General features: G+C 38.4%; 2 long non-coding RNA genes and 1 pseudogene across 3 annotated transcripts; 1 reads left to right on the plus strand and 2 right to left on the minus strand.

The window, feature by feature from the left end:
• Positions 1-10081: 10081 nt before the first annotated feature.
• LOC134731831 (uncharacterized) lies at positions 10082-19408 on the minus strand. Its single transcript, XR_010114445.1, has 3 exons — positions 19079-19408; positions 11611-11698; positions 10082-10293 (listed from the first exon to the last, which is right to left on the minus strand). It is a non-coding gene; the product is annotated as an uncharacterized lncRNA (long non-coding RNA).
• Positions 19409-57798: 38390 nt separating this feature from the next.
• LOC134731793 (uncharacterized) lies at positions 57799-114247 on the minus strand. Of its 2 annotated transcripts, none has more exons than XR_010114381.1 (3): positions 113875-114247; positions 65355-65506; positions 57799-58321 (listed from the first exon to the last, which is right to left on the minus strand). It is a non-coding gene; the product is annotated as an uncharacterized lncRNA (long non-coding RNA). The 2 variants fall into 2 exon arrangements; XR_010114380.1 differs by lacking the exon at positions 57799-58321 and adding an exon at positions 63779-64361.
• On the plus strand, positions 106966-115715 carry LOC129493156 (hsc70-interacting protein-like; annotated as a pseudogene).
• The last annotated feature ends 15409 nt before the right edge of the window (positions 115716-131124 follow it).

A 131124-nucleotide genomic window follows, 5' to 3' on the forward strand; every position in this document is an offset into this window, starting at 1 on the left:
CCCCAAATCTTGGATCCACCCTCAAATGATATTCAAACTAAAAAAGTATATAATCCGTAAGAATAAAAAATGATATCATATCAGTGGGACATCAGAGTAAAAGACATATTTGTGTGTGAGACAGAATAATAAAGGGAAGAAAAGGCATAGAAATAAACATAGCTGGGCTGGGCGCGGTGGCTCATGTCTATAATCTCAACCCTTTGGGTGGCTGAGAGAGGAGGATCCCTTGAGCTCAGGAGTTTGAGACTAGCCTGGGCAACATGTTGAGACCCCATAGCTACAAAAAATGTAAAAAAAAATTAGCCAAATACGGTGGTGCATGCCTGTAGTGCCAGCTACTCAAGAGGCTGAGGAAGGAGGATCATTTGAGCCAGGAGGTTGAGGCTGCAGTGAGCTGTGATCACACCACTGCACTCCACCCTGTATACAGAGCAAGACCCTGTCTCAAAATAAATAGATAAGTAACTGGTTTATTCTACCTTTGGTTGGGATGGAGCATTCTTCAAACATTCAGTGAATATTTACTGTGCACTCCTATGTGCCAGGCACTGTTCCAGAAAAATGAGATACATCAGGAAACAAAACAATCAATAATGCCTGCCTTGTGGAGCTTACATTCTAACAAGGGAAGATAGACAATAAACACCAAGCATATTAAGTAGCATATATTGCATTAGAAAGTGATAAGCATAATGGGAGGATTGAGAGTTTGGGGTAAGAACATAGATTTGAACAACACAATCAACCAACAAGGTAGATGCCATACTCTGTATATGAATATTCCACTCAACAATAGCAGCAGTCACTTTTTTTCTTGCACCCATATAATTTCAAGATAAACCATATCCTGGACAATAAAATGAACTTTGATAATTAAAAAGAGAAGGAAGACATTTGGCTTTCACTGAGAATGAATTGAGGCTCATTGTAGGGTGTTGAATAAAAGGGACCTTGTAAGGCTGTTCTGGCCATTACATTTCCTCTTGTTGAGGCAGAGAGGCGCAAAGCTAGAGGCTGAGAGATCAGTTAGGAGGCTGTTGCCACCACCTGGGTGAGAGATGGTGGTGGTTTGGGGTCAAGGTCTTAGCTTTAAAGGCAAAAAAGAGTAGCCTGATTGTGCTAACACTCAGGGAACTATAATACAAAATTGTTTTAATATTGCTATCATTTGAAATAATATGGGGAATAGTAACACATTGCATCTCAGAATAGAAGCACTATTATGTCTTTTTAAAAATTTTTAAATTTTATTTATTTATTTATTTATTTATTTTTTATTATACTTTAAGTTCTAGGGTACATATGCACAACGTGCAGGTTTGATACATAGGTATATGTGTGCCATGTTGGTTTGCTGCACCCATTAACTCATCATTTACATTAGGTATTTCTCCTAATACTATCCCTCCCCCAGACCCCCACCTTATTACAGGCCTCAGTGTGTGATGCTACCCACACTTGTCCAAGTGTTCTCATTGTTCAATTCCCACCTATGAGTAAGAACATGCGGTGTTTGGTTTTCTGTCCTTGTGACAGTTTGCTCAGAATGATGGTTTACAGCTGCATCCATGACCCTGCAAAGGACATTAACTCATCATTTTTTATGGTTGCATAGCATTCCATGGTGTATATGTGCCATATTTTCTTAATCTAGTCTATCATTGATGGACATTTGGGTTGGCTCCAAGTGTTTGCTATTGTGAATAGTGCCACAATAAACATACCTGTGCATGTGTCTTTATAGTAGCATGATTTATAATCCTTTGGGTATGTACCCAGTAATGGGATGACTGGGTCAAATGGTATTTCTAGTTCTGGATCCTTGAGGAATCACCACACTGTCTTCCACAATGGTTGAACTAATTTACACCCCCACCAACAGTGTAAAAGCGTTCCTTTTTCTCCACATCCTCTCCAGCATCTGTTGTTTCCTGACTTTTTACTTATCGCCATTCTAACTGCTGTGAAATGGTATCTCATTGTGGTTTTGATTTGCATTTCTCTGATGGCCAGTGATGATGAGGACTTTTTCATGTGTCTGTTGGCTGCATATATGTCTTCTTTTGAGAAGTGACTGTTCATATCCTTTGCCCACTTTTTGATGGGGTTGTTTAATTTTCTTTTGTAAATTTGTTTAAGTTCTTTGTAGATTCTGGATATTAGCCCTTTGTCAGATGGGTAGATTGCAAAAATTTTCTCCCATTCTGTAGGTTGCCTGTTCACTCTGATGGTAGTTTCTTCTGCTGTGCAGAAGAAGCTCTTTAGTTAAATTAGATCCCATTTGTCTATTTTGGCTTTTGTTGCCATTGCTTTTGGTGTTTTAGTCATGAAGTCCTTGCCCATTCCTATGTCCTGAATGGTATTGCCTGGGTTTTCTTCCAGGGTTTTTATGGTTTTAGTTCTAACATTTAAGTCTTTAATCCATCTTGAATTAATTTTTGTATAAGGTGTAAGGAAGGGATCCAGTTTCAGCTTTCTACATATGGCTAGCCAGTTTTCCCAGCACCATTTATTAAATAGGGAATCCTTTCCCCATTGCTCATTTTTGTCAGGTTTGTCAAAGATCAGATGGTTGTAGATGTGTGGTGTTATTTCTGAGGCCTCTGTTCTGTTCCATTGGTCTATAACTCTGTTTTGGTACCAGTATCATGCTGTTTTGGTTACTGTAGCCTTTTAGTATAGTTTGAAGTCAGGTAGCGTGATGCCTCCCGCTTCTTGGCAATGCGGGCTGTTTTTTGGTTCCATATGAACTTTAAAGTAGTTTTTTTTTTTGTTTTATTTTGTTTTTTTTTTTTTTGAGACAGAGTCTTGCTCTGTCGCCCAGGCTGGAGTGCAGTGGCATGATCTTGGCTCACTGCAAGCTCTGCCTCCTGGGTTCACGCCATTCTCCTGCCTCAGCCTCCTGAGTAGCTGGGACTACAGGCACCTGCTGCCACACCCAACTAATTTTTTTTTTATTTTTTATTTTTAGTAGAGATGGGGTTTCACCATGTTAGTCAGGATGGTCTTCATCTCCTGAACTTGTGATCCACATGCCTTGGCCTCCCAAAGTGCTGGAATTACAGGTGTGAGCCACTGCACCTGGCCAGATGATGGGGTTTTCTAAATATACAATCATGTCATCTGCAAACAGGGACAATTTGACTTCCTCTTTTCCTAATTGAATACCCTTTATTTCTTTCTCCTGCCTGATTGCCCTGGCCAGAACTTCCAACACTATGTTGAATAGGAGTGGTGAGAGAGGGCATCCCTGTCTTGTGCCAGTTTTCAAAGGGAATGCTTCCAGTTTTTGCCAATTCAGTATGATATTGGCTGTGGGTTTGTTATAAACAGCTCTTATTATTTTGAGATAGGTCCCATCTATACCTAGTTTATTGAGAGTTTTTAGCATGAAGGGCTGTTGAATCTTATCAAAGGCCTTTTCTGCATCTATTGAGATAATCATGTGTTTTTTTGTCATTGGTTCTGTTTATGTGATGGATTACATTTATTGATTTGCATACGTTGAACCAGCCTTGCATCCCAGGGATGAAGCTGCCTTGATTGTGTTGATAAGCTTTTTGATGTGCTGCTGGAGTCAGTTTGCCAGTATTTTATTGAGGATTTTTGCATCAATGTTCATCAGGGATATTGGTCTAAAATTCTCTTTTTTGTGTGTGTCTGTGCCAGGCTTTGGTATCAGGATGATGCTGGCCTCATAAAATGAGTTAGGGAGGATTCCCTCTTTTTCTATTGATTGGAATAGTTTCAGAAGGAATGGTACCAGCTCCTCTTTGTACCTCTGGTGGAATTGGGCTGTCAATCCATCTGGTACTGGACTTTTTTTGGTTGGTAGGCTATTAATTATTGCCTGAATTTCAGAGCCTGTTATTGGTCTATTCAGAGATTCAACTTCTTCCTGGTTTAGTCTTGGGGGGGGGGGGGTGTGTCCAGGAATTTATCCATTTCTTCTAGATTTTCTAGTTTATTTGCATTTATAGTGTTCTCTGATGGTAGTTTGTATTTCTGTGTGATCAGTGGTGATATCCCCTTTATCATTTTTTATTGTGTGTATTTGATTCTTTTTTCTTTTCTTCTTTATTATTCTGGGTAGCCACCTATCAATTTTGTTATCTTTTCAAAGAACCAGCTTCTAGATTTGTTGATTTTTCGAATGGTTTTTTGTGTCTCTATCTCCTTCAGTTCTGCTCTGATCTTAGTTATTTCTTGCCTTCTGCTAGCTTTTACATTTGTTTGCTCTTGCTTCTCTAGTTCTTTTAATTGTGATGTTAGGGTGTCAATTTTAGATCTTTCCTGCTTTCTCTTGGGGGTATTTAGTGTTATAAATTTCCCTCTACACACTGCTTTAAATGTGTCCCAGAGATTCTGGTAACTTGTGTCTTTGTTCTCATTGGTTTCAAAGAACATCTTTATTTCTGCCTTCATTTCGTTATTTGCCCAGTAGTCATTCAGGAGCAGGTTGTTCAGTTTCCATGTAGTTGTGCAGGTTTGAGTGAGTTTCTTAATCCTGAGTTCCAATTTGATTGCACTGTGGTCTGAGAGACAGTTTGTTATGATATCTGTTCTTTTACATTTGTTGAGGAGTGCTTTATTTCCAAATATGTGGTCAATTGTGGAATAAGTGTGATGTGGTGCTGAGAAGAACATATATTCTGCTGATTTGGGGTGGAGAGTTCTGTAGATGTCTATTAGGTCTGCTTGGTGCAGAGCTGAGTTCAATTCCTGGATATCCTTGTTAACCTTCTGTCTCGTTGATCTGTCTAATATTGACAGTGGGGTGTTAAAGTCTCCCATTATTATTGTGTGGGAGTCTAAGTCTCTCTGTAGGTCTCTAAGGACTAGCTTTATGAATCTGGGTGCTCATGTATTGGGTGCATATATATTTAGGACAGTTAGCTCTTCTTGTTGAATTGATCCCTTTACCATTATGTAATGGCCTTCTTTGTCTCTTTTGATCTTTGTTGGTTTAAAGCCTGTTTTATCAGAGACTAGGATTGCAACTCCTGCTTTTTTTGCTTTCCATATGCTTGGTAGATCTTCCTCCATCCCTTTATTTTGAGCCTATATGTGTGTCTGCACGTGAGATGGGTCTCCTGAATACAGCACACTGTTGGATCTTGACTCTTTATCCAATTTGCCATTCTGAGTGTTTTAATTGGGGCATTTAGCCCATTTACATTTAAGGTTAATATTGTCATGTGTGAATTTGATCCTGTCATTATGATGTTAGCTGGTTATTTTGCCCATTAGTTGATGCAGTTTCTTCCTATCATCAATGGTCTTTACAATTTGGCATGTTTTTGCAGTGGCTGGTACTGGCTGTTCCTTTCCATGTTTAGTGCTTCCTTCAGGAGCTCTTGTAGAGCAGGCCTGGTGGTGACAAAATCAGCATTTGCTTGTCTGTAAAGGATTTTATTTCTCCTTCACTTATGAAGCTTAGTTTGCCTGGATATGAAATTCTAGGTTGAAAATTCTTTTCTTTAAGAATGTTGAATATTGGCCCCCAATCTCTTCTGGCTTGTAGAATTTCTAACAAGACATCCGCTGTTAGTCTGATAGGCTTCCCTTTGTGGGTAACCTGACCTTTCTCTCTGGCTGTCCTTAGCATTTTTTCCTTCATTTCAACCTTGGTGAATCTGACAATTATGTGTCTTGGGTTTGCTCTTCTCAAGGAGTATCTTTGTGGTGTTTTCTGTATTTCCTGAATTTGAATGTTGGCCTGCCTTGCTAGGTTGGGGAGGTTCTCCTGGATAATATCCTGCAGAGTGTTTTCCAACTTGGTTCCATTCTCCCCACCACTTTCGGTGCACCCATCAAATGTAGATTTGGTCTTTTCATATAGTCTCATATTTCTTAGAGGCTTTGTTCATTTATTTTTACTCTTTTTTCTCTAAACTTCTGTTCTTACTTTATTTCATTCATTTGATCTTCAGTCACTGATACCCTTTCTTCTACTTGATTGAATCAGCTACTGAAGCTTGTGCATGTGTCACATAGTTCTTGTGCATGATTTTCAGCTCCATCAGGTCATTTAAGGTCTTCTCTACACTGCTTATTCTAGTTAGCCATTCGTCTAATCTTCTTAAGCTTCCTTGTGATGGGTTTGAACATTCTCCTTTAGCTCGGAGAAGTTTGTTATTACTGACCTTCTGAAGCCTACTTCAGTCAACTCGTCAAAGTCATTCTCTGTCCAGCTTTGTTCCATTGCTGGTGAGGAGCTGCGATCCTTTGGAGGAGAAGAGGCATTCTGGTTTTTGGAATTTTCAGCTTTTCTGCCCTGGTTTCTCCCCGTCCTTGTGGTTGTATCTACCTTTGGTCCTTGATGTTGGTGATCTACAGATGGGGTTTTGGTGTGGATGTCCTTTGTGTTGATGTTGATGCTATTCCTTTCTGTTTGTTAGTTTTCCTTCTAACAGGTCCCTCAGCTGCAGGTCTCTTGGAGTTTGCTGGGGGTCCACTTCAGATGCTGTTTGCCTGGGCATCACCAGCAGATGCTGCAGAACAGCAAAAATTGCTACCTGATCCTTCCTTGGAAGCTTTGTCCCAGAGGGCACGTGCCTGAATGAGGTGTCAGTCAGCCCCTACTGGGAGGTGTCTCCCAGTTAGGCTACACAGAAGTCAGGGACCCACTTGAGGAGGCAGTCTGTCTGTTCTCAGAGCTCAAATGCCAAGCTGAGACAACCACTGCTCTCTTCAGAGCTGTCAGACAGGGACATTTAAGTCTGCAGAAGTTTCTGCTACCTTTTGTTCAGCTATGACCTGCCCCCAGAGAAGCAGTCAACAGGCAGCAGGCCTTGCTGAGCTGTGGTGGGCTCCACCCAGTTCGAGCTTCCCTGGCTGCTTTACTTAAGCCTCAGCAATGGCCTATGCTGCTCCACCGCCAGACTATTGCCTCGCAGGTCGATCTCAGACTGCTGAGCTAGCAGTGAGCAAGGCCCTGTGGGTAAGGGACCCACTGAGCTAGGCATGGGATATAATCTCCTGGTGTACTGTTTGTTAAGACTGTTGGAAAAGCGCAGTATTTAGGTGGAAATGTCTGATTTTTCCAGGTACAGTGTGTCATGGCTTCCCTTGGCTAGGAAAGGGAAATCCCCCATCCCTTTGTACTTCCTGCGTGAGGCGATGCCCTGGCCTGCTTCAGCTCGCCCTCCATGGGCTGCACCCACTGTTCAACCAGTCCCAATGAGATGAGCCAGGTACCTCAGTCGGAAATGCAGAAATCACCCGTCTTCTGCATCCATCATGCTGGAAGCTGCAGACCGGAGCTGTTCCTATTCAGCCATCCGAGAAGCTTATGGCTTACATGACACAACTTGAGTTATCTTTCCCAAATGAAAATTAATAAGGGTTGCACCTCAAGATGTCAGTAAAAGGTCATTGCTTTATATTTAATTTTTCTAAATTCAATTATTCTGTCTTGGCAAAAGCAGACAATAAGAGGAGTTGGTCAAAGAGGAGAAAACAAATCACTTACATTGGGTCACAGTTCTGGCCTGCCATTTCACTAAATGACCATCAGATGAACAGGAAGTTTGCTCTTCTCAGATCAGGCTCAGTTCTTGGTGCCTCTCAACATGAAGTTGTTTCAAAATGTGGCCTTTTGGTGTGACATGGTCCCTACAGGCAAACCTGCTATACTACTTAATGTTCAATCAGAGAAATCAACAATTTGTTTTAACATTGAAGGAAAAATTGACAGTGCTAGACATATTGAGAGGTGGGCTGTGGGTCTCCAAAAATGTCACTTCCTAAGGACTTTCAAGAACCAGTTACGTTTAAATTCATTTTCCTTACTGATTGTCAAATCTAACCACTAAGTAGCAATGTAAGTCCCTTGTATTGAGATATAATACCATTAATATTGTATGCCAGGTGCTAGTATGTTCACTTATTCAATACTCATAATAAGTCTATACTTATATTTATATATCCATACTATCCTATGAACTTTTCATTTTAATTATGAAGGAACTGAGGAACACAGAGATTTGACAACTTGTCAGCATCATACATTTGGTAAGAGTAGAGCTTGGGTTTCAAACCCAGGCAGTCTGGCTTTGAAGTCTGAACTTAAAAGACTAGGATATAATTTTATGAATAAATATTGACTTTGTTTTTTAAACATTTTATTTATTTATTTTTTATATGGGTGCCAGAGCATAGGGATTGAGGGGAGGGGGTGCTCAGGGAAGGGGCTAAATATTGACTTTAGCAACCCAAAAATGGTTACTTACTTCCAGGCAAAAGAAAAATTCCTTCCCATCTTCTACCAGTCAGTATGAAGACACTGAATTCACTAAGTAGCCAGAAAGGTAATAAAGTGTTTGAAGATTGAAAAAAAAAAAAAAAGTATAGAATGGACAGATCCCTGCTGCTGAGAAAAATGAAAAGCTCTTAAAGGCCATAGGCAAAGCTTCATTGGCCTCCGCAAGGGCCCAGAGGTAACCGTACTCCTTTCTGGGAATTAATGGTCTGCTTATTCTTCATTCTCCATGTCCTTCCCCACCTAGACTGTGAACATCTCAATGGGTAGAACTCTGCTGTCTTAATCATACTAGAATCTAAAGTGCTTAGTACAGTGCCTGGTACATAATGAATGTTTTCAAATGTGTTGAATGAAATACCAAATGAATGAAAAAGATAATAAAATTGTGATTCATATGGTGACTGGATTTTTGTTCTTCTTTATCTCCCTCTAACAGACAAACAGGCAACCATACATTATTCAGTAACCTTGAGGCTGATGCTTTTCACTCTTACAAGCCTCAGGTAATTATGCTGTCCTGAAAACACCCATTAAGGCCCTTATGCAGAATCCTCAGATGTTTATCTCCAGGGGCCGTAAGTGACCTAAAGCAATTTTTGGAAGCAGTGACAGTGCCATTAAAACTAGTAGAAAGTGGTCACTCTCTTTTCTGTATGTGGTAAGCTTACAGTCTTTATTGTCACCTTCATAATATAAGAAAATATTTTATTTTATTATTATTTTTTTTTCTGAAGAGTGTGGATAATGAATTGGTGAGGGAGAGGCTAAATCCTTTGCTGACTTCTAATGATGAGCAAAAAAGACAGTTCAAGTTCAGGGGTGTTTTCTCTGAGAGAGAGTTTTTCACCTCAGGGCAATCTTTGCTTCTTTGTGAAACCAAACCTGCTAATTGGTATCCTCCTCTGACAATGCCCGCATTGGGTCCCTGGAGCCCAATAAGTATCTAGGGCCCCCAGCTATCTAGCAATCATGGGAACAAGAGGGGAATAAATTATCATTAAAGACTCATTGTTCTCCACAGCTGGGAGTTTGGGCTTTTAAAAACATCAAAATGTGCTAGCTCATTTAATAATTTATTTCCTGAAGTACATTCTAATTCTAATTGAAATGTATGTTTTACTTAGCACTAGGTGGGAAACGTAGAACCACATTTTTGAAGGTATCTCTTTGAGAGCCACTTGCTTTAGTTTTATTGAATAGCTTTGCCTTCAGCTTTGTAACTTTGTATTACAGTTCATATAGTCTTTATAAAGATAACTATTCCTGTAAATCTGGCATAGGCTTAGTTTTTTTCCCTAGGCTTTGCTCACAGAATTCAGACGCCTGACTCTGGAACAGAAAGTGAACATGCGTGCTTTGCAGATGATTCTGACTTAAACATATGGCTATTATGTTGTACATTTTAAAAATTATATTTAATGCAGTGAATTCAACTGCTTTCCATATGGTTTGATTTTGTTTTTTTCCCCCACTTCCAACTTCATGCAGGTTAGTTCTTCCCCTACTACTTCACAGCTTTGTGGGGGTGTGTTCATCAGTGTCAGAGCATGACAACATGTCAGCTTGCACATTGTATATAGCTGGCACTCTTTTAGCTGGAAGCAACACAAGCTAGCTTAAACAATTGAGACAATTATTATCTCACTAAATAGAAAGTTCAGAGTCAGGGCAAACTCCAAGTTTAATCAGCAGCTCAGTATTGTCACCAAACCCCTAGGATTTTTCTCTCCATCCTGCTCATTTCAATGACAGTTTCATCCAAAGTCTGGTTCTCCTCACAAATCCCAAGAAGACTCATGGGTTGATCAGACCTTTATTCTTTCTTGTTCTTGCCAGCAGGAGAGAGAAAGATGATCTTTGCCAACAGGAAAGATCTTTGCTGTCAGCCTAGCTGGGCCGTCATAGGCCTCACATCAATCATAGTTGTCAGGGGAATGTGAAATGGGTTTGACTGTTGATGTCCAATATGGTGGCCATTAGCCATACTGAGCCCTTGAAATATGGCTAGTCCAAAATGACATGCACTGTAAGTGAAAAAGATACACTGGATTTTAAAGATGTAATATGAAAAAAATGTAATATAGCTCAATAATAATTTCTATATTGATTATATTGACAATATATTTCAGATATATTAGATTAAAGTACATTATTAAAATTAATTTACCTGCTTCTTTTTACTTTTTTAAAAATGTGACTGCTAGAAAACTTTAAATTACTTATATGGCTTCCTATATTTCTGTTGGATGGTGCTAGCTAACTAATCGAGTTTCCCTCTGAAGTGGGGGTGAGGTACACACTTGAATGAAATTTAAGGTTTTCTTAGAAAAAGGAAAGGAAGAATCAATGTGAAGTAAGCAGCCACATGGTCTACTTCATCTGGAGGACCATTTTTTTGATTGCTTTCTTGTTGTTTTTATTCTAATTTCTAATTGGTGACTGGAGGATATAAGAAAACCAGTACACAATGGCAAAGACTTGGAACCAACCCAAATGTCCAACAACGATAGACTGGATTAAGAAAATGTGGCACATATACACCATGGAATACTATGCAGCCACAAAAAATGATGAGTTCATGTCCTTTGTAGGGACATGGATGAAACTGGAAAACATCATTCTCAGTAAACTACGCAAGGACAAAAAACCAAACACCGCATGTTCTCACTCACAGGTGGGAATTGAACAATGAGAACTCGTGGACACAGGAAGGGGAACATCACACTCCAGGGACTGTTGTGGGGTGGGGGGAGGGGGAGGGACAGCATTAGGAGATATACCTAATGCTAAATGACGAGTTAATGGGTGCAGCAAACCAACATGGCACATGGATACATATGTAACAAACCTGCACATTATACACATGTACCCTAAAACCTAAAGTTTAATAATAAAAAAAAAATACTCAAAGGTAAAAAAAAAAAAAAAAGAAAATCAGTAGTAACATGTGGGTTTCGTTGGGGACCAGGCCATTTTTTTCCAAGCATTCCAAACTATGTACTATGTGGGAGTTTTGAGACAGCAGAGATGTCATATACTGTTCTTGATTGCCAAGTAAGTTCACTGGGAACAACGCTGGATTGAGCTCACAGGCCTGAATCCTTTTCCATTGCTTAGTCTTAAACAATTTTATTTTGTTTCATGTTCAGCATTTATTCTGTTATTAAAGCAATATGTAACAGTGGCACCAAGTGTATAAAAATGATTAATACACTGTGGGGCACAGGAGACCTTTCCTGGTGTCAGTTGCTTGTTGCTTTCTACTCTACACCATTTCTCTTTTTTTCCTTTTTGTTTCTTGCCTTACACTCATAGGCGGAAGGACTACTTTTCACACTTACCTTATTGTAGGTAACCTCTGTCTGTTTCACAGCTAATTGTGCAACGAAGAACAAGGATTTGGTAGAGTTTGTAGAATAATTGGGAAGCCTGTAGACATTAGTGAAGAAACATCAGCGTGAATTCTTAACAAATTGTACGTTACTGTCAAGATGGCCAATTGTAAAGCCAAGACTCTTCCTTGAGAAAAGTCTCTTATCATCAAAGGTGTGTATGCAGGGCAGGACGATATTCTACTTTAAGTTCAACTCACCCCAGGGCTGGTATTCTCCTTGTACACAGCAGCACAGCCTATACCAGGAGCTGCACTATTGAAATACTTCTGCAGCAGTTACTAAATAGCCACTGCCCAAAACCTCCACATTCCTTTCTTACCACCCTGGCTTTTCTGGCCTCTCCCCCTGAAATCTGGCAGGGAAGATGCAGACAGGACCTCCAGGGTCCTCTTGGCCCTGAAGGGACCTCCAGGACTCTGCTGTACTTTTAAACAATGCTTCAACTGCCCAACATTTAAACCTGCCTTAAACTAGTGATCAGTTTCCAGTGATCTCAGTTCACTGCAACCTCCACCTCCCAGGTTCAAGCAATTCTCCTGCCCTAGTCCCCAAGTAGCTGAGATTACAGGTGCATGCCACTGCACTAGGCTAATTTTTGTATTTTTAGTAGAGATGACGTTTTACCATGTTGTACAGGCTGGTCTTGAACTCCTGACCTCAGGTGATCTGCCCACCTTGGCCTCCCAAAGTGCTGCGATTACAGGCATGAGCCACTACGCCTGGCCAGGATTTTTACCAAAGGAGCAGCATAAGCAAAATGGGAAACCACTGTCTAGGGATCAGCAAGCCTGGTTTCTCCTATTCTGCTAGTGAACTGAAGCCCAGGGTTGGGGTAGACCAGAGAAGGCACGAATGCCAGGCAGAGGATGTCTGCAGGCAGTATGGAGCCACTGGATGCTTTTGAGTGCGGGATGACAAGGCGAAAATATTTTTATTGTAGAAGATGGATCTGGGAAAAGAGAGACTAGCCACAGAAAGTCAATGAGGAGGCTCTGTGAAACAGTCCAAGCCAATGAAGCCTCAGAATCACCTAGAGAGGTTTAAGCCACAGATTGCTGGGACCCTTCCCCAGGGTTACCGCTTTAGAGGGTCTAGTTAATCTGAGAATTTATATTTTAAGTTTCCAGGTAATACACTTTGAGAATCACAGTTCTGAGCCAAAAGTTCTCAACACTCACAATACATTAGACTTATCTAGAGAGTGTTTTACAAACCCCCATGCCCACGTCTCACCTCCAAAAAATGACTAGGATTTAATTAGTCTGGGGTAAAGTCTGGGCATTAACATTTTCTAAGAGTGATTCTATCGTGTCGCCAATTTTGAGAACTACTTATCTAGACAGGGATTCTGGAATGTGGCTCCTTATCAGAATTACCCAGGGAGCGCGATAAATAGATTCCTGGGCACCACCCCAGATAAAGGACATCTAGGGTGGAGTCCTGGCATTCCTATTCTTGATCTTCACAGACTAATCACTCTGATGCAGATGGTTCTCACACTGGCTTTTGGGAACTGCTGGTCTGGAAAGGCAGATGAGAACGCAAACCCTAAAAACAAAGTATGAGGAATGGCAATAAATGAGAGCTCCTAGGATTTTCTGACTGCTTAGATGGGCAGATCATGGAATGGAATTGAAGCCCAGAGGGTGGGAAATCTACATATGGGTCACGAGAAAGCCTTGTGTGGCCATCAAGGTGTGGCCATCGAAAACCGCTGGTCGCACAAAGAGCCACCACTTGAATCAGTTATCTTCCTGCCAACAGCCTGACACATCCAGACACCTCACCTTATCAAACTCTGACAATTAGTGGGTGCTAATTCATGCTGACTAAGCCCTAGGGGGTTCAAGTCTCTAATACAGCATAGCAACTGTTAATTTTCACTGAGAATCAATAACAACCAAGGTAGCCAAACACTTGTATTCTTCCCATGGGTAAATTACACAGAAAGCCAAATTGTCTTCAGAAAGTAACTGGGTAGAGATGGAATCAGAGCGGAGAGGAGTTAACTGCATGATTCAAATGTTTAGGGGCATCAGGTTGTGATAGCTGGGTGCCTCCTTCTCTACAAGTGAATATTGGGAGGAGTCTGAAAAGACACAGCCTCTAATGGACAGTTCCTAATGGCCACAGCCAGTATTTGCCCCAGTGACTCGGCTGGGTTTATGCTTCACCATCCACAGGCTAATTAATTCATTAAGTCTTTAGATATATGAATATCCTCAATCAAATGAGTCTCATCTTGCTCACCTGTGAGTCCCTATGTTTCTTAGGGCGATTTTGCCTATCTCTCACCTGAACAATGATGTAGTTTATAGTTTAGTTCTCGGAGGACAATTCCATTTTCCTTAATACCACACTTCTGGAGTGGTAGTATTAGGGAAAAATACTGTTGCCACATACAGTTCAATTTCACTCTTTTAGCAATGATTAGTCTTATTTTATGTGGCAGAATTAGAGGCTAATTTAATTATTTTATGTTTTTTCAAAGCATAATATACTGTCATGAGTAAAACAGACCTAGTTAACCCTGAGCATATGAAGCCTTTATGCTCAGATCATGAGGCCACAATACCTGGGTCACTTCTCACCTACTAAGAGCTTCCTCGAAAAGCAGGCAGGCAACTGTAGTTAGAAAACAAAGAATTAAGTTCCGCAAGTGCGCCTGGCAACGTAAACCTGCAAAATGATGGCAAACGTCCCAACCATATTTTAGCTTTACAGTTATGTTGATGATGAAACAGGCTCTTTGTGAGAGCCAAAAGTAGAACAAAGCATTTTTATCATGCTTGATAAAGATAACAAGAGAAATAAATCCAAACCATAGCATTTAGTTGGCTTCTTGAGGAGAGAGGAGTGGGAGTGACGGGATGTGGACTCCCCAAGTGCACATTTGTTGCTTAGTGACATGAGGAGCAGCTCTTTACCAGGAGGGGGAAGAAGACGCAGGTGGGGAATCCTTGAATCTGCTTTCTATAGAAGCAGACAGGATGTGTCTTCTCCGACCCCTTGATACTCTTCTATTTATGTCAGGCCTTCTGGGTGACTGTGCTCAGATTCTTATTTAAATCCAATTAAATCTGGGACTTGAGTAAACACAGATGTATATCATGCAGAAGATAGTAGTAAAGGATTCTGCATATAGGCCAGAGCAGCTGTATCTTTTCTGCTATTTAAGGTTTGGGTTTTTTCTTAGTATCTTGGAAAGAAAAAGTGGCAGTAAATATTGGTGGTTTTAATTTTATACAAAACCAGAGTGTCTCCTTTTTCTGGTCTTTTCTCTCGGCCTAGGCCAGATTGACTTTATTATAACAATCTGATCAGGCCCCTCTCCTTCCTGTGACGACCCACTGTCCACAGAAAAAAGTTCATTCCCAGGGGGACCTCAGACTCCCTTCACGACGGGTTCCCCCTTGGCTACATAGCCTAACATCCTGCCACTTCCTTGCTCACATAGAATATTCCATCCAATGCAGACTTTGGGGGTGTCCCCAGTTCAGAGCTCTTTCACCTCTGCACACTTTATCTACCTCCTTTACCTTGCCTGAAAGTGAGAATCACAGAGTCTGGAGCAAAACTGCCACCCATTATGGCTCTGCGCCTTCATTAGTGGTGTGACCTTAGGCAAATTACTTAATCTCTCAGTGCCTCAGTTTTCTCTTGTCCAGTAAAAGGATGGTAGTGGCTAACTAGGCTCACAAGGTTGTTGGCCTTAAATGCATTAATGTGTAAAATATGCAGAGCAGTGCCTGGCACATAGGAAATAGTTAATATTTTTAACTTCTACATATCCTACAAGACTAAGCCTAAACATTATTTTCTGTGGGAAGTCTTACCTGAAAAAGCCTCCCCTCCCCTGTCTAGGAGAGTTGATTTGTTTAATTTCTCCATTTTGTCTGCATCTCCTATTACTGCATTTATGTCCCTCAACTACCAATCCACATCCTCTTACCTCCACATCCATTATCATCATGTATGTATGTGTGTGCCTGATCCTCAAGTAGCATGTGGGCTCTGTAAGGGATGGTCCTCTATCTTAATTGGCCTACGCTTTCCAGTGGGTAGTATAATAACCCCTACATTGTAGCTGTTTAGTGAGTGTCCAACAAAAGCATATGCAAGCATGTTCCTGAGGAATAGGATTACACGTGCACTGTCTCAGTACTGAACTCTTTCTAGAAAGAAGTTGCTGTGGTTTCGATGTGTCCCCTCCAAATCTCATGTTGGACAGTGATTCCCAGTGTTGGAAGTGGGGCCTGGTGAGAGGTGATTGGATCATGGGGATGAATCCATCATGAATGGTTTACCACTATCCCCTTGGTGACAAATGAGTTCTTGCTCGGTTAGTTCACGTGAGATCTGGTTGTTTAAAAATCGGAGACCCCCTCCACCACCTTCCTCTCTCTTGCCATGTGATAATGTCAGCTCCCCCTTCACCTTTTGCCGTGACTGTAAGCGCCCTGAGGCCCTCACCAGAAGCAGAGGCTGACACGATGCTTCCTGTACAGCCTGAAGTACCATGAGCCAATTAAACCTCTTTTATTTCTAAATTACCTAACCTCAGGTATTTCTTTATAGTGAAGCAAAAACAGACTAACATAGAAGGCTGCCTGTAAAGTACAAAACTTTAAATTAACTTGAAATTTAATATTTGCATACTTTTGCCAAAGTAAACCTTTAAAAAATCATCACACATCACAAGACTTTAGTTTGCATACATCAACATTTCAGTATGCCATGAACATAGATGAAGGGTACATCCATCAGTGAAAAACTAAACGTGAAGCATAACCACCCTGAGAACTGTCTAGGTAACCTTGGGCAAGCCACTTAATCTTATTATCATCTAATCTGTAAACTAGGAGCAATGATAGAATATTTGCCCTGTCTGCCTCAGGGGGGTATAAGAAAATGAGGCCAAATAATATTTGTGGACATTTTTGAAGTTTTACACTGTCAGATGTTAAGATAATTCTCAACTAAGAGTGATTTTGCACCACCATCCTCCCGAGGATTTTTGGCAATGTCTGGAAACATTTTTGGTCATCTCAAATAGTGGAATGCTACCAGTAGAGGCCAGGAATGCTGGTAAAAAAATTTAAAAATCTACATTGCACAGGACAGCTGCTCCACAACAAGGAATCATCAGGCCCAAAGTGTCAACAGTGCTAAAGTTGAGAAATCCTGACAAAAGGAATACTATGACATTTCTTAATATTCAGTATATTAATATTTGTTCTTATGTCTTTATTGAAGATAAAAAAAATAGCAATAATACCTAAGTTTTAAAAACTATATCTCAGTGACTCATGTTGAATTGCAGTTTTTCAACTTGCCATTCTGGCCATCTTAGTTAACCAGCTGTTAGTATTGAGCCAGGTGTCATCCTATGCATTTTACCTTTATTAATTCATTTAACCCTAACAACAACTCTGTAAGGTAAGTGCTTTATTACCCTTATTTTACAGATGAGGAAGCTGAGGCAAAGTGACAAAGTAGGGTTTGAACTCAGTCTTGCTCCAGAAATTATGCAAAGAGTCGGTTAAGACTAAGTTCTTCCATGCTGGGTCCCCCACTAGAAATCATCTGACTTCCCGTCTTAAATGGTTTTTAATGGTTGTTTTATTTTCTTTTTATTGTCATCTTTGGCAGATAAATTGACTCTGGCTTATTCAGTCTTCTTAACAGAGGACCTACTGATTTTGAGATGTTAGACTGATTAGAGAGGAAAATAACAGCAACACAAAAAGGGGAATAAGAAAATAAACCTCTGAAGAATTTGATGTTTGAGTTAGTGATGTATGTAAAAGCACTTCGCAAGTTGCAAGGCAGTGGTTTTCATACGATGATGTATTCAAACTATTATGTATTCCAGAACAACCAGGAGAGCTTGTTAAAAATGCCGACTTCCCAGTGTCACCCTCAGAGATTCTGATTGCACGAATCTGGGGCCTTGCCCAGGAATCTGCCTTTTTAACAAGCTCCCAGGTGACCTTGATGCAGGTGGTCCAAGGTGCTCACCTTGGAAACACCGCTGTACATATGGGGCTTAGAAACGAGAGCTAGCAAATCCCAGAAGAATACTTGAGTTTTTGCCTGTACAATAATTCAAACCACCTGAGTGGTAGCTTATTAGTGCTTTTCTGGTTCCCTGGTAACTCACTAGCTTTAGGCCAAGGAACTTGATTGAGAGGGTATTGATGGGGAGGAAGGAGAGGAAAAGAAAGGAATAGGGCCAATTAAAACCACCTTCCCACTGAGGTGATTGTTTCTCTGTGGACAATGTAGGGGCTGTGGAGCACCTTCTTCCTCCAGTGTCTCCCTAATTGGCTGTTGTGACTATCATTCTGCCCTGAGGAAGGTTAATAGAAACAAGAGAGAGAAGAAAAGGATGCCAAGTAACTTAGAGCAGGAACAAAAAAGGAGCTGGAACTCATTTCCACCAGGACAGAGAGAAGCCCTGATTGGTCTCTTTCCCTAAGGTCCTCTTTCACACATCTCTACGAACTTTCCCCTCCTTTTTTCTTTTCTCCCTCAGAGGGACCAATAAACATGGGTTGTCTGGACAAGCAGTGCTTTATTAATGATCCAGGGAAAAGTCCCATGACCCAGAATTCTGCCATAAAGTGATATCGTGTTATTGCAAAGTGATAGTGTTCTTAACCTTCTTGCTGAACCACATTTTTTTTATTTTGAGATGAACAACAGCCAGAGGCTCTTTTATTCTGAGCATCTTTCCAAGAGAACAGTTGAGTTATTTGGATTTTCATATTGGACTGTTACATGGCATGCATTAACAATGTATGCTATAAACAACTTAACTTTCACTGAACTAAGTAATTGAAAGTAATTTTAACAATATAGTTTGGCATCATGATTAAGATTTCCTGGCTTCAATCCTAGCTCTGCAAATCACTAACTGTGTGTCCTTGAAGGTGACTTTACATCTCTAAGCTGCAGGTTCCAATCTGTAAAATTGAGATAATAATAGGACCTCCCTCCCAGCATACACACACAAACACACACATACAACAGCGAATTGTTATGACCACCAAATGAGACAATACATGTAAAATATAGTGCCCCACCCACAGTAAGCTCACAATAAGGGTGGCCTCCATTGTTTTTTATTTTTCTGAATTATTGTTTGATATTTCTAACATAATAATTGCTGAATTGCTGGACAAAAAAAAAAAACCTAGAAAAAAAGGAACTTTTTAAAAAGTGTTTCCTCTCTATTAGCATTGAACTTCAAATGCTCATAGCACACTGTAAGCAGAGCAACAGATGGATTCCATCCAACGGGAAGGACACACAGCTTAGGAAGCAAACAGACATAGGAGAGCAAGATAAATCTCTTAGTTGCTTACCACACACATTGTGAGATACCGAATGTGGATTAGAAGTTTCTTACCAATAGGTGGGCCTCCATTTCTTGAATGGTTTTATATTTCCGGACTGCAAACAAATGATTATATGTGTGAAAAAAATATGGAATAGGCAGGAGGACAAATTCAAGTGAACCAGAATACCAGGGGCTCTGGTATTCTCTTGGAGCTCTCTGCACCGGGTAAATCCTCTGAGTGTAGGCTTGCTGACAGCCGTCTTATTCACATGCAGGTTCCTCCCGGGTATAGCTCCGAGAGCAACAGCCCCCAGTCAGTGCAGGGTTACTAAGCAACTATACTCCCACTGAGGTATGCAATAAGAGAAAGTCTTGATTTTAAAAACAAAAGAAAACCAAAACGCCATGGTAAGCAGAGCTAATAATACAACCTGCTCTTCTCCTTTGCGTATGTTAACCCTCAAGCTAGTTTACCTTTACCAGCATATCACAACCTCATGGAAATCAAATTAGAAAGCATGCTGCAGTTGTATAAAGTAACTTCAAGCAATGTTTTAACTTACTGCTAATACATTTCATGTTAAAATGGCACCTCATATAGTGAACCCTTTTGTGTGTATCATCTCTCAACAGAGTACCTTAATGGAGGGCGATTGTCATTTGAATAATGGTTTTAGCAACTAAGTCAATGTTTAGTTTTGGACTTAATTTTTTTATTGTTTTTGTATTATCTAAGTTATACATTCTTATGACAAAAATTATTATTTTTGAAGTAGCTAATACAAAGATGATGACAAGGAATTGTTGACTGGATCTTTAGAGTTTAAGGATTCCAAATAGATCTGCACATGTTTACATGTTCCCTACATATCCCCTTAGGAAGACACAGAGAAACACTTCCTTGTTCTGATTCTTACTTTGATTAACATTTACTAAGCACTCAATTTGTGCAGAGCACTATGTGAGACACTGGAGTTGAAGAGGGAGAAGGAAGAAGATGTACAAAGAGACAATACAGGGTCCAACCATTCAAAGAAGTGTTGTATAGTTTTAATGAAGGAGATAAGATTGTACACAGATACTACAAGAGGCAATGAAAGGAGGAATTAGGATATTCTGAATGATGTCATAATTATAGAAATCACTAGCTTCAAATTGCCAAATTAGAACACTATAGTTCTAATCTACTGGGATAGGGCAGGAGAGCAGTACAGAGGGAATGTTAAAGAATTAGAGCTCTTAAATAGAAATGAAAGTGGGTATGACAGCATTCTATACATTCCAGCCTTTTCAACATCATGGTGTATGTGCATAGATAGATAAACAGATAGATAGACATAATTTTATTTTTACAATGCATCAAGGCATAAAGGATTTGTGTCAGAGGAAAACAAGCCACCAGTGACCTAGGCCTTGTCCAGCTGTTTCCAAGGTTAACAGGACTGGTGCCCCTGAGGCCCACCATACCCACTGGGAAGCTCTGCATATTTGAGATATGCTCCTTACATGGATTTGCCCACTAGAATGTCAGAATCTCAAATATAATATGAAGGAATGTTGGCCCAACACAGTTGACCATGGCGTATGTAATGTGGCATGGTTAGCAAGGCAATCTGAGCCGGGATGGAACTCCAGCCTGTACACTCACTAGCTTCCATCACCTTGGCAAGTTAGCTCACTTCTCTAAGCTTCATGAAAATGTCACTAATAAAATGGAATGCCCTGCTGAGCCATGTCGGAGCCTGAAACAAAACGAAGACTGAGTGTTCCTATAGACATTATCAAAATAGACCCTTTATTGTGAATCAAATGGGAATAGTTAATTGAAGCTTTTAAGGGACAGATCATGACTTCTGTTTAAAGCTTTGCATTGCCCAATCTGTTTGCATGACATTATCAACCCTAATAAACTGGCTGGTGGGGCATGCTGCTGATTGGAAATGACTGTTCCTGTTGCACAATAATACAGAGTTGTAGAACAAAACAGCCTGTTTTTATTTAAAATTATGGTGTTTATGCTTTGTGAATGCTTGGCATTAATTTTTTTAAAATATTTCATTAAAATATTATTTACATTGAGTGCTGAGTTTTTTTGGTTCCCCATTAAATGTTGCTTGCCCCTGTGGTGAATGCCTCACTCTCTTCACCCTAATTGGGGTTCCAAAAAATGTACTTTGAAGGACCACTATAACTACAAATAAAGACTATAAAATATATTTATAAAATCTGTACTTAAAAATAATAGTCATTGCTACATGATTTTATAATACCTAACAGATTCCTTAGCTATTACTGAATGTGTTTTCTAAGAGTCCCTGAAAAAGCAGTGTGAAAGAGAACAATACGCAGTTTATTCAACATGCTGAAAAGATACACAGTGAGTTCTGAAATCTGCCTCCGATCCTGTCACCAAGGAAATGCTGATGACCCTTAACCAGAATATACAAGGGAAAGGTGCTGGCCCAGCTGGGATTTCTCTTCTTCCAAGTTCTGGGAACCCTCTTGTGTATCCAAGACAATCTGCTCTCTGATGTCCCCTCTGTCGCTTTAGACTCCCAACAATTATACTCAGATAGCTTTTAGTCTTTGCTTGTACCAAAAATTCTCGAAGTACTGAGTTTACCAATAGATTTCCATAAAAAAACTCTGATTCCCTCCTTTAGGTTCAGCAAGATGCTAAAGGACAGCTTGACTAATTGTACCATCATTCCTTCTGTCTTCCTCATAGGTAACTCTTCTTTCTGGGCCAATATTGATTCTCTGTGGACAGACATGAGGATTTTAAATTCCCTCTTTGGCAGGAAGAATAAATTCCTGACAGGAGTGTGACCCAATGTGTTTCCCTGTTAGCAGGTTCGCAGTGGTGGCTTCTTTCCTCAGCAGCAGCAGCAGCAGCAGCTGGAAAGCATTCCTACTGAACCACTTCACGTCCAATACTGGGAGAGCTACAGAAAATAAACTAACATGAAACATCATCTGCCTTTGCCTCTGAGAATGGTACCCCAGGGCAATTTGATGGCAAGCACAATAAAGGCACCAATGTGCAGTTGCATTAAACAAATACTGAAAAATTAGCACATTGACTATTTCTAATTATCTCCATTTATTCTGTAACATGGTGTCTAGAGGAAATGGTTCCGTGGGAATTCTGCAAGATGTTGCTTTCAGCCTAGGAAGACAAATAAATAGGTACTACTTTAGCTTTTCCTTCTCTTGGTTGTTCACAGAGTGAAAAAAAAAAAAACCCAACTTGTTTAAAAATTGAAAAAATATTACCCATCAAAAGAGAAAGTGCTTACAAAAGGAAAGACTTGACAAAAAGTAATATGTAGACACAGCACCAGCCTTCTCACTTCTGATGAATTTGCAGCCTAAATACTAAAATATGCTGTTTCCCATTTCACCTTGTTTCCACAGAGACCAGGGCTGACAAAGAGCCCGTCACCAACAGTTACCGCCCTTTGTCTGCCCTGGATGCTGAAGGCTGCAAGAGCAGAAAATGAGCAAATGTGGGATAAATGTAAGCTGCTGATTTCATTCACACTTGGAACCTTATCTTTTTCATATCTCAGTCACTAAGGAGTTCTCAGATTTGCCTCAAACTGACTCTTTTTACACTCTGGCTTTTCTTCCATCTATCTTTTCTTCTTTGTGTGTAATAAAAATAACACAATAACACATGGAAAGATAGAAAGCAAAAAGTTAAGAATCACTGATAATTTTCCAAAATAATTTAAATCATCAAAAAATAAATACAAACTAATACTTGGATATAGTTTCTTCAGATTTTTCCCTGGGTCCTTCTCCTTATGTATTTATTCTGTATGTTCTTTCCCACTTATCTGAAATACCACTGAGGCAGTGAATTCCCAAGTGTCCTTAGGTCTGTTTCTAGACTCAGTTCCGGTGACCTTTTTTTCCATATTAACTTGCAGAGTTCTGAAGGCTCCTTAGATCCTTTGTAATGTGACTTCAGAGGAATTAGGGGAGAGGATCAGTCTGCTATAAGCACGAAGACTAGGTCTCCCAGCCCTCCTTTTACCAGACTAGCTTTTATATTTTAAAAAACTTGGGACTTCTGTGTGGGATTTTGTTTGAATAAAGGGCTTTGTGGCAAAACCAAAATAAAATAAAAACGTCACATATTCTGTTTCATTTTTCTGTAGGGTACATGAAAGTTTGATGTTATGCTTTTGTAGCAGCCATTTGAATGTGTCAATATTGATAGTATTGTTTTCTAGTGACAATGCTTCCATACAGACTAAAGAGCAATGATACATATAAATCATACGTGAGTACTATGTAAAATAGATTCCCTCATCTACTTCCTGAGCCAACTCTGGCCATCGTCACCCTCTTCTGATGTCCCCTACGATGCCTTCATCCATTCCAGAGAGAGAGCAGAGTTCTCACAAGGCCTGGGCTCATCCCTGGCTGCTCTCAAATCATTAGTAATGGGAAATCCAGATGTACTTCCTAAAACCAGAGAAAATCACAGTGGCTGAACCCGACTTGCTGCCTAGAGACTGACTGCCCACATGCTGCACTATTTTTCTTCTCATAGTAACTTCCATATGCAAAATATGGAACTTCCATGTCCCAATTGCTCCATGTCTGTCTTTATCACCACCCTACTGCTGGACCCTTCTCCCTCACATTCCCCATACTCACAAACAAAGCTCTTTAGGCCTCTCCACACTCATTTTCTGCTCCAAAAGTAATCATTTTCCAGGATTACTGAGAGAAGGACTATTCTTTCTGGGTTGGTAAAATATCCACTTTGTAAACCAGCATGTAGCCTTCCCTCATGACCCAAGCAAGAAAATAACGAAAACGTTTTACACTGGCCTAAGCTATTACCTATTTATACGTAACATGCTTTATCTATCCTACCCATGAATATTTCATTGGAGAAGTCAAGTAAGCAAAGAAATCTGTGCATCTTCTGAGAGTTTTTCTCATTTACATATTAAATGGTCTGGCCCTCAATACTGTGATTTCTCTCTTGATGTGGCTATATTCTTGTTCATTTACATTCAATTAGTGAATTATTTGACTGTTTACTAATGGCACTTACTGAAAATCTAAAAGACATACATTTCCATTTTTGTGGACTTTCTCATTATTCTAAATCTATTTGAATGAATGCAAAGTAGGTACAATGGAGCAGTAAATGTGGGAATGGGGGGATATTCAGACCTCATATAAATGATGACCATTTATTCAATAAGTTCAATGATTATGTTAATTATAGTTATAATCATAGATAATAAGGATGAAATAAATATATTATTGGAGGCTAAGTTATTACAGGCTTTTGAAATATTTTATCAAGTTAATATGACTGTAAAACTGATATATATTTAATTTTAAAATGCCAACTGTGTGGTATTAAACAAAGTAAAAGTTTTTTCTCATTGGTTTAAGGGTTAAAGATAGAATAAGGGTCAAGAATTTTTTCAATACACATTTCTTGGTAATAAAAAATGTTTTTTATACTACAGCAGGGTCCTTTTGGTGTGATTATGTAAAAATATCTCAGTTTGGAGGTCTACACCAAAATCACAGAGTTATAATTGCTGTAATTATATAAAGCAATTTAATATCTAGTGGGGCAAAGCCATACTATGAAATAATTACTGTTATTTTTTCCTTAGGATTCCATTGGTGGATCTTACTTGCTTAGTCTTCCAGATATACTTTAGAATCATTTGGTCAAGCAATGAATTAAACTTTGACTTTACAGAAGCAGTATTTTGGGCAGCTAAGAGAAATTACAATATCTGTAGGCATGATCTTTAAATGCAACTTATTAAATGCTATCGACATTCTGCTTCAGTGAGGATCACCAGAAGCTCTGTTGACCTTTAATGCCTAACATTTGTCCTCATGGTAAATTAGAACTGGTGAACACAGTTGGTGGTTCATTCTATTTTTACACTCTATTTTTTCCAGAATGTCTGAGAGGTGTGAGCAGGTCATCCTGACCCATCAGCACCTCATGAAGGTGAGGTGTCATTAGACCCTCAGTTGACTGCTGCCCTCTTTATAGGGATCATATGGTATAAGCTGTTGTCAAGGAAAAGCATAGACGTGGAAAGGAGGAACAAACTTTACAAGTAGGAAGGTGGGCTATGAAAGACTAATTTTGGTCTTCCTGCTGGTTATTCTTTATTCTTTTAGAAAATATATTCAAATATATATGTACATGCAATTTCTGGTTGGCAACACAAACTTACCACCTGTTTGTTCACTTGCCTCTTCGCCTTTGTCTTATGTTTTTGTAGGTGGCCATGAACAGAAACACACTCAAGTTACCTCAAGGTTATGGAGTTTTATTTTAAAGAGTCCTGGTGAAATGAGCAATCGTTCAGCTCTTTCAGGTTCCAAGAAAATGAGAACCTTGAAGTGGTAGTTAAATATAAGGATGCCCATTGAAATAAGAATGACAGAAAATAACGAAAGAGTTTTATACTGATATATATGTATTACATATTTGAAGTGTGGGTTATCTGTCCTACCTATAAATACTTTCTCACATAAGCAGAAAACAAAAATCCTGGGCATTTTCTGAAAATATACAAAAGACAATTTGCATATTAAATGGTCCACCTCTTGAATACTATGATTTCCCTCTTGACTTTACCATGGTCTTATTCATTTACATTCAACTAATACATTATTTGATAGTTTAATAGAGCTGCTCACTCAGGCTTCAAGGAACTAGAACAGGATTTAAAGTGGCATCAGAACACAATGCCTCCACTCTAATATGCTGTCCTAGTAGTGATTCAAGTTACCTGCTTTTACCTCTTCTGAGACTATTGACCCCTTCAGACTAGTTCCCTCTACTCTTACCTGCTTCACTTTTGGGCTTCTTCTTACTCATGGCAAGTGACTGCATCAACCCCTTCTTTCTCTCTGTCTCTCATCCTGTGCAACTCCACCCTGCCAAATCTTTCTGGATGTCCGGGCTTCAAACTCACCCAGAGAGAGAATCTGATTAGTACAGCCAGTGACCATCCTTACTGAAAAGTTTTTGTCGTGGCCTTTAAATGGGCTATTTTTGTTTGTATTAGGCATCAGTTCCTAGTCCAATTAACTGTGGCTGGGGCAGGGTCACATGGCAGAAAACATGAGTATTTGTGTCCAGGGAATCCCGCCCCCTGCAGCTGCTTTTCTCAGAAAGACACCATGCATGTGTCAGGCCTTCAGAGTGGAATGGCCTGTTTAGTATGGGAAAATTTTAGATTTTCATTCCTTGTTGAAGACATCAACTCTTGTTCTTCCATAAACATCGGTCTTGACATTGGTCATTGAAATGACAGAACATCGCAGAATGCAGCTCAAAGCAGCATGTGTTGGCAGCAGAGATTTCTTGGCCTTAGACCCTCAAACAGAATCAGTGTGTGACTTCAGCCAGAAAGGTATAGCTGCTGGTATGGTACCTGTTTCCTGTGTTTCCTAAGTCATACCAGCCTGGAGGTGGAACACGAAAATCAGCAGCCAAATAATATTTTTCAAGGTCCACCCTCTTGTGCACTGAAAGAACTGCTCTCTCCCCCTTAGAATTTTATCAGTAGAGCTGTGGTTCCCAGAGGGTTTCTCCTATGTGTGCTGAGAAGTAAGCCTCTCAACTGCCATGACATTCCTGCATTCTATACGTCCTTTGTCTTGAATCGTTGCAAAGAATACCCTGGCTGCAGCTGATGCCAACAGTAGTAACCGTGTCTCCTACCAGAAACACCACTGCAGCTGCTTCTGCTGCTGCCACTGCATTCCAGGCTGAGACTACTCCTACCTGCAGAAAAAGAGGTCACTAGATAAATATCAAGGGTAACTATGTCCAACGTCAAGAGCACTGACATCCAGCCACAGTTGCAGCAAACTCTGCTTCCACTAAAGTTACTGCTTTCATTGCCAGTTCTGCTGTCACCATCATCCATGCCACTCCTGGTGCCTAACAGCTTGATGCCCCAGAGACATCTAAGGAAAAACAGCTTTTTAAACTTGTTCTTTCATTAAATTTTGTCTTCTACAAGCTCAGTCATGAGTCCACAGAAATTGAGCCAGAGTAAAATCTAGGTGAAATTTGTGTTTAGAATCGCCCCTCTTCTTCAATATCACTGTACAGCCATCTCTACCTCTCTGTATTTCTTTGGGATAAGTTCTTTCCCATAAACTTCTTGGTTCCTCATGAGTATCAGAACAGATAGGTCTCAGCCACCCCACAGAGTAGCAAAGTGATTAGCTACTTCAGGGTAGTTAACTCTACCTAATTATGTAATTAATTAATTCATAGTCACCCAAGCTAAAAAAAAATCTACAAGTATGTGTTTTAGGAGATTTAAGGATATCCTAATATACACAATTGATGTGAGGAAGAGTTAAAATTTTATCAACTATACTCTTTAGTCTAAAGAAAGAATACAGAAGGCAGGTGGTCTGCCTCAATTACAGAAATCAGAAGATCAATATGCAAAATGTTTACATTTTTTATTCAATATCATCAGAAAACGAAGACACAGAATCTGGTAGACAAGAAGATCCCAGTCACTACAAATGTGTATTCTGTTTTAGCACAAATACCTCATTATATTTCACCATGGCCTCAGAATTTTTCATCAAGATTATTAAAGTACTATTGTGGTATTTCTATCTTTATTAAGTAAGATATGCTTGTGTATTATTAATAGAGTTTACTCTGAGCACTAATAAATTTGAGGCAGTATAAATCACCCAAATGGACCCGTTGTGTAGATACCTGGATATATAGAAAGAGGACTGACCTAGAGATATAAATTTGTGCATTTCAGCGTGTAGATGAAAGCAGGAGAGCGGATGAAATTATCTAGAGAAAGAATATAAAAAAGAGAATAGGGCTTCTAGTCAAGCCCGAAGGAACCCCAATATCTAAATAATGAATAGAAGGGAAGGACCTGGCAAACAAAATCAAGAAAGAGTGGCCCAGTGAAGTAGGAGAAAGACTAGAAGAATGGAATGTCGTGGAAATTTAAGAGACTGTTTCCAGCTGGAGAGAGTGGTTGGTGCTGTCCATGCTCCTGAATGACCCAAAAGTACGATTTTCTAAAAGTTAAAAACATGACTTTCATAAAACTATAAAATTCACCCAAATCAAATAATTTTTTCAATTCATTAATTAAAGAAGAAAACAGTATGACTGGTTCAGAGGAGAATTTGAAGGCCAGATATTTGAATAGTCAAAGGCATAATAAAATTAATTTACTACTAAACAAAAAATTGGTTAATATCCTACAGGCCAATAAACTGTAATGTTTGGGGTTACCTTTTCTACCTGATGAAAATAAGTTGCATCTATTCTAAACCAAATTAGTTTATTGCAGTAGGCAGGAATAATTTGCATTTCTCTCAGTCCACAATCACTTGCATTAATACCAGTTTGTCTCTATAAGTTAATCTCTATTACTATTAAGTTGCAAAATAGCCTAGTCAATAAAAACTCAATCAAAGTTGCATACTCCTATAGAATTGTATAATACCCAGATGAGCTAGACAATGACTACATGACTAGTTTATTTCACTTAATATAATGACCTCCAGGCTCATCCATGTTGCTGCAAATGACAGGTTGTCATTGTTTTTGATGGCTGAATAGTACTGCATTGCGGATATATACTATGTTTTTGTTATTTATTCATTGATGGATACTGGAGTTAATTCCATATCTTGGCTGTTGGGAATAGTGCTGCAATAGACATGGAGATGCAGGTGTCCCTTTGATACACTGATTTCCCTTCCTTTAAACAAATACCCTTAAGTGAAATTGTTAGATCATGTGGTAGTTTTTTTTTTTTTTGAGAAATCTCCATACTATTTTTTATAATAGCTTTATTAATTTTATATTCCCACCAACATTATCATTTTCTTCCATTCTACAGGCTGTCTCTGTTCATTGTTCCTGTTGCTGTATGGAAGCTTTTTAGTTTAATACAGTCTCATTTGTCTCTTTTTGTTTTTGTTGCCTGTGCTTTTGAAGTCTTAGTCATAAAATCTTGGCCTAGACCTATGTCCTTAAGCATTTTCCCCTGTGCTGTCTTCTAGGAATTTTATATTTTGGGGTCGTATGTTTAAGCCTTTAGTTCATTTTGAGTTGATTTTTTTCTACTGGTTTTATATTTTTGAGTCTTATGTTTAAGCCTTAATTCATTTGGAGTTGATTTTTGTGTATAGTGAGAGATAGGGTGTTAAATTTTATTCTTCTGTGTATGAATGTCTAGTTTTCCTACCATCATTTATTATAGAAGGTGTCTTTTCCCCACAGTATGTTCTAGGCACCTTTGTCAAAAATCAGTTGGCTGTAAATACATGGGTTTATTTCTGGGTTTTTAATTCTGTTCCATTGGTCTATGTGTCTGTTTTTATACCAATATCATGCTGTTTGGGTTACTATTGCTTTGTAGTATATTTTAAAGTCAGGTAGTGTGATGCCTCCAGTTTTGTTCTTTTTGCACAGGATTGCTTTCATTATATAATCACACGATCTTTTATGATTTCTTATAATTTTCAGGATTATTTTTTCTATTTCTGTAAAGAATGTCATTGGTATTTTGACAGGGATTAAATTACTTTAGATAGTATGGCCATCTTAGCAATATTAATTCCTCTGATGCATGAGCATGGGCAGTCTTTCCATTTGTTTGTGTTCTCTTCAAAAATTTTCATAGTGTTTTATGCTTTTCATTGTAGATGTCTTTCACCTCCTTGGTTAAATGTATTCCTAGGTATTTTTACTCTTTTTTGTAACTATTGTAAATAGGATTACTTTCTCAATGTCTTTTTCCACTAGTTATTGGTTTAAAGAAATGCTACTGATTATTGTATGTGATTTTTGTATCCTGCAAATTTACTGAATTTATTCTATCAGTTCTAAGCATTTTTGTTGGAGTATTTAGGGTTCTTTTAGCACACAAGATTATATCATTGCAAAAAAGGACAGTTCAATCCCCTCTTTTCCAATTCAGATGTCTTTTATTTCTTTCTCTTGCCTGATTGCTCTGGCTAGAACTTCCAATACTGTTTTGAGTAAGTTGGTGAAAGTGGGCATTCTTGCCTTGTTCCAGTTCTTAGAGGAAAGTCTGTTAGCTTTTCTCAATTCAGTACAATATTAGCTGTGAGTCTGTCATATATATCCTTTATTATGTTTAGGCATATTCCTTCTATACCTATTTTGTTGAGAGTTTTTATCATGAAGGGATGTTGAGTTTCATCAGATGTTTTTTCTGTGTCTATTGAGATGATAATACAGTTTTTGTCCTTCATTCTGTTAATGTAATATATCTTATTTATTGATTTGCATATATTGAACTATCTCTGGGATAAACCTCACTTAATCATGGTATATTACCTTTGATGTATTGTTGGATTCAGTTTGCTACTGTTATATTGAGAGTATTTTTTTGCATCTATGTTCACCAGCGATATTGGCCAGTAGTTTTCTCTTTTGTTGTTATGTCCTTGTCTGTTTTGGTATCAGGGTCATGCAGGCCTTGTAGAATGAATAGGAAGCATTCTTTCTCCTTCAATTTTTTTTTTTTGAATCATTTGAGAAGAATTGGTGTTAGTTCATTATAAATTTGGTAGAATTCAGGAGTAAAGCCATTCGGTCCTGGGTTTTCGTTTTTTGAGAGGCTGTTACTGATGCAACCTCATTACTCATTACTGGTCTTTTCAATTTATCTTTCTGGTTTAATTTTGGCAGGTTGTATGTGTCCAGAAATGTATCCCATTTTTTTCTAGGTTTTCCAATTTGTTAGTGTATAGTTGTTCATAACAGTCTCCAATGATCTTTTGTATCTGAGTTGTAATATCTCCTTTCCCTTTTTTTATTTTATTTATGTGAGTTGTTTCTCTTTTTTCTTGGTTAGTGTAGCTAGCAATTTATCAATTTTGTTTATCTTTTCAAAAAACTACCTTTGGTTGATCTTTTGTATTTTTTTTGTCTGTATGTCATTTAGTTCTGCTCTGGTCTTTATTATTTCTTTTCTTCTATTAGCTTTGGGTTGAATTTGTTTTTGCTTTTGTAGTTCCTTGAGGTATACCATTAGGTTGTTTATTTGAAATTTTTCTACTTTGTTGACCTAGGTATTTATTGCTATAAACTTTTCTCTTACCACTGCTTTTGCTATATCCCATAGGTTTTGGCATGTTGTGTTTCCATTTTCATTTGTTTCAAGAAACTTTTTATTTTATTTTTACCTTTTTCATTGACCTAATGGTCGTTCAGGAGCATATTATTTAATTTCCATGCATTTGTAGTATTTCTAAAGTAAAAAAATCTTGTCATTGATTTCTAGTTTTATTCCATTGTGCTCTCAGATGATACTTGGTATAAATTTGATTTTTACAGATTTCTTGAGACTTGTTTTGTGGCCTAACATATGTTCTAACCTGGAGAATGTTCTGTTTACTAATGAGAAGAAAGTGTATTCTGCAACTGTTGAATCAAATATTTGGTAAATGTCTGTTATGTTCATTTGGTCTATAATGCAGATTAAATCCAATGTTTCTTTGTTGATTTTCTGTCTAGACTCTCTGTCTAATGCTGAAAGTGGAGGGTTGAAGTCCTCAACTATTACTGTACTGGAGTCTAGCTCTCTTTATAGCCCTAATAATATTTGCTTTATATATCGGGGTGCTCCTTTGCTAGGTGAATATATATTTATAGTTTTTATATTCTTTTTCAGAATTGATATCTTTTTTATTATATAATGGCCTTCTTTGTTTTTCTCTAACATAAATATAAAGAAAGACTGTTTCCCCTAACATAAATATAGCTACTTCTGCATGCTTTTGGTTTCAATTTATATGGAATATTTTTCCATCCCTTCACCTTCAATCTATGTGTGTCTTTACAGGTGAAGGGAGTTTCTTGTAGACAGGAAATAGTTGGATATTAAGTTTTTTCAAAATCCATTCAAACAGGATGTATTTTAATTAATGGATTTAAACCATTTATATTCAAGGTTGTTACTAATAGGTGAGGTTTTTTGTAGTGATAACACTTAGATTTTTTTCTCATTTGTATATATGTTCTACCCATGAGTTTCATACTTTCATGTGTTTTCACAATGGTAGATATCTTCCTTTTTGCTTTCAGATGTAGAACTCCCTTGGGCATTTCTTGTAGGGCTGGTCTAGTGGCAATGAATTACCTGTTTTTGCTTTTTAAGGAAAGACTTTATATTTCTCGTTTAGTTTTGAAGGATAGAATTGTTAGGTAAAGTATTCTTGGCTGCAAGTTTTTTCTTTCAGTACTTTGAATATATCTCCCTATTATCTCCTGGTCTGCAAGGTTTCTGCTGAGCAATCCATTGTTAATCTGATGATAATTCCCATAGATGTAACTTGATGCTTTTCTCTTGCTGTTTTGAGAATTCTCTTTGTCTTTGACTTTTGACAGTCTGACCAAAAGTGGTCTTGGAGACCCTTTTTTGGTTGAATCTATGTGTAGATCTTGGAGCTTCCTGTAGCTGGATGTATATATCCTTTGCAGGACTTCATAAGCTTTTAGCTATTATTTCATTAAATAGATTGTCTATGCATTTTCCCATATCTTCTCCTTTAGGAACTCCAAAAATTGAAATATTTGACCACTTTAACATGTCTCATATGTCATGTAGGCTTTCTTCATTTTTAAAAATTCTTTATTTTTTGTCTGACTAGATTCTTTCAAAAGATTTTTCTTCAAGTTTAGAAATTCCTTCTTCTACTTGATCTAATCTATTGTGGAAGCTCTTGATTGTATTTTTAATTTTATTCATTAAATTCTTTAGTTCAAAAATTTTTGTTTTGTTCTTTTTTTATTATTTCTATCTTTTAATTAAATTTCTCATTCAGAACATGAATTGTTCTTTGTTCTTTGCATTGGTTATCTGTGTTATCTTGTAACTCGCTGGTTTCAAAATACTAATATCAGTATTTTGAATCTTTTTCAGGCATTGCACAGACTTTCTTTTCTTTGGAATCTTACTGGATAATTATTGTGTTCTTTTGGAAGTGTTATGTTTTCTTGCATTTCCATGTTTCTTGCATTTTTAGGTTGACACCTGTGCATCTGTTGTAACAGTAGCTTCATCCAATTTTATGAATTTGCTTTTGTAGGTAAAGACTTTTTCCTGTAGATATATTACATTAGGTTGTTCTTGCATTGCTACAGAGAAATACCTGAGACTGGGTATTTATAAAGAAAAGAGGTTTAGTTGGCTCACAGTTCTTCAGACTTTATAGGAAGCCTGATGCTGGCAATTGCACAGATTCTAGGGAGGCCTCTAGAAGCTTACAGTCATGGTGGAAGGCAAAGGGGAGCAGGCATGTCCTGTGGTGAAAGCAAGGGAGGGGAGGTGCCACACACTTTTAAAGAACCTGATCTCACAAGAATTCACTCACTATTGTGAGGACAGCACCAAGGAGATGGTGCTAAATCTTTCATGAGAAATTTGTCCCTGTGATCAAATTGCCTCTTACCAGGCCCCATCTCCAACACTGAGGATTACATCTCAACATGAGATTTGGGTAGGGCCAAATGTACAAACTGTATCATATATCTATAGTGTTGGTTGGGTAGGGTGCTTTGGCTTTGATTCTGGGTGGGCACAGTAGTGTAGTCTCTGTATTTCTTTGGTTGTAATCAGCATTATTGATATCTGTGAGTTCCTTGGTGGCTTAGGCTGCAGGTCTTAGTGAAGACTGTGGTGAGGCTTTACTGGGAAGATGGGCACCAGGCTGATCAGTCCTCTGGCACCAGTGATGGCAGTGATGGGCCAGGTGTGCTGGTCCTCAGGCTCCTTGGTGGTGTATGCTGGCACTGGCAGTTGTGAGCCCAGAGGGAGTTGGTCCTGCAGCCACCAGGTAGCATGCTAAAGTGCCAGCAGTGCCAGGAGCAGGCCAGGTGTGTGGGTCATGTGTGGCATTAGCAGTGGCAGTAGCATTGACAGTCCAAACCTTGGGCTGCTGAGTGGCTCATGTGGGCACCAGTAGCAGTGGGCTGGGCAATTCAGTCCTTAGGCCCCAGGAGGCATGTGCAGGCACTGGTGGTAGACAGGACAGGCTTGTCCTTATACCCTTGCACTAGAAGTATATGAGTCAGTAGTGGCAGTCGGATTGAGCCTATACCCAGCCCCCTAGACAATGTACATGGGCAGTACAGTGGGCAGGTTTGTAGTGGGTGGGGAGGGTTGATCCCCCATCCTCCAGTTGGTGCACATGGGTGCTAGCTTTGGTGGTTATAGGAAGGGCAGGCCTGTCTTGAGATCCCTGCATGGTGCTCATGGGTGCCAGTGGCAGTGAGCAGGGCAAGTCTATTCCCAAATCCCTGGACAACATGCACAGACACTGGTGGTGGGTGGGGCAGGTTAACCCCTAGGCTCCTGGATGATCCATTTGGGTGCCAGCAGCAGCAGCGTTTGTATTGGGCCTGCTGTCAGCTATTTGAACAATTAAAAATTTCCTTTTTTAGTTCATTTCTGACTTCAGAAGCTCTGAAAAGTTCTGTGTGTTCTGCACAACTCCCATAGCAGCTGTGACAAAGAAACAAAGGAGTAAGAGTTTCTATTTCTCCAAGTGATCCTCAAGCCACACATCCCTTAAGAAAAATGATTACCTGACCCTGACACCCTAGGTGCTGCTAGTTAGATCAAGAGTAAGTTTCTGACTTAGGAAGAGACAATCTATAGGTTGGCCAATAACTAATAAGGTAGCTTGGTATAAGCACTCTCTCCAGCAAAGTTAATACCACCTACCAGAACCAAAAGATCTTCTCGGAAAGACTGCAAATGAGAAAATAATCAGCAGAGGAAATGAGTAATTGGAAAGGAAAAAAGAAACTGAAATGCACAAAGAAAGAAGAAAAAAAGCAGCTGTGATTAAGTGGAAGTCTAAAAAAAGAAAGACAAGTTTGGGGAGTGAGAGCAGTATGGCAGACAGAGCAATGGTAAAGAAAGAGATCAACTGCATTACAAGTACGGTGAAATTGCTATGATAGGTAACAACAGTAATGAGCTTCTGAGAGGACCACTACCAGAATTTCCTTTCTCTGAGTCTCCAGAGTGGCAGTTGCAAGTACTGGTGTTAGAGATGCTAGAGTATAGTAATTTTTGACAGGAAGATATGTTTTTTATTTTTAGGATTAAATGATATTTTGTTAATGTGTTTTACTCTAATCAAGGTAATTTATTATTCTGATGTTTTCCAATAACAATCAGACGCTTTTTATTAACTTTTATTTTAGGTTCAGGGCCACATGAGCAGGATTGTTATATAGGTAAACTGTGTGTTTACCTATATAACACACAGTTATATGTGTATGTTCCTTCAATGCCTAGTTTATTGAGGATTTTTAACATAAAGGGGTGTCGAATTTTATCAAAAGCTTTAGTTGCATCTATTGAGATAATCATACAGTTTTTGTTTTTGGTTCTGCTTATATGATGAATCACATTACTGATTCGTGTATGGTGAACCAACCTTGCACCTTACGGAAGAAACCTACTTGATTGTGGTGGATTAACTTTTTGACATGCTGCTGGATTTGGTTTGCTAATATTTTGTTGAAGATTTTTGCATCTATGTTCATCAATGATGTTGGCCTGAAGTTTTCTTTTTTTAACTCGTCTCTGCTAGGTTTTGGTATCAGGCTGATGCTGACCTCATAGAATTAGTCAAGGAGGAGGTCCCCCTCCTTAATTTTTTGGAATAGCTTCAGTAGGAATGGTACCAGCTCTTCTTTACACATCTGGAAAAATTTGTCAGTGAATCTGACTGGTCCTGGCTTTTTTGGGTTGGTAAGATTTTTTAAATTATTATTGATTCAATTTCATAACTTGTTATTGGTATGTTCAGGGATTCAATTTCTTCCCGGTTCAGCCTTGGGAGTTGTGTGTGTCCAGGAATTTATCTGTTTCTTCTAAGTTTTTTAGTGTTCGTAGAGGTGTTCTCAGTAGTCTGTGAGGGTATTTTGTATTTCTGTGGAGTCAGTGGTAATGTCTCCTCTGTCATTTCTGATTGTTTATTTGGATCTTCTTTTTTTTTTCTTTATTAGTCTAACTAGCAGCTTGTCTATCTTTTTAATTTTTTCAAAGAATCAACTCCTGGATTTGTTGATCTTTAGTATTTTTTGTGTGTCTCAATTGTCTTCAGTAGTTCAGCTCTGATTTTGGTTATTTCTTGTCTTCTGCTAGCTTTGGGGTTGGTTTGTTCTTCTTTCTCTAGTTCCTATAGTTGTGATGTTAGGTTGTTAATTTGAGATCTTTCTAACTTTTTGATTTGAACATTTAGTGCTATAAACTTCACTCTTAATGCTACCTTAACTGTGTTCCAGAGATTCTGGTATGTTTTATCTTTGTTCTCATTGGCTTCAAATAATTTATTGTTTTCTGCCAGAAAGATGTATTAAACCACTTTTAACTGATCATTTTTCCTCAACCAAGGACTGCAATTACATAGTCTGACAATAAATATATGCTTATAGGTTCAAGTGAATGAAAAAAGAACTATTCACAAAAATTTATCCTCATGCTTAGTGTTGGACAGTTATGGCATTCTGTATAATATTAAGGACACACTATATTTAATGATTATTTTCTACCTTAAAATTTTAGAAAGTTACTCAAACTAAACACTTCTGTAGGAATTGTGAACACTCTTGATTCACAAATATCTTTATCTTCCTAAATTCATCCACTTATGTATGATACTTACTTTAAATAGGAAAGCAGAGAGACATTGCCTAGTTTCTTTAAAAATAATTTTTCGGAAACTATGAAGTTTCTTTTGTGAATAAAAAAAAGGATTTATGCTTTTTTCCTCCCTAGGACTATTAAACACTGTGTGGTAGTCCTTTATCAGCAGTGTTTATACTGCATGATTTTGTTTATTTAGATGGTTGTAGAGTGTAAAATTACAGGTTTGGTGGTTTGTAACCAGAATTTTCTTCTCCACTTCCACCCTCCTTTTACTTGAATTTTAAAGGTTTATTTATGCTTTGGCAGGGGTGGGGATATGTTTTTGTTTTCCTCTGTAGAGCAGATGAAGATTATGTAAACTCCCCAAGGAATGCCCCATCGATTGATAATTGGGAAGAATTCCTCTTCACTGTGGAGCTGCACAATTTTCAAGTCAAGTCATATAAAATCTTGGGTCAGGCTGCGGATAGGATTTGTAATATCTACAGCTTTTCCATACCATAATAGCGCATTAACTTGTCGTTAAAACTTCTCAGAAGGGATCCTATTCTCTTTTTAATTAAGGAAGCAATTTAGAAGGCTGATTGACTCAAAGCAGGAGAGAATACCAATTTAGTTCATTTATTCTCTGTGTGAGATACATATAAATCTACTTTGAAAGAAGAATCTATAACGGGGTTGTTCACCTTTAGTTCTCTAAATAGATATGTTGCTACTTTCGCTATGTCAAACTCTTGGCTGTTCTCAGCTCATCTTAATTTTGTGCTGTCCACACTCTTAAATCTCATGGACTCTTGGAAGCTAAAATCAATCTTCTTTTCATAAGTCTGCATGGCATTATAATTGTAGAATCCACCCAGTCCATGTACATCTATGTGGTATCAATTATATTAGTTCTTATTTGTATTTTTGTTTTGGAAGGCCAGGAAGTTCTGACTTTTTATTTGTTTGCAAGTAACAGAAAATCAACTTCAACTAATTCAGACGGCCAAAATAGGCAAAGAGATGCACTGGTTAATGAAAACTAAGGATTGAAGAAAAAGGAAGGATGCAAACGCATCTAGCCTTAAATCAACAGGACATCTTGGCCTGATTTTTGCAAGATCGCTTTCTCTCTCTCTCTCTCTCTCTCTCTCTCTTTCTCTTTCTCTCTGTCTCTCTCATTCTTCCTCACCTTGACTCACTTTTGCTCTTCTCAGGGAGTTGGTTCATTCTCTTTCACTGAAGACTTACCTTCTTCACGAGCTAGGCTGGAGGTGTGGAATGTGAGCTGACAGCTTCTCAATTTCCCATTGTGTAGTTCCTATGCACTAGAGAGGTACTGAGTCTTGAAATTGCTCAGGAAAGAGCTTTGAATGGCTCAGTCTGAAGAAGGTGTGTATCCCTGAACTAATAAAAAAAACTAATCAACAGTGCTGCCTTATAAGAACTTTGTGGCTTTCATAGAAACCACAGGCTGGATTGAGGAGGGGAGAGGAGATTAGGAAAGAGGTTCCAGAGGAAGAGGAGAAGCAAGGGCAGTTGGTATTGACAGAAAGAGGAAACAGTACATGCCCACTAGAGAAACAATACGTGTCCATGTCGTACAGCTATCTGAGTACGAAATATTCTTTATCTTTGTTTAAGTAAATGAGCTGACATATGCTGATTTCTCACTACCCTATATCCACTCCCAAATTGTTTTTTCTCCTTTTAATTATGTGGGAAAAAAAGAGGCTTATTTGTATGTACTTGATAATTCAGACTTTTTTATGTTATAAAATGTTGTCTCATAAAATTCAACTTTTTCCTTCATTTATTTGTTTGTTCATTGGCTATTCCTGGCTCCACAAAAAAGTTTGAAGTGATTTAAAGAAAACACATTCAGACCCCTTCCATTATGTTGATGTGCTAAAAGTAAAACAAATCCTTCACATGGCCTGGGCTGAAAATAAACTATGATCTCAAATGCAGACTCAAATCATCATCCTGAAACCCACCCTGCAGAAGTCTCATAAAACTGCCATTTGAGTCACTTTTTATTTCTTCAGACTTTACTCTAAAGGTTATGTAAGCATTGTGCAGCCCATGGCTCATCTCAATAATGGGTAAACGAAAACTTCAGAAATCTCCCAGGAATTTCCTTTGGTTATAAATTAATAGAAGGGGTTGAATTTTTGACAGTCAATGGATAAATTTGACAAAGGATTACTCATTAAAAACACAAACAAAAAGAAACCAAAACCACCCTGGTTTTGAGAACTGACCTCACTAGCAATATTTTTTTCCCTTTTCTTCCCATTTTTGCTCTTTTTTGGATGGCTCTAAAGCATAACGTACTGTTGAAAAATTGAACAGAGCAATTATTTTAGCACACCTTTCTTGCTTTACTTTCTCCGGCATTCACCTTTTCAGGAATAGTTGCAGAGTCTGTCCTGATAGGCAGAGAACATTGCCCACTGGAGGGCACTTTGGCATACTTTATTCATGTAGTCGACCTGCACTCATGAGAACCTACTGGGTGCCTGGTACAGTTCTAGATGCTGAGGTTACAATCTGGAACAATCAGAGCAAGTAACAATCTCCATAACATTCATAATATTCTCTGGCTTCTCTTCTTAACTTCTGTTCTTGGGTTTTTTTTTTTTTTTTTTACTTGATCTCATTTGGTTATCACATACAAATTTCCAAATATATAACTTCCAAATAGGTAGCACCATGTGTCTAATAGAGTCCCATAAATCTGATGGCATGGAAATATGTCGCATTTCTGGTTGCCACTTCAAATTCAATATTTTCTAAAAATGAATCATCACCATGTGCTTTCAGTGTCCTCCTTCCCTAATGTTCTCTAGATTTGGTAATTATGGCTTCTCTATCCCCAGCCTGTCACTCAGACTTAAAATCCCAGGCACCATTCTAATGGCTTCAAACAGGTCTTTTTATTTCCAGTATTTCCTCTCTCTGCTCCAGATTAAATATTGTTGCCAGAGGAAAATTCATGACAAAAAAAGCAATAGCTAAATTAGAGCATGTATAGGAAATAATTTTGTAAACTCTGAAAGAGTGTCCCATGCTGGCTTTTGTTTGCTTGTTTGTTTAAATGACTATGTTCCTATCCAGCTGAGGAATTTTCAAACTCTTGAACCAGATGTTTGAGGCCCTATAAGATCTATTCCTTGTCTACATTTTAATTTTAATTATTTGCTTTCAAATTTTCTATGAATTGGATGACTTTAATTGTCCACTGTATCTTTCACAGCCACAATGAAGACAATTCTCGCTCAGATCATGCTTTTTCTTTGTCCTGGAATTCATATCTCCCAATACACTTCTTCATGCCTCTCCTCTTGCCAGCAACCACTTAACTCTGCCAGAAAGAGAGGCCATGTAGTAGGAGTAATGGAATTCCACAGGGCACAGGATAACTGTGGCTTCCTGGGTCAGTTAACATAAACCTTTATTTGAAAATGTCAGTTGTAAGAAGGCTAGAAAGAAGTGTTCTAATTTGGGGAAGGAGGGTGAGGTTTTATGAGACCTTAGTGGTAAGGGGCCAGTCAATGAACACTAGTTTCAGAAATAGGACTAAAGAGATTGTTCTTGCAGTATGGATATTTGGACAGTCTGGAGTTTATTGAGAGTGGTGGGGAGGATGTGTTGGGGGCTAAGGTTATTTGCAAGAAGCAGTGGGGAGAAACAATGCAGGGAAAGAGGACAGGAGGGCTGCAAGGGAAAATTGTCAGGCCTCAAGTCCTTCAGGGTCTCACAATGCACTCCTATCTCCACTGTGCATTTGCCTTAGGGCAGAGAGCTAATAAGATTGCTTCCAAATCTCAGAGACTGACCTCAAAATTTTCAGTAAAGAGAAAAATAAATGAAAGTCTGTGTTGTAAAAATTTTTTGTGGTTGATTTAACTTGCACAGACAAAGAACAACTGAAATCTTGAAATTTCCCAAAGATTTATTGTTTGTGCTTGTCAGTACACCTGAGTAAAATCAAACTCTTAAGAATTATCTAATCTAACTTTACAGGTGGCTTCAGGTAGAAATAAACATCTAAATGCTTAGGGGCAAGTCAGGTGTAAAATATGCTTTGTGCAAACGCCTAATGAAGTTTGACATGACATGCTTTATTATAACAATGGATGATCTGATGGCAAGGGCCCTTGGGCTTTTGAGGCTCATTGGTGTCAATTTTGGGAACAAGGATAAAAGATTTTATCTTCAAGCTTCAATATTATGCTTTATTTTGAGGATCTCCTTAGGAATGTTTTTAGTTGTTGTGCAACAAAATACAGAAGACCTGTCATAGCATTTTTATAGGTAAGATCCAGGATTATCATCAAGCTATAAATTTATCTTATGCTATTTAGTCTGTATAAATTCAATTTTTTGAATGAATATAATAAAGCTAGATGTTTATTTCTTGGTTGCTCATATAAACTTTCCATTTGTATATGTAACAGATTTCTCAAATTTGGAATGTTTTATATTGAACTCCTGCTCTGTGCACCAACCTGAAGACATTTCCATCTCAGAAAGGGGCACCAACCTCTTCCAGTTGCTCAGGCCATAACCTTGGAATCATTCTTGACTCCACTCTTTTTCTTATTTCTTAGCATTCAAATGACAGGCACATCCCGTTGATTCTCTCTTCAAAACAGATCCAGAGTCCAATCACTTCTCATTCCCTTCACCACCACCTTCCTGGTCCAAGCAATCATCATCTGTGACCTGGTGGATAGTAATGGTCTTATTTTGGCCTCCCTGCTTCACTCTTACCCTATAGCATCTACTCTCAGTAGAGCAGTCAGAGTGATCCTTTAAAAGTCCCATTTCTTCTGCTTATAACTTTCCAATTACCTCCCATCTCTCCCAGAGTAAATAAAAGTCCTTCAAAGTCTTCTAAGGTCCTAGAAAATCTACCTGCTTCCCTCAGCATCTCATTCATCTCTCTAACCTCACCTCCTGCTACTCCTTCCCTTGTTGGCCTTCAGCCACATTTGCCTTCCTTGCTCCTCTTCCATTCTGGAGGTGCTGGTGGCAACCTCTGTGGCTCTTTCCTCCAACCTGAGTTTTCTGCTCCTGACCCCATAGGACTCAGCATAAGAACTAGAAGTCTCCGACCTAGCAGTGTACTGTCACCAAGAGAGAACAGTTCGTATCACACTCCTTTAAAGTACCCAGTTCAAATCACTTGTTTCCTCTAAGCATGAAGATCAGCTAAATAATGTGTGATGAAGACAAAGGAAAGGAAAGATGGGGATGCCTAATAAAACTGCAAAGTAATGAGAATGGAGCCATAGCTGCTGATGAGATTACTTCCAAAAGTACCTCATATTTATGTTTTAATCTCACCTTTCATTAAAGGTAGAAATTTCATGCAAGCCTTTCTGTACCATTTAGAAGAGAGGCAACCATTTGAGATTTCCAGCAGATAGCATATTTTAGCCAAGCTCTCGAAACACAAATATATGAAGAATATGGTTTCTAGGCATCCAACAAAAGCTGCCAGGGTTTTCTTCCAGTTTCTGAGAAACTCTGGTTAGCTTTGGCAGCTGGAAGTGTTTTCATCATTGACACCTCTAGCCCATGCAAACAACTGAATAGAATCATGAATGTTAAGGTCTTAGAATCTGACCAAAGAATAAAAGAAATCAAATAGCTAAAATAAAAAAGTACATGTTCTGTGAGGCCCAAATTGAGAAGCATTGATGAAATTCACCAAAACAAACATTACTATTTTAAGTGTGTATTCCATTTTCTTTCTTCTTTTGAGACAGGGTCTCACTCTGTCACCCACTTTAGGGCAGTGGCACTCACGCAATCCTCCCACCTCAGTATCCCAAGTAGTTACAAACACAGGCATGTGCCACCATGCCTGGCTGCTTTTTTTTTTTGTATTTTTTGTAGAGACGGGGTCTCACTATGCTGCCCAGGCTGGTGTCAAACTCCTGGCCCCTAGCAATCCTCCCGACTCAGCCTCCCAAAATGCTGGGATTACAGACTTGAATCACCATGCCTAATCCCACATTTTCTTTTTCTTTCTTGTTTTTAACTTTTACTTTCAGTTCAGGGGTACATGTGCAGGTTTGTTATATAGGTAAACTCATGTCATGGGGGTTTGTTAATTAAAGAAGAGTGTGCACGTGATCTATCTCTAGTTGCTTTTCAACAGAGATTCAGGATAACGATCAAGTTTCCAGGACTGACTACATATGTGCTTGTCCTTTGGGAACATAGGAAAGGAACTCTAATGATGCCAAATATTCATAGAGAGCAGCCAGGGAAGAAAGAGACCAGAAGAAGAACGAACTGGGCAACAAAAGGTACCCCAAAGTGCTTAAAATTAATAGCTGAACACCTCCCCAAACTAAGCTTGATAATTTTAAGAGGTAACAGAAGTAAAAACTGATTGACATTAAACCTCACTTGTTTTTCAGATGCACTGTGATTTTTGCTTGACTTTATCAATAAAAGTAAGCGTTATCTCTGTCTCTTATAGTCAATTGCTAAATCATTTTAAAATGGTCAAATTTTGTCAGTGCCAGAAATTGGCATTCCTTCTCCATAGTTTTCACATTTTCCATACTCTCTGAATTTCCTGAAATTCATGGCAAGAATTCTTGGTAACTTAGTGTTAATTTTATTTCTTGTTAAACATATGTATTTTTTTATTTGAAATACATTTTTAATCACATAGGAAATTCCCATGTGCAAAAAATATTTATTTTTTAATAAAAGTAATGCATGTATGTAATTAAAATATAAAACACTGCAAAAGGGTTTAAAATGCAAAGCAGCAGTCTCCCACTCTCACATCCCACTCTGATTCCTCCTTTACCTTCCTCAGTGCTCAAAGAGAACCACCTTTATTTCTTCCAGGTTCCTTGTATAGCTTTACATTATAATCTTACATGCTAGTTTTTGATTTATTAGTTATAGTCATAATCTATTATTAGCTTTCAGTCTGATGTATTAGAATTTAGCTCCATTACACATTTATATTGCCAATTTTTGTTTCTCTCTCAGTTGCCTTTATTTTTGTTTTTATTAACTATAAGCCTTATCTCTTGACTCCAATTCACTATTCCTCCCCACTTTTAGTCATTTGTATTTATATATTTATATTGCCGAATTTGATAACATTTCATTTTTGTTCTGTGTCAATAAATACTTGTGTGTGTTCTTGTTTCAGCTGACCCCTGTTGAGGCCTTACTATGTGTCAAGCACTATGCTACATACTTTGTATGAAGTAGCTCATTTAAGCCTCGCAAGACTAGAACATAGATAACTATTGTTATTCTCATGTTACAGAAAGGAAATTGAGTAACATAGAAATTAAGTAAATTTCTGGATGCACACAGCAAGTATGATTTTTAGAGCCTGTATTTCTAACAATTGTATAATATGAACTCTTTACATTGTCTATTAAATTTGAAAGTCATTAACCACTATTTACATTTTAATGGCAATAAGTCGCACTGTAGCACCAAGTAGTGTACTATCATTACACTTAGTTTCTTACTTGTTTTGTTTTGTTAAAAGTTCCTAAATGCTTTTCCCTCTTTCTTACATTGACTGCCTTTCTGTCTCCTAAATTATTTTAATACAAAAATAGTATTAAATCTCCTTTTTCCCCCCTTGATATCTTTCTTCCAAAGCCTGTCATTATTCTCTTCCAAGTTGTTCTAATTTCTCTTCATTGTGCTTGCTGCCCAGGCCTCTCCTGGACTGGATCATGTTTCGAGAGCTCACGTTTTCCTCTCTCTTGGTTTACAATCTCATCATGCTACAACATACCCTCCAATAATGTTCTAAGAAATGGCAGCAGAAAGTATCTTCCAGGGGCCTTAAGGTTTAAAAAATGTGTCCTTCTTTGGACAGATAGTTTGACTACTTATACTATTCTAAGTTAAAAGTAATTTCCACCCTTAGCTTTGAAGATATTGCTCCATTACCTTTTAGCCTTCAAAATTCGTGAATGGATGACCGATGCCAAATTTACACTTATTATGTTGTTGATGTGCTATTTCTTCCCCTGGAAACTATTAGGATAACTTTCTCCTTGGGATTCTGAAATTTTTAACACTATGACAGTGACGATAAGAGTTGGCTCTAATGGTCAATGCACTGAGGACCACTGGGCTTTTTCAGTCAAAGGACATTTATCTCCCACTCTGAGAAATCTCTTATTTTTATTTCCTTCCTTCTGTTTTCTCTCTTCTCTTTCTAAAATTCCTAAATATAGGATGCTGACCTTTTAAGTAAATACAGATGTTAGTATGTGTCTTAACTTTTCTCTCATATTTTCTTTTGATGTTTATCTTTCTTCTAGTTTATTCAACAATCTCTTCTAATGATTCCATTTTTCTTTCATTTCAGAAAACATTTTTTAAGTATCTAGAGATATTTTTGTTCTCTAATTGTTCTTCTCTTGTTTGTAGCAGTCTGCTTTTGTTTTGGATGTCAAATCTCTCATTTCTCTAATATTAATTACAAGGATTTTTTCCCCTAAATTCTAAATTAACTATGTTTTCTCCAGAATCACTTTTTTCTTCTTGTTAATTTTGATCTTTCTCTTTATTTGTTGCAGAATTTTCTCATTTGGTGAGCACTGTTTGCTTGTTTGTTTGTTTCTATTGAAGCTGGAGGCCATAAAAGAGTCCATCTATGGGCTCTATGAGAGTGGGTGGGGTTTACCAATTGGCAAGATACATTAAGTGTGAGTGGTTTTGGAGCCACCTCTCACACTAGGGGTCTTCAAAATGACACTACACAGAGGGCATTTGCTCCAGTGCCCTTCCTGGTTGTCTGGTTCTCCTTAGAGTGTTCACTTAATACCATGAGTAGAGACCTTTCTTCTTTGTTTGTTTGCAGTAGAAGTACATCCCTGGCTTCTCAGAGTGCTGCATACAGGGGAGGAGAGGGCCATGTCAGGGTAGCCTGTTCTGTATTTGATACTTTTATTAACCTCCTATTCTGTGTCTCCTGTTTCACTCCCATTTCCTGCTCTCCCTGTAATCCTAAGAGCCTCACCCATCTGGTGCTGTGCAACCAATGGGCAAGCTTCTTGCCTACAACCCTCTCCCCTTGCATCTCAGGCTTCATCTTCTTCTCTTCCACCTTAACAAACATCAATCATCCTTACACTTCCAGAAAAATGCTGACATCTCTACTGGGATGATGGCTCCCTTACTGCTCTCCTCATCGTCACAGGCTTACACCTTTACTACTGATGTTCTGAGACTACAGTCTTCACTAGCAGAATGTGCTGGGTGCTGTGAGTTGGCTACTGCACATTGTATGTCAACTTTTTTCCTCCAAATGTACCCCTCTTCACTTGCTGGAACTGAAGATATTCCTTTGTAGTTCTCATTGTTCTTCCACCTCCATTTAAATACATCAGAATTCCCAGAGGGAGGCTTAGGTATGAGGTATTTTTTTTAATTCTGTGGAGGATTATAATATGCAACTGGGGCTGAGACACAGAGGAGGCAAGTGGCAGACCATCTCAGGGCTGATATTTGTCTCTTTGTATGATCTAAATCAAATTTCCTGACTTTATAGACATTTGTGAAAGACTTACTGAATTATATACGAATAGTCTAACCAAAGTTTACAGAGTTCCCTATCAAGCTACTTAAGTGTTATTATCCAGTTCTGTTAGTGGTCAAATACAAGTAAGTGTGTTTAACAGTCGTAGGATGAGGACGGTGCTGAGTTCCGCAAGTCCATGGTGTGATGAAAAATCTCCTGTGGTGCACATTCACAGGAAACTCAGGTCTCTGTGAACATTCATGAATGAAGTAAGGTTATATTACTTTTAAACTTTATGTAAGGAAAAGTATATATTTCTTACTTTAGGCATATATCTGACTATGCCCAGTCTACTTTGCCAATGAGTTACTAATATGATTAAATTCCCATAAGATGCTATTGTAAACATACATTTCTAAGTGTATATGTTTACAAAACTTCTACTTGAAGCACGATTGGGTTCCCTTGGCTAGAAAGTTCTGAGTTCTCTGTCCATATCCCACTTTTAAGTCAAACATGCTATTCTCTGGAAAATAAATTTTCCCACTATGAAAAAATCCTGGAATTCTAGTGTGCATCACCTGGTGGATTTACTGGGAATGCAAACTCCTGGGCCTCAACTCCGGAAAGTCAGATTCAGATCTGGGCTGGGACCCAGAAATCTGCATTGTACTAAGTTGTCCATATTATTCAGATGCAGAGGGTACTTGGACCTTCCTTTGAAAACGCCACTCTAAGGCATTAAGGAGAAAGAGGCAGATTAATTAATAAGCTTGTGCCTTCTGACAAATAGGAGGAAACAGAGCAGAGAAAATCCATATGTAAAGGTCTCTAAAGTACCTGAGTCCCACTAGGTACTTCAGAGTTAAGGGTTAAGTAGGTGGTAATTCCTCACATTATACATATACATTATACATCTGAAAGGATATTGATGTTAGTATTAGCTTAATTTCATTTTTTTAAGAAAAATTTATTTAGGTAAAGAACTTGCACCTATCAAACTGCCAAACTTTGAAATGACAATATTTGAGTTTGATATGTGAAATACTAATTCCACAGAATAATGTATTTTCTGCATACTGATCAATTTGTCTCTCCTAAACACAAAAGTTATGTAGCCTCAATCTGACCTTTGAAAATAAATGGCAGTTTTCATACTTGCCTTTTTCCAAGAATATCTCTTATATTCTGCACCCCTATGTTGTAGTACATTGTGTCAGGGCAAACTGCAGACTCAAAAGTGAGCAGATAAGCATGTTGAAACTAGAAATCTTTTTTTTTTTTTTTTTCTGTCAACTATTTTCCTGAAAGGAAAGATCACCAAAGCAAGCTATTTGGTTGAATGTAAATATTTAAATAAAAGCAAGATTACATTTAAGCTATTTTATTCATTTTTCTTAAAACCTGCTATTTTTCACTGTGTTGTAAATGTAGGCAGGCAGAAACCTGCAGACATGAACTCTGGGGCAAGAGAATGTGACAGAAGTCTTTGTTAGATTCTTGAAGAAGATTGGCCCGTCTTCCTCTAGTGTCTATCCACCAGAAAAGTAGTTATGATGGCTTTATAGATATTAATTTCTGCAGGGAAGTTACTCACCCTGATTGAAAAGCCTAATGTGATTGAACTCTAAATAACCATGGCCAGATGCCAAGTGAAATTTCCCCTTTCCCCCCTCCTTCTTGCCCATTTTCACAATCCTAGACAAGGGCTGTTTCAAATCTACTCCCCACCCACTCATCCCTCTGCTGGTTAGAGCAAATGCCCTTGCTTTCCCTCCCTTGAGTTGTTTTCCCTAGCTTGTGTTTCCTACTGAGCTGTTTGTGGCCAGTATTCAACAGCTGAAATGTAGACTGATTTAGCAGGGTTTAGATCTGCTCAGATTGCAGTTAAAAAACGTTTTTAATTCAAAAATAATTAATCTCTTTGTATGCATAAAAACTGTCACTTTTTTTGGCTAGTCACACAAGAAAGAGGAGAAAAAAGAGGAGGCAAAGGGGAAAAGAAAGGGTGCCTGGGCAACCTCCACGATGAGGCCAGTCCTGGGTGTGTCTTTGAACCCTTGACCCTCCTGTAACCTACCAGTTCGTTCACTCCTCAGGGTTTAGAAATGGGCTTAGGTCTTCTGTCTTCATTATTTATATCATTATTTACTTTTTAAAAAAGAATCAATTTATCTACAAAAGATTATCAACAAAAAGTAAAATTAAAAGCAAGACAAAAAATTGAATTATTCACATATATTTAATAGAGTGATGAGAGTATGCTAAGCCTTAAGCCAAGTGTATATTAGTAGGTCAATCATTTTTATTCATTTAAAAAAACGCATTTACTGATTGTCCACTCTATGCCAGGCACTGAGTTGAAACAAAGGTACCCCTGATTCATCTCATCCAAACTTAGGAAAAAGTGTAATTTTAATTTCTACCTGCCACTTGTATTTATTCACTTTATCCTACAAAAAGTTTTGCATTTTCTTCTCTTTGCTCTGACAAAAGAATATGTCCTATGTTTTCAAAATCTTTTAGAATGTCACAATGTGTAATCAGTTCTCAGACTATGGTGTCTGCTGGAATGGGCCTGCCACCCAACATCTCAGTCTATTTGGAGGATAGACGAGTCAAAATATCACAATCCAGTGTTGTAATCATATTTGCAATTTCAAGTTGAGGGTTTTTTTCTTTTTTTTTTTTTTTTTTTTTGCCTGATAGGTAACAATAACAACAACAACTATTTCCTACTTTCCTACGTTTTTTTTTCCTGGGCACTAATGGTATAATGTGAGTACAGACAACAGAAACTACTGATAATCAAAATATTCTCATTTGGTTTTAATTATTTTATCTACAATAGAACATGAGCTTACCTTTGTTTTACAATACTTCAAATTACAATATTTCAAATTTATGAAAATAGGTTGATTCTCTCTAGTCCTGTGAGTGAATTCTCTGGGCCCAGGAGCAGGAAGGGGCTGCTCCATCACAGACTGCTAAAAACCCCACAGCAAGCAAAGCTCACATGGAGAGATACTGATGAGGCAATTAGGCTTATGAGTGAGGACCAAATAGTGTCAAATAATTTCATTCTATCCTTTTCCACTAATCTTTAAAAGCTAGGGCATGGGGAGTTTTGACCATTTCCTTCTGGTACCCACAAATTACAACGGTTGCATTCCAAACTTCTGTTGCCAGCCTAGGTTTACAAAATAGCTCAGGGATTAGATTAGCAATGAAAGGTTTGAGAATATGACCTAAGATTTTGACTAATTGAATGTTCTTTCCATTACAATACAATATCCTGATATTTTGCTAGAATTTATTTTTTGTAGGTTATACAGGCAAATAATAGGATCTTTTATAGAATCTCTAATAGAATCCTTTAGCTTTAGTCTTCAAGATGTGGCCAGGTGCTGTGGCTCATGCCTGTAATCCCAGCACTTTGGGAGGCAGAGGCGGGTGGATCACAAGGTCAGGAGATCGAGACCAGCCTGGCTAACATGGTGAAGCCCCATCTCTACTAAAAATACAAAAAATTAGCAGGGTGTGGTGGCACACGCCTGTCATCTCAGCTACTCAGGAGGCTGAGGCAGGAGAATCGCTTGAATCTGGGAGGCAGAGGTTGCAGTGAGCCAAGATCACACCACTGCACTCCAGCCTGGACAACAGAGCTAGACTGTCCAAAAAAAAAAAAAGACGCAAGTCTGAGCAGCTGTCTCAAGCAGCCAGTTTTCAGTTAGAGATATGTATGGACACAAGGGCAAGGCTGAGGTTGGAAGAAGTAAGAAGGAACGTTTTCCTATTCTTCCCTGTCCTGCCCCAGGCCAAAATGTACCCATGACTCTCATTTCAAAATCAATTTTGAAGGAAAAATTAGCACCTGCAGTATAGCTGAATATTCACAGAAGTACTGCTCTTCCTTTTAGCACCTGCACAATCTGAAATCCAGAGCAATTGGAATCTTTGTTCATTAGATCAAATGTTTTGGGTATTTGGATTGTAGCAGAAATTTGTAGTTTCCAGATAGTCTCACGGAGCTTATACATCTAAAATATTTTTAGAAAGTTTTGCTTTTATAAGGTCTATATTTTATCATGAGAAAGGGAGACTATATGCTTATACAAATTATAAGAACGCTTAAGTCTTTTCTATATAATACATAGCAAAATGAAAATATTCAGAGGGCTTTGAGTGTCATCTATATACCAGATGATGTTTACTCAGAATAGCAAAATATAGACCAAAAAGAATGAGATTTTCCAATGATTTCACAAAGCCAATTGTTGCTAGAATGGTCCTACGAAGCTGGCATATAGAGAAAATACTGAGAGAAAAGGTATTTTCTTTCTGATTTAAAGAAAAAAAATTTCTTCAATGATTTGAAGAAGTATTTCTTCTGGGGTAATATGTGTTAATAATCAGGTAAATGAAAAATAATATTCATTCCTCTTCTAGTCATTTTCAGATGTTTTGGAAGGGATATGTATGGGGATATATTTATTTTATAAATAATATAAACTATAATTAATAACTATGTAATAAATAAACATATATGTTATGAATTATATTAACAGATACACTTCAGGAATCTTTCCATGTCAATGCATGTGAGAAATATTTTACATATACACTTAGACCAGCTGTTGCATAGTATTTAGTTTTATGAATATATAATAATTAATTTAACCAAATCTCTACTTGGAAACATTTTTATTTTTGTATGCGTAATTTTTTTCATTTGTATGAAAACTTCTATAAGTGGCATTGCTTGGCCAAATTTTTATGTGTATATGTGTATAAACATATGTACATGATCTATAATGTGTGAGAGGACACTTTTCTGGCTAGAATAACAAGTGAGGTGGAAGCAGAAGAAGGGGATTAGATAAGAGGGGCAGAGTGAGATAAAGGAGCCAGATCATGCAGGCCTTTTAGGCCATTGTAAAGACTATCATTAATCTTTTTAATTTTGCTGTCTTAGTCAGTTCAGGCTGCTACAACCGAATACCATATATTGGGTGGCTTAAACAACAAACATTTATTTCTCACAGTTCTGGAGACTGCCAAGTCCAAGATCAAGATACCAGCAGATCTAGTGTCTGATGAGGACAGTTAGCAGACAGCTATCTTCTCCTTGTAGCCACACCTGGTGAAGAATAAAAGCTCTGGTCCGTTCATCTCCTCATAAGGGCACTAACCCATTATGGAGGCTCCACTCCCATTACTTAATATAACCCTAATTTCCTCCCAAAGCCCCCACCTTCAACTACTATCAATCACCTTAGGGGTTAACAATTTAACATACGACTGCTGGGGAAACACAAACATTCAGCACATAGTACTTGCTGATCTGAGATATAAAAGAAGACTTCTCACAATATATGCATTGCTCATTTGTATGCCTTGGTACATAAATTGCTCATTTTGCCCCTGTTTTCTGTTGGGTTGTTCATATCATTCTTTTTTATTTATAAAATCATTTTTTTTTCTTTTTTTTTTTTTTCTTTTTTTATTATACTTTAGGGTTTTAGGGTACATGTGCACAATGTGCAGATTTGTTACATATGTATCCATGTGCCATGAGGGGTTGCAATCCTAGTCTCTGATAAAATAGACTTTAAACCAACAAAGATCAAAAGAGACAAAGAAGGCCATTACATAATGGTAAAGGGATCAATTCAACAAGAAGAGCTAACTATCCTAAATATATATGCACCCAACACAGGAGCACCCAGATTCATAAAGCAAGTCCTCAGTGACCTACAAAGGGACTTAAACTCCCATACAATAATAATGGGAGATTTTAACACCCCACTGTCAGCATTAGACAGATCAACGAGACAGAAAGTTAACAAGGATATCCAGGAATTGAACTCAGCTCTACATAAAGTGGACCTAATAGACATCTACAGAACTCTCCACCCCAAGTCAACAGAATATACATTTTCTTCAGCACCACACCACACCTATTCCAAAATTGACCACATAGTTGGAAGTAAAGCTCTCCTCAGCAAATGTAAAAGAACAGAAATTATAACAAACTGTCTCTGAGACCACAGTGCAATCAAACTAGAACTCAGGATTAAGAAACTCACTCAAAACCGCTCAACTACATGGAAACTGAACAACCTGCTCCTGAATGACTATTGGGTTCATAATGAAATGAAGGCAGAAATAAAGATGTTCTTTGAAACCAATGAGAACAAAGACACAACATACCAGAATCTCTGGGACACGTTCAAAGCAGTGTGTAGAGGGAAATTTATAGCACTAAATGCCCACAAGAGAAAGCAGGAAAGATCCAAAATTGACACCCTAACATCACAATTAAAAGAACTAGAAAAGCAAGAGCAAACACATTCAGAAGCTAGCAGAAGGCTAGAAATAACTAAAATCAGAGCAGAACTGAAGGAAATAGAGACACAAAAAAACCCTTCAAAAAATTAATGAATCCAGGACCTGGTTTTTTGAAAAGATCAACAAAATTGATGGACCGCTAGCAAGACTAATAAAGAAGAAAAGAGAGAAGAATCAAATAGATGCAATAAAAAACGAAAAAAGGGATATCACCACCAATCCCACAGAAATATAAAATCATTTTTAAAAAATATTAGAAATATGAGCTCTTTGTGTCTTGTATGTTACCACAGTTCACTATTAACATTTTTTCCATTCTAAAGGATCTTAAAAGGTCTTCCTTATTTATGACTTACATTTAAAGTATATCTTTTGGGCCAGGTGCAGTGGCTCATGCCTGTAATCCCAACACTTTGGGAGACTGAAGCAGGCAGATCATGAGGTCAACGGATCGAGACCATCTTGGCCAATGTGGTGCAACCCCGTCTCTACTAAAAATACAAAAATTAGCTGGGCGTGGTGGCGCGTGCCTGTAGTCCCAGCTACTCAGGAGGCTGGGAGAATCACTTGAACTCAGGAGGCAGGGGTTGCAGTGAGCCGAGATTGTGCCACTGCACTCCAGCCTGGGTGACAGAGGGAGAGTCCATCTCTCTCTCGCTCTCTCTTTCTATATATATATATATGTGTGTGTGTGTGTATACATATACATACACATATATATGTATATATATAGGCATTTTATGCCTATTCTTTGCTTTGTGATGTTTACCAGTTATAGTACCTGGCATCTAACTACTAAATGTAGTTTGAAGGAAATTAGCACACATATTTGCTAGATCCTTAGTCACTGATGAGGATTAGATTTTTTGGTTGTCATTTGTGGTAGGCAGAATAATGCTTTTCCCTCCAAAAATGTCCATGCCCTACAATCCCCCAAACCTGTGAATGTTACTTTACATGGCAAAATAACTTTTGAGTTTGTGATTAAATTAAGGATTTTGAGATGGAGAGGTTATTCTGGATTAGCCAGGTGGGACAAATGCAATCACAGGGGTTTGTACAAGAGAGAGGAAGAAGTGCCAGAGTCAGAGAAGAGACAAGACAACAGAAGCAGAGATCATAGAGGAGAAAGATTTGATAATACCATGCTGCTGGCTTTCAAGATGGATAATGGGGCCATGAGCCAAAAACTGCCAGTAACCTATAGATGCTAGAAAAGGCAAGGGAATGGATTCTCTTCTGGGACCTCCAGAAGGAATTCAGCACTGCCAGCTCAGTTTGAGCTCCTGACCTCCAGAACTCTAAGATAACAAATTTGTGCTGTTTCAAGCTTGTGGTAATTTCTTACAGCAGCAATAGGAAACGAATGCATTACTCTATTTACTGACCTGGATTAATTACTACTTCTTGATGTATCAGTTTCTTCATTTATGGTGTGGAACTTCTACGACATTTTATTAGTCCTTAGATTCCTCTCAGATGAAGCCCTGAGGGGTTGTATGTTTTGTGTAATGAAGCAGAATGCAGATTTGTCACTCTTCTCACTGTATCATTCATAGGAAGGAGGCAATGTGTTCAGTATAATACCCTCAGGGAATTTCTACCATGTGAGTTTGGCTCTGGTATACGTTGCTTGCTGTGCTCTACTTAGTAAATAAAAGCCTTGTAGAATCAGGATCAGAGGGGATGAGAAGATTTGCCATCGTAGAAAAAGTCCAAAAGAGGGTGCGCAACATGCGCCAGGGCAGAGAAGTGGTGCAGTCGGTGCAGGTGGCTGTTAGTGGAAGCTTTGAACACAGGCTGACTTCCTGGAGGCTCTCTGGGTTTTCTGTTGTGTGTTCACCGGCTGTGTGAAATGGACTACACAGCCAGGTTAGGTGATTGCAGAGAGAGATAATGGTACAGGGCTCACAGCTGGTTGATCTCAAGAGCTGTTTTTTCACTGACAGGCGATAGGTCCAGGATGAACCATCCACGAAGGTCCAATCTCTTTTGTGTTCTAGTCAAGGCTGGCCAGACAGAAGTTTGTCACTGTATGAAATACATGGTTTCTAGAGGGACTGAACAAGCTACCTGGCCATATTTGCACCATGAATGAGATGGATGAATGGACTTGATGCACTGTGTGGACAATTTTTTGCTGCTGAGGCACTAACGAAACAAGCCCGACTGTTCTTCAGGCACATAAGAGATAGGGATGCAAGCCCACAAACTTTCATAAACCATCATCTCATGATTGAAATTTTAAACCTATAGTTATACAGAGAAAATCTGTATATGATAAGGAATATCATTAATATCATTGTCTTCCTAGGACCAAGAATAACATTTTGGTTAAAGTGACAAAACCATTAAGTCAAATACAAGATACATTCTCTGTACTTTTCTTCTGAAAGCCTCATGGGATCTAGAATGAGTTTTCAATTCCATTGCTCATAGTTATACATACATAGTTGAAGACAAGATGTCTAGTTTTTATTCTTTCTGATTAATTGCCAGATTTGACTCTAGCCAGCTATGTGACTACCCTGTGAAAGGGACCAGATGTATCTGTCTTGTTATTTAAGGGAGGTTTTATATGATCTGACCGAATTGCACAGCCTGAATGTTTCCATGTTCCCATAAGAGTGATGAATGAATAAACAACTGAAAACACTAAGCTAGCCATTAATTTATCTTGGGGACCACCACAAAATATAGTAAAAATAAAAATAGATATGGTGCTTTGTGACTTGACAGCAACTGACTTATGAAAAGTTTCACCCTATATAATTGAGACAGTTGAATTCACTAACTTGTGACTCCAGGTTGTATTCAAGTATGGTTTTCTATTTTTCTTCTGATTGTTGGACAAACTATGTGTTTCTCAAAGGAACAGTATTAGTCTTTTTGGTCCCTGGGTTCAGAGGCCACATTTGTGGCTTGTCAACATTTTGCCAAAAGCTTTGTTAAAATAAAACAGGCCATTATCTAATCGGTGTGGAAACTCTGGGGGTGGTAAGAAGGAGAATTTTCTTACTGGGGATAAACTAATTTTGCTTTGGTTTCAATAGAGTATTCATTTCTTATTTGACTCATGAACAATTCAATGTACAGCCTACTCAGCTTGGGATAATGTTTAATTTTAGGGTATTGTTAATAACAAATAATAATTCTTTGAACATAGTCTATTATATTTTTAAAGAACTCATTATATTTAAATAAATTGTCTTTATTTTCAGTTTTTATTTACCAAGAAATATAATAATGGTCAAAAGGACCCTCATTCAATCCTAAACCGAAGTAAATAATGTTTTCTGAGGGTAATCAATGATGTGGGGAGTCCACAGGCTACTATTTAATGTGCCAATGGAAACAACTCATTCTTCCTCATCATTTCTTCGCATTAACTATCACCTCCTCTTCGCATTTATGGCTCACATTTGGTGCGTGACTTGGGTTCAGGTGATGGAAGTCATCTTTAACTAATTAAATTCTCTCCTCCTGAGAGCAGAATCTCAACAAAGTGCTCACTGAGACCTGCCCTGACAAATCTCCCAGGAAAGGCAGTGTGACGTGGAGCAAGGAACACCACAGTAGGATTCCAAAGGGCAACTTGTTTGTCTTAGCTCTTTTACTGGTCATATGATCATGTACGCATCTCCTTCCTCGTAGAGTGATGATAATACACATGCCCCGCCAAGAGCACAGGCCAATGTGTGGCGTATATCAGATCAAGAATCTGCAAGTACTTTGTAGATCATAATGTGCTGGGCAAATATAAGATACTACTGGTATTTGATTCCATGTAGGCCCTGGCCTAACCTAGCTGAGTCTCTCTTTTCTGCCTACCCAAGTATCTGGTCTCTTACCATGAATGGAACTGCTGGAGCCCCATCCTTGGTAGCCAGAAGGCAGAGTCATCCTCTGTTGGATGTTTCATTCAAACAGCTGTTTCACTCACACAGCTCATTTCTCCCACCTCCTCCAGCTCCCATCTGCTTTGCACAGAAACCACGACTCTCGGGATGTGACCCAGTTGCCTCACCACACACAGAGCCTTCCTCCCAGAGCACACACACCCAGAACACGGGAGAGTCACTTTGCTGCCCCTAAGCTCATGACCAACACATCTCATTATCCACATGGTACATCCACGGTTTGCTCTTCGCCACTGCTTCCATCTCCCGGTTGCCACTTAAGAGTGTTCCTACTTCTTGGAAGTGTCAGTGTAATTTCCTTCTCATTATTGGTGTTCTCAGGTGTAATTTATTCACTAGGACTCAATGTAAATTCTAGCACTTCTAACAATATTATTTACAAATTAGAAATTGGTGTTACTAATGTTGGAAAATGATTGAGTCAATTTTTTCACACTGCTCAGTCCTCAGCAAGCCCTAAACGTGAAAGGGAATTGCAGGCAGACCTATGTGAGTCCTGAATGCAGAAATAAGTTATGTGACAAAGCCAGCAGGCAAGTGATATGTTTTTGGTTGGGGCAGGATGACAGAGGTTGGTGATAGTACCAGTGGCTTTTTGATTTGGGTTGGGAGAGCACCTGTGGTTGGTGGGGTGGGGGCAGCTTCCTCACTGTGGCAGAGAAGACTTGGGTAAAGCAGGTCCTTTTCCAGGGTGGTCTTCTAGTGAGGCTAGGAGCTGGGTGTTACTCCTGGAAGCTCATTCCCCTTCTGCTGAGCCTAAAGAGGTGAGCCTGTGTTGTGTGGGAAAGACTGTATGTTTGGGGCGGGTGGAGAGTGGAGGAGGAGGTTCTCCCTTCTGTGCTTCTGAGGGATCATCATTCGCCTCACAGAGCAGGAGCTAGGGCTCAGCTCTACCCTTCAGCTTCTCTGTAGCAAGCTGCCAAGCCGCCAAACAGTTCCAGAAGTAGCTTGCTTGTTTCCTCCCCACATGCAGATCCATGAGTATCTGTAAGCTCCTTGATGGCCAGGTCTTCCACATATTTGTAGCCTTAACAGTCTTGAACAGTGTCCCAGCATGGGAAGGTGTTTAATAAATGTTCAGTTCCTGGCTAACCTATGTAAACATGAGCTTGTGTGTGTGTCTGGGTCAGAATTTCTTCTAAATCTCGGTGTTTTTCTTTAATTAATTATGCTTTAAGCTTACACACATCATGGTTTGCCAGTGACCTAAGCAGGTTGCACAATTATCATGCATTAGGATTTCCTGACTCCTACATATATAAAAAATAAATAATATGAAAGATTGAAAAAATCTTTTAATACTATTATGCAGTTGAAACAGCAAACATGTATATAGGGTTACTTTGAGAGAGGCACTCTTCTACGGGCTTTATATGCATTAACTCATTTAATCTTCACATTGCTCCCATTTTACTAATGAGAAAATTGAGACATAGAAGGATTCAGTAATTTACCTAAGGTCACACAGCTAGTCAATAGTAGAGTTGGTATTTAAACTCAGGCAGTCAGACTCTAGAGTCTGTGTTCCTAACCCCTAGGCAGACTCCATTTTACATTTCACTGAAGACACAGTGAGGATACATTGATTTTATAGTAAGTGAAATAGCTAGGGCTCAACATAGGTGCACTCTAAATTCTGTGGTACTTATCTGTAATAACTGGTATTTGTATAGCACCTCACATTTTCTAATACCTTTCATGATAGTATTACTTTATTGGTATCCTTTGTTTGCATGTTGCTATAGGTGTGTGATACTTTAGGAGATCCGTTATCCCATCTAATCTTCCCATTAGTCCTGTCCTATAAAATAGAGATGAATTGTTATTTAAGGATATAAGTAACATTTAAAAATCAAATAATACCAGCAAATGCTAAAAAAATCAAATAATATAGCGCTAATATTGAAAAGCAAATCTATTACTCCCTCCCTCAACTCAGTCTTGCTTCCCAAAAGCAACTTACTTTAAATTTGTTTTTAGTTTTTCAGCTGGTTACATTTAAATTCTAAAGTAGAGATTTTTAAATCTATTCTTAACTTAAAATGTTCAGACATGATCCATTGGCTGCCTGCTACAAAGAATGAAAATTCAGCTCACTGCCAACATCTTCTTTTCCTTCCAATGTTTATTACTTATATTAGAACTTTAATTTTTTTGAGGATGGATTATCTTTGTAACTTTAAATTCTATATATTTCTAATTTTTTTGGTTCAACTGTATCTGGAACCCCATTCTAAATAAGGAAGGATTTTAGTACACTGCACTTTCACTTTATCTTACCACTTTCTCTCACCACTTTCTCTCTCCCACTTTCTGCTGACTGTATCTTGAATAGCATGAACGTTGCTGCTATTTATACTATGTAATATGTTGTGTAATTAGAATTAAGGCCTCTGTGCTTTGTCCATAAATTGACTATAAAATTTAGAAGTCAAGAAATGGCCTACACATTATGACAGTATTGGTACTTTTTAGTATACAGCCTAAGAATTACACTTTCTTTTCAGCATGTTCAAATCATGACTATTGATTGACTTACTTAAAAGAGACTGTTTTGGGATCAAGATCAACTAGATTCTCAATCACTAAATAATCATGTCATATTTAAGGCCTCATTTTTGGAATAAGAGCATTGGTTTGCCCTGGGTTCCTTCAACTTTCCTTATCAAGCTTATTCAGTCTTTCAACCATGATGGATAAAGCTTCCCCTACCTGGCCGTGCACGGTGACTCACGCCTGTAATCCCAGCACTTTGGGAGGCCGAGGTGGGCAGATCACAAGGTCAGGAGATCAAGACCATCCTGGCTAATACGGAGAAACTCTGTCCCTACTAAAAATACAAAAAAAAAATTAGCCGGGCGTGGTGGCGGGCACCTGTAATCCCAGCTACTCGGGAGGCTGAGGCAGGAAAATGGTGTGAACCCAGGAGGCGGAGCTTGCAGTGAGCCAAGATCGTGCCACTGCACTCCAGCCTGGGCGACAGAGCAAGACTTCATCTCAAAAACAAAACAAAACAAAAAGCTTCTTCTACCTTTTCCACCTCCTGGGATCATTATCCCCTTGTTACAATCTGGACCAGGGCTCTGAAGATCAGTAGCAGACCTTCTATCCTTGGTCTCCTCTTTTTCGTTCTCCCAGGTTGAAACTGTTTCCTGGATTCTATGTCCTTTCCTTAATCATCAATCCCATGTATGTTTGAGTACAGTCTTAAATATTGCAGGTTAATAGTCTTAGACCTTAATATTGAATACAGTGAGTTCTAAATTTCTCTTCAAAGAATCAGTAAGTCAGTATGTTCAGTTCTTTGTACTCCATTTTAAAGTTTAACTTCCTTGTTCTTCTCACCCTTAGTTTCAGTAAACAACCTTTTCTACCATTTCTAATCAGTAGTTCACATCTGTTACCCTCGTCACCTCCTCTGTCCTGAGTCACCCCTGGTCACCTGCTCTGACCTGAATCACCTGTTCTGTAACCGCCCTTCCCACCAAACTACTCACTCTGCAACTCCAACTCCTACCCCTCTCTCTTTAAAATACCCAATCGGAATTAGCTTAGACTGTGCAGTCCAATCCTAGCCAGTAGGGGAATGACACAGCAGTAGGGGCTACCTGCATCAGGAATGAAAACCTCTTCCCCTCCCTTGTTCAGGTGTGCTCTCGCCATTGCTCCATCCATGAGTCATACCCTTATATAGACGTAAAATTGCCTTGCTGAGAAAATTAAATTTATTTTTGAGTGCTATTTCTTTTGTGGCATTGAGAATTTATTTATAACATTAATGTTTCATGTTTCTAAGTGTATTAACTTTTCTTTCATGTATTTTCTATTATGACTGTGCAGAGAATTCTAGGTTGGAAACTATTTTCCTTCAAAATCTTGAAGGAATTGCTACACTGTCTTCTAGTATCCAGTCCTTGCTGTTGAGATGTTTAAGACTAGTCTAATCTTTGTTTATTGATAGGAGACATGCTTTATCTTCAAAAATGTGTAGAATGCTTGGTGTTCTGAAATCCTACCACATAATAGTAATTGTTAAAACACAGACACGCACACATTTTTTTCTGAAGATCTTTTTAGTTAGATATTAAACCTCCTAGATTGGTCTTTTATGTCTCTTAGTTTTACCTCATCTTTTCTTTTACTCTATTTTCTTTGAGATTATTTTACTTTCATCTTCCAGTCCTCTAAGTCCTATTGAATCTTTCTTTTCTTTTCTTTTTTTGAGACAGGGTCTCACTCTGTTGCTCAGGCACTATCTTGGCTCACTGCAGCTTCTGCCTCCCGGGTTCAAGGGATTCCCCTGTCTCAGCCTCCCAGGTTCAAGGGATTCTCCTGCCTCAGCCTCCCAAGTGGCTGGTACTACAGGTGCACACCACTGCACCTGGCTAATTTTTGTATTTTGGGTAGATACAAGGTTTCACCGTGTTGTCCAGGCTGGTCTTGAACTCCTGAGCTCAAGTAATCTGCCTGCCTCAGCCTCCCAAAGTGCTGGGATTACAGGTGTGAGCCACTGTGCCTGGCCCTATTGAACTTTTCTATTTTAGCTGTCATGTTTTGAATCTCTAAAGTCTCTTTATTATAGCTGAACTGTTATTTTTTCATTGCATTCTATTCTTATTACATGAATGTAATGATTTCTCAGGACGTGACTAGGATACCAATTAAAATTGACAGATAATTAGAGAGCAAACTCTGGGGCCAAGCTGACCCAGACAGAATCTTGGGTTCCACCACTTAGCTATATGCAACTGGGTAACTGTGGAAACAAAAGCGGCTCTATTTTCATGCTAATCTGCCATGTTGATTTCTGATTAGCTCCAGTCTCAAGAATGCTTCTTGATTCCTGCTTTATTTACTGTCCTTAGTGTAAGAACTTGTCAACCTTGACGTTGTTGCAGAAATTATAGGCTATGATGCATATAGTATTCTTGCCTCTTCTGGAGGGTGCCTTTGTGTTGCTGGAGCACATACACCCTTTCCCTATGGTCTATAAGCCTTGGATCTGGGGAGTAACAATGTGGAGATCTACCTGCCTTGCTGCTGCTCAAGACCCCATTTCTGTCTGCAAGTTCCCTCGATGAAACACCCTTTATCGGCAAACTGAATTTGTCTGCATGGTTCTTTGGTCTCTCAGCTCTTGCAGCATTTGGGGACTGCTTCCCATATACAGCCCTTTCACACAGCAGTAACGCACCCCGCCTCCCTGTGCTTCAGTTTTCTTATTTGTTAAATGGAGATGGTAAAAATTCATATTTTGTAAGATAGTTCTCAGGAATAAATGAGTTAATAGATATAAAGCTCTTGGAATAATGCCTGACTTCAAATAAGTGCAATATAAATGCTATTATTATAAAGTTACCTTCTGTTTTCTGCAGAGTTGGTTTTTCTGTTTTATTATTTTGGTCGTTTACTTTGTGCTTTTGGTTTTCATATATATATTATATATCATATATATATATTTGTTATCCAATCACTTTTAAGAATAAAGAATGGGTCTCACTATTCTAGGTAATTTGTGTAGGGTTCCTCTGCTGTTGTGTGAATAGGTCTTTTCTCAAAATCTCCCCTTCACTGCTTTGAAATTCGACTGGCAGTTTTACGTATGTAGGCAAGGGCTTGTTAAATGACCTGCTTTGTTTCAACATGAGTGATATGGATATCAGCTGACAGGTTGCAGTTTCCCTAAATGCTAAAACAAAGAGGTTTTAAACCTCTATACCCCCAATAAAAGCCTAAACAGTTCAGCCACTTTATTTATCAAGGAGATTCCACCTGCTGGTGTAGGGAAAGAGGGATGAGAGGCATTGGGCAGCAATTTGGTTCAAAGACCTCTGGATAATCTTCCCATTTGCTCGACTTCAGTTGCCAACTTCAGTTGGTGTCTCATTTGCCAACTTCAGTTGGTACCTCCAGTGAGAATACTGACTTTCACCTCCACCTCCACTGCAGTCTGCTCTTGGTGAATTTGCATCTTCACTTGCTCTGCTCCATTTCATATTTCAATAGGTTTTTATTCTCTTTCTGTATTTCAAAAATGTGTTCGAATCTCTGTTCAGATGTTAACTCTCTCCAATTATCTTCTTTGTTAATGAAATTCATTTTTTGTTACTTTTATATATCTTAAAATCACTAGGATTTCCAGCGAGTCCTGAGATTGATGGGAAGTTTGTTGCTCATTCTGCTGTCTTGATCCGGAACTGACATCACAAATTTTATTGTTGAGATCACTGTAGATTACCAGTTAATGACTCATCCCCCACCCTGCCCCACCCCGCTTCTTGATTCTGGAGCAATTGACAACAAAGCTAAAAGGCCTATGTCTCAAAAAAAAAGAAAAAAAAAAAAAAAGACCACACATAAACAGTGACAATTGATGCATTATCTCTTCCAAAAACAGAAACCATGACTAATAGATGTTTGACTCTAGTTGCTTCAATCAGTTAAGTCATTCCTTCTTCCTAGGAGAAGGAGAACTAAGAAGTAAAGAGAATAGCTGGTGCTTGATCCCTGTCTTAACCCATTTGGGGTGCTGTAAAGGGATGCCTGAGGCTGGACAGTTCATAGAGAAAAGAGGCTTAATTGGCTCATAGTTATGCAGGTTGTACAAAAAGCATGGCACCAGCATCTGCTTAGCTTCTGGTGAGGACTTTTGTGCTGCATCAAAACATGGCCTAGGAAGTCAAAGGGGAAGCAGGCATGTATGAAGTGGGACCAAACAGGAAGCGGAACCTCTCTTTATAACAACCCATGCTGGAGGGAAATAACCCATTCCCATGAGGACTAATTCTGTCTAGCCAGAAGGAGAACGCACACTCATTACCTGGAGGATAGCAACAAGCCTTTCATGAAGAATCCGCCCCCAGGACCCAAATACCTTCCACTAGGCCCAACCACACCACCACAAATTGGGGATCAAATTTCAACACGAGCTTTGGGTGAGGACAAACAAATAACCAAATCATAGCAGTCCCAAAGACTTGCCTGTGAGGTGAGAAGTATTAGTAAGTTCCTGTTTTTGAGCTGAGTAGGAATACAGAGTGTAGAATGGTAGAGATATCCTTTTCCATTTATTTTACAGCTAAAGTACCTGAAACTTTGGAGGTTAAATGACTGGCTCAAGGGTACGGAATTGATAAATGATAAAGTTGGATTCTTAGATTTCTAACTTGGAGCACTTTAATTCTTCAATGCTGCATCCCTGCTCTATGTTATGGTACTATGACCTCAAACATCAAAACACTAAATCTTCAAAGATGTATTTAATGAAGTTAAAAATATGTATTAATATTTAGAACTATCTTTTCTCACATGATCACAATACTGTAATTCCTAAGGCAAGAAAGGGAACTAATATAGTTTAGAAATTCCAAAAAATATACTGGAAGCAAAAACATGTTCAAGTTCTCACTAATCTACAACATCTTATTAACCAGAATTTCTGTGCCCTTTCCCTCACTTTTCAGGCTTTCTGGCATATAGTTTTCTAACACAGAAAATATTTTTATTTTCTGAATTTCTCATTTCAGTCTTTGAGTTTCTTAGGAAATAGTTGACTCCATTCCTGTAAGTGCCCAGTAGTAAATCACAAGTGTCTGTATTTCTTAGTGCCAGAAAAAGCACAAAACAAAAAGGCTCCCTGAGGAGACATACGTGTTGTGAGCTTCCATGACCTGCAGATGGACGGAATTTGGTGAAAGTCCATTTTACATATGGATGGCTCCTAACATGGCTCGTCTCACAAAATAGCTGGTGATGACATTTGGCCATTTTCATGAAGCATCTCATTTTTTCCTCTGCTCAGCTTGAGATTGGTTCCTGAATTACAATCTCTGGCAGCACAGCTGAAACAGGAAACATTAAGTTGCTGGCACAGAGAAACCCCTTTCCTTTACCCTGAGATTCCATTAAAGCATCTCAGCTAAAGGTTTTTATAATAGGTATTTCCACGTATTTGAGAAAAAGGAAACAACTAGCTGAAATAAAACTTTCTGATGTTTTGTCCTTCATAACAAAAAAAAAAAAATGATAAAGAGAACATCCTATCCAGGTAATTTAGCTAATTCAAAACCATATTTGTGACCTGACCATCTGAATAGTTTAGAAACAGTCTTTTTCCATCATTTCAATATCCATAGAGGACCTCCGATGTCTTATGTAGTGGATGACCAGGGCTGAGAGCCTACTTTTAAGGAGCTCATAAGTCTGGAGAGGGAGATAGAAGAATGAACTATTAAGTACAATATTATATATTCCACACATGCTAGGACGTGCTTTAGGCAAGTATAGGAATACAGGATAATGAAGAGCAGCAGCTTATCTATCCAGTGCAAAGGGTAGGGGTGGCATGAGAGATGATCATGATCTTTGAACTTAACCCTAATTTAAAAAAAAAGACAGACTTTCCAAAAAGACAAGATAAGGAAGAGTATCCTAGGCAGAAGGAGTGGAATATTTAGATAAGGAGGCACGAAAGAGGAAAGTGTGCTCTGGGCACAAAGCCTTTAGAGCTAGAGCAGAGCATGAGGTGAAGGGAACGTAGATGACACCAGAGAATGGAAAAATGGCGTTGTTGACAAGGCAATCGTTTGAAGTTTGTCCTCCAGACCCATCTCTCCCAGTATCTGTGAGTTTCTTACATGCTTTTGCAGACTGGAATTTCTGGTGGTGCAGTAGAATAAACTTGCATCTGTAGTTACTGCAGAACTTTTTCAGTCATGGTTTGAGCACAACTGCATCCTGCCCTGATCATGTGAAGAAGGAAAAATTCCCTCATGTTCCATGGACACATGCTTTCCTTAGCCCAGCCTGGCACTTCTCTGAGTGACTCCACTTACCTGCAGCAACCTGCACTGCCGCTGCTCCATCCATCTCAGGATCACCTCCATTCCGTGTTTCGTGTGAGAGGTGGCTCTGTCAGACGATTAGCCTCCGCTGGAGCTAACGAAACTACATACGTACACATTGCCCCAAATGTGGCAATACGCCTCTGAAATGACAAATTCAGAAAATAATCCGTTGAAATTAAGTGGATGGTGACAAGAAAACATTTGTGCATTAGAAACTTAATTCTGAAGGATGAATTATCTACCTACATCATGGTCAGAACTTTAGGTAGTATCTATGGGATGAAAATGCACACATTTAAATTTATAGAAATACATAATTTTAGAAAGCAGTATAGCATTGAGGTTAAGACCCTAGGCTCTGGAGCAAATCAGCCTGGATCTGAATCATTGATCTCCCACTAGCCTATTTTTATAACATTATATAGAGAATTATAAAACATCTCTGTGCTTCTGTTTCTTTATCTCTAAGTGGGGGTTATAATAGCACTTGTTTATTGGAGTTGTTGTGAGGATTAAATGTAATAGTACGTATAAAGCAATTAGAATAATATCTGGCACAGAATTTATGCTTAGTAAAAGTTAGCTGTTACAATAAGATAAATTGATAGGATAAAGGAAGAAGGAAAAGAGGAGACATAGGGTAACTTGAACAATGGGATTGATAATTGATTGTACGGAAGGAATCTAGAAGGAGGTAAAAGCAAGAATCTAGAAGGAAAGAATCTAGAAGGAGGTAAAAATTGGGGGAAGATCATGAAAGAAGAAAGAATTTCAGTATTTGAGGTGTTAAATGTGAAGAGGTTGTGATATACATAAAGTGAGATGCCAAGTAGTCAGGTGGGTATATGTAAGTTTGAGGCTTATATGAAAGATGGGTCTGAGGATATAAATTTTGGGAACTCCAGTTTACGGGTGAAAGTCGGGGTCATTAGGGTATAGGAGACTGCCAGTGAGAGAGTGAGGAGAAAACCCAATTTATCCTTAAGATAATTGCTTAAAATATTCAGATAATTTCCTCTTTTTTCCTCTTTAAGTTAATGCGGTTTTATTTTTCTGATAATGCAAGTAATACATGTTTTCTGCATAAAATTCTGGCTGATCTTAATGGTCGTTTTTAAAAAATTGTGATTCTTCCCCACGAGTTAGCCTTTGCTTGAGGAGAAAATCTTCTTGAGTTACCCCACATTGAATGGACTTTCACCACAAGACAAAATGCAAAAATACCTCCTGCTCTGTTGTCTTCAGTGAAGGCCAAACAAAAGTAATCAGCTGGAGTTCTCCCCTCCTTAGATGAAAGCCCAGCTGTGTCCTGTCCAGACAGGGAGCTTGGAGCCAAGCGGCGGGGGGATAGGCCACTTACTCTGTGATGGAGGATAAATAGTGGGGCCCTTTGTGCTGCTGGCACGTTGGCAGGGCAGGCTGGTATTAGAGGAGAAAGCCTATGATTACTTCAAATACAGACATTTTCCCTCCAGTGGTGTTACTGTGCAGCCTGGAAGTTAAACTGCAAAGTGACCACCAGGGCACTTCCACGGCTCCAATGCAGCAGCCCCTGGTGAGAAGGAGGGCTACCGCCTGCCTAGGGGTGCTGAGGCCTAGGACCTGTGGCCCCTTCGGAGGGAAGTGGATTCAGAAAGGCTTTCCACAGTGAACCCCTGCAAGCCTTATGAGTCCTGGCCCCTCTCCCTCTGCCATTTCCAGCTTCTGGATCTGGACACGTCCATGGTAGATAAACCAGCAGGCCGACTCAGCTTGGGCACAGACACTAGCAAAGCTGAGCCACCAACCCCATGCCAATGAGCAAAGTTAAGCTTCGTGAAATCACACAGGTTTTAGCAATCAAAACATCTAGAAAAAAGCAATTTTGATTTCAGCATTCCTGCAAGTTGTGCTTCACTCTTTAGGTCTTATTCTGATGACTAACATGGAGGACTCATCATATTTTTGTGCTAAGAGCTTCTAAAGGTTAATTGACCCTGAGCAAATCACCAAAACAGATGCTCAGTGTCGGTATTATGGGGTGGTAGGTGGTGAGCAGAGAATATCTATTCCAACCTATTTCTAAGACTATGACCATTTCCCTTGCATGTGGGGAGGAAGAAACAACCTAATGTTCTCTTTCCAGGCTCCTGGTCCGTTGTTTTCATGCATCTGGTTGCCCTCCTCAGCTGAGATACGAATAGAGATATGAATAGAGGATCTGCTTTTTTGGCATTTTTATTCCCTGCTGCCTCCTTACAGCCAGCTTTAGATTTACCACTCACCCTCAGTTACTCTGTTGGCTGCAATTCTACTCTGCCACTGCTTATAGACCTAACATTCCTTGGACGACTCCTCAGTGTTTCAGGAAGTTTTCATAAAGTTGTCCTGTATTCTCTCTCTTTTTTTTTTTTTTTTTTAGAGACAGGGTCTTGCTCTGTCACCCAGGCTAGAGTGCAATGGTGTGATCTTGGCTCACTGCAGCTTGGAACTCCTAGACTCAAGTGATCCTCCCACCTCAGCTACCCAAGTAGCTGGGTGTACAGGTGCACACCACCATGCCCAGCTAATTTTTAAATTTTCTGTGGAGATTCGGTGTCACCATGTTGCCCAGGCTGGTCTCAAACTCCTGGCCTCAAGTGACTCTCCTGCCTCAGCCTCCCAAAGGGCTGGGATTATAGCACGAGCTGTGCCCAGCCCGTCCTGTATTCTTTGAGTATGCTTTGTCCAAGTGTTGTTAAATGCTGCAGAGGGTTACTGATACTATAAATCACGCCATGCAAGGCCAGCACACGGTGAACTCTCTTCTTGAACCTCCAGAGAATCTAAGTATGTAAAGTTAAAAACAAACAACAACAACAAAACCATGGCCAGTCTGAAAGTGACTGCAAAACCCTCAAAGATTTTGCCTCTTGGCCGGGAAAGCTTATTGTATGGGACACCTCAAATTTGTCACCCACTCTTTCTTCTTACTTTCTTTCCTTTTGCTTTTCTTGGGGTTTCTGATTGCAGGATGGCAACGATGTCACCATACAGAGCTCATGGCAGTTAGTCGGAGGAAGCTACTTAAATCCTGACACCCTACATTTACCATCCTCAGCCTTTCCTCAATCTTAGAGTCATGACTTCCTCTCCCCAAATATCCCCTTCTCTCTCCTATTTTTCTATCACCCTCCCCCCTCAACACATTTCCATTAGGAAGGCCAAGGGGAAAATAACCCACTAACCTCTAAGAAAAAAAGACCTTGGGTTTACTTACTTGTTGATGTTGAAGGAAAAACAGACATCAACAGGACACCTCCTCTATCCCTTTAAATCCTAGCTACTACTAGGATTTGACTGATTTCCAACTCTGAAAAGGCTTCAGAAAATACTCAGCAACTCTGCAAACATGAGTAGGCGAATTTTGATAGATTAGGAACAAATGTTAACAATCAAGATATTCTAAGAATGTTCTGCCTTTTCTATCCAGAAATATTTCAGTTGTGCTCCCTTTAAAAGACACAATTCGTTGTGTAACATATCTGACCTTTGACCCTTAGGATGTGGGGTTTCAGGTGGTGATGGTGGGACAGAGGCTTTTGCAGTCACTCTCTAGAATGAGCCTCTTCTTTAACAAAAGGGTGGTTCTCACACCTAACACAGGAAAACAAATACTTTGAAAGCAAAAACCTTGGAAAGAAAAGCTTTAATGTCTATAATTCGTTCATGTCGTTTATTGCAATCTAAGTGGGAGCTGACTTGAACACACTGTGTGCGTGTGCGTGTGTGTGTGTGTGTGTGTGTGTGTGTACAAGAGAAGGATTGGGTAGGATGTCCCCCAACTCTGTTTTTTCAGAGGAGTTAAGATGAATTATAGTAAGAGTTGTTTCACTCCCAGAAAAGATTAATTTGGAAAACATTTCTTTTGACACACTGCTTATAATTAAAGTAATTCTTCATTTTTCTCTGTTTCCTTTAAGTAAAAACTTGTGGCTTTATTTAACCTTCCATCAATTAACTCTCTCAAAGAAAAATAACCTTGAGCCCCATAAACACACATATTTAATTCTTTATTGACAGAGAACAGAGGAGCGATGACTGCCACTGACTGCAGGCACTCCAGCATTACTACAGCTCCCAAGTCAGCCACCCTGTGTGCAGCAACCTCCAGCTCCCAAGTCACATACCCTGTGTGCAGCAACCTCCAGCTCCCAAGTCAGATACCCTGTGTGCACCAACCTCCAACTCAAGTCAGATACCCTGTGTGCACCAACCTCCAATTTCCTGCTTTCTCTGGCAGGCGTTTTGATTCTGAAATCCTGCCTCCTACAAGTTTCACCAATGCATACAGTTAGATACAGTAATTCTACTAAAATTATGCGGTTGGAAATGTTTGCATAGGAACATTCTTCATCCAGTGTGTTTCGATCTCTTTTGTGCTAGGCACTGAGGACGCACTAGTGAGCAAAATAAACATTATCACTTCCTTTGGCTTGTAGTCCAGTGGGGAGGAAAGAAATTAACCAAATAATTAAAATAATACACAATTAAAAATAATAGAAAGCATTATAAAGAAAAGTACTTCTTGCTTTGAGAATGCCAATTAGGGGACCTGACTTATACAGAGTAAGAGTGTGTTAGGGGAAGTTGTCAGGAAAGTTATCAGAAAGGTCTTTCCTGAGGATATGTCTGAACTAAGACCTGAAGGATGACTGCTGTGTTAATACCATGGAATTCCATATAGCAATTAAGGACACATGAAGAAAAACATGTATTGAAATGGATGGCCTTCTAAATCTAGTGTTTGGGAAAAATCAAGTTGCAAGATGATATTATGATATATTGAATCATTTTTTAACTTTTTTTGTATGCGCTGTGCTTTTTGCCATGTGGCTTTGTAGTAACTTCCTCTAGAATTGTGGATTACATATCCTTGCCCCACTGAAACTAGGTTTAGCTGTATCATTGGCTTTGGTTTGTGAAAAGTGGGCAGAAGTGAACATGTGTCAGTTTCAGGGGAGACCTCAGAGACATGGTGTCTTTCTTCCCATCCTCTTATATTCAGGTGATCTTCTGTGAGATGAGCAAGGCCCAGGTAGCTCTCTACCTCTTCATCCCAAACCCAAACAAACACAAATGGAACAGACATGAACACGACCACACCCAGAAGACCCGCAGCCTACTCTGCACAGCTACCTGTCTGAGCCCCTCTGATTAACCAGATTTTAGCTGACTTGCCACCTCATGAGTTTGGGAACAAATGCTTGTTGTAAATCACCTGGTTTTGGGATGGTTTGCTAGAGAGCATCGTTGTAGCAATAATCAACAACACAGAGTCATACAATATAATACCATTTATGTAAATTTTGAAAATCTATAAAACAAAGCTATGTATTATACATGAATACACATATAATTTAATATCATAAGAAAAGGACTGGAAAAGAGATGCACCAGAATCACAATAGTCATTAGGGTACAGTGCTGCCTTTGACAGTATCTAAAGTGTTTCATTTCTTAAAAACAAAAACAAAACCCAAAGTGTGATTGGCAAGCTTTTAGACATCAATAGGGCTAGATGGTAGATAAACAGGCTCTGGTTCAAATTTTTTTTTTTTTTTTTTTTTTGAGACGGAGTCTCACTCTGTCACCCAGGCTAGAGTGCAGTGGCACAATCTCAGCTCACTGCAAGCTCCGCCTCCTGGGTTCATGCCATTCTCCTGGCTCAGCCTCCTGAGTAGCTGGGACTACAGGTGCCTGCCACCACGCCCGGCTAATTTTTTGTTGTTGTTGTTGTATTTTTAGTAGAGACAGGGTTTCACCGTATTAGCCAGGATGGTCTCGATCTCCTGACCTCGTGATCTGCCCTCCTCGACCTCCCAAAGTGCTGGGATTACAGGCGTGAGCCACCGCACCTGGCCTCAAATTTAACTTTACCCTGTGGTCCATACTGCTTTGCCGTTCAATTTTCACCCACCACACCCTTGCCAATTTAATTTCAAATTGCTTTAAATTGAGGCTGAACACTATACAAATTTGGGGTGTTGCAAATATAATTTATGGGGACTAGCTGGAGAGCCAAAACTTTTATCAGATTATGAATGTTATCGGGACTATCTATATGTAAGTGATTGATGGCATAATTTGACCCCACTAATTGATTGTTTTTCACAGAATTACCTCTGCTTCTTGAAGTTCTGGTACTGTCATCCATCACTTCCAGAAGATAAGAAAAATGTGTTAAATACTTTCACTGAAGGGAGTATTTCCTGTGATTTCTATCATGAATTGTAAAAACTTTATTTCTGGTCTCCCTATTAGACTGTTAGTTTCACCAACTATTAATATTAACTACAATATTTATTATAATGCTGAAGTGTACAGATATAAAAAGAAATTAGTTGCAGTCTCTGTTTTCTCACAGTTCTGACCCAACTATAAAATCAAAACAGATTTATAAATAAATTTAAACAAAATTACAGAAATGATTTTAAAAATTGAAATTAATGGATTATGTGACAGATGATGTTTGAGGAAATGATGTTACCTCTCGCAAGACAGAGAGCTTACGTGCCCCACCTCTGTGGGCTTTTGAAGATTCAATTTGAAGTGATACCTAACTATGTGATTTGGTGTTTACTTAGTGCAAAGCCATTATTTCTAAATTATCTTTTCTTCTTTTTCTAACTAGCACATGACAGTAACATGGCATTTTTTGGTTCCAATGAAATAGTTGTAAGCACTAAAATCCTAAGGTATTGTTCAGCCATAAACATTCAGAATACCCAGATAAGCTTCTCTTAATTTTAGTTTGTCATGGAATTCAACACACAGGATTTTAAAATTATTTTTAGTGATCAGACCCCCTTGAATGAGTAACATTAGCTTAGATTTTTTAAAACTTAAAAATTCTTAATAACCATCTCTAGACAACCAGAATTGGTATGTTCGTGGTGAGTGAAGTCTGATTTTAAGATGTCTCATAATTCCCACTGCCTCAATCTTATATTGGACAAAAAAGTATCACTCTGTGGCCTGGTTTTAAGGCTTACATCAGTATGGCAGTCTTAGGAATTTAATGTTTCACGTTTCCTGAGAGTAATAAAGGATCTGAAGAGTGAGAACTCAGGGGAAGTCTCTGTAGATTTAAGCAGACTTAGATGGGAACGGTGGCTCACACCTGTAATCTCAACACTTTGGGATACTGAGACAGGGGGATTGCTTGAGGCCAGGATCTCAAGACCAGCCTGGGTAACATAGTGAAATCCTGTCTCTAATTTTTTTGTTTTATTAAAAAAAAAGAAAAAAAAAAAAAAGAAATTGAAGTCAATTAGAAGACCAGACAAAATTCCGGGATATGTAGCTTAAGGTCAGTGTCTAAGTCCCAATAGACAGATGAAAACCCCTGAAGGTGGGAAATAATGAAAACAATAAGATACATAAAGATATAAAGTGTTATTACCATTACATATTACTATATGTATAGGACACTTGCAAATAGTAGGGGTTAGACCCAGAGCCATGCAACAAAGAGCCTGGGATTCCACCAGTCAACACCCCCAGCACTGAGCCTGTAGAGTCTCTGGGTTTTTACCAGATGGTCTCAGCACAGAACCATCCATTGGATACAGGAGCTCAGAAACCGCTTGTTGGTCACAGTTGGTTTGCAGCGGTGGCTCTTTATGAGAAGTATTGTGCCCTGTTCTTTACCTCTCATCCTTTCGATGCTCACTTGTTCTAGAAAAAAACTGCTGTGGAAGTCCCTTCAAAGCAATGTCTTTTCTGAAGGACAATGGACAGCAGAAGGTGCTTAAAAGTTGTTTTCTGCATGAGAATAATGACGGAAAATATTGTGGGTCTCTCTTAAAAGATGGAATGAAGTTAGCATTTAAGCCATGACCAAGTAAAAGCCATAGACAGAATCAACTAGTTCTTGACCACATTCTGCGTGTGCTTATAACTGATTGTGAAAATAATAATAATGATAATGATAAAATTCAAAATTGTTCGGGAGTTAAGAACTCCAGGAACTAGATCAGTTGTTGCTTTCAGTGCTTTGTCATGCAGAGCACTTTTAAGCAATAAGAACTGATAAAAAATACTGGCCCCAAACCATATTGGTTTTTTGTTTGTTTGTTTTGTTTTTCCATTTTTTCATTTTATTTTTTATTTTTGAGACAGAGCTCTGTTACCCAGGCTGGGGCGCAGTGGAGCGATCTTGGCTCACTGCAACCTCTGCCTCCTGGATTCAAGTGATTCTCCTGCCTCAGCCTCCTGAGTAGCTGGGATTACAGGCATGCGCCTCCACTACTGGCTAATTTTTGTATTTTTAGTAGAGATGCGGTTTCACCATGTTGGTCAGGCTGGTCTCGAACTCCTGAACTCAGGTGATCCACCTGCCTCGGTCTCCCAAAGTGCTGGGATTACAGGTGTGAGACACCACGCCTGGCCTACCACATTGTTTTATCATAAAAATGTGCAAAGAGCTGTCAGTGCAGTAAAAGTATAATAATTGTACAGATGTTATCATGCAAGCCTCGTTTACTGAAGGGAAATCTCTGGGTCAGGTCTAGACTCAGAATCTAGGTTCTCTAGTAATAACACACTGCAATTCACAGAAGGGGGGCTTTATCCCTGCCTTTGCTTAAATTTGCTACACTAACTTAGTTTTTTAAAACGCAGTGTGTCAAAGATAGGTTTACTTCCCTTGGGCTTTATTGCCAGATTATGGCATTTATTTCAGTGTTATTCCTAGTCTGTAACACACTAACAAAAACTTGTGATATACAAAGTAACTGCTAATATTCTAGAGAGTCCCATTAGCTGTGCCCTTACAGTAATGTGGAGACTTAGCAACATACATTTTGAATAATTATGAATCACATATGGGAACGAACATCGTTCTGTAACATCTTGTTCTACTTTAAGTATTTTCAACATTTGCCCCAAGAAATCTTACAATGAACTGCAAGTTTTCTTCTTTCCCCATTGTAGATATGGAGATATGCTATGACACAAGGTGTTTTCATATACCTCCTGTGACCACTACCATTTTAAATGTCTGGATGGCACACTCCTCCTGCACTTTGCTATTGGAAGTGGTCCTTGCCAACTAAGGAAATAGCTTTGGTTCATGTATTACTCAGCTAGGGCTACCGTAACTAAATGTTACAGGCTGGGTGACAAAAACAACCAAAATTAATTTCTTTACAGTTCTGGAGGCTGAACATCTAAGATCTAGGTGTTTCTTAGGATTGGTTTCTCCTGCAGTCTCTCTTTATGGCTTGCAGGTGACTGTCTTCCCGCTGTGCCCTCACGTAGCCTTTGCTTTGTGCACGTGCATCCCTGCCATCTCTCCCTGTTCTCATATTGGATTAAGTTCCCACCCTTATGGCCTCATTTAAGTTTCATCACTCTTCAAAAGCTCTATCTGCAAATACACACTAGGCTCAGGGCTTCAACATACAAATTTTGGGGGACACAATTCAATCTGTGACATTCCACAACCTCATGGAGATAATGGAGAGGTGTCTTATGACCATGCTTATAGTAAAAGATGCATCACATTTCTCCTCCAGACTACAGATCTCATGATGTATAATCTGACTGCCAGGATGCCATGTTATTCCACCCAGTATTATAATGAACGCACATGCTCCCAGATGTTCTCTGCTGCCTGAATCAGCCTACAGCTGGCTTCATCACCCCTTTTGATGCCAAATTCAGAAATAATGCTATCACGTGCTCCAACTGATTTGTGGATGGAGTTATTTCAAGTGGCATCTTTCTGTCTGATCCAAAATTGAAATATAGCGCCATAAAACAAAGAAGGTCAAAATTATCCAGGTTAGAGATTAGAGACCACTCTTGGTACAGTCTCTGACAGGAGATGCTCAAGCAAGATCCTAGTGGTGCTCCAAGCCAACAAAACATTCAGATCATGAGGACGTTTCCTAACAAGTGTCCTTTAAGTTAAAACTAGGATGTCTGCCCTTGTGTAAGTGAAAGGCTGCCAGGATTATCTTTTCATAAAATAAAATGCCACTTGCTCTAGAAGGGGAGAGACTACACAAAACACAAAGACGTGAATGTGATCACTTGGCAGCCAAACAGAAGTTAGGAAAAGACACCTGTGCTCTAAAATAAAGAATATTCTGTGCATACCAAAAAATGTAAACTTTGTAGACTCTTGTCATTCCTTATCAAAATATACTGGAAGATACAGGGTGGTACAAACCAGGTCAGAAAAACTAAAAAGAACTGCAAGACTTTATTTCCTCTTCAGTAACCACTTGGGTTTCATTTTGAAGAAGGGGGAAAGAACCTTCCACAAAATAACTTTGTCATTGTTGATTACTTGCCAGATCCCAGATATGATTCATTCCTTTATTTGGAATCAGAAAAGAGCCACACAAGACTGTGAGTACCTATAAAACCAGATAGACCAATGAGGTAAATGTTGATTTGTGCAATTAGCCAGACCTGGGAGCTCTCAGTAGAAACTGCTTTGATTTTTGACTTTTAGAAAGTTATTCTACCAGAGAATTATTATGGTAATTGAAATTAGGAATGGAATTATGGTTGAACCCTAAATAACATGATGTAGATGCTAAAACTGCTATTTAGCTGTTACACTGAACTATTTGGAACAATGGAAGGACAGGGTCTACTTGTGAGAGCACTAATTTTAATTTTGGGATTGCCAATTTGTTGGCCTTTCACTGCTTCCTTAAAGGAAATGCAGCGTCTGAAAGAACTTGCCTAAGGCCTATATTCTAGGAGAAAATTATGAGCTTCACTTCCTAAGGAGGAGACATTTAGCTTCTTCCTCCTTTGAGGGTGGTGGAGGCTTCACATTCACGGGTCTCAAAATCTCTGCTACAAAATGAGAGATTCCCTATGATGGATAAGTTGTAAGAGCTAACTACTTTGGAAATGATCTTGTCCTTTACAAGTGTTTACATACCTCATTATTTTTCTGAAATAAAGAGGAGTGTGCAGGAGTGCTACTATGAAGATGTGACTTATAGACATCATGTATCATAAAAGATCAGGGCTAAAGTTTGATTATCATAAAGCATAATTCTGACAGTTAATTTCTTTATGTCTTCATCTGTCAAGACATTAGCAGATATTTAATGAACGGATATCAAATGGCAAACATTATTTAGCTTTATGAGATGATTGAGAGGATTATTATGGTGGTGAATTAAGAGTCACAAAGAAGCAAATTAGAAAGTAGAGAGTCATGAGAAGCAAATCAGTGAAAATTACAAAACACATTTTGAAAAAAGTGAGCATGATTTGTCCTACGTTTTTCCCAAATTGACAACAAATTTTACTTTTTGTTCCTATCTTTTCAAAAATATAAAATACATGCGTGTTGTGATATTCAAACACAATAGAACTAGATGAGAGTCCTTGGTAACAGTAGCCCGGAGAGACAAGCACTGTTAACCATATGGTGTCTTGTTTTTTCAAATTTATTTTACATATATGTTATCAAGTCACTATTGTTATAAAAATGGGTATATGATATATATTGCTCTGCAATATTTATTCACTAATCATATTATGGGTAACTTTTGCATACATATTAATCACACACTTATGCTAGTAAACACATTAAATTTGATAAAACATAGGAAATTATGAACTGTGCTTTGCTCTATTAAGTGGAAATAAAGATGAGTTGGAGGACTTTTAGCCCTCAACTTATACTCTTCTGAAGAATTTAAATTTTATTCATAACCATTTATGATTTTTATGATTGATAGCTAGAAAAAGCAAGTGAACAAGAGAGAAAAAGAGAGAGGTTAAATTTAAAAGAATAAAGTAAAAAAGCAACTCAGGTGGTTGGTTGTGATTTTTCTGTTAAAAATATTTTTTGAAAAATTAAGCATTTAAATAGCAAATCTTTGTACCATTTGTAGACAAATCTACAAACACCAGGCAAAATTTTGTCCAGATTCTCAAGAGAAATCATTTGTTCTGGTAGAAACCGTGTCCGCCCATTTCCAGTTCTCTTAGGTGAGTGTTCATTCTGAGTGGCCTGATCTTGCTTATTGTAATCATGTGTGCTCTCTTCCTTTGAGGGAAAATTCTGATTCAAAGCTTTTTGTTGTTACCAACCTGACTAACGACTCTTAAGAACACAAGGTCCGGTAAATTCCCTGAGAAGTTTTATTTCTATGGCCTAGTTTTTTATTATTTTTTATTCTAGACCCAGTAGAGGGAAATCTTTGTTTATTTACTTTGATCTTACTAAGAGCTTATGTAAAGCTGGGAACTGTGTGTGAGGACAAATATACTAAAAAGTATGATTGTTTGGTATTCTGTTTCTTTCCAGTACATTACACAGAGTTTTCTCTATGAAGGCTCCTGGGAGAATTTTCTTTCTGGTCTCAAGTACAGTTGAAAGCGTCTAAGCAATTAATGTGTTTTTACATTATAGACAATGTGGATTTTGCAACAAAGACTGTTTCTGGCTTTTATATTACTTAAAATGTGTAACCTAGATGTCCCTAGACCCCACCAGCCTAGGGGCACAAATGAGTCACATTAACATTAATTCCCCAATACTACAGGCTGATGTGCCTCAACCCCCTACAGAGAAGACTCTTGCTCCAAACATCCTGCATATCCCTCAGGGTGTATCATGCGTGCTTACATTTGTTGGTTGTAAGTAACAGAAACCAATCATTTCAGCTTAAGCCAAGAAAAAGACATTTGTTATAATGACTAGGAGATGTCCTGTAGAAACTAAGGGCAGAAAGGCACCCTTGCCTCAGAAAAGACTGGAACCAGAGATTCAAGTGTCATCAGGAAGCTCCCTCTGTCTTTATATCTGCTCCTTGATGCATAATTCTCTCCCTTCCCTCCCTCTCCCTCTTCTACCTTTCCCCTCTTCCTCTCCATCTCCCTTCTCTCTCTCTCTCTCTCTCTCTCTCTCAGCTTCTTCTGCTGGTCCAACTCAGTGACAGGACATTGAAGTTTACATGACTCAGATCTAGCTACCTGGAGAGAAACTGCAACTATTTCTTGGTCTCAACTTGAATGGGACTGATAGTCCTGTTACAGTAGGTAGTTAGAAAAGAGCAGGGCAGAAGGGTGTTCCCCACACACCAGGAATGTCAGGCAGCCATCAGATAATGGTCAGGTGATTGTTAACTGTCCTCTAAAATAATAATTGGTCACAGCTGGTGCCAGGGAAAGGCCGACTCTCAATAGATAGAAAATCTGAAACTGACTATCAGCAGCTTCCTGATAAGATTTCAGGAGTCGGGCAAGCAGGCTCAAGCATCCACACTAAGATGCAAAATGGCGGAGTTTAACTGGTATGTGACCTTTCTCTAGGAACACTCGACTGGTAAGGGAAAAACGCCTCAAGTGAGCATGCGTACAACTTTAACACACTGCATATGCAGCCCCTCCCAAGTTCTAGCAGGCCACTGCAGGTGTGGAATGCCAACGTATCAAACCCCAAGTCAAAGGTCAAACCAGGCACTTGAATGTCTTAAGTAGCTCACTTCACCCTCTTCCAACTGTACTTTACTTCCTTTCATTCCTGACCTAAAACTTTTTAATAAACTTTCATTCCTGCTGTAAAACTTGCCTCGGTTTCTCACTCTGCCTTATGTCGCTTTGTTGAATGCTTTCTTCTGACGAGGCAAAAATGGAGGTTGCTGTAGACCCATATGGATTTGCCACTCCTAACAGTCCTAGCTTGAGCAGAGTGCCCACCTCTGTGCCAGCTCACTGTGGCAAGGGTGGCAAGTCATGTGACCCTCGAATGTCCTGGTGGCCAGGTGGGTGAAAGAATATAGTTTCCAGAGAAGGGGATGAGTGGGACTACACTGACAGCACATGACAGGTTAAGGTGGAACTGTGGCTCTCTGGTCATGGCTTCTCATCTCATGGAGCAGTGCCTTCCATGCTTCTCAAGACCATTCCACCAAGCAACATGCTGCTCTGTTGTGATGCCCTTACAACAAATTGTAAAGCTGCAAACTCTCAAGATGATGAAACATCAACAACAATCAAACATCAAGATGATGAATCATCAACAATCAAACATCAAGATGCTGAAACAAACAATCAGCCTTTTGCTCTGGAGCCATCAGTATACCTGCAGGAAGATAAGAAGAACGTCTGTCTTCACAGGAGGAAGATCTCCTCCCTGATTCCAGGCTAGGTTTATTTTGCCCAAGTTTACACAACAAAAACAGAGTGAAAATAGTATTTGAGCCCACATCTGTCTGATTTTGAAATCACTTAGCATTGATTTTCCTGGTCCCTTGAAACAACCTCCCTTAATCTTTCTTGAAGTGTAATAGACTGCCTCTAAGCAAAATTGTGAAGAAGGAAAGTCCTATCTCATTGCCCCATAAACGAAATGTCCAAGTCTCTCATAACAGATTCCCTGGAGTCTGTTTCTCCAGGATCGAACTCTTTACAATTAACACCAGGTATTGAATTAATCAAGGAAACTTATGCTAAAGCACTCACCATCAAATGCTACTGCTGGCATGAAAATTGAGAGTTCACTGATATTGTTATGTACATGTCTCTGGAAGAGCATTACAAAACCAATCCAATTTAGATCCTGTGTTAGGCAGGAGAAGTACCAGCATGATTTTTTTCTCACCCCTCTAATCAACTCATAAAGACATCTTTTTCTACACATCAGTTTGCATTTGCTTTCTCACAACACCCCACTGAAATATTTAAAATAAAAAATAGAAAAAATATATATCTTAATGATAGAAAGGGGAGAAGAAAATCATCAATAAGTCAAATATTTTGAGGAATTTCTAAAAGTTAAGTGCACATAGGACTTCATTGTAAGATACAGCAAATTGCTAGCAGTTCAACAAATACAAAGAAAACAATCTTTATGGTCCAGATAGCTTTAGGGTTAAATTTTATTATTCTTCCTGACATAGGATTCCAATGATACTTAAACTCTTTCAAGAACTTAAAAAAGAAATTCAACTTCCAAATATACGTATCAAGACTATAAAATTGTGCAGGATATTTAAAGCGCTTATAGCTGTCACTAGGCAGTTCAAGTTTAAAAATAAAGTAAGGTAAGTTATACATTTGGGGATTTAATTTTTTAATCAAATATTTTCATTGTTAATTACCCCTTGGAAACAAAAAGTGAGAATTATATTGACAAGTCTAGCCTTCACATAGTAAATATGTTCTTTTAACATACCATTCAACACAGATAGTGTAGACATTTTAAGTCAGAGTCTAAAAGAGTTCACTTATATCACACCTGTTACATCCATTCTGGGAAAAACTGTGAGTCTCCTACCTGTAGACCACAGGTGAGAGAAAAGGGAAATGGACTATGTGGTTTCAATTTCTTATTTTACTTTAAGTCTAAAACAAACAAAGTACCTTCTTTTTCTTTCTAAGGACATGATGATAAATGTGTTTAATTTAATTAAAATATACTAGGAGGTTAGGAAGTTGAAAAGGCTATTTATAACTATTCAAGGGAATATCAGAGCTATTCTGTAACTCCAAGCTATTAGGACCTAATACCAAACCCACAGATAAATCACAGAAAGAAAATTAGAATATTAGCTATTTATAAGTATAAAATATTAAATTAATATTAGTATATTATATGCCCCAATATCTACACTATGTCTAAAATAGTTGGTCTAAAAAATGCCTATAAAGATAGTTCACTATTTTAAAAGCTATTAATAGACCAAAGGAGATCTTACCCTGATAGAAACTGAAAGGACATTTGGTGAAATATTGCTGACTAAAATAAAATTTTTGGTAAAACAAGAAGAAATATCTACTTCTTTAACATAATAAATGTTTTCTTAAACAACTGAAAGTTTTCTTTCCTAGTTTTTCATTTTTGTTTTAACTTTTAAGTTAAAATTTAGCATTATCCCAATTTTCCATTATAAGTACTAGTGCAGGTTTGTTACATAGGTAAACTTGTATCATGGGGGTTTGTCGTACAGATTTTTTCATCACCCAGGTATTAAGCCTAGTAGTGCCTCTTAGGTATTTATCTTGATCATCTCCCTCCTCCCACTCTCAAAAAGGCACCAATATGTGTTGTTTCCCTCTATGTGTCCATGTATTCTCATCATTTTGCTCCCACTTATAAGTGAGAAATGGAGCATTTGGTTTTCTGTTCCTGTGTTAGTTTTCTAAGAATAATGGCCTCCAGCTCCAATTATGTCCCTGCAAAGAACATGATCTTGTTCTTTTTTCATGGCTGCATAGTATTCCATGGTGTATATGTACTACATTTTCTTTATCCAGTCTATCACTGATTAATATTTAGGGTGACACCATGTCTTTGCCATAAATAACTGTTTCAAACCATCATCATTACTTGCAAAATACTAGAAACTTACCATTAAAGTTTATAACAAGATAAGGATTATAAATTATTATTATTTAATATTGTTTTAGATGTTCTAGCCAGTACAATTAATAATTAGTTAAAGAAAATAAATTAGTTAAAGAAAATAGACTGGGTGCATTGCTCACACCTGTAATCCCAGCACTTTGGGAGGCCAAGGTGGGTGGACCACCTGAGGTAAGGAGCTTGAGAGTAGCCTGGTCAACATGGTGAATCCCCGTCTCCACTAAAAAATACAAAATTATCTAGGTGTTGTGGTGTGTACCTGTAATACCAGCTACTCAGGAGGCTGAGGCAGGAGAATCACTTGAACCCAGGAGGTGGAGGTTGCGGTGAGCCAAAATTGTGCCATTGCATTCCAGCCAGGGCAACGAGAGTGAAATTCCATTAAAAAAAAGAAAAAAGAAAAAAAAGAAGAAGAAAGAAAATAGAAGGTAGCAAAATTCTAAATAATGAAATTTTTTACCCAGTAATTTCAAAGGAATCTATTTTAAAACTTAAAAAAAAATTAATGGTAGAGTTCAACATGGTGGCAAGCTATAAAATAAACACATACAACTCTTTCTTATATACCAATATTGTACATTAAAAATTAAAATTTAAAAATTGACCAAGTTAAAAAATCCCAAAACTGGTTCAATTATTTATATAACAATTGAATTGACAAACATAGGATTTGCAATTAGTAAGTAAAAGATTAATAACTAACAGTAGGATGGCCAAAAATGAACAGCTCCAGTCTACAGCTCCCAGCATGAACAACGCAGAAGATGGGAGATTTCTGCATTTCCAACTGAGGTACCAGGTTCATCTCACTGGGGCTTGTCAGATAGTAGGTGCAGCCCACCGAGTGAGAGATGAAGCAGGACGAGGCATCGCCTCACCAGGGAAGCACAAGGGGTCAGGGAATTCCCTTTCCTAGCCAAGGGAAACTGTGACACACGGCACCTGGAAAATCAGGTCACTCCCACCCTAATACTGTGCTTTTCCAATGGTCTTAGCAAACTGCACATCAGGAGATTATATCCTGCACCTGGCTCGGAGGGTCCCACGCCCACGGAGCCTCGCTCATGGCTAGCACAGCAATCTGAGATTAAACTGCAAGGCAGCAGCGAGGCTTGGGGAGGGGCATCCACCATTGCTGAGGCTTGAGTAGGAAAACAAAGCCGCTGGGAAGCTTGAACTGGGTGGAGCCCACTGCAGCTCAAGGAGGCCTGCCTGCCTCTGTAGACTCCACCTCTGGGGGCAGGGTATAGCTGAACAAAAGGCAGCAGAAACTTCTGCAGACTTAAATGTCCCTGTCTGATAGCTTTGAAGAGAGTAGTGGTTCTCCCAGCATGGAGTTTGAGATCTGAGAACAGACAGACTGCCTCCTCAAGTGGGTCCCTGACCCCCGAGTAGCCTAACTGGGAGGCACCTCCCAGTAGGGGCCAACTGACACCTCACACGGCAGGGTGCCCCTCTGAGACAAAGCTTCCAGAGGAACGATCCGGCAGCAACAATTGCTGTTCTGCAATATTTGCTGTTCTGCAGCCTCCACTGGTGATACCCAGGAAAACAGGGTCTGGAGTGGACCTCCAGCAAATTCCAACAGACCTGCAGCTGAGGGTCCTGACCATTAGAAGGAAAACTAACAAACAGAAAGGACATCCACACCAAACCCCATCTTTACGTCACCATCATCAAAGACCAAAGGTAGATAAAACCACAAAGATGGGGAGAAGCCAGAGCAGAAAAGCTGAAAATTCTAAAAATCTGAGCACCTCTTCTCCTCCAAAGGAACCCAGCTCCTTCCTAGCAATGCAACAAAGCTGGATGGAGAATGACTATGGCAAGTTGAGAGAAGAAGGCTTCAGATGATCAAATTTCCCCGAGCTAAAGGAGGATGTTTGAACCCATCGCAAAGAAGCTAAAAACTTGAAAAAAGATTAGACGAATGGCTAACTAGAATAACCAGTGTAGAGAAATCCTTAAATGACCTGATGGAGCTGAAAACCATGGCACGAGAACTACGTGACGCATGCACAAGCTTCGGTAGCTGATTCAATCAACTAGAAGAAAGAGTATCAGTGATTGAAGATCAAGGGAATGAAATGAAGTGAGAAGAGAAGTTTAAAGAAAAAAAAGTAAAAAGAAAAGAACAAAGCCTCCAAGAAATATGGGACTATGTGAAAAGACCAAGCCTACGTCTGATTGGTGTAATGGAACCAAGTTGGAAAACACTCTTCAGAATGTTATCCAGGAGAACTTCCCCAACCTAGCAAGGCAGGCCAACATTCAAATTCAGGAAATACAGAGAACGACACAAAGATACTTCTCAAGAAGAGCAACTCCAAGACACATAATTGTCAGATTCACCAAAGTAGAAATGAAGGAAAAAATGTTAAGGGCAGCCAGAGAGAAAGGTTGGGTTACCCACAAAGGGAAGCCCATCAGACTAACAGCGGACCTCTCGGCAGAAACTCTACAAGCCAGAAGAGAGTGGGGGCCAATATTCAACATTCTTAAAGAAAAGAATTTTCAACCTAGAATTTCATATCCAGCCAAACTAAGCTTCATAAGTGAAGGAGAAATAAAATACTTTACAGACAAACAAATGCTGAGAGATTTTGTCACCACCAGACCTGCCTTACAATAGCTCCTGAAGGAAGCACTAAACATGGAAAGGAAAAACCAGTACCAGCCACTGCAAAAACATGTCAAATTGTAAAGACCATTGATGCTAGGAAGAAACCGCATCAACTAACGAGCAAAATGACCAGCTAACATCATAATGACAGGATCAAATTCACACATAACAATATTAACCTTAAATGTAAATGGGTTAAATGCTCCAATTAAAAGACACAGACTGGCAAATTGGATAAAGAGTCAAGGACCATCAGTGTGCTGTATTCAGGAGCCCCGTCTCACATGCAGAGACACATAAGGGCTCAAAATAAATGCATGGAGGAAGATCTACCAAGCAAATGGAAAACAAAAATAGCGGGGTTGCAATCCTAGTCTCTGATAAAACAGACTTTAAACCAAGAAATATCAAAAGAGACAAAGAAGGCTATTACATAATGGCAAAGGGATCAATTCAACAAGAAAAGCTAACTATCCTAAATATATACACACCCAATACAGGAGCACCCAGATTCATAAAGCAAGTCCTTAGAGACCTACAAAGAGACTTAGACTCCCACACAATAATAATGGGAGACTTTAACACCCCACTGTCAATATTAGACAGATCAACGAGACAGAAAGTTAACAAGGATATCCAGGAATTGAACTCAGCTCTGCACCAAGCAGTCCTAATAGACATCTACAGAACTCTCCACCCCAAATCAACAGAATATACATTCTTTTCAGCACCACACCACACCTATTCCAAAATTGACCACATAGTTGGAAGCAAAGCACTCCTCAGCAAACGTAAAAGAACAGAAATTATAACAAACGGTCTCTCAGACCACAGTGCAATCAAACTAGAACTCAGGATTAAGAAACTCACTCAAAACTGCTCAACTACATGGAAACCGAACAACCTGCTCCTGAAAGACTACTGGGTACATAACTAAATGAAGGCAGAAATAAAGATGTTCTTTGAAACCAATGAGAACAAAACACAAGGTACCAGAATCTCTGGGACACATTTAAAGCAGTATGTGGAGGGAAATTTATAGCACTAAATGCCCACAAGAAAAAGTGGGAAAGATCTAAAATTGACACCCTAACATCACAATTAAAAGAACTAGAGAAGCAAGAGCAAACACATTCAAAAGCTAGCAGAAGGCAAACTGAAGGAGATATAGACACAAAAAAACCCTTCAAAAAATCAATGAATCCAGAAGCTGGTTTTTTGAAAAGATCAACAAAATTGATAGACCACTAGCAAGACTCATAAAGAAGAAAAGAGAGAAGAATCAAATAGATGCAATAAAAAATGATAAAGGGGTCATCACTACTGATCGCTCAGAAATACAAACTACCATCAGAGGATACTATAAACACCTCTATGCAAATAAACTAGAAAATCTAGAAGAAATGGATAAATTCCTGGACACATACACCCTCCCAAGACTAAACCAGGAAGAAGTTGAATCCCTGAATAGACCAATAACAGGTTCTGAAATTGAGTCAATAATTAATAGCCTACCAACCAAAAAAAGTCCAGGACCAGACGGATTGACAGCTGAATTCTACCAGAGGTACAAGGAGGAGCAGGTACCATTCCTTCTGAAACTATTCCAATCAATAGAAAAAGAGGGAATCCTCCCTAACTCATTTTATGAGGCCAACATCATCCTGATACCAAAGCCTGGCAGAAACACAACAAAAAGAGAATTTTAGACCAATATACCTGATGAACATTGATGCAAAAATCCTCAATAAAATACTGGCAAACTGAATCCACCAGCACATCAAAAAGTTTATCCACCGTGATCAAGTGGGCTTCATCCCTAGGATGCAAGGCTAGTTCAATGTACAGAAATCAATAAACGTAATCCATCATATAAACAGAACTAAAGACAAAACCACATAATTATCTCAATAGATGCAGAAAAGGCATTTGACAAAATTCAACAGCTCTTCATGCTAAAAACTCTCAATAAATTAGGTATTAATGGGAAGTATCTCAAAATACTAAGAGCTATTTATGACAAACCCACAGCCAATATCACACTGAATGGGCAAAAACTGGAAGCATTCCCTTTGAAAATTGGCACAAGAAAGGGATGCCTTCTCTCACCACACTTATTCAACATAGTGTTGGAAGTTCTGGCAAGGGCAATCAGGCAGGAGAAAGAAATAAAGGGTATTCAATTAGGAAAAGAGGAAGTCAAATTGTCCCTGTTTGCAGATGACATGATTGTATATTTAGAAAACCCCATCGTCTCAGCCCAAAAGCTCCTTAAGCTGATAATCAACTTCAGAAAAGTCTCAGGATACAAAATCAACGTGCAAAAATCACATGCATTCCTATACACCAATAACAGAGAGTCAAATCATGAGTGAACTCCCATTCACAGTTGCTTCAAAGAGAATAAAATACCTAGGAATCCAACTTACAAGGGATGTGAAGGACCTCTTCAAGGAGAACTACAAACCACTGCTCAATGAAATAAAGAGGACACAAACAAATGGAAGAACATTCCATGCTCATGGATAGGAAGAATCAATATTGTGAAAATGGCCATACTGCCCAAGGTAATTTATAGATTCAATGCCATCCCCATCAAGCTACCAATGACTTTCTTCACAGAATTGGAAAAAGCTACTTTAAAGTTCATATGGAATCAAAAAAGAGCCCACATTGCCAAGACAATACTACGCAAAAAGAACAAAGCTGGAGGCATCACACTACCTGACTTCAAACTATACTACAAGGCTACAGTAACCAAAACAGCATGGTACTGGTACCACAACAGAGATATAGACGAATGGAACAGAACAGAGCCCTCAGAAATAATACCACACATCTACAACCATCTGATCTTTGACAAACCTGACAAAAACACGCAATGGGGAAAGGATTCCCTATTTAATAAATGGTGCTGGGAAAACTGGCTAGCCATATGTAGAAAGCTGAAACTGGATCCCTTCCTTACACCTTATACAAAAATTAATTCAAGATGGATTAAAGCCTTAAATATTAGACCTAAAACCATAAAAACCCTAGAAGAAAACCTAGGCAATACCATTCAGGACATAGGCATGGGCAAGGACTTCACATCTAAAACACCGAAAGCAATGGCAACAAAAGCCAAAATAAACAAATGGGATCTAATTAAACTAAAGAGCTTCTGCACAACAAAAGAAACTACCATCAGCGTGAACAGGCAACCTACAGAATGGGAGAAAATTTTTGCAATCTACCCATCTGACGAAGGGCTAATATCCAAAATCTACAAAGAACTAAAACAAGTTTACAAGAAAAAAATCAAATAACCCCATCAAAAAGTGGGTAAAGGATATGAACAGACACTTATCAAAAGAAGACATTTATGCAGCCAACAGACACATGAAAAAATGCTCATCGACTTGGGGCAGTTCCAAGATGGCCGAATAGGAACAGCTCCAGTCTACAGCTCCCAGCCAACAGACATAGGAGAAAATGCTCATCATCACTGGCCCTCAGAGAAATGCAAATCAAAACCACAATGAGATACCTTCTCACACCAGTTAGAATGGTGATCATTAAAAAGTCAGAAAACAACAGGTGCTGGAGAGGATGTGGAGAAATAGGAACACTTTTAGACTGTTGACGGGACTGTAAACTAGTTCAACCATTGTGGAAGTCAGTGTGGCGATTCCTCAGGGATCTAGAACTAGAAATGCCATTTGACCCAGCCATCCCATTACTGGGCATATACCCAAAGGATTATAAATCATGCTGCTATAAAGATACTTGCACACGTATGTTTATTGTGGCACTATTCACAATAGTAAAGACTTGGAACCAACCCAAATGCCCATCAGTGATAGACTGGATTAAGAAAATGCGGCACATATACACCATGGAATACTATGCAGCCATAAAAAAGGATGAGTTCATGTCGTTTGTAGGGACATGGATGAAGCTGGAAACCATCATTCTCAGCAAACTATCGCAAGGACAGAAAACCAAACACTGTACGTTCTCACTCATAGGTGGGAATTGAACAATGAGAACACTTGGACACAGGATGGGGAACATCACACACCGGAGCCTGTCCTGGCGTGGAGGGAGGGAGTGAGGGATAGCATTAGGAGATATACCTAATGTAAATGACGAGTTAATGGGTGCAGCACAGCAACATGGCACATGTATACATATGTAACAAACCTGCATGTTTGTGCACATGTACCCTAGAACTTAAAGTATAATAATAATAAAAAAGAACTTCTAATTTACAAGAAAACACAGTCCAGGGGATATCTGAACTAATACTATAGGGATGCAATCAGCAAAATCCAGGCTATGGAAACTGTAGGACAAATGATTCAATTTCCTAAACGAATGAATTACAAAGAGAAAAGAAGAGATGGAGGAGGAATCTATAGATTAAAAGAAATTTGAGAAACCTGAACCAATCCAACATGTGGGTGCAATTTGGCTCCCGATTCAAACAAACTAACATTTATGAGACAATTAGGGCAAATTTGGACCTGGTAATATGATAATATTAAACATTATTAATGGTAAAAGGTATAATGTTGGAATTGTAATTTAAGAAAAGAGAAAAAAATAACTAATAGTAAGATAAAAGCCAAACATTTGGGAAAGTACAAAGTTCTATAACCTAAAGGAAAATTAATTACATACGGATGAAAATCAAAATGTAAAACAAAAAAATAAAATTACAAAAACAATTATAAATAAAAATTTAAACTTGGATTATATAAGGTGTTTCTAAAAGAAAACAAAAAACAAAATAAAATGTTGATTATGCTCATCATTTATGAGTTTTTAGAATGTCTAAACGAACACCATAAACAATATTGAAAGTTCAAATGACAAAGTTTATGTATGGTGAAGACTTAATATTTATACCATCTATAAAAAGATGATCACTGTAATTTTAAAATGCTCAAAAGGCATAAAGAGACAATCTATAGAAGATGAACTAGAAATGATTCATAAGCATATGAAACATAAAAAATCCAACTCCACAAATAGTCAAATAAATGCACATAATAATGGCATTTGAGGGTCTTGTTAGTTTTTTCTTTTCCAATTGCAAAGAAATTTTAAAAGAGATTTTTAGATGAAACCAGTATTTTCCAAAGATCTCAGCAAAGTGGCACTCTTTGATATTGCTGATGTGTGAAAAAACTTTCTGGAAGAAAATTTGAAAATATGTATTCCTAAAAGCTTAAAATGAGAAGACCATCTGACTCATTTCAGATAAGAAAACAATTAGACAAATGTATTTGAGGTTTATCACATAATAAAATTGGTTATAATGGAAAATTAGTATAATGCTAAAGTCAAATAGTGGTTGAATAAATTATAGTAAAGTGTGTTCATGTCACGAACTATAATAATGTCTGCCTAAACATATAATGTGGGTATTTATTGACTGGAAACATGTTTACATATAGGTTTAAATATGTAAAACATGTTTACAATAGGTTTAAAACAGAGAGAATACAGCATAATGTTAACTGCTTATCCCAGGTTGAACAAATATGGGTTGATATTTATTTGCTTCAGATTAGTTTATTTATGTTTTCTAATTTGTCCTCAGTAATCGTGTGTCAGTTGTATAATAATCCTTCTAAAGCTTCTGAAAATTCACTTCAGTGATGTAAATTACTTCTATTCATAAAAGTTACCCCAGCATTGGAGATAAATACGTTTGTACAACCTTCATTGTTTTAAAAGACACAGAGGAACAGCTCCCATAGTTATATATACTATGTTTAAGGCATACTTTCACTCCCTATAAATTATTTCACAGTGAGTATTCAAAAATAAGAGAAGAAAGAAGGGAATAAAGAAAAAGTGAACACAGGTCTAGTCACAACACTGCCCGGTTTAACACCTATCAGATCTCTATCCTTCAGTGGTTCTCAAGCAGGGATGGTATCACTCCAGGGGCTTTGGAAATATTGCCTGGAGGGCCTTTTCTGGTTGTACCAATGGCTGGTCAGCATGACTAACATTTCATGGGTGAACAGAAGAAAGCCTATCCTGCCCTGCAATGCTTGGAAAGTCCAGAACAAGAAAGACTTGTCCTGCCCAAGATGTGAGCAGCATTCTCCAGTTGAGATATCCTGCTTAACTAAATCTCTTTTTGAGTAAACGTCAAGGACTTCACTCCCCAGCCCCTGTCTGTTTCTCTAATATCACCTCTTTCAGCCTCCCTTCCTATTTTACACCCCTTTCTCCCACCTCTATTCTTTTCCTTTCTCCTCTGCTCCATGGCTTTGCCATACCAAATTGCTGGCAATTCTCGTAGAGCGCCAAGAAGTATTATGCTTCTCAGCTTTCATTTGGTTTAGATTATTTGCTCTGCCTAGATTATTCCTGAGCTGATCCTTTAATAATGCCCTATTTATTTTTGAAGACTCATCTTAATCATCTCTTTTGCAGAGCCTTTTTGGGGTCATGGATTTCTCCCCTGTTTTGCCCTGTCACTTGAATACATCTTCATTACAACACTTAAAACATTGCACAGTATTTATTTTTTGTCTATATCCTCCCACTTTACTCAACAAGTTCTTGTTGGCTGAGAAAAAAAGGTAAATTGAAAGCACCATCTCTTTTTGCTGCCATTGAAAAAAGAAGAGAGAAAATAAATTCAGTCAGTAAAAGAAGAGAATGTAGAGAGAAAATAAATTCAATCAGTAAGAGAATAAGTGTTGATTTCTACTTTCAAATTATTTACCATTTAATAAATATAATGTTTAGTATCTGCCTTCCAATTATTTACCATTGCAGTATATTACCATCATATAAAGTGACTGGAAGAAATTGCAAGAAAATATATGTTTATTTTCTCCAAATTTGCTCAAAGGCCTAAATGCTAAGAAATCCAGATTTGTGTATTGGTACATGATATATATGTGTATCATGCTATTTGTAGTATAGTTTATTCTATTATAATGTAGATTTACTGGCAAATGCAAGTAAGTTTAGGTTAAGATGAAATTCCAGTAATATTAATGATTGATGGCCAAAGGATTTCCAAGGGGATTCCTTTTTACTGACAGCAGAATCTTCTTTCTGCTCGCAGAACATATGGTATGTTAATAGCGATCACTGACTTCAGGCGATTTGATACAGGCACATATTGAGTAATTTAAAAATTAAGAGTCAGGGCTGGGCTCAGTGGCTTACACCTGTAATCCCAGCACTCTGGCAGGCCGAGGCGGGCAGATCATGAGGTCAGGAGATCGAGACCATCCTGGCTAACACGGTGAAACCCCGTCTCTACTAAAAATACAAAAAATTAGCCAGGCGTGGTGGTGGGCGCCTGTAGTCCAAGCTACTCGGGAAGCTGAGGCAGGAGAATGGCGTGAACCCGGGAGGCAGAGCTTACAGTGAGCCCAGATCACGCCACTGCACTCCAGCCTGGGCACAGAGCAAGACTCCATCTAAAAAAAAATTAAAAAGACTCAGGAGGCCAGAGACAGTGATCTCATTTTAGTTTTAAAGCTAAATGTTTTTCTCTTTTCATTAGTATAAAGTGTTTCAAAATATACTATTTAGTCATTTACTAATAGGGAACATATTAGTTGTACTCACATTTTAGGAGACAAATACAGTTCCTTAATCTAAGTAACAAATTGAAATAATTAAAACATAAGACTTATGAAGGGAATATCATAGCTATCTAATGTTTCAGCTACCTATTTTATCTCACACCACAGACATCACTTTTTTCCCTTGAAAATTATATAACTACAATGCACTAAGCATGCTGTATGTTACTGTGACAGATACAAAAAATAAGAATTCAAAACCTTCCTTCTAATAATTCAGACATTAGTAGGAGGGAGGAAACTAATATACAGATAAAGTATAGATAAGGTGTAAGAAAGGTAATGACACTTGGGCCAGGCGCAGTTGCTTACACCTATAATCCCGGCACTTTGGGAGGCCGAGGCGGGCTGATCACCTGAGGTCAGGAGTTCAAGACCAGCCTGACCAACATAGTGAAACCCCATCTCTACTAAAAATACAAAAATTAGCTGGGCCTGGTGGCGGGTGCCTGTAATCCCAGCTACTCAGGAGGCTGAGGCAGGAGAATCACTTGAACCCAGAAGACAGAGGTTGCAGTGAGCTGAGATTGTACCATTGCACTCCAGCCTGGGAGACAGAGCAAGACTCCATCTCAAAAATAAATAAAAAATAAAAAAAAAAAGAAAGGTAATGACAATTCAGAGGAGAAAGAACCTTCTGGCTACAAGAGATACAATATCTGAGATGAAAATCAAAAGATGAGCAAGTTTTGGACTGATTGATGTGAATGAAGAATATGACAGATTAAAAAGAAACAGTTCATACAATCATAACAATTTCACAAAGAGTAAATTATTTTATTTGAAAGTTGTGATATATCAGTTATTTATTTGAAAAATTATGAATGGGATTTTTCCTTTCAGCCAAAATAGAGTAATAGGGACTGGATTTACCTGCCCACCTAAAACAATAAAAAAATCAGAAAATGCTTGAAACAATGATGTTTAAGACATTCTATCAATCAACAAAAGACAGTGATCCATGAGAGATAGGAAACAAAGTGAGCCAATTACCCCAGCTTACTGCCGTGGGAGGGCAAATTTATAGGCCTTGGCACAGGGAGGGAGAACTTGGACAGTCTAGCAGATTTCCTGAGCTGAGAAGATGCAGCTGAGGATCTGGGGGAATAAAGGTAACTAGAGCTTGAAGGACAGAAAAACAGAGAAGAGAAAACTGCACAGAAAACAACTCTTGAGCTCTTTATAGGGCTCAGCAGAGTATTGTTAAGCACATGCATGTTAGGGAACCACCCAAAGCTGGGGAAAGAACTACTCAAAAAGATAAGAAAGAACAGAACTCGCCACTCACACAGGGTCAGAAATACTGTCTGTCATCACCAGTCAGACAGAAAAATCTCACAGTTCAGGGATCATCAGGTAGAGTACTCAGAATGGTCTTACCTAAGAGTAGAGAACAATTAGTCTTAACTTATACATGAATCTAGTCCTGCCTAACAAATCTTAAAACTAAGACTCCAAAGGATCAAACTATTTCCTAAGTAACTTAGCACCCCAGAAAAATTCTCAATAATATTTTTAAGCATATAAAAATATCCAACACCTAACAGCATGAAATCCACAGTGCTTGGCATCCCATTACTAGACATAAAAAGAAAGAAAAGAATATAATGAATAATAAGGGGGCAAAATCAATCAAAACCAGAGGAACTGATACTGATGTCAGCCACAGAAGACAAAGATATTCAAACTGTTAATATAACTATTTGATATGCTCAAAAGCTACATAGAGATGAAGAAAATATATAACAAACACAAGAAGTCAAACTCTTAGAGATGAAAATTATAATGTGTGATATGAAAACTATGCTGGGTAGAATAAATGGTAGATTATACATTGTAGAGAACAAAAAATAGCAAAATTAAAGGCATGGCAATAGAAACTATCCAAAATTTTACATAGAAGAAAAAGAGAACAAATAAATAGTATATCTATGAACTGTGAGACAACTTAAAGTAGCCTAGTATATCTTTAATTGAAGACCCTAAATAATAGGACAAAGAAAAAAAGACAAAAAAACTATTTCAAGAATAGCTGAAAATTTTCCAAATTTTATAACAACTATAAACTCACAGATATAAAAATATTAATGAACCCCAAACATCATAAACATAAAGAAAATGAGCAGGTGTGGTGGTTCACACCTGTAATCTTAGCACTTTAGGAGGCCAAGGCAGGCAGATCATTTGAGCCTAGGAGTTCAAGACCAGCCTGGACAACATGGCAAAACCCTGTCTCTGCAAAAAATACAAAAGAATAAGCCAGGCATGGGTGTGGTGGTGCACACCTGTGGTCCCAGCTACTTGGAAAGTTGAGGTGGGACGATCACTTGAGCCCAGGAGGTTGAGATTGCAGTGAGCCATGATTGTGCCATTCCACTCCAACCTGGGTAACAGAGCAAGGCCCTGTCTCCAAAAAAAAAAAAAAAAAGAAAAAGAAAAAGAAAATTACACAGACACACATTGTAATCAAATTGCTCAAAATCATTGACAAGAGAAAGTCCTAAAACCAGCCAAAGAAAAGAGACACATTACATGCAGAGAAAGATAAAGTGGACAGCATATTTCTCATTAGAAACAATGCAATTGTGAAGACAATGGAGCAACATCTTTAAAATACTGAAAGAAAAAACCATCAACCTATAATGTTATAGCCAGCAAAATCATCTTTTGCTGAAATAAGTGAAAATATGTCAGACATATAAAAACTGGCAGAACTAACTGCCTCCAGACCTGCATTACCAGAAACATTCAAGCCTTTCAGACAGAAAGAAAGTAGTACCAAATGAAGACATGAATCTACACAATGCAATGAAAAGCATTAGAAATGGGGATCATATCAGTAAATATATAATAGCTTTTTCTTGTTATTGAAAACAATCATCAATAGTTAACTGTTTAAGCAAAAATAATAATATAATATGAGGCATATGACATATGTAAAAGTAAAATGCTTGACAATACCACCACAAAAACTGAAAAAGGAAAAATGGAAGTATACTATTTTAAAATTCTTATGCTATTATGAAGGGCTACAAAATCCCTTGAATGTTAAACTGTGATAGGTTAAAAATGTACACTATAAATCCTAAAGCACCCACTAAAAATAACAAAGAGTTATAGCTAATAAACCAATGAAAGACTTAAAACGGAATTTAAAAAACAAAAAAAAATTAAAACACTGCTTATCTTTCTGGCCTAATTACATAACTCCACACTCCCTTTATGCCCTAAACATGAATACACACTCCCAAGTTGACAAAATTCAAAGTAGGTCTCAGAACAGATAAATATTACACAAGATAATGGAGGCCATTTCATGATAAATAAGTTAATTCATCAAACAGATAACAATCTTAAAAGTTTATGCATCTAATAAACTTCAAATCATATAAAGCAAAAATTGATAGAACTGTAAGGAGAAAGAGACAATACCACAATTATAGTAAAAAAATTCTAATACCTTTGTCTCATTAAGTGGGCATAAAATAAGTAATATAGAAGATGTGAACAATACAATAAACACAAAAAACAAACCACGATAAGACCAAGTTCACATTTATAGACCATCCACTCAACAACAGCAAAATATAATTTGTTTTCTTTTTTTTTTTTTTTCAAGACAGAGTCTCGCCCTGTCGCCCAGGCTGGAGTGCAGTGGTGCATCTCAGCTCACTGCAAGCTCTGCCTCCCAGGTTCACACCATTCTCCTGCCTCAGCCTCCTGAGTAGCTGGCAACTACAGGTGCCCGCCACTATGCCCAGCTAATTTTTTTTGTATTTTTAGTAGAGACGGGGTTTTATTTTGTTAGCCAGGATGGTCTTGATCTTCTGACCTCAAGATCCACCCGCCTCAGCCTCCCAAAGTGCTGGAATTACAGGCGTGAGCCACCACACCCAGCCAATATAATTTATTTTCAAATGACCTTGGGACATTTACCAAGATATACCATATTCTGGACCACAAAATAAGTCTCAATTCCTTTTTTAAAATTCCAGTTATAGAAGGTTTGTTTTTTGACCTAAATGAAATTAATTTAGAACTAAATAATAAAGATATCTAGAAATCCTCAAATTTTTGGACACTAAGTAACAGACTTCTAAAAAGACTACAAGTCATTAAAAATCAAAAGAGATAAAAAAGAATTTCAAACTGAATAAAAATAAAAATATAATATGGCCAGGCGCGGTGGCTCACGCTTGTAATCCCAGCACTTTGGGAGGCCGAGGTGGGCGGATCACGAGGTCAGGAGATCGAGACCACAGTGAAACCCCGTTTCTACTAAAAATACAAAAAAAAAAAAATTAGCCGGGCCTGGTGGCGGGCGCCTGTAGTCCCAGCTACTCGGAGAGGCTGAGGCAGGAGAATGGCGTGAACCCGGGAAGCGGAGCTTGCAGTGAGCCGAGATCGCGCCACTGCACTCCAGCCTGGGCGACAGAGTGAGACTCCGTCTCAAAAAAAAAAAAAAAAAAAAAACAACAACAACAACAAAATAAAAATATAATATATAAAATATGTGACATAATGCTATGGGTAATATGTGACATACTGCTGATAGAAATACGCATCCCTAAATGCCAATATTAAAAAAGTAGAGAGACCCATCTTAAGAAACGAAAAAAGGAAATCAAATCAAACTGGAAGTGAGCAGAATAAAGAAAGTGATAAATATCAGAATACAAATCAATGAAAACAGAAGCTGTTTTTTAGAAGATCAATAAAATTGATAAATCTCTATCCAGATTGATTACAGGAAAAAAAGAGAAGACAAATTGGCAATACCAGGAATGAGAGAGGTAACATTGTTACAGCTATTAAGAGAAAGTAAGGGATGATTGAGAACAAGTTCATACAAATAAATTTGACAATTTAGATGAAATGAACAAATGCCTTTAAAGATACCAAGTTACCAAAACTCACTTGAGAAAAAATAGACATCCTAAATAGTTCTATATCTATTTTTAAAATTGAAAATTATATTATTATTTAATATGGCATATATTCTGGATGTAAAAAGAAAAAAATTATAGTTAAAATCTTACACACAATAAATTAACTAATTAATCAATTAACTATAAACCTCCGTGCACCAAAAGCTTCACTGGTAAATTCTACCAACTATTTGAGGAAAATATTATACCAATTCTTTATTATTCCAGAAATAAAAGACAGAGAAAATACTTCACTTATTCTATGAGGTCAGCCTTATCCTGATACCAAAACCTGAAAAAGACATTGTAAGAAAGCAAAACTACCAAGCATGTATTTCATGAACATAGATGCAAAATTCAAAACAAATATTAGCAAATCAAATCAAATATTATATAAGAAAGAATACATCATGCCCAAATGGGGATTATCCTAGAAATGCAAATTTTGTTTCATATTTTATCTTGATCAATATAATTCATCACATTAGAAAACTAAAAAAAGAAACACCCAAAACCATAAAATATGTAAATGGATACACAGAAAGCATTTGACAAAATCTAAACATATTCTCGATTAAAAAGAAAAAAGAAAAAATTTCTTGGCACAGTTGGAATTTAAGAGTTATCAATCTAATAAAGCATATCCATGAAAAACCTATAACTCACATAATTACTGGTGAAAGACTGAATGCTTTCCCTCCTAATCCTGGGAACAAGAATGAAATCCACTCTCACTACTTCTATTCAACCTTGTACTGGAAATTCTAGGAAGCGCAGTAAGGCAAGATAAATAACAGCATCCAGTTTGGAAAGGAGGTAAAACTGTCATTATTGACAGACCACATGACCATCTATGTAGAAAATACTATGATCTCACCAAAAATTCACAGAAACTAATAAATGAGTTTATCAAGTATGCAGGGTAAAACACCAATAGACAATTTTTTTTTTTTAGACAAGATTTCACTTGTTCGCCCAGGCTGGAGTGCAGTGGTGTTATCGGCTCACTGAAACCTCCAACTCCCAGGCTCAAGTGATCCTTCCACATCAACCTCCCAGGCAGCTGGGACTACAGACGCGCACCACCACACCTGGCCAATTTTTGTATTTTTAGTAGAGATGGGGTTTTGCCATAATGCCCAGGCTGATGTCAAACTCCTGGGCTCAAGTGGTCCAACTGCCTCAGCCTCCCAAAGTGCTGGGATTACAAGAGTGGGCCACCATGCCCAGCCAATAGAAAATTATTAATAAACAATATCAATTGTCTAATATTAGCAAGAATCAGAAATAGACATTTTAAAAACATAATTTACAATAGCATCAAAAAATTAATACTCAGTAGTAAATCTAAGAAGATATCTAAGATCTCTATATTAAACACTATCAAATATTATGGAGAAAAATTAAAGAAAAGCAAATAAATGAGAAGCATATCACATCAATGAGTTGGAAGGCTCGATATTATAAAGATTTCAATTCTCCCCAAAATTAACCTATAAATTCAAGTCAATCATAATTAAAATGCTTATAGTTTTTTCATAAATGGAGTAGCTATTTTTAAAATTTATTTGAAAAGAAGTGCAAAAGGGCAGAAAGAGACAAGGTAATCTGAAGACAAAGAACCAAGCTGGAGGACTTATAATATCAAATATCAAGACCTAAATTACTATAAAGCTTTAGTAATTATGAGAATGTTGTTGGCACAATAATAAATAACAAATATGTGGGGGGAAATGTAGAGAGTCCAGAAACATTCACATATATAGTTAGTAAACTTATGACAAAGACAACAATGCAAAGAGTGCTAAAGGATGCTCTTTTGAATAATGGTTCTGGGGCAATTGCTGTGTATGTGCCAAAATAATGCATCTGGACCTCTACCTCATATAATGGAAAAATAATTAATTTAAGATGGAGGGCAAGCCTAAATGAGAAGTAAAGCATTTAAATTCAAATATAGGAGAAAAAATTGCAATCTTGGAGTAGGCACAATTTTTCTTTTAAATACACTGAAACACATAAATCAAAAACACTTGTGTGAATGTTAAATTATACTTAATAAAAATTAAGATCTAAAACAACCATTAAGATAATAAAAATAGAAAACTTGAAATGGGAGAAAAATATTTGCTATACATAGCTAGTAAAGGACAACCATCTAGATTCTATGAAAGTCTACAAATCAATCAGACAGAGACAATTCAATTGAAAAGTGGCATGATATTTTAACATACACTACACAAAAGAGGATAGACAGATGACCAATAAACATACGAAAATATCATTAAGTCGTGAAGAAGATGCATATAAAACTATGACGACAAAACACTGTGCACTCACTAGAAAAGCTAAAATGAAAAAATAGAGAATATCATTTTTGGCATTTAGTGAGGGTGCGAATCAACTGACATGCTCAAAAATTGCTGGTGGAAGCAAAAAATTAATTCAGCCACTTTGGAAAATGTTTGGCAGTATCCATTAAAACTAAACACTCACACATGCACGCACGCACACACACACACACACATATCTACTTTGTGATCTAGCAATTCTTCTAAGTATATATCCAAAGAAAATATATACATATGTTCACGAAAAGATATAAATTAGACTGTTCATAGCAACACTGTTTAAACTGGAAACTACCCAAATGCCAACCAAAAACGAATGGATTAATAAATTGTGATATATTCACACAATAGAATACTGTGCAATAATTAGAATAACTGATCTAGAACTACTCATAACAGTATGTGTAAATATCACAAACATAATGTTGAATGGAAGAAACCAGACAAAAAACAGGGGAAACTAATCAATGCTGTTAGACGTCAAGATTGTGATTATTCTTGGAGGTGGACATGGGGCGGCCTTCTGGGTTACTGGTGATATTTCGTTTCTTGATCTGGGTATTGTTTACCTGGTTGTGTTCAGTTAGTAAAAATTCAAAGAGCTGCATAATTATGTATACTTTTTTGGTAGTCATAAAATAGGTCAATAAATTATTTTTAAAATGTACATAGTGTGTAACTTTGCTTCTGTTTCATATTTTTCTTTAGAATAGATTTTTTAAAGTGAGAATCCTGGGCAATGGTTTTTTAAAAGTTGAGATTTTTACTCATTATAAATGTTCTTACTGATAACAAGCGACAAATAAATGATAAGAGGGGAAATAACCGATTATTAAACCAATTCTTACAGTTCTAATATATTCCCAAACTTTAGGGAGAAACTATCTCATTTAACTCTCTAATGTTCACATTATAATCATGTGAAAGCTACAGAAAAAGAAACTTGACAAAGAATCTTGCTGGGAGAATTGGAAATAGATTCTAGGAATCAAAAATCTTTGCCCTATCATCATTTGATAATTTGCCGATAGAGAATATGAAGTGTGGTAGAGCCAGTCTGCCTGGGAACACTTCACAACTCTCCCCTTGCTATCTGGGTAAACTTGTGCAAGTTACTTAACTTCTGTGTCTCAGTTTCCACATCCACAAAATTGGGATGATAAAAACACAAATTTCACAATCTTGTTTTGAGGATAAAATGAATTAATGCATGTAAAGCTCTTAGAACAGTGGGTTATCCCTATTATCATCTGTTCCACCCGGTTAGAAGAATAACCATAACATTCCTAGTGAAAGATTTGTACAGTTTTTTTTTCACTGAAACCATACTTCTTAGTTTGTATTAAGGGTTAAATGGTGTTTGAACACACACATTTTCCTACTTGTCTTGCATCTTATTGAAAACAGAAATGTCTTCTGGTTTGTGTTCTAAAACAGATTTGAAATCTATAACGGATGGCCTTATCAAAGAGACTGAAATCTCCCAGCACCAGAAGATTATGTCTGAAAATAAAACTGCTTATGACCACCATCGTTTCAAAAAATAATTGCTCTTTCTCAAGTGACTGCAGTTGAAAACCTGACTTTTCACTAAATGGACATGTGCTTTACCTCAAAAACCTATGACATTTTGCTGTGAGTTGAATAGTCTTTCAGTGCTCAGACCTCAAGTGTAAAAACACATTCCTGTTTTCCTCCAATCTTAAAGACTGACCTGCATGTCTTCTGAATGTGCTCTAAATATCTCTATCTACATGTGGTAGCTTCCAAAAAAGAAATTCTTGGAGATCAGTTGAATAACAGGTATTCTGATAGGGACTTATTTTCGTCTTTTAGGTTTTATGAGAATGAAACAAACTTGTGATGCAAATTTCTCCAGTAAATATTATTTGATTATCAAAATCAGATTTCTCACCAATCTTTGAAATTTTACATCAGAAAAAAAGATGAAGGGAAGAAAGGCAATGTTTATATAGGGAAGCTGAGCAGTTGCCCGCAATGAGTTCCAGATGCTATCCCCATGAAGACCTTGCTTCCATGGAAGAACTTGTGTCTTTTATGGTATAAGAAGCTCCAGAGGCTAAATTTCCTTTCAAAACCAAATGACTCAATCCCGTCAGTAGCTGCAACTTGAAAGAAGAGGATTTGCTTACCCTGTCAGGTTATGTCAGTCTACCTAACAAGATTGTGGTGGGGCCAGATTTGTCAGAGAAATCAGACCATCTCAGAGGAATTTGCATGTATGAAATATCAATTTATTATCGGTTCTGCTGCTATTTTAATTCCACTGCTCATTTATCACAATTCAAAAGAATGAGAAGTTTTCTATAACCTCACATATGGAAAAGAGCAAAAGTTAGAATTTTTTGGATGGTTTGCTTTTTGAGGCTTTTTCTTAGAGGAGTTTAACAGCTTTATAGTTGCTTGTTAAATAAAAAAATTATAATAGACACAAAATCTGCTTAAATAAGTCAAAGACTTAATTCTACCATTCTAATTTTCTGTGAATTATAACTGTTCTGCCATGAGTTTTGTACATATTTTTATGTTTATATCAAACATTCTTTATGTGATTCTGTTAAAAACAAGACTGTTATCAATTTTACAGACGTGATAAGTCATTATGTATTTACTGAGCACAATTCTGTAGAACACTGATGCTCAAACTTGGGTTATTCCTCATACCCAGTGTAATAACTAGAAGACAAAAAAATTCTATTAATAATTATTAATAAATATCTGATTTATGAGGATGTATATACATATACATATATACACACACACACACACACACACACACACACACACACACACACTGTCCTGGAAAAAAGCATGATCTTTGGAGTCACTTAGAGAATGAAAACCCAGCTCTTTCACTTCCAACTGTGTGACCAGAGTAACTCACTTACCTTTCTGAATCTCAGCTTCTACTTAGAGACAGTAATGTTTATGATGCAGGGTTTGGAAGAAAATTCACTAAGTCCGTGTATATTATGTATCTGGAACTCTACCTGGTCCCTAATAGTCTCTCAATAATAGGAAATATTATTTCTGATAACTTGATTTTAATAAATGTTTGTTGAGTACAATTATGTGCCTAGCATTGTTTAGATACCATGAATCAAGTGACAAACACGAGTGTTAGGGCCGCAGCCCTCATGGAGCTTGTACTAGTGAGAAAAGAGTCAATGTGTAAACAAATAAATAAGAAATCTTCAGATTCTGATAGCTGCAAATGAAGTAACTGGAAGTGGAGAGAGGCTATTTTGGAGATATCCAGGGAAATGATGATAAGGTAACCCTTGAGCTCAGCCAGACTCAGCCCTGTGAAAACCTGTGGAAAGACCATTGAAAGCAAAGGGGCCAGTGAGCCCAGCCCTGGATCAGGAAGAAGCATGGCCTGTGCAAGGAGCTGAGAGGAAGCCAGCACGTCTGGAGCACGATAGGCAAAGAAGAGAGTAGAAGATGAGGTCACAAAATAGGCAGAAATCAAACCATGTAGGGCCTGTAGGCCATAGAAAGGTGTTTGAATTTAATTACATATAAAAAGCAAAACTATTGAAGAAGTTCAGACAGAAAAAGGTGATCTGATTCTAGTAGCTGAATGAGGAATGGACAGTAGCAGGGCAAAAGTGGAAAGTGGAAGACCAATTTGGAGGCTACTGCAGTATAACAAATAAACCAAAGATGATGATAGTGTGCCCCAGGATAGTAGTGATGGTGAAGATGAATATAAGAGAGTGGATGACCTATGGGAAAGAGTACTGTCTCAGCTCTTTAATACTCCAGTTCTTTCAAAGTAAATACATGCAAAATTTTTCCCATATGTTGTACGTATACAACACCAAAGTGTGACCTAATCTGAGCAGATTCCAAAAGTAGCCTGGCACTCCCCCTTCTGCCAATTCAGCTCTTTTGCTACCCTTCACTCCCACATCAGCACCAGACCAGACCCTCTTACTCCTAAGATATACTTAATATCATGGACCCCATTCCTGCAAAACTGACATCAATCAGAAAAGCCTAGCCACAAGACCTGGTTTACATCCTTGGACCTTTCTTGTTTCATCCAACAAGCTTCTATGGCAATATACAGGATCCAAATGCAAATGGATATGTTGTAAGAGAAGAAGGGGGAGTCATAACTGCTTCAACCAATGGTCTCTAAGCCCCAGAACCTTGAGCAGCCAAAAACTTTTTTGTAATATGCAATTTAACAATGTCATCCATAGTTATAACATTAAGCTTTATAAAAATTGAATGATATAGATGATTTTACACTGGTGTGCTGAGCTGAAGAAGAAATTTTTCCAAGATCAAGAACTGAAATAGTTTTTGATTGCTCTAGTATACTTAGAACACAGTATCTCACCTTATCACCTCCATACGTTGTTTTGACCAAAGGTTACATTGTGGAGATCATGCTTACTCTTAGGTTCTGAAAGACCTGGATCTACCTGAGGACCAAAAAAGTGAACACATTTGCTTTCAAGGACCTGCAAGTTTAAAAAGAAAGCAGCTCACCTCCAACATTAGTTGATAAATTAGAGTTGGTGGCTGATAGCAGCTACCTAGTAAGAAAACAGAAAGATGGAAGATGGCTTATATCCATAGTTTCTGTCAACAGTGCAAGTAGAATTTTCCATTTTTGTGCAAATTTGGAAAGATAATGCTTATTATAAATTAACAAACAACATGCATGCAAAGGAGTTCTTCTACCAGCGTACACTTTAAATATACCTGGAGAGCCTACTATCTATCCTGCTTTTTCTTTTACTTGTGGACGAACTATACTTTTGCGTTAATATCCTCCTTATACACCATTGTTTTGATGGGTATCCTAAAGAAGAGATGGAGAAAAGTAGAGGTAAATAGCTAAGAAGTCCTCTCTCAAATTAAAGCAGGTTTAAAAATTAATTTCTTATCATATAGACCCTTTCATTATAGTTTATTTTTACATTCACAGATTGAGATTAATACTGGGGAACTATCATAGGGGGATTAAAATAACAATTTTGGGAATTCTGGCCATGTTACTCTTATACTGTTTGCACTCTGACTGGTTTGCATTTGCTTACTTATGAGGCAAGGAGAGAAAAGGGTAGCATCAGTCTGCCTTTAGGTTCATTTCTCCCAGTGGCCAACATGGGATATCTGTATCCACATTTGGATGTTAATATGATCTGTGTTGTTATTTTAAGTTTTATGTACATCAAATAGCAATCCCAATTTTTCAATTCAACTTCTACTACCCTTCAACTACCAAATACTGAGCTCTTGCTAAAAACCAGAATCTCATCTACATGGTTTAAATATGTTATAACAAAGCAACTTGCAAGTATTTTATAAAGTGAAATCACAGCAGCCATTTTATACTTGAGGAAACTGAGAGTTTAAGTAGCTTATCCAAATACATGCATCTGGTAAATGCAACTGGGCTGAACAACCAAAGAACTTTCTTTTATCCTAGACTGATCAGTATTTGTGGTTGGTTAGCTCAGCTGGTTAGAGGTTAAAGTTCAGTGTTAATGAGGTCAAAGTCATAAATGTGAACTTTAAGTGGAGGATTTCCCTTGATTCATAAGTGCAAGTTCAACATTTAACCCTAGCCAGTCACAAGGAACAGTGCATGGCTCAATATAAATCCATCACCAGTGTTGGAAGCAACACTCAGAAAACACGTTTCTTGTTAAATAGCCAAAGTCATCTTCTTTTTACAAAACAATAATAAGTTAAACTTATTTTAGTTTATTTAAGCTAGGAAGTCATCTATAGTTTTTAATCTAAAAGCCAGGCAATGGGAAAAGGAAAATCAGAGAATGATTAAGCTGGATGACACCAGTGGATCTCTCTCTCATACATCCCTTCATTTGGCAGAGAAAAGAACAAATTAAAATTCATGAGTAGGGATTATTGTATTATTTTCATGAGGTTTCTAAGCCAGAGGCAGACAGCAGAAAATAGAAGTCAATTTTCTAATACCCAGTTCATGATTTTTCTACCAAACTTAGAAGAGAATGCATTGTGGCCTCAAGCCTGAAAGAAATGATTTGGTGGCCGCCTACTGAATGTGAAGAGCACATAGCTAACCTAGCTTTACATATGAAAGGATGGAGTTTATTGTTTCCCATAGGAAATGGAAAGTTCTGCTATAATCCTTTCTCAATTCCTAGTGAAATTCTCTACTTTTCCTTTAAGCTTCTGGAATTTTACATTGAAAATTTTTCTTTGGTTTGTTAGTTTCCCTTTTCTTCTTCTCCAAATTCTAAATTATAGCATTCTCTATAAACAATAACCCCGATATTGTCTTTCATCTATAAAACACTAACCAGTCTCTTTCAAACAATGAGTGTTACTAAACAATCATGCGTGTGGACTTCTGGTTCCAAAATGGAGGCACAGAAGCAAGCTGGCTTCACTGTCCCCAACAGAAAACCAAAAACAAATATATAGTGCTGGGATTATCACTAGCATATCCCAGAACTCAAACATGAGAATGAAACACTTCCTGTGGTCACAGAGAAGTGTGAAAAAACAAACAAAACTCTGAGTAGATGGTAAGAGAATCAGATTTCTACACCAATGATGTCCCTCCCAACATTCTGCCCCACGTCAAATACACACAAAATTTCCTCTCAGCTCATGATTTCTACACTGGAAAAAGTGAGATTGAGGTGGACAGAAAACTTCCCCTCCAGTTTGGTTTCCCTGGCAGGCCACCTGTCCTCACCTTACTCCGTAGGAAATCTAATGAGTGCCTGAAGGGAGAAATACCCCTGAGATCAAGCAAAGACCAAGGAGGGAGGTGGGACTACTGTCACCAGTCTTGGAAACTATGCTCTGGAACTCAGCCAAAGGAGACACCAAATGGGAGTGGCTGTCCTGCAGCATCACGCTGTAGAGGATTCATGCCACAGGGCCCCTGTGCAGGAATCCCTAGCCAGCCTTCCCACACTACCAAAATACCCCATTTGCAACAATCCTCACTGGAGAAGAGCAATGCTCTGATTATTTATAGAGCCATTATAAACCCAGGCTTAAGGTATAACCTACAGCCGAAAAAGGAGGTAGTGATCTAGCAGTAAAAAGTCTCTAAGCAGGGCCTGGCATGGTGACTCATGCCTGTAATCCCAGCACTTTGGGAGGCCGAGGCGGGTGGATCACCTGAGGTCAGGAGTTCGAGACCAGCCGGGCCAAACATGGTGAAACCCTGTCTCTACTAAAAATACAAAAAAATTAGATGGGTGTGGTGGCGGGCACCTGTAATCCCAGCTACTCCAGAGGCTGAGGCAGGAGAATCGCTTGAACTCGGGAGGCAGAGTTTGCAGTGAGCAAAGATCTCACCACTGCACTCCAGCCTGGGCAAAAAGAGTGAGACTCCATCTCAAAAAAAAAAAAAAAAAAAAAAAAGAATCTCTAAGCAAATATATCCAATAAAAACCAAAACAAGCCAAACAGAAAAGACTGGAATAAATAATCCTTTAATGCAAAGACATTACACATACATCCACAAGTGAAAAATGCCCTCTCTAAATGGACAAAACAAGGAACCAGTGACTGACCGTAACAAGATGGCAGTATGTGAGCTCTCTAACCAAGAATTCAAAATACCAGTTTTATTCTGTGTAATCTCCAAGATAACACAGAAAAGCAATTCATAAATTTATCAGAGTCTTCTGCGTGGTCACGTCAAGGCGCGCCTGGGCCTGGAACTGAGCTGCAGCCCCTCAGCTTCGCCCACCACCTCTCAACCATGGACCCCCGCAAAGTGAATGAGATTTGGGCCTTTGTGAAAATGTGTAAGCCGGATCTGAGCATTCTGCACACCAAGGAAATGCGCTTCCTGAGGGAGTGGGTGGAGATCATGGGGGGTAAAGTACCACCTGCTACTCAGAAAGCTAAATGAGAAGAAAATACCAAGGGGGAAAAAAAAACTGATAGTAAGAAGGTGGAGGAAGGCTTAAAGGCAGATGAACCATTGTTAGAAATAGATAATCAGTGCCATGAAGAAAAGTCAGCATGGAGACAAATGATCTCACAACAAGGCCATCTTTGCTTTCTGCAGAAAGGGTGCTCAATTGCAGATGGAACAATGGTGAGAGCACACTGGACAAGGGAGGGGAAGGGGTTCTTATTCCTGATGCACATGGCCCCTGCTGCTGTGTCATTCTTCTATTGGCTAGGGTTAGACTGCACAGGCTAAACTAATTCCGATTGGCTAATTTAAAGAGAGTGATGGGATGAGTGGTTTGGCGGGAAAAATGGTTATGGAATGAGTCAGGGTGGAGGATGAGTCAGGGCAGAGCAGGTAATTGGAATGAGTCAGGGTGGAGCCGGTAATCGGAATGAGTCAGACTGGAGCAGATGATCAATAAACGTTGCTTTATGAGGAAGTTAAGTTTAAAAGTAGAAGGCAAAGAATTGAACATACTGGTATATTGATTCTTTGAAGAGAAATTTATAACTCATATCTAACATTCCCTCCTCTTGCATTTACCTTACAGCTCTTTCTCTTCAAACTTCTTTAATATGTCTTGGCTTAGTTTTTCTGCTTGATTTTCCAAAAGAAGAAGCTTCTCTAGATAAGGTGTAGGATAGTTAAGGGAGGTTCTAGTAAGAGCCATTTTTATGAGCCTGTGTACCAAACCACGGATGCATGGTATGACACAGCACCCGACAAGAATAAGTAAACCAATTACGGCTGTGAGGGAAGTAAGAATTGAGGCTATTATTCTTTTCCATTTAATGAACCACTTTTCTAGCCATCCTGTAAAAGGGTCATTTACCCCTGAGTTGTTGGCTAACTTATTGGACAGAGCAGTCAGACCTTGCAATGTCTTTGTTATACTGTCATCAGGGGCAGTGCTGTTTGGGATGAAGGTGCAACATTGAGTTTTAATTATGACACAAACTCCTCCTTTTTCTGCTAATATCATGTCTAAGGATATCTTATTTTTCCCAAGCCGTCTGGCTAGTAGCCCCTAATTATTCAGCTATTCCTTTAACAGCATCTGTAGTGTAATTAATAGATCGCTGTTGGTTGTAATAGATGTAGTTTATCCAATTTACATTTTCTTAATTGTCACCCACCAAAAGATTGACTCAAATCCTGCAGCTATTTGATTTCGGGCTTTAAATTGATCTGGTATTCCCCATTGGACTCTAATTGTGTCTAAATAGACGTGATAGTAAAACAACCCATAAGGGGCTTCTTTTGCTTTATGATGTCTTATTTTTCCTTTCTCTGGTTGATGAAATGCCAGGATGAAAGGGATAGCCAATTGGACTAAAGCATAAGTCCCACTTGACTTACTCAGCAGAGTGTTCAGTAAAGGTCCACCATAATACTACTACACATCCGCTCAGGGATGAATAAGGGCTGACTGATTGGCAAGCTTTTGAAAATTGTTAAGCTCACTGCATCCCTTCAGGTCTCCAAGGAACACTAAGTTTCCTCCCTGTTGGGATGTTACCAGGGGTCCTTGCTCCCACAGCTACCAAGATGGTGGTGGGCCACTTCCAAAATGGCAGCAGGCCACTTCCAAGATGGTGGCAAGCCTCATGCTCTCTGACCTGGGGTTCTTGGCCTCAGATTCCAAGGAATGAAATCTTGGGCCATACAGTGCTATAGCTCTATTAGAATAAGTGGGTCACAGAAGAGAACTGTGGAACCCAGTGACTAGTGTTCAGCTTGATTAGGACAAACCCAGGCACTTAGCCGTGCAGGAACAATAGCAAGCCTTTAGCCCGATTGGGAGCGGCAATGGGTGCCTTGCTGGATCAGGAGCACAGCAGACACCCTGCTGGATCCGGAGGGATGGAAGTCAGCAATAGGTCTGCAACGGTGGCAAAACAGCAGTGGTGGACAGCGAGCGAAAGCTCAGCTAGAGCCATAACAAACAAGGACCAGAAGAGTGCCGTTGCAAGATTTAATAGCGTGAAAGCAGAGCTCCCATACAAGGAGGGGACCCAAAGGGGGTTGCCGTTGCCTGCTTGAATGCCTGGGTTTATAGCCTGATCCTTGTTCCTCCCTCTGTGCACTCAGGCAATAGATGATTGGCTATTTCTTTACCTCCTGTTTTTGCCTAATTAGCATTTTAGTGAGCCCTCTGATTGGTCGGGTGTGAGCTCAGTTGCAAGCCCTGTGTTTAAAGGTGGATGCGGTCACCTTCCCAGCTAGGCTTAGGGATTCTTAATTGGCCTAGGAAATCCAGCTACTCCTGTCTCTCAGTCCGAGACACTAAGTGAACTTAGTGTTGGGAGATGGAAGCTGGATGGCCCTCGGGGGCTGACCTGCAGGGTGTTGAAATTCGGGATATAGCAGAGAGAGAGCTTGGTACAACTTGTTACCCCAGGCTGTAGAATCCTGTAAGAGAGCTACCATACAGCCCACCCCCGGTTGACTGGAGGACCGCCCTAGTAAAAAGGGGACAATCTGGGCCTCTGGCCTGCAGTGCACACAAGCATAACAATTGCCTTTGTTTAACATGTGGACGGAATATTTAATCCATTTTAACCAGGCATTTACATCTTTATGCCCTGTTTCAATGGCTATGGTTTGCCTTAGGTCTCCTATTTCTACTACTGAGACCTTGCTTTTGTCATTTGGCATGAGGCGAGTCATAGTTTGATTTCATAGGTTTGGGAAAGAGGCAGCCATAGAAGGTGGAGGAGGGAGAACAAAGCACATCTTAAAGAAGCCTATAAGATCCTTTCCAGTGACTTCTGCTCCTAAACCATAGAAGTGCTCTAAAGTGGGGTAAGAGTTGCTAGTGGTAGGAATAGTAATGGATATAAGCATTGCGTAAGGAAAGGAAAGGAAAAGATAGATGGACTAAGCTTTTTTTAGCTTTAATTTGGTAGAGGTTTGTCCAGGAACAATGACCCATGATTCTGATGATAATGGCACTTGCTTGACTCGGGTGTGATGTGTCCATCCTTTTCTGCTGTACAAACAGCAGTCTCAGTGGTTAGCAGCAAAATGCAGGGTCCTTCCCAGGCTGGCTCAAGTTTCCCTTCTTTCCGGCCGGGCACAGTGGCTCATGCCTGTGATCCCAGCACTTTGGGAGGCTGAGGTGGGCAGATCACGAGGTCAGGAGATCGAGACCATCCTGGCTAACACAGTGAAACCCCATCTCTACTAAAAATACAAAAAATTAGCTGGGCGTGGTGGCGGGCGCCTGTAGTCCCAGCTACTCGGGAGGCTGAGGCAGGAGAATGGCATGAACCCGGGAGGCGGAGCTTGCAGTGAGCCGAGATCGTGCCACTGCACTCCAGCCTGGGCGACAGAGCAAGACTCCGTCTCAAAAAAAAAAAAAAAAGTTTCCCTTCTTTCCACCCTTTGATGAGAACGTGATCCCCAGGCCAATGCTGATGTACTGGAAACTCCAAAGGCGGCACCTGAGCTGAAAGACCTCTTGTTTTAAGGGAGGAGAAAGTGGAGGTTAAGCCAAGGAAATAATTTCTAAGAAATTGATCTTTTGTTTTAAATGTGGGGACATCAGCAGTGGACTTTATAGTCCTTGGTGCCTTCTTCCTGAGAAATTTTCTTTTCTTTTTTTTTTTTTTTTTTTGAGAAGAAGTCTCGCTCTGTCGCCCAGGCTGGAGTCTGGAGTGCAGTGGCGTGATCTTGGCTCACTGCAAGCTCCGCCTCCTGGGTTCAAGGGATTCTGCCTCGGCCTCCCAAGTAGCTGGGACTACAGGCGCCCGCCACCACACCTGGCTAAGTTTTTGTATTTTTAGTAGAGACAGGGTTTCACCGTGTTAGCCAGGATGGTCACGATCTCCTGACCTGGTGATCCGCCCGCTTCGGCCTCCCAAAGTGCTGGGATTACAGGCGTGAGCCACCACGCCTGGCCTGAGAAATTTTCTTTAGCACCTATTTTTATTAGTTTTTAGACCAAAGAAAGCCAAACACCATTTTATATTTAACAATGCTTCCTGTATGATTTTATACCAGATGAACTAAATTTCACCTTTATATTAGTATTATTAATGTTAAACTTAATTTAAATAAAACCTTATAGACATATTTATCCAATTTTAATGTCTGACCATAAGGTAATATTTTTATAGACTCTTTTTAACCATTTATAATTTTTGTTAAAGAGCAGGTTATTGCTTTAAGAAAAATCTGTTGTGCTTTTATTTTAATGTCCAATTCACAGAAAAACTGGATGATACCCCTTTAACTTTAGCCAATATGTTTACACACAGAATTTCTTTTACAATTAACATTTCAAAACTTGCTTAAACCTTTAAAACAATTTTTTTTTTTTTTTTTTTTTTGAGATGGAGTCTTGCTCTTTCACCCAGGCCGGAGTGCAGTGGTGCTATCTCGGCTCACTGCAAGGTCCACCTCCCGGGTTCACACCATTCTCCTGCCTCAGCCTTCTGAGTAGCTGGGACTATAGGTGCCCGCCACCACACCCAGCTAATTTTTTGTATTTTTAGTAGAGACGGGGTTGCACCATGTTAGCCAGGATGGTCTTAATCTCCTGACCTCGTGATCTGCCCACCTCGGCCTCCCAAAGTGCTGGGATTACAGGCATGAGCCACCGTGCCCAGCCAACAAAATATTTTTTTAACCTTTTAATGTAGGTAAAAATCCATATTCTTATGCCTCCTTATAATCCTTTTGCCAAAAATATATTTTACTTTCCTTACACACCTTGCACATAAACTGTTTCTTCAATAGTTTTACATTCAGGAGGCCTAATTACTTTTAAATTATACACCATTTCTTGCATACATTCCCTTTCATAACTTTTTTCACGACTTTCACAGACAATTCTTCTATGTGCCTCAACTTTCTGACTTGTTGCAAACATCCCTTTCTTTAAACAACCAGTTAATTTGTTTTAGGACAAGAATTTACCATATAATATTCTTTTTACATAAATTCTCCCCCATTTTTTGTCTTCAAAGATAACCATTCTTTTCCAAAGTGAACTTCTTCATGTCTGTGGACTAGACTGCTTTAGGCCACAAAATTAGAAGTTAGGATAATACATGTGACACTGTTAACTTTTAGCAAATTTTACTTTTGTTGAAAACTCTGTAAGTTTGGGATTTCAATTATTCTTTGCTATTAATAAGACTTCATTCAGTCCATATTAACTTAGAATTGGTATAGATGGCTCCTTCCTGATTCTGCAAGTACTTTAAGGCTTCGCTGAATGCAAAGAGCTCACACGTTTGAGCAGACCAATTATTAGGCAATTTTCCTAACTCTGCTTCTATAAGAGTTTCCTTATCACTTACTGAATACCCATTGTGTCTTTTTCCCTCAATCACCCGGGATGAACTATCTATCATCCTGTCCTGAAGGCAGTTCCTACTAGGTCTGGTTGGACCTTTGTATGGTAATCAATTAAGATTTAGATCCCCTGTTAGGAAACCTGCTGGGTTAAGGGAATTTTCAGTGGTCAATGTTAAATCATCTTTTTCTAACAGAATAGCCTCATACTTTAAGGTTCTTGAGTCAGTATGCTACATTTTCGCTTTTTTTTTTTTTTTTTTTTTTTGACTTAGGATAGTTCTGACCTGATGAGGTGTGCTCACAATGAAGTTTCCTCTAAAAGTTATTTTTCTACTTTCTTCTGTTAACAAAGCAGTTGCCACTACAGATTAAATGCATTTGGGCCATCCGCAGTTTACTGGGTTAAGGATTTTTGATTAGGAAAGGCTATGGGTTGTCAGTGGCCTCAGTGCTTTCAGGCTACACCCTTGTTTACACTGACAACAAGGTGGTATTGGAGTGTTATCGGGTTACAGAGAAGACCTTCATTTATCAATTATAGGTTTTTAATTTACCCTGGCACTTAAAGGAATAGGGTATACTGTTTTCTCTTTACTACTTCTATCTCTTTCTCTCTCTCTCTCTCTTTGACCCTCTCTCTTTCTTTGACTCCCTCTTTGTCTCTCTGTCTCTCTCTCTGCCTCTCTCTTTCTCTCTCTCTTTGACTCTGTCTCTTTCTATCTTTGTTTTTATCTCTGACTTCCTCTCCAAGTTTCTCTTTCTTCTCTGCTGGTCTTTCCCTGCCTCTGCCAGCTGCTTATGCTGCTGTTCCCCCCTCTTCTTCCCCTTCCCCTAGGGGAGGGACCAGCAGGAGTGGAGCGACTCTTTCTTCCCCCCAAGAAGAAAGGAAAGGGGAGTTCTGAATATTTTTCTTACTGCCAGAGGTTTGTGTAAGGTTCAACCCCCTGAAATTTTTGGAAGGCTCAGCCACTCAAACCAGGGGTGTCTTGCCTTGTCTGTCCTGGAAGTCTCAACCCCTCAAACCAGGGATGTCTTGCCTTGCTGCCCTAGAAGGTTGACCTGTTTCCTCCCTTTCCCCCTCTGAAGGTCTTTTGCACACTTCCCACTCGTGTTGTCCTCTCTGGCTGCTCTCCCAAGGAAGAATTAGACCCCTCTTAGCATTGGTGTGCCGGTATAAATCCCACAGCAGGATCTGCCCTAAGCCATATGAGGTAGCTACAGAACCGTGGAGAGGACCCACTCACTCCAGCAGTAGGACTTGCCACCATCCACATGAATAACACCATAAGAAGGGTTGTTTGTGATCATTCATGCACACACACATATAGCCCTCCAGAATTTGACCACCAAGGAAGTACTTTACCGGCTCCCATGGCTTCTCCTTCCTTGGTCTGTGCAGAATCATCGCCGCAGTATGTGAGGAACCTTTACCCTAGGTTGCTAGCCGGTTTCTTTCCACGTTGCTGAGAGTCCCAGTTTATTCGTCACACTGGGTGGATCTCGGTTCCTCACCCCTGAGGCCGCCAGAAACGAGGTAGTGGGGCATGCCTTCTCACAAGAGAGGACTGGAGACTGACCCTAGAGGAGAATGTAATCCTGGATGAGCCCCCAAAATTGTTAGAAATAGATAATCGATGCTGCAAAGAAAAGTCAGCATGGAGACAAATGATCTCTTAGCAAGGCTATCTTTACTTTCTGCAGAAAGGGTGCTCAATTGCAGATAGAACAATAGTGAGAACACACCTGGGTGGGAAAGGGGTTCTTATTCCTGATGCACGTGGCCCCTGCTGCTGTGTCATTCCCTTATTGGCTAGGGTTAGACTGCACAGGCTAAACTAATTCCGACTGGCTAATTTAAAGAGAGTGATGGGGTGAGTGGTTTGGTGGGAAAAATGGTTATGGAATAAGTCAGGGTGGAGGAGAAGTCAGGGAGGAGCAGGTAACCATAATGTGAGGGGGTGGAGCAGGTAATTGGAATGAGTCAGGATGGGGCAGGTGATCAGAATGAGTCAGGTTGGGGCAGGTGATCATAATGAGTCAGGGTGGGGCAGATGATCAGAATGAGCCAAGGCAGAGCAGGTAATCGGAATGAGTCAGGGTGGAGCAGGTAATCGGAATGAGTCATGGTGGGGGCAGGTGATCAGAATGAGTCAAGGTGGAGCAGGTAATCGGAATGAATCAGAGTGGAGCAGCTGATCGAAAGGTTGCTTTATGAGGAAGTTAAGTTTAAAAGTAGAAAGCAAAGAATTGAACATACCGACATACTAATTCTTTGAAGAGAAATTTAGAACTCATATCTAACACCATCAAGTGAGGAAAGTGATCTAGTTATTGATAATGAAGGTGGATTGAACCAGACACTGATGCCCCTCAAGAAATGGGAGATTAAAATGCAGAGATAACAGAGGAGATGACGGATCAGGCAAATGATAAGAAAGTGGCTGCTATTGAAGCCCTAAATGATGGTGAACTGCAGAAAGCCATTGACTAATTCACAGATGCCATCAAGCTGAATCCTCGCTTGGCCATTTTGTACCCAAGAGGGCAAGTGTCTTTGTTAAATTACAGGAGCCAAATGCTGCCATCGGAGACTGTGGCAGAGCCATTGAAATAAATCCTGATTCAGCTCAGCCTTACAAGTGGTGAGGGAAAGCACACAGACTTCCAGGCCACTGAGAAGAAGCAGCACATGATCTTGCCCTTGCCTGTAAATTGGATTATGATGAAGACGCTAGTGAAATGCTGAAAGAAGTTCAACCTAGGGCACAGAAAATTGCAGAACATCAGAGAAAGTATGAGCGAAAATGTGAAGGGTGAGAGATCAAAGCAAGAATAGAAAGAGTTAAGAAGGCTCGAGAAGAGCATGAGAGAGCCCAGAGGGAGGAAGAAGCCAGATGACACTCAGGAACTCAGTATAGCTCTTTTCCAGGTGGCTTTCCTGGGGGAATGCCTGGTAATTTTCCCTGAGGAATGTCTGGAATGGCCAGAATGCCTGGACTCAATGAAATTCTTAGTGATTCAGAGGTTCTTGCAGCCATGCAGGGTCCAGAAGTTATGGTGGCCTTCCAGGATGTGGCTCAGAACTCAGCAAATATGTCACAATACCAGAGCAACCCAAAGGTTATGAATCTTATCAGTAAATTGTCAGCCAAATTTGGAGGTCAAGCATAATGCCCTTCTGATGAATAAAGCCCTTGCTGAAGGAAAAACAACCTAGATCACCTTATGGATGTTGCAATAATACAAAGCAGTGTACCTCTGACCTTCTCATCAAGAGAGCTGGGGTGCTTTGAAGATAATCCCTACCCCTCTCCCCTAAATGCAGCTGAGGCATTTTACAGTGGTTTGCCATTAGGGTATTCATTCAGATAATGTTTTCCTACTAGGAATTACAAACTTTAAACAATTTGTAAACCTTAAAAATATTTAAAACAAATTTAAAGGGTCTGTTAATTCTTATATTTTTTTACTAATGATTTTGGATTTTTTTTTAATTATTGGGCAGGGAAAACATTTATGTATGAAAGATTATTGCTCTAATTTGAGTGAAATAAAAGTTCATTAGTGCGAAGCAAACATAACATTTGAGGATAAAGTTTGTGTTGGATATGTGGTTCCTGAAGCATTTTGACTTGTCTTTTTAAATGCTTTATCTTTTTCTTTAAAGAATTATTTTAATAAAACTAATTGGGAACACCAGTATTTCAGTAGGACCTGGGTAGGGACTGGAAGTACTTGGCAGGGCAGTAGCAATCTTGTTGTGTTTTATATAACATGCATCCTTGGGCAGGCTGCCCTTAAATCTTACACTGTGGTGAAGCAATGAATTTTTTGTAATGATGTGGTACAGTTGCAGTACTTAGTTCTGTTCTTGTCCACTAGATCTAATAAATGTTTCATACTATTTCCACATAGGGGAAATAAGGGAGTACTTTTCTTTTTGTATTTCTATGCTTAAAATTCTCTTTCCTATTCAAAAAATGCCCAACTCTGTGTCTGATTTCTGCTTGTTACATTTTTCTCCCTTACTTTTCTTGGGCTAAAGAGAGGTTTTTTCTACCAGCATCATCACTGCTATCATCATTAACAGCATAATTATGCAATCATATTTCATGCTGAGTTTAATTTAATATGTAATACATACGCGAATTGTAAGGTAATACCCAAAACAACTATAGTTTCATACTTGGCCATGAGAATGCTTATTTAAGTTTTAGACTTCAACTCTGGCAAAATCTTGTCATATGAAAAGACATTGGAAAGAGGGATTCCCTTTGGTGTTTGGTCTTCTACTTAGAAAATATCTATTGCGGTAAGAGTTTATCTTGCAGTATTCATCTTTGTATTTTGAAGATAATAAGGTTTGAATTAAATTGATATACACAGAGGGGAACCAATTTTTTTGATCTGATGTGAATTATAAATGAGATAATCCACATTCATTGTGGAGTTGTTGAGACTATGAAAGACTCATTTTCTTTGTATTCAGCTCTTTCTTAAATAGTGTAACCATACCCCTACCTCTGCTTGCTTTCTTGCCCTCCCCTCCAATGATAAAGAAAATGAGAAATAAAAAAATAAATTTGTCAGAGAAATTTAACAATGAGATTGAAATAACCGACAAAAAATCAAACAGAAATCTTGGAACTGAGAAATATATTTGCTGAACTAAAAATTCATTAGAGGCCCTCAATAGCAGAATGGATCAAGCAGAGGAAAGACTCAGTGAGCCCAAAGACAGGCTATTTGAGAATACACAGGGGAGAAAAGAAAATGATAAGGAAGAAAGACCACCTGCAAGATACAGACAATTACCTCAAAAGAGCAAATTTAAGAATTATTAGTATTCAAGTGGGAGATGAGCAAGAACAAGGGGTAGAAAACTTATTCAAAGAAATAACAGAAAATGTTCTAAAACGTGAAGAAGATATAAATATCCAGGTTCAGGCAAGTCAGAGAACACTAAACAGATTCGACCCAAATAAGACTACTCCAAAGCATGCAATAATCACACTCTCAAAGGTCAAAGATAGAGAGAGGATCCCAAAAGCAGTAAGGGAAAATATGCAAATAGCAAAGAAGGTACAATTCATCTGGCAACAGACTTCTCAATGGAAACTGTACATGCCAGGAGGGAGTAGAATGACATTTTCCAAGTGCTGAAAGAAAAACCTTCCATCAAAGAATACTGCATGCAGCGGTCATCCTTCAAATATGAAGGAGAGATAAGGTCTTTCCCAGACAAACAAAAGCAGAGAAAATTCACCAGCTTCAGACTGATCTTATAAGGAAGGCTTAAAGGGAGTTTTTCGTGCAGAAAAAAAAAAGAAAGGAAGAAAGAAAGAAGAAAGAAAGAAGGAAAAAACGAAAGAAAGACCATTAACATGAAAAAAAAGCATTTGAAGGTATAAAACCCACTGATAAAAGGACACAGACAAACACAGAATACTTAACTGCAGTGTACAATCCACTCTTAATTCTAGTATGAAGCCCAAAGAACAAATCTAGCAAAATAATAATAGCTACAGTAGTCTGTCAAGAGGTAGGTAATACAAAAAAGGTAGACTGAGACAAGTAAAAGTCAAAATTTAGGGGAGATGGAGTTGAAGTGTAGAACTTTTCTCGTTTTTTTTTCTTTTTATCTATTCTTTTCTCTGTGATCTAAGATAAATTGTCGTGGTGCACAGTGGCTCACGCCTGTAATTCCAGCACTTTAGGAGGCTGAGGTGGGCAGATCATGAGGTCAGGAGTTCGAGACTAGCTTGGTCAACATGGTGAAACCCTGTCTCTACTAAAGATACAAAAATTAACTGGGCATGGTGGCGAGAGCCTGTAATCCCAGCTACTCAGGAGGCTGAGGCAGGAGAATCACTTGACCTGGGAGGTGGGGGCTTCAGTGAGCTGAGATCACACCACTGCACTCCAGCCTGGGTAACAAGAGCGAAACTCTGTCTCAGAAAAAAAAAAAAAAGATAAATTATCATCTCCTTAAAATAACTTACTATACCTGCAAGATATTTTTTGTAAGCCTAGTGGTACCCACAATGCAAGAACCTACAATAGATTTGCTAAAAATAAAAGCAATGAATTAAAACATAATACCAGAGAAAATCACTTAACCACAAAGAAAGACAGGAAAGAAGGAAGACACAAGTTATAAAACAACCAGAAAATAAGCAACTAAATGACCGTAGTAAGTCGTACTTATCAAGAATAACACTGAATATAAATGGACTCAATTCTTCAATTAAAAGCCATAGAGTGGGCCAGGCATGGTGGTTCACGCCTGTAATCCTAGCACTTTGGGAGGCTGAGGCAGGCAGATCACGAGGTCAGGAGATCGAGACCATCCTGGCTAACACGGTGAAACCCTGTTTCCACTAAAAATAGAAAAAATTAGCCGGGTGTGGTAGCGGGCACCCGTAGTCCCAGCTACTCAGGATGCTGAGGCAGGAGAATGGTATGAACCTGGGAGGCGGAGCTTGCAGTGAGTCGAGATCATGCAACTGAACTCCAGCCTCACTGCAACCTCTGCCTGCCGGGTTCAAGCAATTCTCCTGCCTCAGCCTCCCAAGTAGCTGGGATTACAGGCACGTTCTACCATGCCTGGCTAATTTTTTGTATGTTTAGTAGAGACAGGGTTTCACCATGCTGGCCAGGCTGGTCTCAAACACCTGATCACCTACCTTGGCCTCCCAAAGTGCTGGGATCACAGGCATGAGCCACCATGCCCAGCCAAAAGGTTGTGTTTTTATGAAAGATAAAAAAAGATGATAATCCTTTAGTTAGTCTAAGAAAAAGAGAGAGGGCCGGGCGCGGTGGCTCACGCATGTAATCCCAGCACTTTGGGAGGCCGAGGCGGGTGGATCACGAGGTCAGGAGATCGAGACCACAGTGAAACCCCGTCTCTACTAAAAATACAAAAAATTAGCCGGGCGTGGTGGCGGGCGCCTGTAGTCCCAGCTACTCGGAGAGGCTGAGGCAGGAGAATGGCATGAACCCGGGAGGCGGAGCTTGCAGTGAGCCGAGATTGCGCCACTGCACTCCAGCCTGGGCGACAGAGCAAGACTCCGTCTCAAGAAAAAAAAAAAAAAAAAAAAAAAAAAAAAAAAAAAAAAAAGAAAAAGAGAGAGATGATCCAAATAAATAAAATCAAATAGAAAAGGAGATATAAGAACTGAGACCACAGAAATATAAAGAATCATTAGAGACTCAGGAACAACTATACGCCAACAAATTGAGAAATTCCTGGACACATACAACCTACTAAGATTTAACCATGAAGAAATAAGAAAGTCTCAACAATCCAATAATGAGCAACAAGATTAAGCTGTAATTTAAAAGAAGATTCCCATCAAAGAGAAACTCAGGACCTTAGGCCTTCACTGCTAAATTCTACCAAACATTTAAAGAAGAACTAATACCAATTATACTCTAACTCTTCAAAAAAGTTGAAGAGGAGGGAATACTACCAAACTCATTCTGCAAGGCCAACGTTACCCCAATACAAAAACCAGACAAGAACACAACAGGACCAAAAAAAAAAAACAAAAAAACTAGGGACAGTATCACCAATGAACATAGGTACAACAATCTTCAACAAAATACTAGCAACCTGAATGTAATAAGGCATTATAAAGATAGTTTACTATGATCAAGTGGGATTCATCCCAGGGATGCAAGGATGGTTCAACATACACTAATAAATAAATGTAATACATAACATTAACAAAACCAAAAGTAAAAACCATATGATGTTTCAATAGACGTCAAAAAAGTATTCAATAAAATTCAACATCACTTTATGATAAAACTCCTCATCAAACTGGGTATAGAAGGAACATAACTCAAAATAATAAAGGCCATATATGACAAACCTACAGCAAATATCATACTGAGTGGGGAGAAATTAAAGGTCTTTCCTCTAAGATCTGAAACAAGACAGGGATGCCCACTTTCATTACTTTTATTCAACCTAATACTGTAAGTCCTGGACAGAGCAATTGGGCAAGAGAAAGAAATAATGAGCATCTAAATTGGAAAGGAAGAACTCAAATTATCCTTGTTTGCTGATGATATATTCTTATATTCAGAGAAACCTAAAAATTCCACCAAAACCTCATAGAACTGACAAATGAATTCAATAAAGTTGCAGGATACATATCAGCCTAAAATGTCAGTGGCATTTCTATATGCTAACAGCAATTGATCTGAAAAAGAAATAAAGAAAGGAATCCCATTCATCAAAGCTCCAAAGAGTATAAAATACCTAGATATCAATTTAACCAAAGAAGTGGAAGAAAACTATGAAACACAGACAAAAGAAATTGAGGGGGACACAAAAATAGAAAGACATTTCATGTTCATGGATTGGAGGAATTAACATTGTTAAAATGACCATACTACCCAAATCAGTTTACAGATTCAATGCCAATGCCCCATCAAAATACCAATGACACTCTTTACAGAAATAGAAAAAACATTACTAAAATTTGTATGGAACCACAAAAGACTCCAAACAGCCAAAGCAATCCTGAGCAAAAAGAACAACACTGGAGGCATTTGAAGACACTACCTGACTTCAAAGTTTACTACAAAGCTATAGCAATCAAATCAGTGTGGTACTGGCATAAAAACACAATGGAACAGAATAGAGAACCCAGATATAAATCCATACATTTAAATCCAACTCACCTTTGGCAAAGGCACCAAGAATAAATGGGGAAACAATAGTCTCTCTAATAAATGGTGCTATTAATATTGGATAAGTATATGCAGGTGAATGAAGCTAGACTTAAATCTAAGACCTGAAACTATGAAGTTGCTGGAAGAAAACACTGGGGAAACACTCCAGGACATTGATCTGGGCAAAGATATTTTTGTGTGTGAGATCTCAAAAGCACAGGCAACCAAAGTAAAAATAGACAATTGAGATTACAACAAGCTGAAATGCTTCTGCAGAGCAAAGGAAACAGTCAACAAAGTGAAGAGACAACCTACAGAATGGGACAAAACATTGGCAATCTTTCCATCCGACAAGGGATTAATAACCACACTACAGGAGGAACTCAAACAACTCAATAGCAACAAACAATAATCCAATTTAAGTAAGAAAAATATGTGAATAGCTATTTCTCAAAAGAAGACATACCAATGGCTAACAGCTATATTAAAAAAAATTCAAAATCACTAATCTTCAGAGAGATGCAAATTAAAACCACAATAAGGTATCATCTTACCCCAGTTAAAATGGCCTTCATCACAAAGACGGGTAATAACAAATTCTGGTGAGAATTTGGAGAAAGAGGAACCCTCATATTGGTGGGAATGTAAATTAGTACAACCACAATGAAGAACACTTTTGAGGTTCCTAAAAATACTAAAAATAGAATTACCATACGATCCAGCAATTCTACTATTGGGTGCATACCCAAAAGAAAGGAAATCAATATATCAAAGAGACAGCTGCACTCCATGTTAATTGCATCATTATTTACAATAGCCAAAATATGGAACCAACCTAAGTACCCATCAGTGGATGAATGGATAAAGAAATTGCGGTATAGATACACAATGGACTATTATTCAGACATAAAAATGAATGAAATTCTATCATTTGCAGCAACATGGATAGAACTGGAGGTCATTATGTTAAGAAAAATAAGCCGAGCACAGAAATACAAATATCACACGTTCTCACTCATATGTGAGAGCTAAAAAAGCGGATCTTATAAAGATAGATGGTAGATTGGTGGTTACTAGAGGCCAGGAAGGTTAGTGGGGAGTGGGAGATGAAGAGAAGTTGATTAACGGGTACAAATATGTAGTCTGATAGAGAAATTAAGACCTAGTGTTCAATAGATCAGTAGGGTGACTATAGTTTATTGATATAGACAATAATGTATTAAACATTTAAAATTACCTAGAAGAGAATAATTCAAGTGTTTCTAGCATAAAAAAGACAAATATTTAAGGTGATGGATGTCCCAAATACACTGATTTGATCTGTATAAATTATATGAATTGAAAGATCACATGTACTGTGAAAATATGAACACCTATTTTTGCATCAATGAAAAAAAATTCCCACCCAAGAAAGAACCATGCATGTCCTTTTAGATTCCTTTGCTTTTTCACACAAAAAATTCTAGAAATATTCTAGAAAGTGAGTGACATTTAAAAGTACTGATTTATAGCAGATGTCTGTCTACGTAGGTGAATTCTCCTTTTCACTTTTCAGTTGTATAATTTGGCAGGCAGTTGACAATGACAAACAACAAACATACAGACTAGGCAGCTGTATGGAAAGAAAAATAAATCAAAATCGGAATTCAAACATTTAGTATATATATAACTTACACTGTTTTCAGCAAGTTAGAGTCACCTTTTTTCCCTCAAATGAACTCAAAACAAGTGAAAAGAAATTTGATGGTGCTGCAATGCCGTTAATTAAGATTTTTGCTTAAATCAGAGTGAAGCTTTACATTTTGCTTTTAAAATTTGACTTCATATCTCCATATACCCAAGTGAAAATTATGAAGTAACTGTGTAGATTTTATTCAGATTTATGATAGCGTTGCTTTAAATTACTCATAAACTTGAAACATCAGGGTTACCCAAAGGGCTTATTAAAACACATTTCACTGGACCCCCACTCCCAGAGTTTCTAATTCAGTAGGTGAGGTGGTGCTTGAGAATTTGCATTTTTAACAAGTTCCCATGTAAAGCTGCTGCTGAGACCACAATTGGAGAACCACTGATTTGTACTAATAAAAGTGTGAATTCTTTCTTATTGTAAATAAACACCTTGACACTAATCATTTGACACTAATCATTTGACAAGAATCAGATTTGGCTTCTATAACCATCTGGAGGAAATTACTGTACACAATTGTACTTTGCTTCTTTTTGACAAAGTCACTTGGTCTAGGTGAGCTTCAAGTTACTGATTCCTAGCCAGATTGTCAAATCTAATCCCAAATACTAGGCTACTTTAAAAATACAATAAAATGTTACAAATGCAGTTGATCTCGTGAACACCTAACAAGTGTCCTTGGGAACTAACAGTTCATTGCTCAAATTATGAAAATGATTTATAATTTTCATAATGTGCAAACAGGAAATACTAAAAGAAAGAAGAAACAAACTCTCAGCAGTTTTGTTTTATGAACTGCCTGGGTGGTATCATTCATTCAGCCTTGTTCTCATCCTGGATGAAGTCAGAGGCACTTTGCCAAGTAGTCAAAATAAATATTAGCAAGGTTAGAAAGAAGGAAATAACAAAGAAAAACTTATGTAAATAAGTGCCTTGCAGTTACTTGCAATATTGCTGCAGTCTTTAGGCATAATAGAAATAGTCCCAGCTTTGCTTCCATTTAAAAGAAAAGTTTCTGAATTGTAAATATAAATCATGCTCATTTACTTCCACCGTGACAGTGTCTGCCTCAACAATGCAGAGTGCAGAGATTTATCGTGCTAGACGACTGTTTTAGATCTCCAGAAGCTGCTTGGAGAGACAGATCAGCACAACCTGACTTAGAAACACTAAGGTCACTTCAGTCAGTGTGGTCTTCACAAATACATGTTCCTAATGAAAAATCATCTGTTTTGCAGTAGATTTTAGTACCTTTTGTTAGAAACCCTCTATGCTCAAAGCCTTAAGCAGGAACTTCAGGCTTCACTGCATCAGGCCTCCCTAGAAAGGCCAGTAACAGCCATAAAAGGGCTTTATAATTTAAGGTGAAAAGGCGTGATTACGAGTCTCAAAACCCTAAGTGCCAAAAAGCATTTTAAACAGAAGACTGACAAGCCTGTCAGTGGTAATGCATCTGTATTTGCATCTGACCTGAAAGCACTTTCAACATCTGCAAGGAAAAAAAAATCAACAGAAGAAAGGTTGTCTTGGAATGAAAGATTAACGACATAGCAAAATGCCTAGTTCTGGTGGGACAGTTTTATACCCCAAATCCATTGTCACCCAGAATTGAATATTCTTTGGAATGAGCTCTTTCTTTAGGGTTATATATTTGTTTTCTTGCACGCTAAAGTAAGGACAGGGAGGACAAAAAGAATATATTTCACACCTTTTTAAGCTGTGAACCCACAGGCACTGGTTCAAAGATGAAGATTGAGCTGTCTGTCAACTTGGATAGACGTCTCCTTTGTAAACACTTTAGTGACTAGCTTCCTTGTGGTCTGGCCGTGGTACTTGTAATCACTTCTTAGCATAACGGATTGGAAAAAAGTATCAGTTTCAATAGATTGACAATAGGTCAAAGTCTCTGTTGACAAAGTTTGGAGAGTGAAAGCCAAAAATATTTTAACCATTGACTGTTTATTTTGTTTAGCATAATAATCCCATACATGAAATTAATGAATGGGTCTTGCAAAGGCATATGCAAACTAGAGAAAAAAATATTAACGTTTCTTTTGTAGTTACTGGCTCATTACTCTCAGTTGCCATTGTATCTGTAACATGATGTAGATTCACAGGTTTTGATATGGAATTTGATTATACTTATTATACTGTAATGCTGTGCAATAATCTTATTACACTGTAAATTGTAAATGTGTTATAAATTGATCAAATACATATGCCTTTGTAAAAAGGAAAGTTTTGAAGTAATTTTGCAGTATTTTTCCAGATATGCTTAAGTCCAGTTTCAGCTGTAATTAACGTAAGGAGAGCTCTCTTGAAGCCATTTACAGAATGAAATGTCTCCAGGGGTTAGTAAATTGCATGCTTTTGAGGTAATTTCCTAAGGAAGAAGCTTTTATACCTTACTATGAAATCTCTTAGACACTTCCTATGGAGCTGCAGTTGACTTTCATAAACAGTATAATGACTACATGTCAAAGAAAGAGTGATAAACTATGGCTCTTCAAAGAAATAAAAGGTGCCTACAAGCTTTCTTTCTTTCTGCTGACATGTATAACAAAAAATTAGCTCACAAAGACATTGAAAATATGCTTTCTTTTGCAAAGGTGGGCAATTATTTTAAACATTGCAAAGCAACTATAGCGCCCTTGTTTAAATTTCTTTCTTTTTTTTTTTTTTTTTTTTGAGACAGGGTCTCACTCTGTTGCCCAGGCTGGAGTGCAGTGACGCCATCTTGCTCACTGCAACCTCCACCTCCTGGGTTCAAGCAATTCTCCTGCCTCAGCCTCCCAAGTAGCTGGGAACACAGGCATATGCCACCATGTCTGGCTAATTTTTGCATTTTTAGTAGAGATGGAGTTTCAACATGCTGGCCAGGCTGGTCTCAAACTCTTGTCCTCAGTGAGCCACACATCTCAGCCTCCCAAAGTGCTAGCATTACAGGTATGAGCCACCATGCCCAGCCTTGTTTAAAATATTTTGCTTATTATTTTTATTAAGGAAGAAGAAAACTCTTCAGCAATGTAAGTATTTTTTAAAAAAATATACCTTAATAAAAATCATATTATATATTGTGAAAAAAACAAGCAAAAAAAATCTTAACCAAAGTTCCCAGGAACTTAATAATTATAGACTTAAAAGGATAAATTTACATATGTAAGCCCAGGTTCTTTGCATTAAAACTTAGGGAATCCTACATATTCTTCCATGTATTTAACTAGCATCATGTCCTGTTCTATCCTATCCTGTCCTGTCCTGTCCTGTCCTGTCCTGTCCTGTCCTTTCTTAGTGTGAATAAATGTGTCACTGCTGTTCATGAATGTCTCATCATTATATGGTGGCTTAGTGTAGATGTACCTATTGCAGGCCTCGCATTTTGTGTGTGTGTGTGTGTGTTTTTAGTTTACTGAGCTATTATAAGTGCAACCAAATACTATTCATCAAGATTTTAAGAAAGAAATTATTCTGCCAAAAGCAATTCATTGTGAGAACAGTAAATATTTTGAATGAACTAGTCTTAATAGTAAATATTTATATGTGTAATAGAAACAAAAGAAATAATCATATTATCTTGAGAATATAATTAAAAATAGAATTAAGATAAATAAAAAATTGTTTTAGATTCCTAAAGTTAAAATGAGTTATATTTAAGAAATTTGGTGCCATAGTAATATTACATTAAATTTCTTTAGTGTTTTTTGAGTTTTCAGAACACTTTCAAATATACCATCTTTTCTAGTCTTCATAATAGCTTCTTAAGGCAGACAGGGTTAGTCACCATTTTCCAAATAGGAGATTGATGCTCAAAATGGTTGTTAGTTTTCCAAGCTTATGCAACAAAATGTGATAAAGCCTAACATCTGTATTCCTCATTTCCAACCCAATGTTATTTTCATATGGACTCCTAATATAAAAAGAAGACTAATATAAATAATATAAATAGAAAGACTAATATAATAGATATAATAGAAATAGAAAGATACATAATATAAATAGAAGACTATATAATTAGAACTCTGCATAATTAGAATTCTATATAAATCGAAGACTTCTATATAAATAGAAGACTATATGACTATATATACATAGAAGTTTATATAATATAGACTAATATAATAGATACAAATATAAAGATATATAATATAAATAGAAAGACTCCCAAAAGAAACTTATCCCCAAATGACTATAGACAAGGATTTATTTCCCATGGCCACTATACATGTAAAGCACTACTTATTACCTAAACCCTCACTCACAACACCCTCCATCACCCCAGCTGCCACAGTCCCTGCCCTGGGAATCTAGGGACCTCTCCGTGATCCAACAACTGAAGGATTAAGGCCTGGTTAGGCAGGAGACCTTGGGGATCTTCCTCCTGTCTTCTAGCTGGAGTGTCTTCTGAATGGTCAGTGGCATGGCAAACAGGTAATTAAACATTTTGAAAATCGCCCTTGGTTTCACATGCCCATCTCAAAATGCCCATAGTCCAAAACATTTGGCATACAGAATATGGTAACTGTTCCCAAATTGTTTAGTTCTCCTGTATTTCTTATTATAGGGTGCTTCATGAGAGACTGATTTCTTGATTTCTTTTTGTGTATGTGGTGAAAACCACTTTAGGGTAAAGTGTAAAAATGAAGAGAAGTGTATTTTCTGTCATTGACAAGGAACTTGCGAAATCCGTGATATATGAAACATTAGGAGTATATGAGGTCAAGTATTAGACATATGAGATGAGGTCATTGTTTAATGTTTGTACTTAATAGTTGCTACAAATAGTTAATAAAGACAAACAAGGACTAATGTCTCTAGGAGGAAATATAACACAATTTTTAACCAAATTCAATCAAACTAGTATTTTTTGAGGATCTCTAAAGTGAAGGTACTTGGTTAGGTATTAGCTATTCAAATTTTGGAAAGAAGCCCACAATTCAGTGGGATAGAGACAAATTATAAATAAATCAATAAATGAGGCCCAATAGATCCACAATTCTCAAAACTAATTTTTTTATATATTAGGTCTTTCCTCTTAGTTCAATGATTAGTATACACATAATGAATGACAGGCAATACTAGGTAGCAAGAGAAGACAAATCTACAGTCAACACCAGTTGGAGCCCTGGTTTTGCCATTTCCTTGTCTCTTAACTTTGCAAAAGTACTTTAAATAGATTCAAACACATCTTTGATCCTCATATACCAGTTTCCTCGAATTTTATATCCTTTCTGGAGTGTGCATAATTCATGTAGAAAATGTTACAGATTTAAATCTAACAACTGGTCTAAGTGGTTGAGTTGAGGATACAAAGGAGAGTCTAGATTTGAAGATATTTTGGGGATTAATTATCAGAATTGTGTGATCATTTGGATGTGGACTATGAGGAAAAGGGAATAAAGATGACCCCTAGTTTTTTAGCTTAGGGAACTGCTTAGGTGACACTGTCATTAATGCAAGAGAGAAGGCAGAAGGAACTGGTTTGGGAAAGAAAATAGTGGCTTCTTTTTAGGACCTGTTAGGATCGAGGTATCTATGGGAGTCACTGGACTCCTTTTGGGCACCACCTTCAAGCCTCTCAGCTGTGCTTCTGATTCCAGCCAAGTCAAAATAAGCATTTGGTACAGGTTTTGACCCACTTACTGCTGACCGTGCCCATCCTGAAATATCAACTGTGGAATGCTAGCTTCTTTCCATAGGGATTTCTCTGACACTATGGTGTGCAATGCCCATGGCCAGGAAGCCCACTCACATTCATACATATGCAACCAGAATGCAAAGGAATAAACACTAAGTGGGAAAATTGGAAAGAAATGGGTGATGGCAGCCCATGAATAGATGGATGGATTTGTTTTGGTTTTCTTTTTTATTAATTTTATTTGTTTGGTCTAGTAAATGTGTCAACTTTCATGCTGTCACCTGGGATGCTGAAATTAAATGAGTTCACGGAAGTTAGTTGGTTTTCCCTGACAGGAACTGAACTGTTTTTTGTTGTTGTTGTTTGTTTTTTTCTGAAGGTTTGACGTTTAAAGGGAATTTAGAATAAGAAGTGAAATTCTTGAACAAAAGGCTTTAATTTACAAGAGACAATTTGTGCCTCCAAAGGCATAGCTTTGAGTACTGCTAAGGATTTAGTGGTGGGTGAACCCTGTGGGTATTAGGAATCTCTTTGGTTTATGGTGCAAGGCACCAAATCCCTTCTATTAGTGGTTTCCAATGCCTCAAAACTAAGATCCCTTTCTACCAGAAATAAAAAACATCAGGAGAACTCTATGTAATAGCTGTTGATTAAGGAAATACATAATGTTAGTGAGCCGTTGTAAATTTACTATGTCTTTGAAATAAATGTTTTAATAGATTAGAGCAGCACCCACATAAGTTTGGAAACATAGGTCATTTATTTGGGAGTCTAAACAATGAAAGCATCAAAAATGGAGGCTTCCCATTTTTCTTTGTGACCATCTATTTAAAAAAAAATCACTGTAATAATTGAGGGGCAATTTGTTATAAGACATACAATGAAGACAACATATTACAGGAATAAATAAGTAATATTGACAGGGTGATATGTCTCAAACAATTGAAACACTCACACATCAGTTTTGTTGTTTGTATACTTTGACAAGTAACAAATGTTTTAAAGATTTAAGCTGCAATGGTTAAAATGCATATTTTTATGCATCTCATTTCTTAATTTATATAACAGAAAGAAAACCCATAAGAAAACAACCAGAAAATTTGATAAATAAATCATTATTTTTATCGTTATGCCCTTTTTGAATTAACCTATCTAAACTCTGGAGATATCATTAATTTGGAACAAGTTATTTCTGTATAATCTGAGTAAACAATCTTCTACTGTATGTTTAAGATGTATGTGGAAGAGCAATGTTTTCAGATCAAATGTATATTTTGGTTACTTTTAAAATTTTTCCCTTAACTTTATTCAAGCATGGAGCTCAGTGTATCAGTGAAGATTTTTCAGTGAGGACACTCCTTTGCAATGTAAAATAAAATCACCACAAAAGCTTATTTATTATCTCTCTGCTCTGCTTCCCTCTGGGCTGGTTTCTTTCTCCTGAGGGCTCTCTCCCTGGCTCCCAGCATCTCTAGGCCTATTGATGCCAGCAGAGACAGCCTCTATCCTAATGTCCCCATCATTCCTGGATTGGGTCTTACCGGCCTAGCTTGAGTCTCCTCTCCATCTCTTAGCCAGGGTCTAAGGAATGAAATGCCCTTATTGGCCAGGACTAGGTCATGGGTTTATTACAAGAAAAATTGCTCCCTTATAAGCACAGGGAAGATAAGAAGAAGGTATATTCCCAAAGGAAATAGAGTGCTTTGCCAAAATAAAGAACAGTTACTGGGCCAACAAAGGCAAACATATTCAATTCACCTAGTCTTAAGAATTTTTAGAGGGATTAAAGCAGAAGTTTGCTTGAAGATCACATTCTGGTAGATACTGAGACCACAGGGATCCCAGAAGCCCAGGAGCCAGACAGCAACTGGATAGCAAGTGGCCATAGGCTGGGCCCTGCGGTGGTGACCAGTGGGAAACACAGGGGCCTCCCCATGCCATGGTGCTGTACAAAGCCTGAGGACCTTCACATAAACGTGGGGAAAGAAACCCGGTGGTGACTATGATGGGATTTCCTGTCAGCCTGGTCTGTTGGGTGCTTGGTGTCTGATGACTAAGATTTATGTGACCACTCATATTATTTACAGAAAGTACTTAGAGCATGTATGGATTTATGTCAACTTTGAAAAAATTATACGACACCCTAGGAACCTGTGAGCTATGGATTAGAAACTGCTCTTTAGAACGAGGTAACATTTCTCTGATCTGGAAACTGAATACATTCCTAAACATGCTTAGCTCTCTATCTTGTAATACAAAGCTTTGGGCATTAACAGGATATGCAAGTCATAAATGTGGAGCCTAAGAATGCATATTTTGTAGTTGACTGCCAGAGTTCAAATCCCTACCTCAAAAAAAAAAAAAAAAATCTGTTTCACCACTTTGTAGTTGTGTGGTCTTGGCAAAGCCAGTTAACATTTATGTCTCAGGTCCTCATCTTTAAAATGGAAATAAAAGCAGTACAGGTTGATGTAAAGATTTGAAAGGCTATTGCTTATACAGTGTTAACACACTTGACATATAGTAAATGCTCAATAAATGTCAGCAGCTATTATCAAGCCCCAAGAAAGTTGGAAAGGGTCAGGGTATACCTATCACCACAT

This window comes from Symphalangus syndactylus, chromosome 11 (genome assembly GCF_028878055.3).
Source record: "Symphalangus syndactylus isolate Jambi chromosome 11, NHGRI_mSymSyn1-v2.1_pri, whole genome shotgun sequence".
Classification (NCBI taxonomy): domain Eukaryota; kingdom Metazoa; phylum Chordata; class Mammalia; order Primates; family Hylobatidae; genus Symphalangus; species Symphalangus syndactylus.